Raw genomic sequence first — 142,790 nt, forward strand, 5'->3', positions numbered from 1 at the left:
GGCGAAAGGTTCTTCTTACATCACTCTCAACCAGTAACTCATGGACACTCCTATGCAGTTCAGGAAAGTCGTCGTTAGAGTTATTCATGATTGGGTGAAAAATTGAATCCTGATCTTGAGATCGTCTGGTTATTCATCTTTCATCGGCTTGGTTGTAAGACTCCTGGGTCTTAAATAATGTCGAACATTTGAAGGACACCATTAACTTCCAGGAAGTATTCTTTTAAACTGCCAAAAATGTTTTAAAATCTTCAACTAGGTTCTCATTTCAGTATTATGAATTTCTAAGACTTCACTTTTTTCTAAAAAGTTGAAAAAAATCTGTTTTCTGGGACATTGTCCAACAATGCAGTCGGATATTTGGCGCGCAAAAAGAAACATGCGTGATTCTGTGCGGCAGATTCGCGAAAAACCGCTAGGTCTTCAATATATCAGTGGTCAAGTTTCGGTCGTTCCCAGAACCATAATGATTTAAACTATTTTGTTCTTATTTTTGACATGTGCTACGACACTAAAACGTTTTTAAAAGTGTCGGTATATGTCAAAGTTGAAAAATAAGTCGGAGAACAATGATCCAAAAAAATGAGTCCGATCAGCCAGTTCAAAAATGAGTTTCCAATCAGAACGAATCTGAAACATCTTTCCTCTTGTGAATCTACCTTAAATGGCGCTCTGCATTTTCAGAATGAACTTCACAATAACTCAATTATCTGAGTAAGTGCAGCTTGCAGTTTAGCTTTTGTTAGCATGTATTTGCATGGGAGTGTAATTACACCTTTTTCTTCTCTTGAATGGAGACATCCCCTAGATGCTGCTTTTCTTTGTTTATCCTCATATAAATGCAGCGTATTGTGAGATTGACGATATTGGGTCCTCCCACTAACAGATAGGTAGTTATATGCATAATTCACTATTATATCGTGATCACGCTCCATCACCACAAGTAATCCGGAGGAAGATGTGTGAAAAAGTCATATGTGATCCCATTTCCCCTACGATGCAACTTGCTACATGTGATAGAAGAGGGGCAGCACAGTCGTGGTACAGCTTCTGTAAATTACTAATATAAAAAGAATGAGCAGCAACAGCTGCTTGATCTGCACAATCGTTGACTCGTTGCGGATAGTCTGCGTTTTATTGTCGGTAACAGGTTGCATCGTTTGGAGGCAGGTTCACAGAAGGCTGTTCCACACCCCTTCTCTGGAGAACTAGGGTGGATTGCCGCAAGTAAATCCACTCGTAAACTTCACTCTTACACCGCTAACTATTCGCGGAAAGATCCAAGCATAGTCAATTTCGTGATATACTGCTTTTGATGTTTTGTGGATTGCTTTTATGTTATTGCTGTTATTGATTGCCGACTCATTTATGGATTCCGTAATTACCTACGTTATTCAGCCGCGATCTACGACAACTTGCTGATGAAAGTCAACGGAAGTGCCAGTACTACCTAATGAAGCAATATCACCGACCTTCCCCTAAAGAACAGGACATCTCCTAGATTAGTGATCTCGTTCAGCAAGTCTCTCGATTATCCATCCAGGACTCACATACGTATTCAGCTCTTCTCTGTGATACATCACAATGTATTTAGCGAATGACGACGATGTATTAATGCTCAAAGTCGTTTCCTGACTATGAACCACGTAGGAACCGTTTATTATCAGTCACTTCAAAGCGGATGCTCCTCCTTCGTGTCACAACTTTTCTTCAAAATTGTTGGTATTTTCTACTGTGATATACTGTCCTACATCTTATATGTGCCTTTAATAGACCGCAGTAAAAACTTTTTGTCTTTAGCTTCACAACCTAGACTTCTATTCTCACAACCTAAGGACCGAAGAGGCGTAACATACCGGTGTGTCACTCTTCAAAAACTTTTTTCTCGTTAAAAGCCAAAATATCAGTTATTGCTCCTGTCATCAACGGGGTCGACTCATTAAGTTAACATGAACACGAAAAATATATTTAAAGCGTACAGTCCAGACAGTGAGTCTACAACTTCAGAAGGTGATTCCTAACTTTCATTCTAGAATTGCACTGCATCTTTCATTCATCTTACCTTATTATCGGCTCCCACAGGAAAAAAGAAACATGTGCTGCATGCGATAAGCTACGTGGGAACGTGTAGTACAGGAGTAAAGGTATGAGTGACGTCACCAGGACGAAAATTCTGGCAATTTGTTAGTCATGTATGCATGTTTGTCGTATAGATTCCATCTATTGTTATAGCTGGAGCCCTACTGTTCATTACGGATCTCGCAAAGATCTACGTATTTTAGCTGCGATATACAGTTGTTTGCCGAGAAAGTCAAGGCAGTTGCCAATACTATTAGGTTGCTCCGAAACTCCTACACCAAATTTCACATTTTCTTTCAAACAACTATAACCTTACCGTTCACAGATATTATTCAACGGAATAATGACTTTCATGATTGTTCGCGTACGTTTCGCTAGACCAATTTCGAAGCGGGTCAAATAAGCCCGAAATCTCACTTTCTAGCTCTTTCCGATCATCGGATGTATTCTCTCGTAGACAGCTTCAGTGCCCAAAACAAATGGTGGTCAGGGGGACTAGTCAGGAGAATAAGAAGGGCGTGGAAGAATTTCCAAGCAAGCTCAGTAAATTTTTGGCGACTAAGCTTTGCAATGTGAGGGTGGGCATTGCTAGGCATTGACGTAGAGGCAGTAGGTAGTGTCACTTTTCTCACGCTTTAGGAAAACTGCATCTATCAATTCCTGCTTTTGAGAAGATAGACTTGAACGGTCACGGGAAAAATAGATAGGAGAAGTTCATAGTACAGTATCCCTCTGGAATCCCCTCCAACAACACAGCAAAACCTTCTTTCCGCGCAATTCTCCTTTCGGCTCTTTTGGAGGTGGTTCGGAGCCATCTTATCTGCCGCGTATGATTAACATACAGCATCCACCTCTCATCTCCTGTAACGACTTCGCGGAAAAAAGTCCTATTTGTGTGGGCGCAAAGGCAGAGATTCTTGTCGCCAGCTGGTGGGTACTCAATTCGTGAGGACCCAAACCGACATAACTTTCCTGCTACCCAGACTTGAAGAAGTCTGACGATTGTTGTACGGACACACCCAAACGTCGTCGACAGTTCACATGTAGTTCCAATGGGTTTGTCTCCTCGAGAGCGTCACGCCAGGTTTCATCAACCCAGTCGGGCGACCAGAGCGAGATCGTCCTTCAACCCAAATATCTCCTGACTCGACAGTCTAACTGGATGCTTCATCTCTCTTGAACGCAGCACAGGTGTCAGCGATGGCGCCGCATTCGTTGTTGCCTCGCAGGAGTTTGTAGTACACGAAGGTTCGAACTTGACTTTGGTTTATTGAAGTCATGGTTTAATACTACTGAAATGCGCGCCCTTAGATACTTCTCTGGTATTAGTTTCTAGAACATTCTACTATATCCAATTGCCACAACAATTTCAATGCAAGACCTTTGGAATTCTGGATCAAAAAATAAATTTTAGTGCAAGACTTTCGGAACAACCTAATACCTTGTAAAATATTTCCATCAATCACAGATTTTCCTCTCAGTGCTCTCCTCACTCAATACTACGATAATCGAAGTTGCTTGGAATTCAAAGGAAAAAAGTAAAGGAGACTAATTGGCGTGAAAGGGCATGGTCCGTCGAAATTGTACGCAACCTTATATGACGACTCCGGATGACGCTACGTACTCGAGTGAACGGAACATCAGTGAGTTGTTGACGCTGTTTCTCCTGTTCGCAGACAGAAGCGACGCGTTTGCTTGCACCTGAACACGTCATTCGTTGTCACTTGCCTCGTTGGGAAATTCGATCGGCAAGGCGTTTCCGACGCCGTTTTGTGCGACATTTAAGAAGAGCTGGGTGCGATCGCTCTCATACTCGATCTATACCATTAACCATATCTTTGGCGGCTACCTAATATTGTCAATTTCGTGGTATGCTGCTTTTAACTTAGTAGGTCCGCCGATTACAGCAAGTTTCCCTGATACAGTATAGTTAATGACCAATTGCTGAGAATTTCGACAAATTGACGAAGTGGCTTGTACTTTCACTGCGGTTCGATTGTCCATAGTACATGGTGCATGTGGGTAAGTCGAAAATTGCTCTTACAGTTAACACGTTTAAGCTTTTTAGGTAGGAATGACTTTTCCCACCCAACAATATGTGTTTTTAACTTTTCTTTGAGCTTTTCTTTCCTTTTTCTCTGCTTCGCCATTTTACTATCTATACTATATTCTAATATTACTACTGTAGTGTATTCTAATATTAATATTCTATTGGATAATAGATTATAATAGATTCATTAAACGTTTGAGATAGGTTGTTAGTTTCAGGAAACGTAGTTTCTCAAGGCAATGCTTTATGAATTAACGGCCATGCAGTCATGTAATTTTTTAGTGGTGCTGAAAAATTAGTGGTACATGGATTCATGTTCTGCGATAAATTCTACAATGTTTATAAAAGCGCTGACTAAGCACAGCTTACTAAGGAAACCAATTGACTTTGTTTGGAGATATTCTGGAGGATTGAATTGTAAGACCAGTACTAAGCTTGTTTAGAAAACCGCCTCAAAACCCACATTTAGCAGTATCATGGACATTGCATCATACATAACTGAGGATTTTTCTGTTTCCGTAACTATATCCGGGGAGCTACGACGTGTCCTAATGATTGCATGAAATCCATATCGTGATAATTTTACTAGGGCTACCTTAGTAAACTCTCTTTTGACAAGTTTCTAGAAACTCGGGTGGAACACTTTGTAATTATGTAGGAATCCTTCAATTTCTTTATTTTTGAAAAAACATATGTGAAAAATGTCAGTAACCATACAGTCCCTATAAATCCTTTCCAAGTAAAAAAACAGCAAAAAGCTTGATTAGAAATTTATTACATAATTATTGCACAAATATTAGCATAATATTATTATCCACGACATTGCAGGATTTTTTTTCTAATCACGATAGTTTGGAAACATTGCTTTGAGCAGAAGGTCCACTTCTTTAACAACGTTGTCATCGGCATCGGTTTTGGGCGGTTTTTCGGCTTCAACTGAGTTTTCGGACTCTTTGGTGGCCGCCGAAACTAGTATGAGTTGGCCTTCTTGTGTTGCGATCTTTCGTTCTCGGGATTTGGGTGACTTCACCATGGGCATCTTCTCTTCTTTTTTGACAGCTCTAAGGAGATAAAAATAAGTGAATTCAAGTCTCAAGTGGAGATGATTTCTCGGGTACTAACGTTTTTTCATATGTGCATCCAATTTTAAAGATACTCGGTTCTCGTTGACATTCTTCACCTCTCCACAGGAACCAATCGTTTCGCCGCTGTATAACGTTCACATTGTTTCCGACCACACATTTTTCGCTATATGGAAGCTGAAATGATTTCGTAGGCTTTCTTCCAGGAGTAGGGGTGAAGCAGTCCAGACGAGCTCGATACCTGTTCAATTATAGTAGCACGAGTTGCTCCGCTGCATTGTAGTGGACAGAATTCAACGATTTCCTCAAGCTCTGCTTCATATTCCTACATATTAAGAATTAAATAGTTTTTGGTTTCTCAGTTCAACTTTTTCATTTCCATTTTTTCGGTGATTTGGTTAAATTTTCTCCTTAAGCCATAAAAAAATTGTTAATTGTCTCTGAAGAAATTTGAGAGCCACAGAAGCATTTCTCATTTTTAAAACTTTTCCTTTTAGAATATGAGGAAAGGAAGAAGAAGAACTCTTTTTCTTTTCCTTTTCTCATATTCTAAAAAGAGAAGCTTCTTTTTTTGTCTCCCAAAACTAAACGTTCAGGTGCAAAAATCAAAATAATTACCCAAGCACTAAAAATTAGGATATGTAATCTTGAGTAGAGACAGTAAGAGCGATAATCTCAACAATAGCAATCGAATAAAATCCTCCCCTTCCCGAAATTTGATCGAGTTTTTCTTCGTGTCCATAATTGACTGCCTGGTTCAGTCTTTCTAAGGAACAATAATAAACCTGTTGTCATAGTCGAATAATATCGAAAGAACTCAGTTTTTCAGCAGAGCTTCGCCTCATCAGCGTCGAAGAATTTCCTTCCTTTGAACAGGGGGAATTATGGGATTTATTACGGCAGCATATCTCTAGCATCGACGATGACTTGAAGTCTAACACAAAGATCGACGCAGGAAGACCCAGAATTGCAGTGAGCCTTCTAACCACAGATAATTCGAAAAATTTGTCTCTTGAAAATCCATGTGCAACGAGCATCGCAACTCTACGTGTTTCTTACGAAACTGTGACAGTGACTTGCGAAACTCTTTTTAGTGAAAAATCCAAGCAGAATTCTTGTGGGAACAATACTGAGGGGAAGAAATTCCCAGTGACATCAATTTTCGATCAAATATTTGCCAGGCGAACTCGACTTCGACGTGGAACGCGTGTTTCCATGATATTTATTTGCAGATGCGATTTTATAGATTTTGCGAGCTCGTTTTCAGGAATTTCGTTGTCCATCTGTCTTCCATTTCGTCACTTTATTTTGATGGAAGTTATATTTAGACAGTAGCAAATAACAAGGGATGCGTCAACGAATTCGTAAGTTTACGGTAGACGGTTAGCAGTAAGGGAGATGTTTTCTGTCTGTAATTGATATTCCTGGATAAAAAGTACAATGCTGACTTGGAGAAGCCGATTAGCTAAATAGAGATGGAAAGCAGTATCAAATCGTTAGTCTTGTATTTTTAAAGCGTGAGGGAAAATTTCGAATGAGAAATTGGTATTTCCACTTGTATGGACGGAAAAAGTCGAGTGATTTCGCTCAATAAATCCACTTTACGCGATTCAAGAGTTGCCTCGTTGGATGAACCAATTCCTATCTTGCCTCAGATTTGCCTCCTTTTTGGCGGTGTTTCGTTTTTCCTCGGTAACACTTGCTAACCACTCTCAAACCCTACCTACTCGTGGAAAGAATCCAACGTTAAAAGTTATCTTATCATACAGCATTTAAACCGGTCTGATTTTCTTGATCCGAGCCTTATTTCCAAGCAAAAAATTGCAAATCGTTGTATCTCATCACTTTTTTGTCTTCAGAGTAAAGAACTTTCAAGTGGTCACGGCCTCATTCGAAAGTGATAGATCTTCTTTAATCGGTCAACCTGTTAAACAGTTTTCAGGCTGTGAACGGGAATTACTGCTATAGAACCGAAAAACGAATTCACGGTGAACAATGCGAAATGAGGTAATGAATGATCAAAAAAAGATCTGTTCTTAGACCTTTCCATTAATCACGCAGAATTAAAGGCGTACTTAAAGGCATCACCCCACGAATCTGAGGTGGTACGGATTTCAGGTGGAATTTTCTTACACGGGATAGGAGAATATGGAGATGGGGGTAATTCCGCTCATTTCTTCCTACTTGCCGTAAAAAAACGGTCAAAAAGATGCGGCGCGTACACAAGGCTGGCGCGCTCCAATCGAACTCGTTGTAGAAAATAGTACACCGGAACGCTCGAAGCCGTATCTTCCGGGCCGTTTTTTACGCCAGCTAGGAAGAAATGGATGGAATCACCCTTCTCTCCATAATCTACGGACCCGTGTACGAATATTTCCTCTGAAATCCGTACCACCGCAGATTCGTGGGGTGATGCCTTCAACACTCTCCTCGGTTTTCCTTCTTTCGTTTCCAGATTTTTGTGGGCTCTCGGATTTTTTTATACTGAGGAATATTTAGGATTTTTTTGCTTCTTTCAATTTCTATTTTCCTGTTAGTATTCAGTTATTTTTTTAAAATTTAATTAGGCGTATCATGAAATGAACAGTGTTACCTCTTCAAAAACGGTAGTCTGCTGTGTAGTTCACGAATACTAGTGCAATAATTCCCAATTCTGAATAGTAATCCAAAAAAGTGCGTATTAGGGAGTTGCGTGATCCCACCACCACAACGATGCAATTCACTGCGGGCAACAAATAGAGGACGAGTCAGCGAGTGAAGCAGCTTTTGTTGCTTAAAGGCATCAGCCCACGAATCTGGAGTGGTACGGACTTCCGGTGGAGTATTCGTTTACGGGGTCGTAGATTATGGGGAGAAGGGTGATTCCGTTCATTTCTTCCTAATTCCCGTAGAAAACGGCCCGGAAGATGCAGCTTCGAGTGCTCTGGCACACTACTTTCTACAAGGAGTTCGGTTGGAACGCGCAGCCCTGTGCGGCGGCGCATCTTCCGAGCCGTTTTTTACGGCAATTAGGAAGAATTGGACGGGATCATCCTTTCTCCATAATCTACTATCCCGTATACGAATACTCCACCCGAAATCCGTTTCAGTTCATTTTCGTGGGGTGATGCCTTTAATCGAGTTCCACTAGCTAGATCGCGGACGTTGCACCATAGAATTGTCCACGTTCTCTCGCGTAATAATTAACAGGGAGACGAAATCATACAAAGCTCTTTCCACAGCTTTTTCTGGATTACTACTGGTAATCGAAGGTAATGGCGGACTACGGTTATGCTCAACCTACCTCTACCCCTATGCGTTCGTAGTGGGATTCCTACATCGTCAGATGCTGCCTTACGCTACGCTGCCTCTAGGTCTTACTTCTAGACTAGGATCATTTTAATTACAGTTTTTTGCTAGCAAACATTAATACCTGATAGCATCCATTGTCATTAATGGCTATCCATTCGTCTCTCAATCCGTCGAACTCCAACTTGCAATTACCGTTCCGGCAGATGTAATTACGCAACTCTAAAAAGTGCTGACATTTGGGCGAAACCAAGGACTATTTGTCAATATTACTTAATCTGAAGGAAGTGAAATCGCCTAGAAAATGGACATATTTTCAAAAAAGGGTCAGATAAACATGCCAACTCCTACTTCTTATCTCTTATTTCTCCAAGAATTTCCTGATAGTGAGGCACTACGGATTATTTCGAAGTAAATATGGTCAGAGAGGTAACACATGCAAAATTCGCTAAATACGAAGTACAGTAAAAAAGTAACCATCTGAATGCTCTTGAAGCCTCTTTTTGTTGGATAGGAACGGGAAGAGGAGGTTTTTCAAGGGGAAAATCTTCCATTTTAGTGTTCTGGACTCTCATACATTAGCCTTGACTTATTTCATAGTTTTCTTAGGGTTTCACTTGCTTGTAAATCTCGACCTTTCGATCGACATCCCCTTCGATACATAGCTTGCTATGCCATTGCACCTACCTCTATATTCAGCCCCTTCTATGGTTTACGACAATGGAACACTTCTTTTCTGCGCTGACGCGCACGACTTTTCTTTTATTTGTGAGTGAGGTCACCTAAAGATTCCAGCGCGATCATTTTTTGTGTTATAAAATTCTGATCGCAAAAAAATCTTTATAAAAATAATTCTGTCTTCGTCCAATCACACTTCTGTTACTGATGTCGCTGTTATTTTAAAGGAATGAGAGAGAGAAAAAAAAAACAAAATAGCTCATCAGAAAAGCAACGTTGATACATCATTTCTGTAATGTTAATGTAACAGATATAGCTATAGCTAATTTATTCTTCTCGAATTTCTCGTAACTTATTTTCTTCTCAGGACGTAACTCAGACTATGCAGTATGTCTTGGTTGGATAATAGCTTTGTCCGTTTCTAACCTCAGCGCCCAAATATTCAGTTGCTTTTCGACTTGAATGGAATAAAAATTTCCATTCGAAATGAGTGGACAATGACCGCACCCGTAGTTGTCCGAGCAAGAAGAGAAGGAACAGCCAGGAACAGCAGTATAGTTAATGGTGTTGGCAGCATCTCAGTGTACTATAGAAGTTACTTGGAAGTCCTTCAGCAAATATATGTGGAAATGGAGTGTGAGAAGCACTGGATACGTTAGAGAATCCAGAAGAATCCAAGGAAGAAGTGTCACAGAGAAGTGGGCGGTTGCCCCAATTTGGTGGTCAGCGAAAACTCGTAGAACAAACAGCGGCGGCGAAAACTTGGCGTCTGCGTAATGAAGTCGACGTTCGGTCGGGAAGAAATCGAAATGGTCAATCTCATTTCCCTTAATTCGTGATCGTTGCAGTTCTGGAATTCTGAGGGATTGCATTAAACGTATTGCATTAAACGTCTCGATGTACTAACCGTTAGAAAAATTCGTGCAGTACTGAAACCAAAGATGTCGCATTGAGACGTTTACTTATCTATTTATTTACTTATTTATTTATTTATTTATTCACATACACCAATGGAGCAAAAAGATAACGTGGAAAATCACTCATACCCTAACGTTACTCTTGTAATTATTTGCAAAATTTTACTTTAACCTCTTCTAGAACTATAATGCATTGCCTCAATTCTCCCGTTATTCGCCCAGCTTTTCTCTTTTCTAATCCCTGAATTCCAATAAACGGCGAACGTATGGGTTTCGAGACAGGGACGTGGGTGGGTAACGAAATGCCGCGTTTAGGGTGTTTAAAGTGTGCAGACTGCAAAGATATCTCTTGTTATTTTTTTTTGCTTAACATCTACTCATAACTGTCGTTGTTGTTGTGCTATTATTCTTTTTCAGCGACGGCGGGCGTAGTCCAGTTCCTAAAAGGTTCGGCTGCAAGCCTTTCACCCGTGCAGGTCGGTAAATTGCACCATACTCGCTTGTGAGGATAAAAGCACTGACTTGACACGTCGGCTTAAATAATGCTGGACACTTTATCCCTTCGATTTGTTTTTCAGCTTGACGTTTTACGAACATGTCTAACCCATACAGTGAATTGCGGCGGCTAGTCGATTTATGAAGTCAGTATTTTTTCTTTGCAGACGAGCAGGTACAAATTTATCGATTTTTCGAACCGATCGTGCAGTCCCGCAACCTCCGACCTCTGTGCTTCAGCCTGTAAAGCTATTTAGAGCATAGCTATCGCAAGAAAAATTCGTTATATAGTTAAATAAAGAGCCTACTTACATACTTAGAAGTCATTTCAGAGAATCACAGTTTTGAGAGCAGCGAAAAAGGATATCATACACAGTCATTTTAAGCTTAGCGGTGGCCGACTTATTCTAGTGAAGTCGCATTGCCGTCGAAGCGTTAGTGTCCTTTTGAATGCGAGAAGTTCCTAGAAGTTCCTCGAACATGTCTAACCCATACAGTGAATTGCGGTTCCCCCTCCCCCCCCCCCCATCACTCTCGTCGGGTTTCATGGATAGATCTTTTTGGCGTGCTTGTTCGTCGGACTCCATAAGGGGCAGAGCACACTGCTGTTAGGTAAGCCGTCATTTTTGACGAGAGAATTTTTCTTAATGGAGAGATCAGGAGAAAAGCGAGACCTGACTCGTATCCAACTGATTTACTTTTAAAATGGTGAATGCGATTGGAACGAAACCATCGGCTGCATCTTTTCCGAACAGCACTACTCGGTACCATCCCGTCGATTCCCCGACGTAAAGTGCCGTTTCGTTGCGGGACCATCTGCTGAATAACAATTTCCAGTGCTAGGGCGAGTTACATATGCGCCCAAACTATGTATATATCCAACTGGTGTACGACATATCTGAGCCAAGCGCTACTCCAATTGCTCCAATTTCTCGCCAGAGCGCATTTATGCAGGTCAAGTACGACGCCAATGTTTGCGACCTGGATGCAGAACCCTTCATTTTTGGACATTAGATCATCTACTTCTAAACAGAACCGAACTCCTCCCTTTAGGCTTTTCATGTAATTCATGCTTTCCTTTAATCAGTGCTTATTTGTGCCGCCAAACCGATGCTACTCACCAGTCCTAAGATGGCCGAAACACCTGAATGAAACAGCAAGACACAAAATGTTGCATCGCACAGTTTGCAGGTGAAAGTGCAACACGCGAAAAATATTGAAGCAGCGAGGCACAAAAGTCTACCTTTATCACTTGTGCTCCCGTTGTTCATCGATTCGGCCGAGCGGGTACCAGTAGCACGTACTTCCATTTGTCCCGATCGGGCGCAAGTGTTGCCCTGTGGCATCTCTTCTTGCCAGGGACTCGATGACCATCGTATTTTTCGTCGAAGGACTTCGTAAAGAGGTCTGATCACCTGGTCGGCGGTCTTCCTGCGGTGTGTTTGATGTGGCGTGAAATCCAGTTGCTTACGGTTCTGGTCCAGCGATTGTCGTTGAAAAGCATCACGTGTCCAGTCCACCTAACTTTGCTTTCGTTGGCGTATGGGACAGTGTCTCTAATCTTTGATCGCTGACGTAGGAGCGAACTTCGAGGTGTTGAATAGGTGAAAACAAAGCCGGGTGTTCTTGTTCTTCTTCACTACATCCTCGATGCTCTTGTATCCTCCCAAAGCCGCTCGTTTCCTTCTACCCAGCTCAGATATCAGGTCGTTCATCATAATGATTTCCCGACCCAGATATACATAGCTGGATCATTCGTATATATGCGTTCCGTTGAGCGTGAATCAGAAACCCATCCGTTCCTCATCAACATCGTCTTGTCTAGATTCAGATGAAGACCGATCTTTTTACATGTTTCATCAAATTCGGCCAGCATTCATTCCGCGTGATTGATGCTTGATGTTATTAGCAAGATATCACCAGCGAACGAAGATGTTGTAAATCCCGGACGTCCACTTTCACTCCCATGTTATCCTATCCCAATCCTCGCATCGCGTTTTCGAGAGTGGCACTGAATATTTTGGGTGAAGTTGTTTCACCCCGAGGAACCCACGTCAATAATGACATCATTGTAGAATATGGAAATTTTGGTCGTGAAGCTGCAAAACAACTGACGAGGGACCCCTTGGTTGTCCAGAGCATCCAGGACCGCTTCTGTCTCAACTGTATAGAAGACTTTCTTCAAATCGGTAAAAGTGAGACACTGCGACATCTTGCCTCCTCGAGATACTTCTATGAGTTTCGAAACGGTGTCTATGTGGTCAGTCGTGCTGAACCCTGCTTGATCGCATGGCTGCCCTTCATCCAAGACTTTTCATTCCTGTTTAGGATCGCTCTTGTGAAGAAGCTTGTAGATGACAGTAGGCAAATTGGGTGATAGTTGCCGATGTCTTGTGGGTCTCTCTTATACAAAAACACACTCATGCTGGTGTGATCATGAGTACTGGCGGTAGTTACTTCAGATTTTCAGGTTTGATTCTGTCGGGACCGGGTGAAGTACGAATCTTTACCGACATGATTACATGTCGGACTTCCGAAGGAAGGATCTCTGAAATGACATGTCCATGTTCACTCAGATGGTGAGAAGAAAGTGGACGTGGGTGTCAAAGAGATCTGAGTAGAAGTCGTGAATGATCTTCTCCATCTACCTTTTCGAAGCTGTACTTGTCCCATCTGGGGTCCGGAGAGCAGTCATTTTTGTTTTACGATTGGAGAAGTTCCGACGGGCGTAACGAATGTTTTTTTCCGTCTCTGCAACTTCAGCCAGTACTTCTGCTCTTCTCTCTTTGAGGTCTTCTTTTATCGCCTTTCTGCAAATCGACTCCATATGAAACTTTGGTGCAGCAGCGAAATCCGTTAACCTAAATCCTTTACTGACGATGATATGGTCTATTTCATTACGGTACCCTCCACACAGTGACTCCTACGTCCAGTGTAGAAAGGAGAGCTTCTGCAACTGCGAGTTCCCATGGATGGTCTTAGTCGTCATAATAAACTTGGAAAGCCTCTTTCTCTCTGCTCATTCCATTGAATGCCGCAATGTCCGATGTGAAGTCCTTTAGCCGTTTTTCTGGCGCCAATTTTGGCGTTGAAATTACCAATTATAACCTTGTAGAAACTACGATCTTCTCTGTAGAACTTTGTCTAGGTCCATATAAAAGGCTCCGACTTCGCAGCTCCTCGTAGCTTCTTCGTAGCCTGATATTGGAGCGTAAGCGACGAAGATTACCAAAGCTTACGTTGTACCACATCTAAACGTCCGATAAACTGGCTTAACTGATAACTGGCCTCTAAGCTGTTCGAAAGAATTGATGTTCACTGTCATATTCGTGTTTGTTTTTGTTTGTGGAGGACACCATCTCCACAAACTGTCGCATGTTCCTGAGAACAGATTTTCTCCAGTGTCATGCACGGCGGTAAGTAGCTGGCGTCGTCTCGTCTCGATCTCGATCCGATGACATCCTACTTGATCTTCATAGTTTGCATCATCAGATCTTGAATACCCTCATCCGATGCAAGCGTACGGGTGTTATAATTACAGATTGTCAACTAGTCCTTTTCATTTTCGGTAGCCTACACGAGTCCTGCAACCTCGTCTTTCCTGGCGCTGCCTTACCAGGCTTTCCTCTTTAATTAGGAATTATTTTCCGTTACTGTGTTTTGCATTCAAATTTAAAGCTTATGGGCAGGTTGTAGGCTTCTAGTCGCATGAGTTTTGGGAGAACTTTGCATCCTCCCGCAGTGGAGCTGTGTGCTTACTTGTTGGAAGCTACTCCAAACTGCCTCCCTTGCACCTTCTAGTCACTTGATTCCAGGCTTTGGCCGGACCGACGTGCGGTATACAACACCATTTTGAACCGATCCTCTGGCTAGCTGGCTCAGCAACAGGAGTCCTTTTCCTGCATGCATCTCAGGGCAGGTACAGCGTCGCTTTTTGACCGCGATTAACCTCGTATCCGCCACCTGGAGATGCGCCACGTAGCCTCGAGGCTAACCGGCTGAAACCCTCTAACGAGGGAGATCCGTGGATAAAAATCTACACATTAAGCAATATACCAACTGTTTCAAACTTAAACGATGAAGGACAAAGTGTCTGACGTTAGTGAAACCGCTTGGGATGCGAAAACTCACGACGAATCCTTTGTGGTTTATACGCAATGTGTGTAGCCCTGCAGTGATTTGCATTACGAGCGAATATGCTAAGACAGTGTTCTTATCCTCACAGACGAGTCTTTTACTAATTTATCGACCCTAAAGGAATGAAAAGCTCAGTTCACGTTAGCTGTCTCGAAACACTTACCGTGGAGACGCAGCCAAGCCCATTCCCATTCATTTCCTCTTTTTCGAACATGTATTGAATCGTTTTACTTTTTGAGTGACTTTTGAACTACGGTACCAGATTAACTATTGGGGTGCCTCATAGACAAAAAACATGTGTGACTGCATTTGCTGAAGTGACAAGAACGATGTTCATGAAAGCATTCAGGAAGGTACCTGTCTATATAGTAAATTAATTTCAAAGAAAAATTGAATAGTAAACATAAAAATTTCCGTGTTCGTCCATTCTACACTAACTGCACGAGTTGCTCAACTGTACTAACGGATTTGAACAGAATCATGACTATGACGGAACGGTCGTAAAACAGTAACAAAGAGTATCAATCTATTAAATTCTGTAATCATTGTGCAATTCATGGATAGGAAAGTGCTCCAACATTAACGCCACTTAATCCTACATTTGATTAAACTTTGAGATCAATCCACATCCTTCAACACGTTTTGTTGAACTATCATTTTTGCTATAACTATTAGTAAACTAAAATAAGATCGACTGGGAGTACGTCGAAAGATTCAAATATCCATTGATTATCCATTAGTCTATCTGTAATCTTTTTTACGCTGCTTGTTTGCCTTGTTATGTGATGCTTGCTGTAAATCCTTGCTGATAAGGGTTTCCGCCGTTCAGATGTAATCATGCAGGCACACTGTTGATTTTTTTTAAGCGGAAACGCAACGTACGTGCCTTCCACAAGTCAACAGAATCTCTAGATGATCTCTCTACTAACGATAAATATCAATAAATCCGATCAAAGTTTAATCAAGGCGAAATCAGGACGCAAACAGAAGAGAGGAGCAAATATCATGAACACTATCATGAACACATAATTCTATAAGGGTTATGATTCGGAAAATTTGGGTCCTCTTACAAATTGAAGCATTTCCATCCTTCTTCTTTTATCATAAAGGCCTTTATTTTAACAATTTTTTATTTCAGTAGAGGAAAGGATAATATCATACAATAGTACCTTTTAATCCAGTTACTTTTCATTTTGGAGGACTTTTTCGGATCTGGGGCTTTTAGATTCGGGAAACAAATCAAAAACTAGCCCAAAAGGTCAACAATCAAAATATAACAGTAAAACCAACAATTAACTGAAAAGTGTAATAATTAAAACCAAAGCCTGAGTCAAAACTTTAACTAAAACAAGAAGTTGGACCACACCTCAGGAAATTACCGTTTAATCTACAGATTCTTAGCAGTTATTCAAAGAGAACATTAAAAAGAGCTAGATTCTCGTTAGTGATAGATCCATTAGCGCTTTTCTTGCTGCAATTGCTGGATCGATAAAGAAAAGAGCTGCTATCCACTGGTTAAAATGAAGTTACGAATGTATCGTCGATGAAACATGAAAATATGTTCGTTTTTCTTCGAATTACAATGCCAGGACCTAAGCGGTTGGCTGGTTCTCTCAGAATACCGTTTCAGGTCTGCTTGGTGTTATCGTCAAAGCGAATCGAAGTGTAGACGGCTAAATTTCTCTGATATATTCTTAGTGCATCTACCAAGTAATGACGATTTCTAGATGCAAAACATCTCTCAAGTTCCTTTTATTCCGTGGATTAAACAGAGTTTGTCTCCTTAATTACCACATAAACGTACCCCCATAACTAGGATTTCCTGAGGAGGATTTTCAACTTTCTTCCGCAAACCGTGGCATTCTGTTTAAGCCATACAGCGTTGCAGTTGTCCGATAAAATGGGTTTTTTTTTCTATATTCATTTGGCAGCCCTTGTGAAAATGGCATGACGTCAGCTGGGGCTGGATACCGCACGCTCGCCAGCCAATCGTGTAAGACATTCTTGTGGATGTAGCGGCTCGCCTAAGACTTTTCTCCATGTATTTTTGAAATAGACGAGAAATGAAAAAATTCCGTCTGTCCAAATTGTGAGTTTGTTTTTATGTTATATATTATCTTAATAATATTCTTTAGAAGGATTTTCTTTAAACTTGAAATACTGATTGAATTAGCATCTTATCTGGGGTTCTCTAGAAACTATTCTGGATAGTTTTAGAGTAGTATCGTCTGCATTGCTCAAAAGTTTACAACCTTTGAAAACTTTGATGCACTAGCACCCTTGCTCTAGCAGGCACGTCAGTGCTGTCCTCTTCGAGGATCGCCGTGAATGTTAGTCGAAAAGCGGCTGAAACGGCACCTTTTCCTAGTTTTTGCTCGCTGCCTTAGAAATATCGATGGCTCTCTTTTAGGCACAAATCGAACGGCCACGCTGCCCAATTTTCCAAGAGAAATATGCGACGAAATTGCGGGAAACACTGAAGGAACCCATCCAGACGATATTTTTGAAATCTCATGCGCAGCTCTATGCGTTGGCCTTTTAGAATTTAATGCATTTTTAAGACAGACCTAAAATCATAGAATGACTCGATATCGTATAGTTCTTAAATTTCCTTTCTGATTCTAGAGATTTATATTTCTCTTTTCTGAGTAGCGTCCACATTCCTAGTGAATTCTTCGCTTTTGTCACGGTCGCTATCCTAACGAATAAGTGAATCATAGACAAGAAATTAATATGTGCCATATCATTTGCGGAATTTTAGTTTAGTAGAGTTGTCGGAGACTCCAGCTAAGTTGAAAATGGTGTGGTGGAACTGACGAGATGCTTTTTTGATTCCTGGCAAATTGATCCTGCAAGGTCCGTTAGAAGTAGAATGACTGATCGATCTAAACAAACAGATCGAATGCAAGCGAATACAGGTTCATCTTCAAATAAAAAATAAAGAAAACCAAACTTGTTTTCTGCAACGTTTGCGATTCGATTTGCGGCAGAAACCTTCATTAATCAGAGACCGTCATCCAGAGAGAAGTGCACGGAACATTTAACACTCGGACGGGTAGCAACTCTCTTGAATTAGAAGGCTAGATTTTGGAATTACAACAACTTTGATATAAATTCATGTGGTTGACCTGCACAAAATCCATTTAGGCTGTAAAACCCTTCATTCTATTCGGTCCGGGACTAATTTCTAGTGCTGCGGAACAATAACAGATATGCTCGCCTTTGAATAGGTTCATCCGCTTTACCCGCGCTCCCTCTTCCCTCTCTAATCGAAAGCGCATTGCTCTCAGCAAGTCGAACCAATGTTGATCATAGGTATAGTCAGAAGCATCTGCAGTTATGTTGACATGAGCGAGCGCGACGCGTCCGCTTCAACCGAGACTCGAAGCTGCTCCTATGCTGGTTGGTATGAAAATCTACGCTCTTGTGCAGGAAGAAAGCGTTTCGAGAAGACCGATTGTGCGAAGCGGATGCGTCATGGTCTCTCAAGTCAGCATGAGTGCTGATCTCTTTGACTGCTTAAATGTTTTGTGAAACACGCGCTAAAACGCATGGGTTGTTAATTCTTTTATTTTTAAACGACTCTGTAAGAGAACTGTCACTTTTTCTCTTTCAGATTCAATGGACCTAAAGTTGACAAAGATGGCGTAAAATGCTGCAACAAGAGGTATTTTAACACTTTGGGGGAGTTTCAAGTTGTGAACGTAACATGCTTATATTTTGCACATATATTGAAATGGATCGATATTTGACAATTTTCTCATGGAATCTAATTCATTCCAAGTTGAACCCCGGACTCCGAAGTAAGAGTAACCCGTTTAAATACAAAATGAGTAAACTGTGATCTACGAGAATGTTCAGATAAAAAGAGTTCCAAATGTCCAGAAAAAATATCCTATCCATAACCAAAATAGTTTTGTTCTTTGATGAGTTTTGGCTCAATTTTTGACTCCCTCTCCGCCAAATCTCTTGTTTACGTTACTAGAAGTTTTGTCAGTAAATTTTCGAGCTTTGTTCTACTGGATATTAGCCATTAGGACGAGAGAGAAATCAACTTTGAAACTTATATGATGCAATCATTTACTGTGAGCTATCGTCTACAGAGGGAAAGGCGATAGAGAATCAAGGGCAGGCTTTTCAAGGATGAGGATGGCATGAGGTTCAAAAGTCACATGTTCAATTTGTTATTTAGCAGTGCTTTCCCAATTTCCTTGGAGGATCAAATTGGCAGTGGCAGGGTTGAATAGTCCAATGCTCATCATAGGGTCTCGTCTTATAGCTGTGTCCTAACCGGTAATGATCAGATTGAGGTATGACTGATCTTCAGAATGAGGGTGGTTCGCAGACCAGTCTCACAACGGCAGTCTTCGGGATCGCCTTGAATACCATATCACTATAAGCAGGAGTTCTTCACTACCCAGTAATGTTGGAGTGATTTCCTCGAAAGACGAGTGAGATGCCTCCAGATTTACCTATTTGCATCGCCGATCTTCTCTTTCTCTCACAAAGACTTCCCCCGAAGTCTCTCTATGCTCCTCATGGGGATCTCAGCTTTTCTGCTCCAAAAGTGATGCGGCTGCAACGATCCCTCTACGTCACATCTCTCTTGTCTTCGTCGCTTCCGACTGCTCCCCGCACTTCGTTTGGATCTCTGGTCGCATGTGCTCGGCACCTCTCGCAGACCCGTGTACTCTTTCACCTCAGCGTCCGTCCGGCTCCGCCACGAGCCTCTCCGTTGACTCACGCTGCTAAGCTGCCACTGGCATGCAGCCAGTGGCGGCTTGGTCTATTAGACTCCGGAAACTGCGTCCGCAATGTCGCAGCTCTTTTTTTTGTGCTCATGCGTGTTTGTTTTATTTCACTCGTAAAAAAATTGCTTACTATTTACAGCAAAAGTATCAGAAAAAATAAATTCAATATTTCAATAAATTTTACCTATTTGTACGAGGTATGCATGTTTTTTAACTAATTAATTAATAATAATACTAGTTTCAATAATTTGAACATATTATAGAAACTTGGTGGAGGTAGTACTTGGCTGTTTTCATGAAATATTTTTCGCTTTACTTTCTTACTTCTCCTTCTTTTTGACACAAGAAAGACAGAAGTTTTTTTGGAAAGAAACAAAAAGGTATTTTCTTGGTTTGGGCACATTGGCAAGATTTGGTCTGATATGATATGGCTGCAAAAGACGATGACTTATATTGAAATACTTAAGAGAATTTGAAGCAGAACATCTTATTAGAAATTAATTGAGAAAACTCAACATCTGTCAAATATACGTATCTCAATAATTTCACTTCTGGGAAAAAATCGTTGATTCAACATCAAGCATGACTCTCTTTCTGCACTTTTGGTTTACATAATTAACCGTTCTTCTCTTCTCACCACGCAAGATTCTTAAACTCTCAATGGTGGTGGCCCAGATTTTCTATGGTGATTTGGTGGTTTCTGTTTGCGCCACGTCCGCGATTTTTGGGTCTTTCTGCATAAAAACATTTATATATTCCGCTGCTTCAAACTTTTATTTACTTGTATCCGGTGATTCCTTATAAAGTCACCGTTTTAATGGAACCAAATGAAAATACCGGTGTCAATCCTAGCAAACGATCCAACACTCTTTATAAGGAAAACTAAAGAGCAACAGGAAATGCGGCGCGAGTCCGTATATTTATTATTCTAAATTATTAATTATATTGACGCCATCTTTGGAGAAAACCATTTAGTTTCAAAATATAAACCATAGGAAGGCAGAGAAAACACCAGATCTTCAGTTTTTCTGGCAATGGATAAAGTACACACGGCATTGATCAGTTATTTTGAGATCCGGCTTTGCGTTCGACTTCCATTCAGAATTTTTTGAGGTTAATCAACACTTGTGCAATCTTCGGGGGTAGGAGGGTTGGGGATCCGATGTGTAAAATCAGTGATTTTAACAACCCAGATAAAGTGCGGTTCCAATCGATCAGCTACAGGGGGTTGGGCGACGGAGGGCTTTGTTCGCGCTAGCACGGCTTCGAACCATTGACCAGTCACTGGCGAACCTTTTACCGACTGCGCTGTTTTCCCTGGCTACAACTTCTCTCAGCATTATGCTACTTTGTTCCTGCATATTTGTACTATCACGTTTTTATTTCATTGCCCTTTTGCATTTCAACATTTATACCCGTGTTCTTTTGTACATAAACATGTATACCACTATTCATCTGCTCATTTTACAGTGAGAGTCCTTTTAGTTTGACCTATTGCTTGTGCTTTCTTAAACAAAATCTCTCGATCATCGCGGTGAACTAAATTAAGATTATCCTGTGGCTTCCAAAGGCGGTGTATCTCGAAATTGGGGACGTTAGGATCTCCCAAGAGGTAGACAATTATAGATTCGTAATCAGTGAACATGAGCGTCGTCACACCCAATTCTCTGTAGTAAGTCAGAAAAAAGCGTTTCTTCGTTGTCTCTGTCTCTATTTGTCTTTAGCGTGTCTTTATTTAAAACGATGCAACTTATTGCGAGTAATAGAAGGCAGGCAATCAGCAACGCATTTGCGACACTTTTAACTAGTTATTTGAGTTCTATTGACTGTTTTCTTGACGTTGAACGACGAAGTCGTTGCTCTAATTCTGTTGCGTAACACTGTTTTGTATCACACGCTGGGGGGATTTGAGTGTGATCAGGCTCATAACGCGAAAAAGTTCGATCTGTTCGTGAAGGGATCCCAACACAGTTAATTTCGTGATGCTCTGTCTTCAACAAGATGGTAGATGTGCTTGGCTGAATACATATCTTTCCAAACCTTACATTATCAACAAAGGAGTCCTCGATCTCAATATGTGTGATCATGAGAAACTCGCAAAAACATAAGAGGAAAAAAGAATTGGTACATGACACATGATACATGATAAAATTGAGATCATATATGCAAATCTTAAGTATAAATTAATTAGAAATACGTAGCTGAATCGGTGTAAGTTGCAAATCGCCTCGCAAATCTTCTACGCATTCCTTTTTTGACCTAGTTTACGTCAGGTACAGCTAGCGTTACCGATAACGCTTATTAGCATACAAACCTTAGTTCTTTAGAATGCATTTAATTCAGACCAGGTAGGTGACAAGAATGAGGTGAGAGCCAAGATTGTTAAGGCCCTTTCTTACGGCTAACGTTTCGGTGTTATCGCTTTCGTCAGAGCCGGGGTAAGTTAAAACATTTGTACTGTATCCTCTCAAATGCTTCATCCAGAACAAGTCACCATCCTTTGAGAGATCAAACTCGAAACTGAGAACTAAAAGTGTCCATATCATTGTGTTCATCTGAGTAGCCGCATTGCCGTGATGTTAAATTACCTCTGCGTGATAGAATCACTTCGCTAGTACAGTACATACTGATTAGGATGCGACCAACAGACGACTCCGCAGATCAAAATCCGAAAAGGTCTGGATAACAAGCCAGCTTGTTGGTTACTGCTATGCACTGTTCGTGATCATTTTTGTACACTTAGCGTATATCCAGAACAGGTCTAAGGTTCTTCGAGCCGCAATTCTGGGTTCATACGATAGGTTCATACGATTCATACGGTAGCTAAGCGGAAATGAGGATTTGATGACATTCTGTAGTGAGGTTCGAGAGGAGTCGCTGCACTTTGAGTGTTTCATCCCATCTAGGTGCTCTTTAATACGAACACAAAGTGGTCGCTCTGTTTCGCTTTCGAAATTATGTAGACTTCACCAGAAACTGTGCAGTCGAATTCCTTGCAGAGTGTGCATATTATGCAGTTTGATGTTATGGGGAAATAAATGATCGCTAATACTCTGGAACAAATATTAACCTCAATTAAAGGCATCACCCCACGAATCTGAGGTGGAACGGATTTCAGGTGGAATATTCGTATACGGGATAGTAGATTATGGACAGGAGGATGATCCCTTCCATTTCTTCCTAATTGCCGTAAAAAAAACGGCCCGGAAGATACGGCTTCGGGGGTACCGGCGCGCTATTTTCCACAAAGTATTCGATTGGAGCGCGCCAGCCTTGTGCACGCACCGCATCTTTCGGCCAGTTTTTTACGGCAATTAGGAAGAAATGGACGGAATCACTCCCCTCTCCATAATCTACTATCCCGTATACGAATACTCCACCTGAAGTTCGTACCACCTCAGATTCGTGGGGTGATGCCTTTAATTGTATTGGCAATTTGTACTGTATACGGCCATCGTGATCGGCCAAGACCATTTCCGTTCGTTTAGCGAGCTAAATGCACTTCCCTTGTTTCTAATGTGAGCTGACGCTGGAACCAACGGCGTCAGTCTCTAGGAGAAGTTCAAGCACACGAATATTTGGAAAATTTGACAACTCTATTAAAGATCTGACTTTTTTCTGAGTCCTCGCACGATTATCTTTCTCAGAATACCATCTGAGCCATATCTGAGGAAGCAGGTTGTAGTCTGACATACTTCTTTTCTGTATGGTGTTTTTATATTGTTTCATTAAATCACGCGTCTATTCACTGATTGCTACGTATTGTTGAGGTTTTTTCACCAATTTTCTGAGAGTCACAGCAATATTTAATTTTCTAGGATTTTCAGAATAAGTCATGATTTATGCTGGTTTTCAGAATGTCACTTCTTCTATCGATGTGGCCTGAAAACTCGGAATCGCGCCAACGAATGCTGGAAAGTTCATCGAGCGCAAACTTCCTCACCACCTATTCTTGCCAGAAGGTATGCGCTCTGATTGTTCTTCACTCTAACCGAGCAGCTCTCGTAGTATCCAAAGTCGGTGGTAATGAGGGAACTACTATCTCGAACTAATAGAAATTTGGAATTCTCTTGATTCTACTTTGGAAAAACTTATTCTCGCATTATACTTGGGTCAGACTCAGTTTTTTTAGACACACGCGAAACGATCCCTGCCATTACTCCAGGATTTTGAGATCGCCCACTTCCTTATAAGCACATTCTAGCCGTTTAAAATTTAGATAGAAATGATTTCTTTAACACCTTAAAAAAAGTTATGTTCAATTACCAAGCATACAGTCGAAGAAGATCTAGGTTTTTTACCCGTTTTCTAGAAGGAAAGCGGACAATGTGAGCAAAAAAAGACTTTGGTAACGCAGTGAATGTTGCGATAGGTCCTCCTCGGCTAAAATCCTCGAGAAAAGATGGAGTGTGAGCGCGGTTTCGGAGGTTTCTTGTCCGCTAGTTCGACCGAAAAACCGCTCCCGACGGTTTGTTGTCGTGGCGCTGTAATTCCGCTCCCCTATGGTCCGTCAAACGAAAATACCGCTACATCAGGTGTGAAGGTTTCGCATTCCTTTCTAATCAAATCATTCCCGAACGTTCCTAGAAATGTATGCTAATATTGTACACTTTTGTAGCTTTAAATAGCTTTATCGAATATTTCCGCGATGACATCATCACCGTACCCAGACTAGGAACAATTTTCGTCACACATTTTATGCATTATGAATAGTTTGACGACCGAAGAACCCACAAAATGATTCAAATCGACGTGCTAAATAGTGGGAAAACAAAAGAAAGAAAACTTTTCATTAGTGACATAAAGACGACGTTTGGCAGATGATTATTTCTTCGATTTGTTCGCTCGCTGACTTGTTGGCCATCTGAGTCCCAAGGATGAGAGAGATGAGTGGGATTTTTAAGCGATTTCTAGAAAAAGGGCTTCGTATCCTTGTACTCCTTAAAGGCATCACCCCACGAATCTGAGGTGGTGCAGATTTCAGGTGGAGTATTCGTATACGGGATGGGAGACGGAAAGGGAGGTGAATCCGACCATTTCTTGCTTATTGCCGTAAAAAACGGCCCGGAAGATGCGGCGCCGCACAAGACTGGCGCGCTCCAATCTAACCTCTTGTACAAAATGGTGCGCCAAAACGAATGAAACCGTGTCTTCCGGGCCGTTTTTACGGCAATTAGGAAGAAATGGACAGAATCACCCTCCTCCCCATAATCTACGACTCCGTATACGAATACTCCACCGGAAATCTGTACCACTCCAGATTCGTGGGGTGATGCCTTTAAGCTTTTTTTGTTGCCTTTTTTCTTCTGTTCATTTTCCCTTATTTTTTCTCCTTATTTTTTCTTTGAACTAAAATTTGTGGAAGGTAGAAAGAAGATAAAAGGAAAATGAAGCGAGTTCTTCCGAGACTTTCTTTGTTTTCGCAAATGGCTATGAGAAATTTCAAAAAAAAAATCTGCCATTGATAAATCCATCTAGACCTTGCTTGATAGCTTAAATTTTGAGGACAACTTTTGGTATTTCGACATCTACCGCTTGCTTTACGCGCGATAATGTTTACACTTTACCATTTTAACCCGGAGCGGTATGTCATACACCACTTTCCATGATAATCAAGGGATCACTCATCAGCAGAAGCCTGTAGTAGGGTCAAAACTATCGTGAATGGAAGGTTGAATGGTACTAGCAGAAGTCCTCCCTCGATCGAAAGCGCTAAGCTCCACTGCGCCGCTACGAGTGTGGCAGCTTGCGCAACTACATCGATCTTCATGTCGTTTTGATCTGACTGTGGCAACGAATATTTTGTCTGCTATCCATGGAGAACCACTGAGGACATCTTTGTTCTACTAGTTATGCTGTTGTATCTGGAGCACATTTTTTAAACTCTTGAAATCATTTAGCGGCGTGTATCCTCTATAAAAGATAGTTATATGCTTTATTTGTTAATTTCTTATTTTTCTTCATGCCAACCGTAAAAACAGTAAAAAGAACTTCTCACGTATCCAGATACTAGACTAATATTAGATAATACTACATTTATTAGATTACCTAGAACTGGTGAGATATCTTGGTTCTTGAATCAACGATTTGAAATTTTTCAGGTGACGAAACTCCAGACTGGGTTGAACGTATTGCAGCGATGCAAACCTGCGTTCGTCCTAATCCTTACACCGCTAATTTTCGCTCCTATGCTGATCAACAAAGAAAAGGTATTGTTTTTGTTACATTTTTCGGCAAACCCCACTCTTCTCGTGACCTCCCATAACTCAACTTAACTATGATCATTCCTTTATTTACTAATTTACTTTGTTTTTGAGACACAAATGAAAAAGATCTATTCTATGAAAAGTCCACAATAAGAGTACCCTTTCGATTATCTTTTGAAAATCTCAAAACTTTATTTTTCTGAGAACTTCTCACGCACGCTCTCTACGGTACCACATCCTACAAATCTACGTATTTGTCTTCTGTTGGATTTTTACTGAAATGTTGATTAGGAACAAATTCCGAGTGTTTTTGTTCCCAAATGTCACCTTCCATCTCCCAGAAGAGAATCCGAGGATAGTGATATAATGGGCAACAACCGCAGTTTATGAGTTTTTAAGCTAAGAAGAAAGTTATTGCTGGCTGTTATTGTTAAAGGGACTAACAACGGATGCAACAAAGCTTTGAACAAAACATTGATCGACTCACCAGCGATCAGAGTCTGCTAAAAACGAAGGCATTAGGCTACGGTGTCACCGTCATCTGTGGCGAAGTATAACTGTAGGAGTTGTCACTTATGTTTGCTCAGGCAACCGCAAAGCGCAACAACAGCCAAGGCAGGGTGGACAGATGAGGAAGCGTGTGTTAGGAAGATGAATGTGGACTGAGTGAGAACGGGTTTCTGGGCAAACTTAAACGACTGAGAGAGTCCCATGCAATTTCTTTCTTGAATATTTTCGTTGTTTCGGTTTTCAAATTAAAGCTATTTCATGGTTTCCAAGCACACTCAATTAAAAGTATACAATGAATACGTCCGTAAATTGGAAAAAAAAGTGGGGAGTAATTGGTTTGGTGGGTAGTGGCAAAAGTGCTAACCAACGACTGATTTGAAGACCATTTCTCGATCCCACTTTTCAATTCATCTCTTACTAACAAGTTTGTTAACAACTTCCTTCCGATCTGTCAGATCAACCAAATGTTTCGTTTGTTCCAGGAATGGCGATGCGCTTTCTGTATCGCCGTCATGGCAACATACTGGATGACGGAAGTGTTACCGTTAGCGGTGACAGCACTGCTTCCAGTGATTCTTTTCCCGTTGACTGGTGTGATGACGTGCACGGAAACTGCGCAACAGTTTATTAATGTGAGTGTTATTTTACTTAGGTTTTCTGAAAGAATAGCAGAAAATGTGGGATTTTAAATGAGCAGAAGGAAACGAATTAGAGTCAGACTTTTCCCGTGGGAAATGTGACATGATGTGAATGAATGAATGCATGGTATGAAAATATGACATGTACATAGATCTTCCTATCCAGTTTCTTTTCTGAGATTCTGACCATTGAAATTTAGACAATCAGCACTATCAGATTTTTTAACTTATATACATATATATATATATATATATATATATATATATAATTAATTTCCTCTTGCTGTTATTAATCCCACTAGCTTCGTTGTCATACTTTTGATTCTATCTATTTCCTGTTTTTCTATTGCCACTATAATAGTAATAATTATTGTTATTGTTGCTATTATTATCAGTATTGTTGCTATATTGGTCATTATATCGTAATCTCTGCTTTTCTGCTCTTTTTTTCATTAAGAGCAGCAAAACTATAACGTACAAGCTATAAAAACACATTAACCCTACAAATCTACAACATTCCTGAACACACCGGATTCCAGTCACTTTTTCGGTGTGAATTGTGATCGATGATACTTAGATCCTCAGATGGGGTCACATTTCATATCGTCATTTTCCGGCTGGTCACGAGCATCTTGTCGTCACCGAGACGACAACCAGGCGCCGTCATTAGCAAATTTTTTGAGCAAATAATTCGCAGGATGCTGGTCGTACGAATAAACAAACGTGGATAAAATAATAGAAGATTAGAGGTCATGCCAAATATAACTGCATTCGCCATTTCTGCCTCTTTTTCTTTACAAAAACGCTGAATATTTAGAACTTTTTTAGAAGTGCAGTACTTGACGTTTACTTTTTATAAGGAAGCTTAAGTGCAATTTATTACTTGATTACACACGATTATTACTGACTGAATAACTGGTAGAAAAATCACAAAATGGAAAATAAGAAAGATTGGATTTTCAGGTACCACTGAACTAATTCTCTTCCGTAAGTTAACATTTCTCCTGCGATTCTTGTTCGTATGTAATTTAAATAATATTATAGTGTGGGCTTGCTAAATATTTCTTTACCTCATCATTTACAAATTCGCTATCCTCTAGCTGAAAACTAATAAATCTCAAATAACCTCAAAATCTCAGAATCTAAGAAGTAATACTCGAAATTTTAACTCGGAGCAGGCTCTCTTTAGAAACTCGCTCACTAGCATTTCTGCTTAGGAAGCAAAACAGTCATCAACCCAGAGAAATCCAATATCTTCCTAATGGTCTCGCAATAAAATGATGATGTGGATTATCTCCCAAGTCTCACTCCCCCTTCTTCTGAATATTATCAATTTTTTGGAATTCTCTGTTATTGATCCGAATTTCCCTTCAGAAAAAGCGGGGTTAAAGGTAACCAAAGAACAATACAATTCTGAAAGGATGATGAATGTATATCAAATCTCTATAAAGGGACCACCAAACGAATATAAAGAAGTGAATAAAATTTCTCAAGTTAGTGGGAAATTCTTAGAAGTTTTACTTTGTTTAAACATTGATACTTTGTTACTTTTTATTTTCAATATTGTATTGTATTTGTACGGATTGACTTAAAATGTTAGGATGGAAGATATTACCTATTCATGAGACAAGCGATATTCTGTTAGATTCTTGATCTAATCGAGGCGAACTTTTCCATTCTTAGCTTTTCTTTTTTTAGGACACGAATTTTTTGTTTATTGGTGGTCTGATCATGGCCGCTGCCGTTGAAAAATGTGATTTACACCAAAGGGTCGCCTTATCCGTGTTAAAAATGGTCGGAGGAGAGACAAAATGGTAAGAGTTTGATCTACTTGAGCGAGGTTACTTGGTACAAGGACAGAACGATTGGAAAATTAAATTACTTTGATAAAACAGGAAGAAAAAGCAATGTTTACTGTATACTATTATCGAAGATATTCACTTCCAGAACATAGTTCTATTTAAAAAAAAAGACTGTAACTCGCTGATATTTTCGACTTCCTGAAGCAAACATTCTTTTTTTAGGATTATGCTCGGCTTCATGACGGTCACCGCTCTACTGAGGTAATGGATCAACTTTCATTGTTCATCAAATAATTTGTTGTATTCTTCATGTTTAGTTTGTTTCAACCTGAATGATACGGTATTCCACACTTCATTTATTCTTCAAAATTAAAAAAAAAATTACCCTAGGTATACCCCACTTCATTGCCTATTAATACTCCTTCACCTTTTTAGTAGACTTCCAATGCACCTTCTCCAAAATTCACTTCGAAAAAACCCTCAACCCCAAGTTGAAGAAGCCGTATTATTCGTGCGATGACCTAGTGTGATAGCACTGCAATTTGCTTGTGAACTTAATGGATTTCTTCCATTTTTGAAGTTTGGGACTAACTACTGGGACCCTGGTTTCTTCCTTATTTCTTGTTACTGAGTTATGCCACATATCACAGATCTTTTAGTATGTTCATCTCAAACACGGCTACTACCGCTATGATGGTTCCCATCGCGCAATCAGTGGTCAATCAGTTAGTATGCGATTCTCAGCTCGAAAGCGGGTGAGTCATGATGAACATGTTTGTGAGAAAGCATGTTTTCATGCTGTATTTTACTCTCGGTGGGGTGATCGAGGTCAGCGGTGATTTCAGAGGTCGCGGACGTGTTAATTGTAAACGAATGTCGACTGGTCTGGTATTGTGTATTTGCGTAGCTGCGAATATTGGCGGAATTGGTACTGTAAACGGAACGCCTAGTAACATCGTGATGGTTGGACAGTTGAGGGAGTGAGTACAGTGTTTTATGCAGACTAAAAGAATAAAGTGCGGTATTAATCAATCCTCATGGGATGCGTCAACGCGCTCGACTTCAACACAGGAAGTTCATGTACACGCGTGCAGCCTTTACGGTGACTCGGCGAAGTGTCAAGTCAAAGTTTTCATCCCCTTCCATGCAAGTTTGATATCACCTTACTGCCATAGAAGGACGAAAAACTTGCTTGCTTCTTGCGGCGTGTACCATCGACCGTACAGTCGCGACTGAACCACCTACTGATTGCGCTATGACCGCCCCAGTATTTTGCTGTCATCGCCAATTCCGCTGAAACATCCATGGGATAGGAAAACTAGAACGAAATATTAATCATGAGGACAGGATGCGACATACAAGGGAATGAGAAGACGCAGACGGATTTGTTTTCGTTGAGACGAATAAGACGAGACAACTTCGACCTGAAACTACGCAACTCTTTCTACGCCGCTGATTTCACAATAAAATTTCAAATAGTCCCTTCAAAAAACCTCTCAAAGCAGAGAATAAAAAAAATCGTTTCAGAAAATTTCTAAGGGCTCCACAGAAACGTCGGGCCTGTCTCCGTAACCTTTGAATTTTTTCCTTCATAATTCTATTTCAAGCGGTGAGCAACATTCTTAAATATCAAATAGATCGTTTGAGAATTTTACGAAAATCAAGTAATGACAGTACTATCGTTTCCTAGTGGCTATATGAAATGTCTTTTTGGCTCTAGAGGTTGAATTCATTTCTTTGTTCTTATTTAACAGTTTTTCAATTAACTTTTTTCCTCTAAGTGTCTACCTGTCAATACATATAATATTGCCACTTTGTTAAAAATTCAAGGTCTTAGTGCAGATTATGCATCTATTACAGAAGCATGAACTTAGATCAGAACTCTTCACAATCGGTAGACCACAACAAATATATCGAAATTGTTTATTTGTTTCTTTGCTGGACTCAAAATCCAATAAACCGTGATTGAAGGAACTTTGCCACTAACCAGACATATAAACATAAAAACATATAAACATACACAAAGTGCATACATAAACATATTTCACCGCAGTTGATAGTTTAGTCATTTCTTTTCCTAGTTTTTCTCTTACTTCAAGGGAAGAAGTAGGAGTGATGGTTCACCAATTCTTTATGCATACGACGTCTACTTCACATCTTGGGAACTGTACATTGCATGGCGTCATAATTTTCGTTCATAAATGCAATGGAGAGGACCCAGTGCAGGATTCGTTTGAAGTCAACCATTAAAATGTGAAAAGTAAAAAAACATTTGAAAGACTGTTGAAGAACACACATATCATCAAAGATCTTCACTCGCAAAGCTCAAAAAGATCGGGGCATCCTCTGTGTCTGATCCCAACGTGAAGATTAATTGACGACGCAGATCTCCTCGCAACTTTTTTCTGTTTGTGATGATTTCCAATCTCTGTTCTCCTTCTTTTCGGTATGGCAGTTGTCCTGCTACCTTCAATCATGTGTCTCGTTACACATAGAAGAGCGTGGTGACCCCACGCGGAGGAACAGCTGGAACGCGTCCAAACACAAAAGTTCGAGGGTGTGCAAAATTTACATGTGCTCCATTGAGAGGAGAACCCAACAAGATTGACCAAGAAGACTAAAGGGACAGATTTTGTTGTGTATCAATCCACGAGCCGTTCTACTTCAGTTCATAATCGTTAAGGTTTTATGAAATAGTGCGCGGACTAACTTACAGTAGCGAGCCAATGTATTAAGACAGTGTTTCTCTCCTTCCAACAAGTCGTGTACCAATTTATCGATCCGAAGGGATGAAAAGCTTGGGTGGCTGCTCTACGGTGGATTCGAACCATCGTAGTTGCAGCCAACCATCCCACAAACTGTGCGTCATCAGCCTCAATTGAATAATATATATTATTGTTAGTATTATTATTATTACCATTTCTGGGATTCCTTGTTGTCGTTTCTGCTAGAAACATCGTAGCACATTCAACTCATAACCAGGACACCTATTAGAGGATGTTGGGGTCCTGGAGAAGGAAGCTGAAAAAGGAAAAGAAACTACTCAGAAAGTCGTTTTATTCGTGATTTTTCCTAAAAACACCGATTGAAGCAATTTTCTCTAGACTTTTCGGTGATGTCGACACATCGATGAACTACATGACTTGGCTCATTTTCGCTATGCCGCTGATGGTTCTCTGCTTGTTCGCAGCATGGCTAACGTTGGCATTGTTTTTCCTAAGAGGTGCACCGGCTAAAGACGATCACATCACTGAGCTAATGCATAAAAGATACGAAGAATTACCTAGGATAAGGTTTTTTTTTGTTCCATCAAATTTCTTCTCTCATCACGTCTTCACAATATATCGTTATCTCAAAAACTTCTTCCAGCTACGCTGAGAAGTCGGTGGTGTTTTGCTTCTTTGTACTGTTATGCTTGTGGATTTTCAGAGACCCAGGATTTTTTAAAGGTATCGTTTTTCCAACTAGTTCACCTATTTTCTGATCAAATCACTCTATTTTCCTCTCTTTTGAATCCTCCTGATCTAAAACAACAACAGGCTGGGCACCATACTGAACTAAACGATACAAATTTCTTGGGAAATCAGTTGTAGATTTTGGATTCAGGATGGATTTTTGGAATTTTAGACTTCTTCACTAATGGAGCGTTTTTTAACGCTACAAAATTTTATAAGATTGAAAAATGAAGTGAGCGAAATGGTATACTACGACCATTGTCGTAGAGAAAATGTTGATATGGATCGTTGTGGAGGAACAGCTGGCTCGAAGGATTCTATGATGTTATGAATGTAGACTAAACAGCCCCTCTTACCCCTTCTTTTAAACAAATCCTTCTAATTTGTACTCTCTTGATTTTCTCGATCTGGACCAACAGCAGAGTAACTACCATCACCAACTCTCCCAACTCCTCCATACTCTATTCTCCGGAATCCTTCAGAGTTCTTCAAAGTCCTTGATGGGTAGTGCCCCGAGAAACTACATAAAGAATCATTTTATTTTTAATTTTTCCTACAATTTTCCAAAGTTCTCCATAATCCTCTAACGTTTTTTTATATACCTTCCTTCACAGTCATTTCGCTCCTCCACGGAGACTCCCCTGTTTTCTTCTTCCTCCTTTTTTTTAAATCACAACGCTCCACACACGAAAACGAAGTCACGAAAAGTCACACGGTGAAACAAGCCACATACTTTCCTTCTTCATACATAATTCTGAGTAAAATACTTCTTTTGGACTTCCACGTATTGCTCAATTGAAGAGACATACATTCTACCAAGCGCTTATTTTCATGTAGATCCAATCGCACTCTCTAACCACACGATTCTTTTATCCGCCGTTAGAGTTGACATCATAGTTTTTTTTTCACGCACAAAACACTGAAATGACTCTTTTGACTGAACAAGAACCATTTCAGATTTCATTATTAAAACTTATTTCTCGATATATCTCAGAATTTTTCCTCGGGAACTGGTTAGTAGAATGATTAAATCATTTGACACTAACACTGCTTGCCTGAATTTCAGGGTTAAAAGCATCACCTCACGAATCTGGAGTGGCACTGATTTCAGGTGGAGTATTCGTAGCGGGGTCGTAGATTATGGGGAGGAAGGTGATTCCGTTCATTTCTTCCCAATTGCAGTAGAAAACAGGCCGGAAGATACGGCTTCAGGCATTTTGGCGCAGTATTTTCTAAAAGGGGTTCGATTGGAGCGCGCCAGCCTTGTGCGGCGCCGCATCTTCCGGCCCGTTTTTTACGGCAATTAGGAAGAAATGGACGGAATCACACCCCTCTCCATAATCTACTATCCCGTATACGAATACTCCACCTGAAATCCGCACCACCTCAGATTCGTGGTATACTGCCTTTAAACAAGCGCACTATTTGAATGCTAAGAACATTTTCTTCTACTATTCAGGTTTCAAAAACTTCTTCCCCAAAGACTCTTACACAGATGCTACATCGGCAATGATTGTTGGTGTGCTATTATTTGCCCTCCCCAACGAGAAACCGGATCTCTTCACTTACAAATCTAAAGAAGAAATGAAGAAGGTTACATTAGTTGGAGAAAGGTCCTTTGAACTTCAGAAGTCCTAATCCCAAGTCATTCTAGAAAGATCGGCTCATGGATTGGCCAACAATGCAGAAAAATTTCCCCTGGAGTGTCGTTTTACTTCTTGGCGGTGGTTTCGCCTTAGCTGCTGGTGAGTTAAGTTTGAAAGAAGTTAAATAAGCAGCGGACTCCTTCGATGGTCCTTTTTTTTGCGATAGCACTTACAGTAGTAATTCCTGAGCTATGGTACCACAGCTCTGTGAGAAAAATTTATTTCTTTATGTAGAAAATCTCTGCAAATCTTTTTTCTTCTTCTTTTTCTGGAAGAAAATGTTTGCTTGCAGGAGTCATGTGGGCTACCGAAACTGAAAAGGAGTAGGTTGACGATCTGTAATTATAACACCCGTACGCTTGCATCGGGTGAGGGTATTCAAGATCTGATGATGCAAGCCAAGAAGATCAAGTACGACGTCATCAGACTGACCGAGACGAGACGACGTCACCCTCTACGCCATATATGAGACTGTAGAAGAACTGTTCTTAGGAACATGCGATAGTAGCGCTGTTGGTGGAGTTGGCGTCCTCGTCAACACGAGTATGGCAATGAACATCGACTCTTTCGAACAACTTACGACCCGAATCGTACGTCTGCGGATGAGAAGATGTGGTCCAACACCAGTTTTGACTATCTTCATCGCTTACGCTCCAACATCAAGCTACGAAGAAGAAGAAGAAGTCGAAGCTTTCTATATGGACATGGAGAAGTTCTACCGAGAAGATCATGCCTTCTACAAGGTCATAATTGGCGATTTCAATGCCAAAGTTGGAACAAGAATAACCCCTGAGGAACTTCATATCGGGACCCGCGGCCTACAATGGAATGACCAGGGGGGGGGGGGAGGCTCTCCGAGTTCATCATGACAACTAAGACCATCCATGGAAATTCGCAATTCCAGGAGCCACCCGGTGGAGGATACCGTAATGAAATAGACCACATCATCGTCAATAAAAGGTTCTGCCTGACGGACGTTGCTGATGTACCAAAATTCTATACAAGATCGGACCATCGCCTCCTCCGAGGAAGATTTTCCTTTACAAGGAGAAAAGAGAAAGCCGCCATGTTCAGAGAGCGAAATCCCTGAACTATCATTTACTGGGATCTCTTCGCTACGCTAGCCGGCTTTTGGGAAGATTCCGCAATGGACAACATCGACCAGAAATATGACCGGCTCGTTGAACACCTTCACGACTGCGCGAAGAAGGCTGTGGCTTAAAACCATCAAGAGACACCTGTCTCTTGAAACCCTTGATACGCCAGCGTGGAGCAGCACGAGCAGCAGGGAACCAAGAACTCATGTCCAAGCTTGCAAGGTTTTGCAGGGAGACGATAAAGGAAGACCTTAAAGAGAGAAGAGCAGAAGTACTGGCTGAAGCTGCAGAGGCAGGGAAAAGCATCCGCTATGCCCGTCGAGACTTCGCCAGTCGCAAGACGAGGATGACTGCTCTCCGGAACCCGAAGGGAAAAACCATAGCATCGAGAAGGGGGATGGAGAAAATCATCTACGACTTCTACTCTGATCTCTTCGACAGCCATGTCCACTTGCCTCCCCACCATCGAGGGAAGACGGACATGTCATTCCAGAGGTTCTCCCCTCCGAAATACGACATGCTATCATGTCGGTAAGAAATCGTACAGCACCTCGTCCCGACATGATAAGACCAGAACAACTGAAGAACCTTCCGCCAGTTCTCATCAGCACTCTGGCGAGGCTCTTTACACGTTACCTTTCGGAATGCAAGGTTTCTAAACAGTGGAAGACCAGCAAGACCGTGTTGTTGTATAAAAAGGGAGATCCACATGACATCGGTAACTATCGCCCTATCTGCTTACTGTCCGTCATCTTCAAGCTCTTTACAAGAGTGATCCTTAATAGGATTGAAGTGTCTTAGATGAAGGACAGCCATGCGAGCAAGCAGGCTTTCGAAAAGGATTCAGCACACATTCACACTATTTCGAGCTTACTATCAAGAAAATTTGAAACACACACGAAGAATCTTTATTTGTTTGTCCTCTATTCAATTCTAGAGTAATACTAACTAAATTTGAATTCCTACCTGTAGTATATGCGAATTCTAGGTGTAAAAGAAGCAGGACTATCGATCATCATGGGTAGATCGTTGTCGACATTGGAACATTTGCCTCTATGGGCGTTACAGATTCTTTCGATGGCAATTACAATGGGGATTACAAATATTTGCAGCAATACCGTAACAGCTACAATATTCGTACCAATCGTAGCCACATTGGTGGGTTAAACACTCCTGGTTATCGTATCGAACGTTGTCAGATTTCTTAGAAAACCGTTATAGGCTTCGCAAATGGAACGACATCCATTTTCGCTTATGCTGCCGACCACCTTAGCGTGTTCGTTCGCTTTCGTACTTCCAGTTGGAACACCACCGAATGCTATAGTGTTCGGTTCAGGAATGGTGAAAGTGACAGACATGGTAAGCATTTTTTATTACTTCTGCTGAAATAAAAACAAAATGTTCTCAGAAAAGACACACAGAGTATTATCTCACCGTTCGATACCTTCGTATCTTCCTCTTGAAGTACATAAATCAAGTTGTCACCAAAGTTGGTTCTAAGAGAAAAAATCATTCTTTCCTCCCCGTTTTGATCCAATCATCAAGGAATGCGAAGGAGTTGTTTTATTACACTATTCTTCTCTGTAGTTATTATATTCATTTCAAGTGCAGTAATCAATCCGGTAACACAGAGCTCGATGTTTGGCCTAAGGTACACGGTAGGTCGAGGTGCCTAGAGAGGAGTGCCCGCAAAGAGGCTGGAAGGAATTTGTGATGAAATTTTGAATGATGCAGAATTTTCTGAAATCAATACCCTTCAATAGATCTCCTTCTCCTGTAAAACATATCTAATTGACGTAGTAGTTCTTGTCTTGAAACCTCGGCATATTCTGTCTATGTTTTATAGTGTGTCTGCGAGGGTTTTAGATGGAACCCTTTATTTGCTTGACGTTTCGGCTTTTTTTCGCCGTCTTCAGAGGCTTAAATAGAGAATGACTGGAGCAATGCTACGTTTATTCCGTCAAGTGCCACACTACCCTGGGTCATTGTTTCAATAATCGTTCAGGGTATTGAAAATAGAAACCCATCTGCATTGAAAATAGCCTTACGTGTTGTTCCACCGGATGTGCCGCGGCTGGTAGCACGCACTTGTCACCCAGTGTACCAGCGAATGAATACCGCTGCGTGTAGATCACCTGCGACGATATAGATGATTTGATTAACACAGAATATCAGGCGGTTATTGGCCACAGAGCGGTACAAGTGGCAAGAACTCATTCGTTATCGACATTCATTCCTATTATTCATTGAAGGGGTTCTTTTAAGAATCCAGGACGCCTCCAACGTCTTCCTTGCTGATATTTCTGTTTCGTGAGCCAGTATTACGCATTTCACATCATAATCGTTTCCGTTGTGGGCCTCATGTCTGTGCCTTCCTAGTAGTGTTATCAAACTTTTTCGTCGTTTCCCTTCCATGTGTTCATTAATTCTCACTTCAACATTCCTACCGGTCTCCCCAATATAAGCTGAATTGCACATCAAGCACTCAATCTCATATATTACCCCCCATTTTCGCGCAGTTCCCTGTTTTTCCGTAAGTACAAATAACTTTAACAGATGCAGTATCTATCATATAATCTGTTTCTAACAAGCTGGCTTTTGATGTTACATTTGGGATATTTACCAAGATCACGTCATCTTGTAATTGTGCTTGGATAATGCTGCGCTGAACAACGGCACTGACACTGTCAAAGATAAAAGGAAGACAAAGAGGAATTTTGTTCTGGAGCGGAACATTGCTACTTACAGTGCGGGTTCTTCGATAATGCCGACGTACTGTATGGCCATTAGCACGTGCGATTTTTAAAGCTAGTCTTCGTGATTCGTGTCGTTCTTGGTGCCAGTGCATATTTCACTGGCGGTTTTGAACATATTACGACTCACTTTGCGTTTTACTGCAGTCGGATGTGGATTTTACCGCTCTGTGACCTATAACCGCCTGATATTCTGTGTGTAGATCAAATCATCTATATCGTCACTGGTGATCTACACGGCGCAATACTCATTCGCTGGTACACCGAGTGAGAAGTGCGTGCTACCAGCCGCGCCACATCCGATGGAACAACACGCAAAACTATTTTCAGTGTAGATGGGTTTCTATTTTCACTACCCTGAACGATTATCGAAACACTGACCCAGGGTACAACACCGCTGCTAACTTGTGTCCCAAAATCCGTCGCAAACCGTCGGAATTCTAGGAAGTGAGCAAAATTAAATTTCGAAAATACCATTCGAAAGTAAATGAGCTGCTGATTTCAAATATTCTTCGAGAATTTACTTTTGACAAATATGTGGCCTGAAAGCGGGCAAAGTTTCCTCAAGCCCCGTTAATTACTTCCACACCTCCGCAATCTTGCCATTGGGATATCCCGCGGATACATCTCCATGGATGGAAGGGAAAAGGAAAAGAAATGGAACGCTGACTCCGCCCTCTTATAAAGCAGGCGATATTCTATAGTTGGAATGGTTATCGCGGCCCAGGCATGACGTCAGAGATCTCACATCTTCGATAGGTGACTCCTCTGGCAATTCGGCGTCACAGAGAGGCAATAATGTTTGAACATAAATGAACGGTGACGAGAATTCTACACATTCATAGAATTATTCTTATTCATAAAAACAGCAGTGATAATTTGAAACGTCTGGGAAGGAAAATGACTGACGAAATTAAACCAAAAAATAAAAAGAAGAGGAATTTGTAAGTTTGTAATTTCGTTCTTCTGGTGTTATCGTCAAGCTGAGCAATTTACGGTGTTGACGACCAGACAGATTATTAACGTGAGATTTTCACCTGAGCGTTGAGGCGTCACTTTATCCCTCATTGAATAGCTGAAACATCAGCGTAGTCCTCAAACACATTCATAATAAGTATAAAATTACTTTTCGTTTCGCGTTAGTGACATTTTAGACCAACCAATTTTTTTTTGTTCATCTTCGTTCACTGAAGTAAACGTGTATGTGCATGTGGTATGCTGAATACGAATGGGAAGAAAAGGAAGAAGTGAATATTATTCGAATTATACTGCAAGACACGGAAAATTCAGAAATTTGAGAAGTTCGATTTTTCCTCCATAAAACGTCTTAATTTGTTACATGTCTGTCTTTTTCAGGAGGTTTGTTTCGTTCGTTTGTATTTCTTTCCGAAAGCTTGTGAAATTGAAGTAGCTGTATGGTTCCGATGACTAAGAACTCTTTAGAATTCTCGTCACCGTTCATTTATGTCCAAACATTATTGTCTCTCTGTGACGAAGAATCGCCAGAGGAGTCACCTATCGAAGGTGTGAGATGCCTGGCAGACCCTGCCTGGGCCGCGATAACCATTCCAGCTATAGAATATGGCCTGCTCTATAAGAGGGCGGAGTCAGCGTTGAAATTTTGAAGTTTGTAAGTGAAAGTGAGCTCAACATCATTCAAAAGAGCGTCTTTTTGTGAGAAAAACTCGCTATTTGAGGTACTGAAAGAATTCATAGAGGCTGCAAAAAGTGCTGTTTTGTGAAAACAGACGAAATTTTCCCCAATTTGGTCACTCGAAAACCATGACCAGCTGTCATCCAATGTTAGCGCCTAACTCCCTTCTCGTGAAGGAATAAGAGTTCTAAGCAGGTACAGAATCGCGAGATAGAAGCGTTCATTCTAAGCCGTAGACTGCTGTTCAAAAATTGGATCAAATAATGAAATAGAGTAATGTTGTAAGTTTGACACTGGAAAAACTAGACATTTTCAAAGCTAGAAACTTACAGTATAAATTATTGTCAAGTGCAAGCTGTTCACTGGGAAATTTCTAAGGAGATTTTTCACAACTTGGAAAGTATGGCTTTTTATTAATCTTCGATGGAGCACTTTCGTGAATTTCTGCAGAGAATGGAAATTTCGGACCAACATATGATGTGGGGTACCAAAATGCTCTAAATAACCTCCTAATTACGGATGTAATAAACATTTTTCCCAATTTCGAGAAATAAGCGGAAATCCTATGAACACCCCTTCCTTCCATGGAGATGTATCCGCGGGATATCCCAATAGCAGGATTGCGGAGGAGTGAAAGTAATTAACGGGGCTTGAGGAAACTTTGCCCGTTTTCAGGCCACACATTTGTCAAAAGTAAATTCTCGAAGTATATTTGAAATCAGCAGCTCATTTACTTTCGAAAGGTATTTTCAAAATTTAATTTTGCTCACTTCCTAGAATTCCGACGGTTTGCGACGGATTTTGGGACACAAGTTAGTAGCGGTGTTGTAGTGGGGCACTTGACGGGATAAACGTAGTATTGCTCCAGTCATCCTCTATTTGGGCCTCTGAACACAGGGAAAAAAGCCGGAACGTCAGGCAAATAAAGGGTTCCATCTAAAAACGTTACAGGCACACTATCACAAAGCATATCTAATTGATGTTTGAAGAAGTTTCGGATGAATACTAAAGAAAAATGAGCTTGTAAAATCACATGTAAACTTTTCATCTCCACAAGGTCAAAAGTGACCGCGGCATTGTAGAAAAAGAGAAGAAACATTGTAGCAAAAATCGGAGCAATTCAATAAGATAAGGTCAATGCGTTATGCCGATAGATGAGAAACCTTATCTGTTAGCGATTAAAAAACTGCCAAAAACCACAATAAGTGATTTAAAACACCGAAGTTGTCTGCAAAAAAAAATCTGTTGAGCTAGAAAATTGAGAGAGAAGGGCATCCTTCAACAAACTGGTTTCTTGCAGATTTTGTGAGAAAATAATTTTTAAGCGACTAATTTCGATCGTTTACGGACCTGAAACATAAGACTTTAGTCAAATTTTCAGAATCTTCGCAGCCATACTATAGCTAAAGATACCGAAGCTATTCAAGATAGTATGTACATTACGAAATGTAACTATCATTGTACTTATCGAAAAATATATTCATATAAAACGTCATACATATATCCTTGGGGCCCAATTATCTCGGACTCAGGCTTGCTAGTGTTTAGCCGCAGGTAATTTTTCCAAAAAGTACCATTAAATGGTAGGTCTTAGAAGTTCTATTCACATCCAATCGGTAGGGATAGCACACATCTATTGATTTATAAATCCTATAATAATGAAGTCAAATTATATAAATCAAATTGAGGTGTGCTGTTAAAAATTGAGATGTTGTCGAAGAGTTAGCGATTCTACTGTACTGCAATTAAGCAGCCATCATTCTATGCCACGCCTGTAGTTGGCTACATTCTTTAGCAACTAGTCAAAATTATGCTGAATCTAGCTCCTCGTATTTTTGCTCTTTTTTAGTCCCAAAAAAAGGTTCAGATTTCCGAGAAAAATTTCCACTTGAACGTCATAACAAGAATTTTTCAACCGAAATTACTCAACAGTAAGGAAGTTTCAATGGACAATATAATCACCAAAACAGTAATTGGAATTTATTCGGCGACTGGACAGATTATTTCACTCCTTCGATTTTAAATTAAGGCTATTGTGGATTGAAGGCTCAACTGTGGAAAGGTTGTTGATAGCAGAAAGAAGTTTATGAGACCAACCAGTGAATTATTTATTGTTTACAGACTTTACCTACAAATTAAATTTGTCGAATAATTGCAGATAATCGTTGGTATCCTGATTTCCCTGGAATGTCTTGGACTTACTGTCGCTTACATGAACACTGCCGCCCACATATTTATTCCGCTAGCCGAGTTTCCCGCTTGGGCGCAAGTGAAAAACGCTACAACGATGCTGTAGGATCGCTGCTGCTGGTGAAAAAAAATGTCAAGCCACGAATTTGCGGGTTCCCTTTTAGTTGTCTGGATTTTTCAGCTTGCATTTTTGTTATCTCGATACAGGTCTCAAAGAGTTCATCGAATGACTATAGGCTTAAATTTACAGCTTTTATGCTATGCTTCTGTGTAAAAACATAGATATAATAAATAATGTAGTAAATATATGTACTACAGATATTTTTTAGGGATAGATTGACTATGCAATTATATTGCTTTTTCAACATACGTACATATATGTCTATCCCAATTTCTCATTTTGTTAACAAATTAGAAATTTCAACAAATTTCTTTGCTGGATGAAATGATGCTCCAATTCCTTTTACGTGTGTGAATGTATGCGGAATCAAATCGACATTTGAGTTATGAGTGGAAATAAAGCTATGCATACACCACCTGATGTAAATCTTTCTAAACGTTTTCTTAATCTGTGCCACAACGAATCCAGAAAGACGAAAGAACTCCAGGAAGAAAGATCTATTTCCAATATTCTGTTCACCTCGTGTTATGTTTACATACAAAACATGCTGATCCAATCTTCAAAATTTTTCGAATCCGGCGTCCAGATGGAAAAAAGTGTGCGCCGCGGAATAGAAAGGAAACTTCGAATGATTCCAGTCTAAACGAGATTATCCGTTTTGCGTAAACTTTCAAATACTTTTTGCATGCTGTTTCTGTAAGCAAATGCACTAGAAAGAAGAGAAGATTTTGGGAAAAATAACTGCTTCAAAAACACTTAAACCCATCCCCGTGCACCCAATAGATAAAGTTATAGAATCGAATTTACTTTTTTTCAGGGATAGATCAACCTGCTTGCATTGCTCCGTCACCACATATTTTTGCTCTTTCACCTCGTTTCGTCAACAAAGAAATATTCCCATGAAATTGTGTGTTCGAATAATGAATTGACAAGGACCAAGCGAAATAAATAAGATGCTTTGTAAATTTTTCTTTTTGAAATTTACTATAGAGAGAGGAGGAACGAAAGCAACAAATGATCACAGCGACTCATTGTGGACCTCGCCAACAAAAACGATGACTGCAACTGCGCCTTGAGCGAATAAGAAAAGGGAAATCGTTGGTCCAGTCAGCTAAGTCGGAAGAGAGCAGTATCCGGGGAATCCAAGTGTCGCCAGTTTATCTACATCGTGCGTCTACGTGAGGGAGGCTGCTCTTTGTGAGACTGCTTCGGATGATTCTTCTCACAATACACACGTGTGTGAGGAACATCTGCATCTCAGAAGACCTACACTGTGAACGGTGGACGGTGCAAAAAAAATTCGAAAAATCTGCGCCCTCCATTCTTCCTCCTGGTTCTACTAATTCTAGTTCCCCTAGTCCCGAAAAGTAGCACAATAAGTAGTAGAAGAACAAATAGCACAGTAGCAGAAAGCCCGCAACAGTGAGAGGGTAATGAGCATGAGGAAAACTTCAGTTATTGTTCCTTTTCTCGTGTCCTCTATGCTCTCCGACAAGTGCCGATGTGTTTGCTACCTCCGTCGTGACAATTACAGTTATCAGCAACGCACTTTATTGAAGAAACGATTCGAAATTATTAACGCCGCCGACGAACCAGTATATAGTTTGTTAAAACTGCCCTCTTTTCTGTTGGTTTTTGTTTTTATAATACAATTTATCTGCATTAGCTTCTTTTACTACGAACAAGAAAGTTGATACACAAAATTGATATCTCCAGCCACATGACCCAACTTTTTCGGCCAACATCTAGAACGACATGACAAAATGATGAATACTTCCAACCAAGAAGCTCAGTACTCTTGGGGAACTGAGTAGAGCGGATAAAAACAGTTAAACCTCAATTTTAAAAAAAGCATTCCACGAAGTTGAGTTTTGGGATCATCTCTCAAACGCCATGGAGAACTACCTTGCCGAACACGCGATTCATCTCCCAGGGAGCGGACAATCATTGGGACAATCATCATCAATCATTTCTTCCTAGATAATTAGCAGGAAGTAAGTGCGATTGCGCCTAAGCTCGTGAACTACAACTTTGAGTCTATGTATTCGTGGATCGATCTCAATACTCTCAATTTCGTGGAATCCTTAAGTTGCTTAAGATCTGCGAACTTAAAATCTGGAAGTGTGAAATGCATAAATTGTTATCCCACCCAACCACTTGAAGTGATACCACACGAAATGTCATTATATATATATATATATATATATATATATATATACCAGTCTGAACGTCCGGCTAAAGCCGGACTTCAGACTTTCTGTGGTGTTTACTTCGCTTGCCTTCACTGATCAGCGAAAATTAATATTGGTGCCGTTTTCTATGAAATTGGACTTGTGTATCTCCAACAATCTTTCTTCCTTTTTTATATTATAACTAAGAGCGAAAGATTTCACAGTTTTTTTTTCTGAACACGTCAGTTCTACATTTGGAGGACATTCGAACTTCAGCTTCAAACACTCCTTACCAATACATTATAGACAAAATTTAAAAGTATCACTCGAAATATGGGTTTTCCTACTGTTCTCCCCAGACAGTTATCAAAGAATGATGTTTTGTCATAAAATGACGTGAAAGACATCATCTTACTGATAAAGATAACGCTCCACGTCAGATCACATACACATCTTGCTACTATTTAAGCAGCAGTTTGCATGCGTGTTTCCACTTTCTGCGAACGGCACGCTACAAACGTGAGGCGAACGAAGAAGAAAATAGGCGCGCGGAGGAGTCATAAAAATGAAAAGCAAAGCATTGCCCATGTTCGACTGTCTTTGAATCTCGGCAGCCAAGATTGGTATCGATCTTTATTAAACAGAGGCTAACGTTTCGGCGATATCGCCTTCGTCAGAGCCTGGAAAACTCAAAGCCATTAGTGATCTATCCCCTCAAGCGCCTCATCACCCTACAGAAAGCACCCAAACGGTAAGCAAACTCAAACAGCAACACATAGGCTAGTACTTACCTCATTAGCTAGACTTGTTAACTCAGCAGACCACCACGTACCACAACTACGAGTCACAAGGGTTTTATATAGGGACCTCACGGCCCGCCCCGTAGATCAAAACTTGCATAAGTCTTGATACGGGGATAACTCGTTTGTGATCGCAATGCACTCATCCTTGAAAAGCAAAGCGTCCAGTGACCGGCGCGAGACCCGTCGCAGTCCAATCTGTAGGTATTTGGCGCCGGTGCGCCAATCCGACGCCGGTGAACCCGTCGCACAACACATTATGGCTATTATCTGGCGCCGGTGGACCCGTCGCACCCCCTTCCATAGGTATCTGGCGCCAGTGGACCCATCGCACCCCCCTTCAATAGGTATCTGACGCCGGCGCGCCAGTGCGACACCGCGGGACCCGTCGCAACCCTTTTTATAGCTATCTGACCCCAGCGCACCAATCCGACGCCTGGTGGACCCGTCGCACCCCCTTTTTGAATTTCGTGACACACAGACAAACAAACAAACAAACAAACACACACACACTGGGTCAGTCTTGCGTTATGAGTACCGTGTGAAATCCATGACCAGGTTCTAGTCTCACGGGTTTGTTGGAGAAAGTTGCGTCCTCCCGTAATGGACAATCGGAGCTTATTTGTTGCAACTTGCAAGCTAATCCACACCCACCTTTCTTGCTGCTCTCAGGCAATTGATTCAGGGGTTGTGCCGGACCGACATGAGAGATACATGGACGTAATGACACAGGAGAAACAAGGAGTCCGTTTTCTGAATTCGTCCGTTGCAGGCGAGGCACAGGGTCGCTTTTGGGCCGAGGTTAGCCCCCTTTCAGCCTCTTGTGGACCAGCACATAACCTCGCGACTAACCGGCTGTGATCCTCCAATGAGGGAGACCCGTGCATTTAAGACTTACACGACTTACACCAACAAAAAATGGAATAAAAATACAAACGAATCAAAGGCAAAAACTTATATATACATATACATACATGTATGTACATATATATATATATATACATATGTATATATATATATATATATATATATATATATATATGATTATGATATATAATAACGAGCTTAGTCCGTATATATATATATATGTATATATATATATATATATATATGTATATATATATATATATATATATATATATATATATATATATATATATATATATATATATAGCCGGACTTCAGACTTTCGATGGTTTTAGCTTCGCTCCCCTTCACTGATCAATGAAAGTTAATAGTAGTGGTGTTTTCTGTAAAATTAGATTTGTGTTTTTTTAATAACGCTTTCCTTTTCATCTTTATATTATAAATTAAGGCGAAAGATTACGGAGTTTTCCTTCTAAACGCGTCAATTTTACATATGGAGAATATTCGACCATCAGCTGCAAACACTTCTTCGATGACAGAATAATAAAGATACTATTTGAAAGCATTACTCGAAGTATGGGTATTCCTCTTGATTTCCCCCAGTAGTTATCACAGAATGATGTTTTAACATTAAATGACGCGAAAGACATCATTTTGCTGATAATGATAACGTTCCACGTCAGATCATATAAACATCTTGCTACTATTTAAGCAACCGTTTGCATGCGTGTTTCCACGTTCTGAGAACGGCATGCTACAAACTTGAGGCGAGCGAAGAAGGAAATGGGCACGCGGAGGAGTCATAAAGGTGAAGAGGAAAGCGCCCAGTGGTCACGGCTATGAAACGGCTCCAACCATTTATCTTTTACGTCACGCACTCTGAGTTATTGCGCACCAATGACCGGGTCCACCGACACCGCTGGACCCGTCGCACCGCCTTCTATATGTATCTGGTGCCGGCGCACCAATCTGACGCCGGACGACCCGTGGCACTCCCTTCCATAGGTATCTGGCGTCGGTGGACCCGTCGCACCCCCTTCTATAGGTATCTGGCGCTGGCGCACCAATTTGACGCAGAAGGACCCGTCGCCCCCCTTCTATAGGTATCTGACGCCGGCGCACCAATCTGACGCCGATGGACCCGTCGCACCCCCTTCTATAGGTATCTGGCGCTGGCGCACCAATTTGACGCAGGAGGACCCGTCGCTCCCCTTCTATAGGTATCTGACGCCGGCGCACCAATCTGACGCCGATGGACCCGTCGCACCCCCTTCTATAGGTATCTGGCGCTGGCGCACCAATTTGACGCAGGAGGACCCGTCGCCCCCCTTCTATAGGTATTTGACGCCGGTGGACCCGTCGCACCCCCTTTTTCGAATTTCGTGACACACAAACAAACAAACAAACAAACAAACACACACACACACACGGACGAAGCTCGTAATTATATATCATGATCATAATCATGTATATATATATATATATATATATACATGTACATACATGTATGTATATGTATATATAAGTTTTTGCCTTTGATTCATTTGTATTTTTATTCCATTTTTTGGTGGTGTAAGTCGTGTAAGTCTTAAATGCACGGGTCTCCCTCATTAGGAGGATCACAGCCGGTTAGTCGCGAGGTTATGTGCTGAAAGAAAGGTGGTCCACAAGAGGCTGAAAGGGGGCTAACCTCGGCCCAAAAGCGACCCTGTGCCTGGCCTGCAACGGATGAATTCAGAAAACGAACTCCTTGTTTCTCCTGTGTCATTACGTCCATGTATCTCTCATGTCGGTCCGGCACAATCCCTGAATCAATTGCCTAAGAGCAGCAAGAAAGGTGGGTTTGGATTCGCTTGCAACAAATAAGCTCCACTTGTCCATTACGGGAGGACGCAACGTTCTCCAACAAACCCGTGAGACTAGAACCTGGTCATGGGTTTCACACGGTACTCATAACGCACACACGCTTGCATCGGAAGCGGCTATTCAAAATTTGATGATACAATCCGCTATGATTAAGTACGACGTCATTGGACTGACCCAGATGAGACAACGCCACCCTCTCAACGCCGTATGTGGAACTGGAGAAGAACTGTTCCTGGGCACATACGACCATTAAGGGACTGATGGAGTTGAGCTCCTCGTTAACACGACATCGGCACGGCAAAGAACTTCGACTCCTCCAAACAACTTACAGACTGAATCAGACGTTTGTGGATGAGAAATGTGGTCCAACACCAGCTTCAACTATCTTAGTTGCTTACGCTCCAGGCTATGGAGGAGATATAGAGACTTTCCGTATGGACCTAGAAATGTTCTATAGAGAAGACTATACCTTCTACAAGGTCATTGTTGGTGATTTCAATGCCAAAATTGGCCTGAGAAGAACGCCTGAGGGACTTCACATCGGGATCCACGGCCTACAACGGAATGAACATGGTGGAGCTCACAACTCTAGAAGCCCTATTCCCTACGCTGAACATGGGGTCACCCGGTGATAGTGTAATGAAATTTACCACGTCATTGTTAGTAAAAGGTTTTGCTTGACGGATGTCGCTGTTGCGCCATGTTCTACACGGGATCGGACCGTTGCCTTCCCTGAGAAAACTTTCTTTCACACGGAGAGAAGATAAAGCCGCGAAGGCGTAGGTGCTTAAACAGTGGAAGACCACCAAGATCGTGTATGATATGATATTGGTAACTATTGCCCAATCTTCTTACACTTCCTCATCTACATGTTGAGTGATCCTTGATAGGGATGAAAATATCTTAGATGAAGGACAGCCGTGCGAGAAAGCAGGGGTTCGAAAAGGATTCAGCACGATTGACCACACTCGAAACTCATCGAATTATCGCAAGAGTGTAAGATGCCGCTCTGTCTCATCTTCATCAACTTGAAGCAAGACTTTGATTCAGTAAAGACGGAAGCGAACATAGGAAGCGGGAAACCCTAGGCAACCAAGGCCTCCCTTCTCAGGACATAAAAGTATCTCGAGAGTTGCACATTAACTTCACGACTGGATTTTCGCCATTTTGCAAGAATATCATCATTTCAAAGAAAATCTTAATGCTAGTGATATCCCACGCGAAAGGAGGAAGCACTGGGCGACCTTAGAACGCGATCGGGCAAGTGGAAAAATTACTGACGCCTGCTCGACCAGTTCAAAGAACCATAGGAGTAAAGTTCTCCTTTCAGTAAAGCTCTCCTTTTATGTTCAAGATCTTGCCTTAAACACGAATAAATAAAAGTAGAAGCGAAAGAATTTAGGCTGAAATTAAAAGCTGTACCTGTTTCCGCCGTTAGTTAATCATTAAATCAAGCGCTTTCGAAACAACAATTCATTTGCTTCTTTCGTAGATCTAAACAAAGAACGGCAAAAGTGAAAACCTTTGCTAACTGCGCTTCTTACCTGGCCTTCTTTCGAATGGCAATTGATTAAGAAGGCGATAAACTGATCGATAAAATCGAGATGGGTCAACATTCAAAAGCTGTCCATCACCGGAGAGAATCACAAATACAGTATTGATACAAAATAATTGGTCAAGAAGGCGAAGATGCTATAAAATGCAGAAACTTCTAGTCATTAACGGAATAAAAGAAGCATAATAGAGGCCGCCGTACCTCTTTATCTACGAGACCTTCCATGGTAAGCACAATATCCTCGAAAAATTCAACACCAAGTAAATGTGCGAACTTTGTACCCGTAACTTACGTAGTTCTTTTCCACAACAACGTGAAAAAACCAGCCCTGGAAACTTTGCGGTTCATGGCGAGGAAGGAGCAGGAACATACAAGGAACGAAGTAGCAAGTAGCAGAGCATGGCCACCTCCGAATTTACGAATCAGAAGTGATAGGTCTTCTGAATTATAGAATGGGTTAAAAGCAGTAGAATGCCGTGATGATGATTATACCTTGGGTAAATTTAGACGCGTTGATCAAAAACATCGCATTCTGTTTCGAAATATTTTTTCTGAAGTTCAATAACTCAATAAGAAAAGAAGAAACTCAATAACTGAAAAATTATAATTCATGATTCTTCTCTAGCCAGTTTCTTTTATGATGACTTTTCTCCGCTGGCCTTACTAATATAACGTCCTTTTTAAAAATAACAATCACGTTTCTAGATTTCGTTGCAAAGAAAACGTGTCATGATGTTCAAGAGTTTCAGCAAAACAGAAAAAAAGGGAATTAAATGAGAAAGTCTGTAGTACGTTTAATTCTCACATTAGATTAGATCATTGACTTCTTTCGTTTTTACTCTTTTCGACTTTTTCAGCAATTGCTCAAAGAGTTTTTTTTTATTTAATTGATGATTGTTTCTAGGTGCAATTCGTTTGTTGTTCCGTTCCGAGTGTGTTCGCGTTCTTTTCTTGTTATGAATTGCAAAGTTTCCAGTGCTGTGGCTTTTCAAGTTGCTGTGAAGAACTACGCTAACTAAGGGTACAACAAGCTTTCGCTTCTACTTTTTCATTTGTCCATGGGGCAAATCTGATTGTCGTCGGATTCGTTAGTAATATTAGTTAATATACACAGTGCCATTACGTTGCCTTTTTCCCAGACACTCGTAGTCGTAAACTACATCTCTACCCCAATATATTCGTGAAGCGAGATCCCAACATCGTTCCTTTCGTGACACGTTGCCTTTAAACTTGCTCGCTTTTGATAAAATACGATGCTCCATCTACGAGATGTTCGATGAGGATGCATTCCAGGGCGATCTACATCGTCGCTTTCAAGTTATGAGCTAGAACCTTTGTTAACAAAAAATCTCGATATGGCACCTATATTCCTCAAACATAACTACTTTGATCACAGAAACGAAGAGAAATGAAGTGAACTATAATCTTACCACTGTGACCATTTCAAACATCAACTACCTTTTATGAAAACTACAAGTGCAATGCATTGGCTCTGCATAAGACCATCTAACGCTGGGTTAACATCATCAACTGCGTTTAAATGAACCTGTTAAACACATAAGAACTATCCTACGTCTAACCTCTTAGGTTCACAAGAATGAAGTGAATCTAGGACTCACTGCATCCAGTTTATCTGCTGGTGCATCGTTCGATTCATTTGGGGGCCTCATCGACAACGTATCGATAAGGACCAGCCCGACTAAAGTTGCTAATCCTCTGCTGTGCCGAAATGGAAAAAGTGCTCTTATCAACAGCTAAGCCTATCGTGGAGTATTCTTCAACGTGTCCTCGTGACAGCACCTGCAAGCTAATGCAGCCTCTTCTACTACTTCTGTCATGGTTTTTGGTAGGTGCCGAAATAATCAAAAGTCATGCTGACGGAGAAGAAATACATGGATTTTTTGTTTGCTTGTTTGTTTCTTGTGTTTTTTGGTTGTATTTCTTCTTTCCAGGTAATCTCAAGGGCTCAAGTAGTTGCCACTACCACAGCGGCACAAATGGCGACATCTACGCCAACGGAACAAAAAGTAGAGTTGTCCGAAACTGCGGACAACTCTACTTATCCGACCTTGGACATTATGCTCCTACATTTTGAAAATCTACCGGGTGTTCTTGCTGATGGAACATCTTGCTCGCCTTTCTCGTTCATTAACGTACAATGCACTATGGAAATGAAAATCACGGTGGAAATAGGGTGAGATTTGCGATTTTTCAATATTAAGGTGCACGTGTTTCGCAACAAATACTATTTTTGCAATAAATACTGCAACAAATACTATTTTGCCGAAGATAAGAACATTTCAATGGACAAGGGAAGAACCAAGCTTTAAAAGCCGTCGCCCGATGAATCTTTGAACTTAGTTTGTTACTGTGCCTCAGTCTCACCATGCACTTTTATTTTTCCATATTAAAATAGCTTAACCTATTCGATTAGGCCCAATTTTCTACCTTCTTCCCCGATTTCTACCTGCTATAACGAGAAGGTTCAATGGACAAAAAACTCCAATAATCATGTGAGCAATCACGTAATTTAGTGACTGATTTCTGGAGGACACTATATACGGGCAAAAAGAAGCTCAGAAGAAGTAGACAATACAAGGATAAACTGAACGATCCCTTAGATTTCCTGACATCCAACCAATTTTAAGATTCTTTTTTCTGCTGTTTCGTATGGGAAGTCAAAAATTGGGTAAAAACATAAAAAGTTAGGGGATAAACGTAGGATTCGTTACAGAAGAAAAAAAGATGCTGTTTGCAGTGACTTTGTGATATTGATTCCGAATTTTTTGAATTTTCTTTTACCTAGAAATTTGAGGTCAAATATGGTTAAAGAATAGAATTCCGTAAAAGAAGGGGTTAGAGATATCAACTCATGTCAAAAAAGGACATCCCGGTGTAACTCAATGATGCCATTGAAGTCATGATAATTTACACAAATTCACTCAGGTAAAAGAAGGAAATATTAAAAGTGGAGCAAAAAGCAGATTCACACAACATCTAAAGTCGACGCCAAAGTTCTTTGTCCGAACTACAGCGACCTTGTTGATTTCTTTTCAGGGACGATAAACCTATTATGATGGGATTAGGACGAGTGACATCCAGTTCAAATAAGGTCGACTTCACTGAGGCTAACTATTCAGAATGGACGAATCCGTACACTATTTCTTTGGGAAATAAAACATACCAGGTAAATAACACATTTACTAATTGGTCAACAAATAATTTTTTTCCGATTTTTTCTTGTAGGGATTCAATCTTTCGGTGGAAATAACGAGTCATAACGTTTCGATTGATTCGTGGATTCATCAATTTGCTGATGAATCACAACTGCAAGGTGTTTCCACATATACTAGCACTCGTGGAGGATCTATGGGAACAACGTCAGTGCTTACTCCTCTTCTCATGCTTACTTCTACTGCAGCTCTGAAATAGCGACATTCCGAGTGTTAGTAGAAGGCATCATGAATAAAGTGGCTGAAAGCAAAACAAATGCCGCAAGATCCGGCCAGCTACGGATAATATTAGGCCCAGTGTAAATTGTTCTACCTTCTCTCTCCACTTTTCTACATGAAAATTACATTTCTGTAAAACATTAGAGTTTGTAGTGGTCATCCCCCACCTAAATCTTGCAACATGCAAGGCAGGTTTTTGTTCGCTGTGAAGCCTCCAAAAGGCCCGAATGAAACAACTATATAAGGAAGTTCCAGAATCAATCTAAAATTCTCAGGATAACTACCAGTGACGCGTTGTTCTGTTAAGAACTAAGTATCGTAGGACCTTTCTTCTAAAAGAAAAAACTCAAGAAAGTTTGAAAAAATTCTTGCTATGCGAAGGGTACTTTTGTATTGTAGATTAACAGTGGCGTGGACGACTAATAACGTTTTCCCGCCTGCCACCCCAGCTCCGACAGAGCAGACTGCCTCAACACCTACTCAAACAAGGACTACACCAGGTCAGTGAATGGAAAAGTCTTTCGGGTGACGATTTTTTAAGCTGTCTCTCTCCTAAGTCAAGTGCGGGGAGTCACCATACATTATTTCCTACATGAAATGTCTGAAAGCCCGGGAAATGTCGGACTTTCAGACATTTGTGATACTCGCTTCACCCGCCTTCAGTGGTTAATAAAAATATAAACCAGGGACGCTTTCTCTAAGCTATTGCGATCCAATTCAAACTATTTTCAACACTAACCAGCAGCTCTTCCCGTTCTTTTCAAGAAATACAAACATTGTTGAAAGGTTTTGCATTCTTCTTGCTAATGGTGTCAGCACTACATTTAAACGATATTCGATCTTGGTTTTGCATCTATATTCCCTTCATACCGCTGCAAGATCGAAGTTCTTCTCGTCTTCTTTCCCACCACTTAACACACAGAATGATGTGCCGACATGAAATGACGTGAACTTCATCTTCACAGCCACAAAGAAGAGAGTTCACCGTCAAATCACATAAACCTCTGGTTACTATCAAAGCGGTTCTCTAAAGATGATTGGACATACGAAGCAGCACACTTGCGTAAAACGCTATTCAAGCAACCTCACAAAATTTTACTCGCTTTATTAGATCAGCGCTCCAACTCAACGATACGAAACCTGCATCACTGCATTCTACTTCCAAAGAGACTAACTGCGTCGCAGTATCCTCTTCGACCCATGCACTATTTCCTGGCCTTGGTGCTCTAATGCGACACCATCTGACTCACTGCATCCCACCTTTTTCTTCAGTGGTGCCGGCGGATGTAACTGGTGCCATGAGATATGCCTCACTGCCTTTTCGCGCCAACATGCTTAACTGATGACCGTCGCACTTCATCTCACTACTTTCCAGCAGCGGCGCATCTAACTGAAGCTGTGAGACCCGTCGTATTGCCTTTTGACTCGAAGACGGCCAACTGACGCTGTAGGACCTTTCATATTCCATCTCTCTTCTCCATGGTGAAAACATGTGATGACGTTCAGGAGCTCAACTAAGCACCGTCAAAAAAGTGGAGAATGACACAGTATTATAAAAGTTTGTAAGAAGGTTAAACTTAGCAGTTTTTTCAGAATAGAAGCCTTTGTTCTTTCGAACCTTTTACCAATCTCTACTCAAAATACTAAGTTAATTTTTCTTCCTATAACAAGAACTGCTAAGATGAATTTTGCATATGCATATTTAACATACGACTGAAACTAACGTCTCCTTCATGTATCCTGCTCCCTTCCTTGTATTTTCAAATAACTGCTGACAGCGATTTAGTTGTAGAATGCTAGTTTCCCACGCGCACGTCCCGAGTTCGATTTTCACGAATGCAAAATCTTTCATCTTTGTGAAGTACTTTTGTGACACTCAGACAAAAGCACACACATGCACACAAACTGAGCCCACTATTATTTAGTGTGATATTTCTAGTACAGTCTTGTAGGCGTGATGCATCCGAGAAAAATTTTTGGAAGACATATAGTCGCCACCAAAATCTGGGAGATCGCGATCTATGTCTAAGATCGCTTCGGTCGTGAAAGAGGGTAGAAAAGGTATATGCGCAACCACCCGCTTGCACGTTTTAAGTGCCACCTATGAACAGAGGTGGTCCTTTATTAGATGCCATACAAAATTGCCCAAAAATTCTGTCCCTTTAAAGGCAGCATACCATGAATCTGGGGTGGTACGGATTTCAGGTGGAGTATCCGTGTACGGGGTCGTAGATTATGGAGACAGGGGTGGTTCCGCTCATCTCTCCTTGAATCACTGCAAGCAGCCGCCCCCGGAATGCCGTTTTGTACGACGCCTTTTACTGCAGCGCGCCACCCTTGCACACGTAGCGTCCTTTACTGCCTATCGGGGTATTCTGAATTGATTTTCGACGAATCGCAGGGCGAATGCGGCGCAAGGGGTGGAGCGTGCAATAGATGACGTTGTACAAAACAGCATTCCGGAGGCGGCTGCTTGCAGTGATGCAGGGAGAGATGAGCGGAACTACCCTCGTCTCCATAATCTACGACCCCGTATACGGACACTCTACCTGAAATCTGCACCACCTCTGATTCGTGGTGTGCTGACAAACATTTTAACCGCTCACGTCGTTATCGTGACAAAACTGCCATGGGAACACACACTCTAGGGACTGAGTAGGTGGATTCAAGATTTCAGGTGGAATTCTCTATCCAAAATCCTGTGATGACATTAAAAGCGATAAAACGGACGGTCCTAAGCAAATCTACATCAATAACACATCCATATTTGTGTATTGTCAATTTGGTGCTGATAAGGCCTACACCGTAATACAAAGGTGAGAAAAAGAATTTTTTCCTTTGTCTCCGGTTGCAGAAATTTGATAGATAAAATGTCTCCCCACAAAAAAAAATCAGAACGGTTATCTCAATGTCTAATAGAGAAATAATAGCTAAATAGAGGTGAAACAAAATAAGCTACTTCAGAATTCGTTCCCATGAGACAAAGAAATCTCTTTTTCATCGGCTTTCCACTCTAACACTCACACTTAAAACCCATCCTTACTTGTGACGCATTTACTGATATTTATCCCGATCTGATTCAGGTTGTTAAAACCAAAGGAATTTTTGAGATAGTTGAGTAATTTGTAGGTGCAACTTTAAGGAATTTAGAATTAACGAGAACTCTTCCTGATCCAATTCTATTTCTATTCATATATTTTTTGAATTCATTTCCAAAACATTATGAGATCCTCCTCAATAAACATCTTTGAAAAAAATCTGCAAAGCCAAAAAAGAAAGAATAAACTAATAAATCCCCAGAGAATGAAATATTTTCACATTTTCATTATATGAAATATTTTTATTTCCCCTTCGAGGATAATTTTTCAGCCGCGGTTCTGGCGACAATGAAACGTTCAACAAAACATTCGAGGAATACAAAGGACCCTTTGGCAAACTGGATGGGGTAAACTTTCTTGGTATCTTCTACCACTTTTCCAAGTATTTCATCTTATCAAGGATTACTAATGGTTCTATACAACACTGAGATCTTTTAGCCTAACAAGAACAACAATTTCTGGCTTGGCCTCGACAACATGGTTGCACTTACTGCCGACGGTGGCTACGATCTTCTTATTGAACTGTGTTGCAGTGGTAAATCGATTCAACAGCAGTTTTATCATAATTTTACGGTAAGTTGAGTTGTTACGCACTTCGTCACTAACTCTCACAGCATTGGACGGCTCATGCGCGACTCGCGAACTACGCGAGGTCACCTGCGGACCGATCATTATTTCAGATTTTGATGGAGTTCTTCATTTTCATAGAACTTGAGCTTTTACAACTGTACCTAATTTTCCCGAAGCAGAAATTCGAGCGAATCCCTTCTACAAGGATTTCAATTGAATTCTATCGTCTCCGAACTGCTCCAAGGACACTGCCTCCCACCATTCGCGCTTCTGAGAGCTTTCCTGTTGCTTTTCAAACGTTGGAGCTTAACAAAAACAGCTCCACACATCGGCGAACATTCTATTTATCTTTTTTTTCTCCAGGTAGCAGAATTCAGCAAAGGGCGAAGTCTCTAGTCCTAGCGACGTCTTATGACCATAGTATTCCAGCTTAAGACTTTGAACGGAAGATGTGGCATGGGCCAAGTGTGTAGGAGGACATATAACGCCGACTTTGCAAATGAAAGAGGGAAGAGTATTTGACAAGAAAACAACTTTACCCCTTAAAGACAGCGAACCATGAAAATGAGGTAGTGCGGAAAGGTGATGGAAAACACAAAGTTAGGAGTGTATATTGTGCGTGGAACCGCTTTCCTTTAATTATTCTAAAAATCGGTGTGGAAATGGCATTTGTTCCCACAAAGTACGTTAGAACGCGCCATGCTTGCACACGCTTCGGTTCCCTGTGCACTGCTTTTACATGAATGGATTGCTGAGAAGACCTCATTCATTCTCGACCGCTTGATCGTAGATGCGGCGTATTGACAACGGTGGGGCGTTCCAACGTACCTCGAGGGAAGAAACGCTGTTTCCCACGTCGTTTTTCAGAACGATGAGGGGAAATTAAGCGGGGCCACGGTCATGTTCATAATCTACCCCTAACTCTTGTCTTCCATTAAGTTTCCACACTAAGACAATTGTGTGGTAAGGTGGTGTAGTGTAGCGGTTAGAGGTTCCGCTTCTTGCACAATCGATCGGAGGTTCGAATCCGCCCTAGCGCTCACCAAACCTTTCATTCCTACGGTATCGATAAATTGGTACCAGACTTGTCTGGGAGGACAAAAACACTGACTTGACACATCGGCTAGCCACCGCAAGTCATTGTGTGGGCCAGTTACACGTTCGTAAACCTCAAACGGTTCTGAATTGAAGTGAACGTGGGGGCGCATCCCAAGCGGATTGACCAGCGCCAGAGACTTTATCCTTTATCCTTTTACTCCTTATGGAAGATTCACTTTTTTGTTTCAACGTCACTTTTTTTTGGTTTTGTTATTTACTTGTTATTTTGCCCGATTTTCAACCGAAGCATGTAAAGTGGAATTAATAAATTTCAGTAATTTCACATCTTCCGTATAAATGTCATGTCATTTCAGATATCTGCTGGAGACTATATCCTATCTGCAGAGGCAGAAGTGCCAAAAATAGGACTTGACTTTATCTCCTCAAATACAGGAGAAAAGGATATTAACGCAACGTTTGCTACCTATGACAATTTGAAGGACGATATGCTGTGAGTGTTTGCTTGTACATAAAACTTTCCAACAATATGGAAAAGATTTGGTAGTTTGAAGGCAATTTCTTACAGTTAAATTATTTTCATGCGCCGACCTAGTGAATTACCATTTAAGGTAGTGCGGATTTCAGGTAGAATGTCTGTATACGGGGTCTTAGATTATGGAGACGGGGATGGTTCCGCTCATCTCTCCCTGCATCACTGCAAACAGCCGCCTCCAGAATGCTGTTTTGTACGACTCCATCTATTGCAACGCTTCGCTCCTATACGTGCAAGGGTGGCGCGCTGCAATAGACGGCATCATACAAAACAGCATTCAGGGGCCGGCTGCTTGCAGTGATTCAGCGAGAGATGAGCGGAACCACCCCGATCTCCATAATCTACGACCCCGTATACGGATACTCCACCTGAAATCCGTACCACCCCAGATTCATGGTATGCTGGCTGTAAGGGGACAGAATTTTCGGGCAATTTTGTATGGCATCTAACAAGGGACGACCTCTGTTAGACAATACAATGACAGTATACAATGACAATGACAATAGACAGGTAGAAAGAAAAACAACAGTTGGCGGTCTGTTCGGCATTTTGTGGGTACTTGCTAAATCTATGTGCTTCAGCAAAAACTCGTTTTCTTCTACAGTTGCCAATGTACGCATCTTGTAGGCGTGACCCATTACAATGCTACATGACAACATCGATAAAGTTGTGCACTGACCTCGATGGGGCTTTAACAGATAGGGCCGATAGCGCCCTGGTCATCTCTCTTCTACTTTTGAAGTAGTTTTTCGCTGTTCTTCGTGTAATTGTGGCTGGTAAGGATGACCTAGTAGTCATAATCGCAACAAAATTCTTCCTTGATAGCAATTACTGGATTGCGCTATCCCATATGACACAACCCTTTTGATCGACCTGAAACATCCCAGTTTCCACAACAGAGAACTGACGCAATGCATCTTGCCCAAATAATACCTTCCACATTAACTGTAGATTAGTTTTTCCTCCTTGTGCAATCCATTTATTTTTGCCGCGAACGTGTTACTGCTCATTTAACTTTAACATAAAAGTACTGCCCAACTGTCGACTTCGACTGTCTTTGAATCTTGGCATGTTGAAACGCAGTTTTTACTTGATTTTCTTGAGCTGTAGCCAATCTTCCTATCGATCGGTATCGATCTTCCTTCATTAAACAACAGCTAACGTTTCGGCGTTATCGCGTTCGTCAGAGCCTGGAAAAAAATCAAAGCCATCAGTGGTTTATCCTCTCAAGCGCCCCACCACCCTACAGAAAGCATTCAAACGATAGGTAAATTCAAACAACAAGATATCAGCTAGTGCTTACTTCATTTACTAGATCTGATTACGCAACAGACCACCACGTACCACAACTATGAGTCACAAGAGTTTTTTTGTAGGGACCTCACGGCCCGCACCATGGATCAAAACCCGCATAGGTCTTGATATGGGGATAGTTCGTTTGTGATCGCAATGCACTCATGTTTCCTGTTCATTTTTGGACTGTTGGCGGTGATCCGAAATGCCTCTAATGTTCTGCGTGCTGTGATCTCGGACTCGTAGGATAGTAGGATAGAATATTAACTTCTACCACTAGTTCGGAGTTTTGATGACATATTCTGTGATGTGCTCCGAGTGGGGGGAGGGGGGTAAATTAGAATTTGCGAATCCATCTAGATGCTCCTTGACTCTAGTACACAGCCGACTTCCCGCTTCCATAAAAGTATTTCCTGTTCTGTTTTTTTCCTGCATAATTCCTTCTACTGTTCCATGAGGATGGATAAATCGAATAAAATTTATCCTTACGATAGAATTTCAACCTTATATTATGGTTCACTCACTTCCTCAGCCTATTTTCAGGGAGGGATGCGATATTCTAAGGTATTATGGAAATGAGAGTACACCTATTTTAAACAAACAAACAGGGTACTTTTTTCCTTTCATTTTCGTTTTCTTATTAAGAATTTGCGTATTATCTTTTTACAGAGGATGGTGGTTTGGTAGCTGCGGTAATAATCTAAACGGCGAATTTGTACCGCCAAATAACAGCTCGTGTCCAGCTGAGTAAGTGAAATTCGTAAAATTTCTGAATCAATCAACTAAAAATCTCGTTTAAGCATTTCCCAAGCTGGAACTACTGGTATTGAAATGAGGACCTCTCAGGGCATGATTGGCAGTGAAGGGAGGGCATTCGATGGTATCACTTATGATCGAGTTAGGATGGCTATCTACAAATCCGGAAGCATTCCGGTCGTCAGCAGTTCGTTCTGTGTAAGGGCTGAACTGCTTTTTCAACACTTGACAGTTTCGACGTAATTCGGAGTTTGTTGGCCCGGAAAAAATGAGGAGTAAAGTGAACTGAGTGTAATGGAGTCAAAGCGACATGAAACACGTACGCAATTGCGCACGCGGCTTCTCTCAAGGCCTTTCGGTTGAGCGTAGCGGCTGGAAGCGTGGTGAAATCCTTGCTGCAGTTTGCGACGGTCTCACCTCGGTTTTTTCGCTGCCTCCACCACGCCGTTTCGAGGGCGTACCGCAACTACACTCGTGATTCATGCCTATTGACCCGACTATAAATGAGACAAAAAGGCGAAAATTACCTGTGGAAGGTGATGAGGTAGAACGAACGGAAAAGAATAAGACTGAAGAAGATCTCTTCAGTTCAGAGCTCTTACATGTATATCGCAAAAAATGTAAGAAACATTCTTCTGTCCATCCCCTCTCATTTTTGGGGTTTCCGGGGCTCAAAGTTGCACGAGGTCTCCGCAATTTGCGGACGATTTATGTGGCTCAGTACAAAAGCACAGCCCAAAAGCAAATTTAGATTGACCGGATTTTCCTTGCTGCTGATATTGCCGCGCATAAATGCATGAAAAGGAAAGAATATCGTTCTAAAATGCACAATAACTGAATCTCTCCGAGATCTACCTTTTCACGAATTATACCACGTTCATTTTAAGAAACGTATTTCAGAGCTGAACCACATTTATCGACAAAATCGCACATACAGCCAACAAAGACATATTGCCTCTCTTTAATGCAGCTGATAATCGTCGACATGCAATAAATATTTGAGCATTACTGCAGCGAAACATTTTCACCATGGTCTAACGGCGGAAATGCACAATGCTATGGATATACCGACGGAGTACCACGAAGTTTTACAAAGAGAACAGAAAATCAACAGAAAAACCCTACACAATATTACCCACAAAACGAATATATGGGTCGGGTACGCCGAATAATAAACGGAAAACAAAGGGACTGTCTAAAGCGCATGAATATATCAAAAGGAAAGAATACAGTTTTGAAGTGCACAACAACCGTCAACTGAAATCAGAGAAGGACGCAGAGTCCCTGATAAGTGTAAATACCTCTGCTTTGTGAACGTTAGAAAACCCCATTTCCAAGAAAAACAACTGAGATGGGAACAAATATTGTAACAACTAGATCTATTTCAGGCAGAATTGGGGTAAAACTTGCTTCATATCGACGTACTAGCCACTGGTGAAGTATTTTACCTAACTGGCTCCGCTCTCTCAACGTAATTCACTTTGAATCCAGATAAAATCCCAAAAGTGTAAGCGGATTTCAGTAACTTATCTGGATCTAACCAAATCCCTCTTAGTTACTGCTTTAAGCCATAATTCACAGAAAATGGCAGCGCTGTATTCGTCGGGATCGACAGATTTTCTAGGAGAAACGTTTTTTGTGACAAGAATCCACAAAGTGAGTGATTTGCTCGCAAGTGTGTCCCGGCGCGAATGCTTGTAGGAGTCGACAGTTTCGACGCGCATAGGTTGAAATGTCGGTGATCCCAAACATGGTCGCTAAATTACTCATACGACGGCACGTTTCTGGAGTGGATTCCTGAACGGAGAAGTATCGTTAAGATCTCTTCAATAAGCTTCAACGTAAACACACCTCCATCTTTAGTGTCTGTGATGATGAGAGTGGTGCTACTAACGGCAGAGCTGACGATTGTGGAGATGGTGGTGCCACCAATGGTAATGGAGGTGGTTGTACTGGTGTGGGTGGAAGTGGGGTTGGAGGCGGTGGCGGAAGTTGATATTCACGAGGATGGGACAATGTCAAAGATCGACGTTTCTGCTTAAAATCCTTCATAACTGTTGAAACAAAGCTCTATAGCCAGTGTCCAAACACACGACGTACCATCACGAGCGGTGCACTGGTAGCGACAACTGGCATAGGGCGTACATCCAGAGGTTGCTGTGTCGCATAATAATGGGACTGCAGTAATGGAGCAACCTAGAACTGAATTTGAAAGAAGAACAAATTTTAAGGTCATCCAATTCAACTTTAGAATGCTGGAGATATGATTTGTTACCTAAATCCGCAAGACATGAACAAAGTAAAAATCATTTTAAAAAATTCATTTCAATTCATCTCATTTAAAAATGTTTAACGTAAAGGTAAACTCATGCAGATATTTCAGCAAAAAAATGGCTGCGTCGATTTGTATAAAAAACAATAACAAAGCAAATGCTCAATTAAAAGAAACTTCGATTAATTTCGATATTGGATAAGCAACATACTTTCGTGAATCTGGCATCCCGTCGTCCTGGATACCGTATTGGTGGATATCCCAAATACTCTGAAACGAGCCACTGTGATTGTTTCAAAAGAGATTCAGAACAAAATGAATCGCTTACGTCGCAATCGTCGTCCACCCACTCTTCTCCTTCCTAGGAACGGAAATTCATCGTCGACATAGTTGTAGTCGTCATAATTCTAGATATTAAGACCTAATCAATATCATTCAGTTGACCATTACCATTAATAAAGAACTGAGTTGTAACGTATTACACGAAACCTCTGCTGAATCAATCAATCAATCCTGCTTTGAAATATGAAAATATCTATATGTTCAAAGACGAAAGGAACTATCCTAAGAAGCAAAATGTTTGCTTCCCTGAATGACTGTTTGATTTTTTATTCAAACGGAAAACCTACCATATCATAGTCTTCTCCGCCTCTCGAATATGTGGTAACTCCTCCAAGCTTTCTGAAAAAGAGTCAGACTTTTTACTTTGGAAACCAACTAATGGTGTTAATCACCACATAACAAATACATCGGTCCTTCACGGGGTCTTTTTAGTGCACTGCTGTGTTTTCAGTCCTTCGCGGAACAAACATAATTGTGCACGCATCCATAAAACCAAGAAAGCAGCTCCTATATCAAACTACGACTACAACATTTACGGTGTTAGTTCGAAAAGCCCTAAAAGAAAACTATCCTCGAAGTTTTTAGATGGAACCTTTATTTGCCTGACGTTTCGGCCCTCGCAGGCACACTATAACAAAACACAGACAGAATATGCCGAGGTTTCAATACAAAAGAACATTCGAACTACTATCCTCGAAGTTACGCTGAAAACAAACAAAATAATGATTTTTTTGTTAACCAATCGAACGTAGATCCCGACTAACTCAGCTCAGCTCAGCTGACCCGACGTTCGTCGGCATCTAAGTTCCAACGCGTTCATCGGCATCTGAGACACAATGCGTGCACGGGCGAAGGCGCTAGGTGCTTAAGCTCTGTCTTGGATTTCACGTGGCTCTCTTAAAGGCAATAGTACGAATCTGACGTTGTCAGAGAATTCGCGTTAGAAGATAGAGATATTGTTGTAGATTGTGGAATTAGGGGTGGTTGCCCTCATCTCTCCCTAATCGCCGTAAAAAAAAACGGCGTGAGAACCACTTTAGTTACGAGGAACGTTAGAACGCTATTCTACACACACGTTCCGGTCCTCTCAGCAACCTATTCGTTGGTTCCACATGAATAAGCTGGTTAGAAGACGTAAGTGATCTTCGAGCTAACGCACGTGGATGCGATGCTTGCACAAAGCGCGAACAAAAAAGTCGTCTTTCACGCCGAGCTATTTCGGTTGTCACGCGCTGCATTGAAGTGCGAGCGGTCGACGATCAGTAATTTTTTCTCACCAGCCTATTCGAGTGAAACCAAATGAACACGATGCTGAGGGGCTCGAAAGTGTGCATAGAGGCGCGCTCTAGCATACCTCGTAGGAACCAAGTTCCTACTCCGTTTTGTTTTACGATTATGGAGAGATGGACGGAACGTGCAATCTACAACTCCATCTCTGTCTTTCCCGCTGATTCCCTCACCATGTCAGATAAGTGGTTTACTGTCTCTAACATTCCATCTAAAGAACGCGGGCGCGGCCAGGTCCTGCACCTCTCCTCCACTCCGCGCGTGTTTTGCCCGCCCACGTTAATATCCATAAAACTAGCTGTTCCGGGATTCGAAATTCATTCATTCCATCAACTTCCGTCAACTGGTAGCCGGACGGAGCCGGCATTGGTAGTGCTTGCGGTCAATCAAGAACACCAGTGCCACCGTCGAGCAGTGTTACCAGCCAAAAGTAAGAGGAGGAGGAGCTGGCGTGGCATTGAGGTTACCTGCAACCTTTCCGGAGGAACACACGCGACCGCTACACTTTCCGGAGCGGCAGCTAGCGGTGACCTGAGGTCAGAGTGGGGGAATTGGGTAAGGATCAGAGCCTAGTGTAAGGGCCGCATTCCTTCATAACTCTCCTCACTTTGATCTTTATTACAACATCTATGCATCAATAGATTCGTGAGCGCGAGCTCTACCGAATCTATTGATCTACCGAATCTCTACCGAATACTGAATGTAATTAGAACTTTCAAGACCTATCAAGGAAACACTTTTTAAAAAAATTACCTGTGAGTACACATAAGCAAGGCTGAGTCCGAGACAATTGCGCCCCAAGGATATATGATTTTTGACATATTTTTCGAAAAGTGAAGTGATAGTTACATACTCGTAATCTACATAATATTGCGAACACTTTTTCTCATAGCTCATATATCTCGCAGCTATAATTCTATGACTCTGAAGATTTTGTAAATTTGACTAAAGTAACACGCTTCAGTTCCAGGAACGACCGACATTACCGGCTTAAAAATTTTTCTCACAAAATCTGCAAGAAAACTATTTGTTGTAGGATGACGTTGCCCCTTGATTTTCCAGCTAAACAAGATTTTGTGTTTCTTGCAGCTGAAGTTACAGCTTCGGTAGTTTGCATTTCTTACTCTGATTTTTGGCAGTTCGTAAATCGCTAACAAATCAGAGTTGCCATCTGCCAGCACAATGCAATAGAAAGCAGTCTTTGTCCTACGATTTGTTCCGATTTTTTCTATAATATGTCCCAGCTGCGGTCAGTTTTGATCCTGCAAAGATACAAAACTTTTCATGAGTTTTTACAGGAAGCTTGTTTTTTTTTGCAATTTATTTGAATTTTTTTTTTCAAATATCAATTGGATACGTTTAATCAGGAGAGAGATCTATTCAATAGTGTCGATTTCAAAAATTCTGTATCTTTCAAATTTTCATCACAAACTTATTCAGCCTCTATTGAGGGTCATTATCATCTAAGCACGCCGACCCCTAGATACCTTAGGTCACACACTGAGCCACGGCTGTGTTACCGCGATGATTACTAAACTTGAAAAGAGTAAAATAAGAAGAAGAATAATGTTATACCCGCAGAGCGAAATTCTTCAAAACTTCTTTTTTGTTCCCTTAATTTTTTGGTTCTGCCTGTATTCTTCCTCCTTTGAGATTAAAGTAGAATAATCAAGTCAAAGAAATAATTTTGATTAAATGGATTTTTTCCACGATCTGTGCAACGAAGCAAACAAACAACATAAAAAAATGAAGAGCCACGGAAGTACAAATCACCCCAGATTCGTGGAGTGATGCTTTTAAATCAATGATCGGCAGGTTGGAAGGCAGAGCCCTACTTTAATCATGGCAATCCTAAATTTCAAGTGTTTCAGGGATTTTTAAGACTTCCCAAGAATAAAACATACTATCTTAAAGGCATCACCCAACGAATCTGAGGTGGTGCAGATTTCAGGTGGAGTATTCGTATACAGGATGGGAGACTACGGAGAGGGGGGTGATTCCGTCCATTTCTTCCTAATTGCCGTAAAAAAACGGCCCGAAAGATACGACTTCATTCGTTTTGGCGCACCATTTTGTACAAGAGGTTCGATTGGAGCGCGACAGTCTTGTGCGGCGCCGCATCTTCCAGACCGTTTTTTACGGCAATTAGCAAGAAATGGACGGAATCACCTCCCTCTCCGTGGTCTCCCATCTCGTATACGAATACTCCACTTGAAATCTGCACCACCTCAGATTCGTGGAGTGATGCCTTTAAAGAATTCTGTTCTGTAAAAAACACTATTCTCTGCAGTTATTTTACTTTTTTTTACGTGTAGTAACGATCACGGTAACACAGCAGTAGCTCAATGTGTGACCTAAGGTATCTGGGGGGTCAGCGTGCCTAGATGACAATAACCTTCCATAGATGGTAAAGTAGTTTGTGAAGAAATTTTGAAAGATACAGGGTTTTTTGTAATCTACACCGTTCAATAGATCTCTTACTCCTGATTAAACATAAAAAAAGGATAAAGCCACTGGCGTATCAATCCACTTGGGATGCGCCAACGTGTTTTATTGGAATTCGTAATCGTTGCGGTTTTGGAACGCGTGTTGGCCTATACTATGACTTGCGGGGGCCAGCCGATGTGTGACGTCAATGTTTTTGTTCTCCCAGACAACTCTGGTACCAATTTATCGACCCCGGAGGGATGAAAGGCTTGGTTTGCACTAGGGCGGTTTCGAACCCTCGACCGAGTGGCTACAACGGACCTCTAACCGACTGCGCCACACTCGTCCTGATTAAACATATCCCGTTGATATTTGAAGATACTTCAAATAAATCGCAAAAAGCAAGCTTCCTGTAAAAACGTATAAAAAGTTTTATATCTCTGCAGGATCAAAACTGACCGCAGCTGAGACATATTATAGAAAAAATCGGAACAAATTGTAGGACAAAGACTGCTCTCTATTGTGTTGTGCCGACAGATGACAAACTTAATTTGTTAGCGATTTACGAACTGCCAAAAATCAGATTGAGAAATGCAAACTACCGAAGTTGTGACTTTAGCTGCAAGAAACACAAAATCTTGTTGAGCTGGAAAATCAAGGAGCAACGTCATCCCACAACAAATAGTTTTCTTGCAGATTTTGTGAAGAAATAATTTCTAAGCTGGCAATGTCTGTCGTTCTCGGAGTTGAAACATGTCACTTTGGTCAAGTTTACAAAATCTCCATTGTCATGGAATTAGATATCAAATTGTTCGCAATATTATGCAGATAACGAGTATGTAACTATCACTTCACTTTTCGAATAATACGCTCACGTCAAGAATCATATGTCCTTGGGGCGCAATTATCTCGGACTCAGCCTTTCTAATGTGGTAATTTTTTTCAAAAGATGTTTCCTTGATAGGTCTTCTAAGTTCTAACTCATTCAAACGGTAGAGCTCACGCTCCCAAATCTTCTGATATATAGATCTTCTAATAAAAATCAAATTGAGGCGGGTTATGAAAAAAAGGCGAAAAAGTCGCGAATCCGCGTCTTCTTCGTCTTCTTTCGCGTCTCCCGCATCTCTGGGGTGTTTGAATCAAAGTGTCAGTTCCTCCTAGTACCCACACATTAATGAGTCTCGGATGTGGACCTGTGGTTCGAGCATCCGGTGAGCACATGCTCTGAGCTGTCAGCGCAGCGAAGCCGCGTCTGTGGCGCTTCTGCTGTTGCATCAGAGAGGCAAGCGCCAATAGTGTCAGCATTTTTCGTTTGCTTTTATACTTCCCAGGTGATAGCAATTCTAATGCTGCAGAAAAAAGTTGAAGAAAAAACACTTATACCTATGACGTCTGTATAAACGTTTTTCCCGATCCCTGCTAACATCTCCATCGACAGAGTGATCTGAGGTTTCCAGAAAATCACTGAAAGACATTTTTAGTGTAGAAGTACGTAATTAGTACGTAATTCAATAAAGTAGTCAAAATTTTAGCCATCTAACCACTTTCTAAAATCAGTTCTTACTCAGTAGGAAAGGATAAGCAAGTTAGAGTTTGCTTCTTCAGGGAACAAGACAATAACTATGACTAACGTCGAAGGAGTCCTTAATGGGGGTGCTGACAACGTGGTGGCGACTGCTGAGCTTTCTATCAGTCCTGAAAAAAGTCCTGAAAAAATATGAATGTAAAATATAAAAATATATACAAACATGTAAAACATATAGAATTGAAAGACTAACAAACAAAAATTATTACGGAGATTACCACACAAAATGAAAAAAGCCGAAATGAAACAAGTAACGTGTCTGTTTCAGAGTCTTGTAATTCCAAGTCTAACAGAGATGTATTCCACTAACGTTCAGCTGCTTCAACTTTGGCTGGTCTTTGAAGTTTCATTTCGAGTGATGGTTCAAAGAAATTCTTCAAAATCACTTCATCAGATGAGTCATCAGCTTCGTCAATGATTTCCGTTGTCGGAGATGAAGTCGTCGTTGTTGTGGTTTTCGGGAAAACTCTCTAAACACGTATTAAGTAGACTGGTGATTAGTATTCGCAGAAAAGTTCATGCTAAAGGTTCAAGGTCGAGGACTAAACAAGCACTCAACATCCTAGATTTGTAAAATGGAAACCGTCGAACAGGTCCGGGTGCTAGCAGGCCCTACTGTCACATCTATGTGGTTGATAAAGTCAAAAGAAATTGAGATGAAAGTCATGGTAGCGCGTGATAGCCGACGCTGCTCAGAGGGATCGGTGGGTGTGAAAAACATGTTGGAGTTCCCGATCTTAAAAAATAGCGTAGCGGGAAGCGATTAGGCGTGTCTTGAATTCTCACAATGTTACCAAGACCGATAGTGCAACATGAGACGTCGGCAAGTCGTCGGAACCTTCACAACGCTTCATGCCGTAGTCGTAGTGGCGTAGCACTTCAACGAAGGTCTTATGAAAGTTTTCATAGCCGCTAAAAACGAAGACGTCATTTATTCTTTGCGTACGTCCCTTAGGCGGGTAGCTCGGGTGAAATCAAATTTCTGGAGATATCTGATGACGAAACCTCGAAGGTGCCGTTGTGGAATATCTTTAAAAATATGTCGGAGCAATGCAGTATGCCTATAGATGTCACGTTGGTTCTGGCAATGGAACGCGGAACCAAGGTTGCTGAGCGCACTCCGGAATCCGCCGATTCGCACAACCTCAACATTAAAAACAAATGTTTCCAGCAACCTTTCATTTTTTAATCGCTACACAGCTCTTCACATAGCGAAAAACCGCTGCATCACGCACTTCTCGACTTTGAGAAGGCATTCGACTGATTCCCACATGAAGTCGTCCTGGTGCGGTTTGCGGCAACATGCTGTTCTAAAACAGCCAATCGATTAGGGTCCAATACTTCATGCCTTACCCACGAAGTCGCATCAAAGCAGCCGCGGGTACGTCTGCACAGTTCCTCATCTGACAGTTTGCATATGTGCTGATTTGTTCCTTGGTTTCGTGAACACAACAACGACAGATGCTTTGAAACGTGCCTCATGGACGATACTTTACGTCATCACCTCAAGAGAGAGCAGAACCGAAGCAGCAATCTCAAGTGTGGCGCAATGCGTTACCAAAGTTTGGACTGCGTCTCTTATCAAAAGGGCAGAAAGAAAAATTATCACTGTCACTGATATCAGGGTTGACAGCACAGGCCTTCCAAGAACCGACACTTTTAGAAATTTTGTCGACCAACTACTCTGATTACTGATCAATTCTGATCAACTACTGCTCTTTGAGAACACATCTGTACGGAGCGTCATTTGACCTCTAAGGCGCTGTGGTACCACGTACTAGAACACAACGGAAGAAGTGCTGCTTTGTCTTGAAGTCATGGAAAGGAAGATGTTGCAACGGAAGAATGATGCCATTCCTTCCAAACCATATCCGCAGCCATAATATCCGTGAGTGACCAGGAGGTAGCTCCTATGGCGGAGACGATGCATGAAACTCAGCTCCGATGGTACCATCACGTATTACGAGACGAAAAGTGCACTCTTCGCAAGATTGGCAGAGACTTAGATGTACCCGACAAATTGAAAGGAGGACTGTCGAAACAACGTTGATTTGACTCTACTCACACTGACTAAAGCTAACTGCCATCCGCACTGATCAAGCATACGACATAGAAATGGTGTCACCAAAGCAGAAAAGCAAACTCCCCAACTAGGCGGTAGAAGTGGTGAAAAGAAGAAGATATGCAGAGAGGTTCCGTCCACTAACCATAAATGTTTCGTTGTCAGTTATCGACTGCTGATCTCTGCTTTTTGTTTTTGCATTCATCATCGTTTTTACTTTCTTTTTCACCATGGTCACTTTGAGATCTTGCATTCTTGCCGCTTTGGTGGGAACATCAATCACCTAAAATAAGTTCCCATTCGGAGAATAATTTAAAATGTACTTGGATATTTTTACAACTCTTTTTGTGGGTGAATTCTGTGTTCAGTAGCTGAAAACGCAGTTGCAGATGTTCAAAATTAGACCAAAAAGTCGCATAGTGATCGAGGCATAGATATAGAAGGTAGTTGGGTGGACAGATTACTGCGCTTCTGTAGCCATCGAACCAACTGTCACACTCATCTGCTGAGACAGGAGCTTGTGAACCGATTTTAAAGCAGCAAGAACTATAAGGAACGTGAATTTTCATACAGGTCTGCTTTAATTGTAAATTCGGGAAAACATATGAGGTATATAATATCATAACAAGGATTCTTTTTCAAGAGTATATACAGCAAGATACACAACAGGACGTTCGGAAATTTTGAAACGAATTCAAATAACGCAAATTTTAAATGAAAGATTTAAGCGGTCTGATTTTTTGTACTTTGATGCAGTTTTAAAGTTATAATTTATAATCGAGTCAAAACGACATGAATCACAAGTGTAGTTGCGGTGCATTTGAGTACGCGCTTGAAACGGCGCGGTGGAAGCAGCAACTGGAACCTAGTTGGGGACCGTCGCAAACTGCATCGATGGCTGCTGCCAGCAAGGGTTTCACCGACGCGCCTCGAGAGAAGCTGCGTACGCAGCTGCGTACGTGCTTCATGTCGTTTTGACCCTACTATAGTAAAGGAACAGAGACCATAGAAACGTATCTGGATGCATTCCATTAAGGATTTTCTAAAATTTCACTCCCACAATTATCTATTCCCTTGTAAAATAAATTCAAATGAGCTAATGTAGTTTTAAGGAAGATTTGTGGGGAGCCACGAAACCAGCAGAGAAGACGCTAATATGCCCACCATGTTCTTAACACCATAAGCTCTATGGTTTTTTGTTCTTCTTCTGGGCGCCGATGCGAAGTTGACTGGTGCTGGTGTGGTTAGATGTTCCCGACCTTCTTCTATCACATTACCATGTTCATCCACATATTCTTCAATGCATCGATACCTTAAATTTATAGTGGCTAAAATTAATGTTAACTAATAGTCAAAATATAGCTAACACAATTAAAATTAGAATTAATCATGAAAAGTATTGCCTATAAATAATAAAAAAAAATTCTGAAAACTGTGAGCAGACAAGGCTGGTTAAACTGCCAGTTAATGCAAGGACCCAAGGAAATTTATCAACAACAAACAAAAAAAGCGAACTTGTGCACTTTTTCTTGTTTCTTTTCTGTAAGTCAACAGGTTTTTTTTTCCCTTAATACTAGGTTCGGGATTCACTTTCAATTTGCGAAGACGAGTTCTACTAAAATGGTTCAACGCGAACTCCAAAAAAGTACCTACCAATTCCGTCAATTATTTGCAACTACAAATTAGCTGACCTATTTAATAAGTAATTAGGTATTGAGGATTCATGAGAGATGACGCGAATGAAACGTTAGGAAAGCGAAATGGCAATTGCACTGCCGTGGAGAGGTTATTACGAGAAATTTCCACTACATTCAGCTGTGTCGCTCTCCTCACTTGAACGGTTGTCTTTCCAGAAATCAGAAACTACCAATTTCAGGGATTTCCCAGTGACCACTGCCACGTGCGGTTTAATTGTGCAAATCCCACCTCTTTAAACGATGCTTGCCCGGAGTTCGTCTCCACGCTCCCAGCTTCTCGTTCACACTGTTCAGTTTACGCTCGTAATCTTCCAGTAACTTGTTGCTAATGGCTTCAACCAGCCATGAAGAAGCTGCGAACAGCACAAGCTGCACATGCAGCAATCTCATAGAATGAGTGGGAGGCGAAGGTTTGAGCTGAAAAAGGCTGATTATCTGGAGAGAACGCAAGCGGTCAGGCAGTGGATCACGAAATATAATAGGCTACTAAAATGAAATAGGAACAGGACAAGATAGAAGAGATGAGTCACAGATGGTCCGATGGAAGCAGCCGGTATGAATAGAGGACAGAGGAAAAAATGCGAGGGTTGATCAATTCCTTTGAGATCCGCCCACGCATGCCATCTCAACTCGGGACCGTATAAGGTTTGTGGACGAGAGTGCAGCCTATACGGTCAGTGTTTTTATCCTCCTGGACAACTCTGGCACTGAAATGTGTAAATGGGGAGAAACGAAAAGTTCGGTCGCCTCTAGACCGGTCTCAAACCATCACCCGTACAGTTGCAACCGAATCCTTTATCGACTTCACTAGAGTATGAGTGGTGTGCGGTTTCCCTGCATTTTCATACTATTCGTTCTCTTCTCTCTGTTCTCTTCTTATTCCTCGTTTTAACACTTTTTCCTCGTAAAACATAGCCAACTAACCTCCACTAGGAGGATCATTGAGTTATTCTTTTTTTTGAGCTTATTGGCAGCTCGTTAAGAGCGACAAATATAAATTATAAATGTTTCATTATATTGTTTTCAGGACGAGTAATAAACGACAAAATGATAAGTATCCTTCCTTTTCTCCTTTTAGAAAGTAATTATTATGAAATCATGAATATGAAAATTGCAAATTTTAGCTGATCCACGGCTACTATATTACCAAATCACCGATTATTGAAACAGCGATAAAAAACCAACGGTGATCTTTAAACTAAGTCATCGCGTTAAGTACACACTGTTCGAGAGTTCTTAGGGGAAGGTTAGGGCGATGACGGCAGTTTACCAGATAATTGTCGGATAAACTAGTTAGCGATGATCAAAAGACCATATAGCTGAGGTACTATTAACGAAGGTTGAAATATGAAACCAAGTTAAAATGTAATCATATGCAAAAAAAAGTAGAATTACGCTATCAGTGTGCTTCCAATCGCTGTCTATGGTTGAACGTTGGATTCGACGCATTTTTCCTTTATGGTTCAAAAATTTCCACAAACTTACGCCATTTAATGGATTCTATCGAAATAAAGCCTTTTTCGTAATATTTAATTTTTTTGATTTAATTTTTAATTTTAAGTTTGGGTTTCTACGTTCTGCTTCTACAGCGCTATTTTTGTTTCTTCTTCAAAATAACCTTATTTTCTTTGATCTAGGGAGAAGAAGTTGAAAGTTGGTGGCCACTTGAAGGTATGAGAAATTTAAGACAAAACAAAAGCGGTACGCGAATAAAACACTAATTTTGGATTAAATTTTAAAAACATACAACTTCTCTTGAGGGAAACGCAAACGCGAAACCATCAACAAAATAACAGAGATAATCATCCAAGCCGAGAAATACAGATGACTAGCACGGATTCGTGATCGCCTGCATTCAGAGTCCTATCGATTTTACGACCTTCTTTTTCCAGTTGGAGAGGATGCAAAGATGATAAAATCTCGCTCCCCGGACAGTTTATAATCGTAATTCAAAAGTGGGGAATCGCTTTTTGGATTCTGCAAGCAATCATTACGGGTCAGTCAAACGTCATTCTTCAACGCACAAGTCTAGTCTCTCTTCTTTGAATCATTAGCCCGTTTATAAATTCAGGTGAAACGTGTCGAGTGTTTGTCTGCGTTGCACGATAAACTACCTAGGAATTTGCACCCTAAATGGTCATTTTTAGTCATTAATGGCGGTCGGAACAGGACCAAAATTCGTTGGTCATTGATTCTTTAGTGGACCGTGCATTTAGCAGATTGCTTAGTTTTCATTTAAAAAACAAGTGAATATGTAGGAGGGTTTTCTCTAGCATCAGATACGTAGTGGCACTCGTAGCCAGCGATGCGTTAACGAGACCGCTAAGGAGCTAGAGAATGCTCGGAACCTTAGAATAAACAAATGAGGATATTGCTTCGGTTCTCCTTGCAGAACTAAAGTAATGCAGGAAATTCTTGGTATGAAATCACTTCTCTTTTTCGTGATATTTGAATTAAAATTCGAGGATGGTAAGTAGAATTATCTCAAAGTTTTTGAAGTTCTCCGTCAAGGTTTTCTGAGAATTTAAGACAAATTTCCCAGATATAAAAAAATTCCTTCTCCTAACAGTCGGCAAGCTCGGCAAACTTCAAAGCTATGCAGCTCGGGTACAGCCGTGCGTAACGGTGCGTGGACCGAAGCAAAAAGAATTTTGTAGAGATAGTTAATTATTACAGGAAAGAAAAAATAAGTTTGGTGGATACTAAGCCTGAAACAGATATGACTGAGTCCACGAAGATCCACGTCATTGACAGATTGAGTGAAGATTTGAGTACTTTGTACCGTATGCACATCTAACATGGAGCTACCTTAAACATACGCACTTACAAAGACAAATGGAAATGTTTCAAAAAATCCTTAGAGAGGACAAAAGGTCAGCAGCACTACCTCATAAATGTTGCATATTGACAGAATTTTTCTGAAAACGACAGAAGCTCCAGAAATGAGGAGAATATTCTTTTACTTCCAACGTTTGTCAAAAGCGCAAAGTTCAACAGAAGGCGATCAAAAAAATCATAAAAAAATCAAAAAATTCAAAGCAATCATAAAACTTTAAGTCATGAATTTCATCTTTTCTTCGACAAATCACAAACCCTACTTAACAAGATTTCCCCTATGGATTTATACTTCATGTATTTAGAGTGAGGAGATTTCTGGAGGATTACAGGCAGACACAGCAGATCCATCCTTAAAAAAGTCTGAATCTGCAGTAAATTTTGCATATGGTCCCTGGTGATTCGGAATGGTGCTATTTACATGAAGATTTCCTCATGTAGTTTAAGAAGCGAAGATGAAGAATCCACGTAAAGAACGAGTGAATAACCCTGATTCTCGTCGTCAGCCACAGAAACCAAGCGATTTCCTAATAGTAGAAAAACACAGAAAATACGACGACAACAACAAGATTTGGGGTCCACTCTTCGCCGGAAGCGGTTGGCACAAATCCAGCTTAGGCGACGATCACAGCAAATGACCGAATGTGCGCCGTTGCTGAGAGCTGCGCGTATTTTCGTGACGGAGGCGGAGTGCGACTCGCACCGACAATGACTCGTGTAACAGACCGACAAGAACTGTCAGAAGAAGTCGAGTAGTTATCAATTAAACGTGCACAAGGACAACTCTAAAGTCGAGTAGAACGGAAAAACCCCGTCGAAATTTCATGATTCGGCCTAGAATCCTAGAATCATGAAGATAGACGAAGAAGTGTAACATTTTGGTGGAACAGTGGCAACTACGTAGTAGGACGTTGGAAAGGCTCTGCGGAGCCTTCCCCTTCCGTACGCGAAAATTCTTCTGATAAAAACAACACTAAAAAAACCAATAAAATGGAGACCAATGTTCCCAAAAACATTTCCTACAGAGAGAACAAAAAAACGTTTCGGGGATAAAGTCAGAAGCAAAAACGAAAAGTTTTGAAGCTCGAGTCCCAAAATGAAACTAATGATCTGCCAAATAATTATCTTCAAGGAAATCGTAGAATTCGTATTACAAAATTAAGAAGATAGGCTGCAACTGATTACAGTTCTTGAATTTTTTAGACTTAAGTTATTTGTTAGAGTGTTCTATAATGTTACATGTTTAGTCACAAGTTGATAGTTGTGTTCCTAGAAAATACTTGATACCTGAAGAGCAACACTTTTTTTCAAAAATGGATGTTCTCTTTTCTCTTCAAATCAATGAATTGACTTAGAAGGAATGGAAGAAACATAAATATTTGGGTAGTCTACTAGAAAAATAAAAGTCCATAACTCACTCAGCAGGACTCAGAGTTTCTACCAAAGTACCACTCTAACAACCGTTTTCAAATGTTCTCACCACAGAGTATTTTAACTAAGATTAACACCCTAATTAAATACTAGAATACTCAAACAGAGTCCAAAACGTTTGCTCTTTCAGCAGAATTTGGATTTCACTGAATAATAAAACAAGAGACATTTTTTCCATAGAAAAATTTAAGAAATTGCTAAGAAGCCTGAGTGTAGGTGTGATAGGATGAACTCTCTTAACAACGAATGTAGCTGTTGTATTTTAGCCCAAGAAGTGCTTCAACCTGAATTTTATTTAAGAATACTTAATTTTGTACTCTTATGCCAAGCTACATTTTATTGAAAAAAGTCCGCAAAAGGCTTAAGAGGAACTTGATAGTCCTGCAAGGAAAAACGCTTTACGATTCTGTTCTACTCTAATTTCACAAATGTCGTTTGTATTCGACTCTGAGCAGGTGTAAAGGTAGAAACAGAAACCACAGTTTATCACATGGAAAGAAGACTTAAGGTCACTAATGTGCGGTGGATTCCAACTATTGATATCCTTTAATCCTTGCACTCCTTGCACTCTTCGGTCACAGAAACTCTGATTTTTGCACCCAACCAGATGTTCAGTGTTTATTCTCAGAAAGCCTGACATCTGTCAGTGCTATGTACTTTCAAAGGAGGACGAAGGAGGATTTTGCAAGATTTCAGCAAAGATGTATTTGCAAGAAAATGTAGAAAATGTTCAAAACCTTAGAAGAATTTGAAAAATTTAAGTTTAAATCCGTTCCAAGCTCTGTAGGTTAGGCTTAAAAAAGAACGAAAATCCTAATCAGGTTCCAATCCTCCTCAAGCTTCACGAGTTAAACTGAAATAATTCGCTCGGAGTTATGAACCTCCACTTTTCCGGGTGCATTATCACTTGTAGCATTGAAGGCGTAAGAGAAATTGAGAAATCAGAGCAGAAAACTCATAGCAGGCCAACCATAAAAGGAGACCTACAAGATTCCACATGAATGCAGTACGATTCATGTGCGTATTATCGCGCTTAGCGAGCTACACTTTACCAGTTCAACCGTAACAGATGCTACAGTTTCCCTCCTCCACTGAAAATCTGATCTCCTTTTCCTGATTAACAACTTTGCCCATTTATACATATTTACTATTTGTTGTTCAGTTTCTATTTATTGTCACGTTACTGCATGCAGTCCTCATGCATGTGCATATTCACTCAAGCGGTCAAAGCGCTGATCACTTTTTTTCTCCTCCTTCCTTCTGGTTTCTTAACTGCTTTACATATTTATGCGTGGAGCTTAAAGGCATCATCCCACGAATCTGAGGTGGTGCAGATTTCAGGTGGAGTATTCGTATACGGGATGGGAGACTACGGAGAGGGAGGTGATTCTGTCCATTTCTTGCTAATTGCCGTAAAAAACGGTCCGGAAGATGCGGCGCCGCACAAGGCTGGCGCGCTCCAATCGAACCTCTTGTACAAAATGGTGCGCCAGAACGAATGAAACCGTATCTTCCGGGCCGTTTTTTACGGCAATTAGGAAGAAATGGACGGAATCACCCCCCTCTCCGTAGTCTCCCATCCTGTATACGAATACTCCACCTGAAATCTGCACCACCTCAGATTCGTGGAGTGATGCCTTTAAGAAGCCTTGTACCAGTGAAAATATTATTATATTATTGAAATTAATTTTTTATACAGGGGACGGGTATGGTGTAGCGGTTAGAGGTTCCGCTTCGTGCACGGTCGATCGGAGGCTCGAATCCGCACTAGTGCTCACCAAGCCTTTCATCCCTCCGAGGTCGATAAATTGGTACTAGACTTGTCTGGGAGGATAAAAACGCGGACTTGACACATCGGCTAGCCACCGCAAGTCATTGTGTGGGCCAGTTACACGTTAGTCAATCTCAAACGATTCTGAATTGAAGTGAAAGTGGGGCGCATCCCAAGCGGATTGATTAAGCCGGACGCACACCTTATCCTTCAACTTCTATACAGCACCACAGAGTCAATTTTTTAGGAGATCATTTTATTTGTAAAATTATTTATATACAGCAATGGTGGACCAGAAAGGGCAACAATATTCTGTTGGTATCAAGACAAAAGAAGAAGTATTCCGCAATGAGTTTCTTTGCTTTAGTCAAACTTCAAATTTTACCAGGATTTTTCTAGTTGACCAGGTTTCTCACCCTGCACTTTGGAAAAGAACACATATTAAATACTTTTTTCCTGTTTTCCCAATTCCCGAGTTAGAAGCACAATAGAACTCCTACTTGCTGTGAACATTACTACTGAAAAATGAATTTCTAGGTCCTAATTGAGATGCCTCAAATAACCCAAGCAGACCAAGAGGTTGAAGGAATTTATGTGGTCTGGAAACCTAGTCAAAAACAGGTCTTTCTATCACATATTTTCTCAAACCATGCCACCAGACCAGAAGTTTGGTATGTAAAATCCATATCTGGAATAGGCTGACGGAATCGGACTAGATACCCACGGATAATATGTGTTGCAGAGAAAACAGGCGAGTTCACTCTCCGTACATATTTGTAGATCTTGAACAGCGGCGACCATCGGTATTGCATCATACTTGGGTATAGCACAATAGGTAAGAGGTACTGCTGCGACCGCGCGGCTTATGGTTCAAATTCGGGTAAAAGGAAAAAATCGATTGTTCAATCAAATTTTTTATCAATCCGAGGTCGACAAAGTGATACGAGACAGGTCGGTGAGAATAAAAGCACTGCCTTGGTACAGAGGCTCACTTAGAGTTGATAAAAGAATTGATGAAGAATTAGAGTTCTTTTGTTTCTTTTGTTCTCACATCCTTATCCTTCAATTCTTCTGAACTATGATGTTTGTTAAGTGTTGTGCTCACTCATTTGCAGCTTCCCCACTACCGCTAAGCCATATTTACTGGTCACTGGAAAAAACAAACTGAAGTAATTTGTATAAACAAGTAAATGGCTTGGAATATCCATCTTATTGTTTACATCCTCACCCTTTACACAATGTACTTGATTGCGGCATTAAGCGAATAGAGCAAGTCAAGAAGATTTGAAGAGAGAAGTTTTCGGTTGAAGAGTTCTGCCTCAGAAGTAAATTTCTGCTTTAATACCAGTTTGAGTATTACTTGAATTTTACTGGTATGAATAATAAATAAAAATGATAAATAAAGAGGAACCTTACTGTTTCTTCCGTTATCCTTAAAACTTTCATAAAAATTTCCAGTCCATTGCTGGTATGTGCACAAATATTCGCTGGATAAATAAATCGAAGTAGAGAAGGAGTTTTCAGAAGAACAACTCACATCAAAATCTGCATCATCTTCTATTCTTACGAGATCCTTTTTCTGCACTTCTACTCCAATGAGTATAAGACAGAACAAAAACATCCTTGCCGCGACGGATTCTACCAATTTTCATAAAAATTTGAGGACATTGAGAAAATGTTCTGAAGGAATTTGTTAGGTTGGGGAATAATATGCCCTTTTTGTCTTTTTTCTCTCAAGCCTAAGAACGATCGTAAAATAAAAATTCTCTGACAATTTTTATGCGCTGTTTGATGGAGGATTTTTCACTCTGTAAGAGTGTAGCTTTCTGATATATCAATTTCATTGATCCTTCTTTTTCTTTGAAGTGGAGTGTCAGTTAGACAAACGAGCAAGTTTCGACAGCTTCTGCAGAGGAGAAAGCGACGGAAGATTTTCCACTTCTTCAAGGATTTTTAGGAATCATCGAAGAACCTGAACGAGCTGGAAGCCATTGAATTGTGAACGAAATTGGCAAGATTTGTTTGACGTTGCACGAACTCATGCACTTTCCCATACCTGATTATGAGTAATTTACTGGGAAATGACTCTCCCATCGTCATTTATGAGGATGTTATGAAGAACTCACAAACTTTCTTATTGCAGCAACTTCAGGTGTAATTTTCAATTTTTTGTATGCAAGGAATAAAAAGTAGACAAGATATGTACGTCGCCCCTAAGAAATCAATGGTTAAAGTAAATGTTTGAAAAATTGGACTGCGAGAGGAGTCCTCCAAGAGATATAGAAATAGATCAACAATTTAAACAGTCTCTGGTGCGCGTGGTAGAAGATCTGGATATTGTGCACGACGCACCTCTTCTTTTCTTGATGGTAAATTTTATATTTAATCAATCCAACAAATCTCTGTGGAGGACCCTAGAATAAATTGGTTTCAATAAGTTTCAAAGATAAATAATACTGTCATGATAATAACATAGTGACTGTTAACGTTTAGTGGTAGTTGTAAGTCATTTTTCGATACCTTTCAACCAGTCTCAGTTTGATTTATGGTAGCATTTCTATGTTTAGGGTATAAATCCGCTTTTATATAATGTTTAGGTTTCGAACTGCTTCGCCTAATGGTTGAATGGGCAAAAGACCGCAGTGGTCTTCGCAACTATGCATTCTTTATCTACAGAGATAAAGAATCGTGGTTGGTTCGGAGAGAAGCATTTGTTATGTACGCTTGAAGAGGGAAGTCCCAACTCAAACAATTTTTCTTCGTTCTTTGGTTGACATCAGCTCAATTTCAGGTACTTCGAAATGTTTATTATTACTGCTCTAACTTGATCTTGATTTGATTTTTTTCAGTTTTTAAAGGAGCAATGGAGGTTCAACCTTATTAATTCAAACAAGGGAACTATGGAAAACTAGGGTTGAGCATGCACACTTCAACATGGGTATCGAAAGATCTTAGGCCTACAGTAAATGCAGAAACAGTAAAACTGGGTCAGAAATGGATTTCCAGAAAGTTACTTTTAAAAAATGTAAAGACAAAAACTCAAATCCCTTAATTCTGAGTTGTAGGACATTTTTTCAAAGCAAAAAAGTAGACAATGAATGATACTTTCGTTGGCGCATCTATAGAACGCGCAAAGAGTGACTGAGGGAGAAAAGAATCTCGCAAAGTAGAAGAAGCAGAGGATTCCTTAAGGAACAACCATAAGCTAACGGCTGTGACAAATTTTAATGATCAAGCAAATGGGATTGAAAAGGAAAAAGAAAAAAATCTAGACGTTTATTTGTTTAGTCAACTGTGTGTACTTATTCGCTTATTTATTTGTTGATTTACATGTAAATACTGACGATTACAAGCGGGAAAAAGGATCTATAGAGAAAAAAGGAGGCAGGATGGCGACATCAGGTGTTTCTGGGAAAATTAAAAGGAATCACTAGAAACAACCGCAATAAGTCTCAAAAGGTAATCCGTTCGTCAAGAACTGACAATTTCCTTTCGTTTCTCTGGAAATTTCCTCTAAGCCTTTTCATATCTCCTTACCATTTGCCTATGATCTATTTATTTTGCACACATATGTACAAATAAACATAGAACGGCTGTTCTCTTGACAGAGAAAAAAGGTGGATGGCGCGTACGTTTTTAACCGAAAAGGAAACGTTAACCACATAGAAATGACCGACAAAACGAAGAATGGTGCTGTTTTTACTAGACGACTGTCGACGTAGCGAAATGCGCATAGAATTTATTGCTTTGCGGTGAAGAACAGGAAACTAATGACCAGGAATTAGGTGAATAAGTGCTTCTGCCCTTACGTGGAAATTCAGAAACGAATTTTTTCCCATAAGGATGTATGAAATATTGAGCAGTACACAATACATAGCCGCTGAAAGTTTTCGCTGAAAATCTCTTTTATTTAGTGTCAAAAAAAGATTGGAAAAGCAATTTTTATGTCTAGAAAAAGGCTCCTTTCATCACAGATATATCAAAAATAGAAAGAAACACGGTACAGAAATCTTCTCAGTGCCAAATTTCCCAGGTTAGAGCTTTGTCTTTGAAAAAGTTCTGTAGTCAAACTAACCTGCTTTGAACCTAAACGATAATATAGTAGGAATTTACTTCTATTTGGTCGCATTCGTTGGGATCCAATGATATCCAAGTCGAAGCAAAAATGGGATTTCCTACTTACTCAACGGTGAGACGACGAAGAGTATTCAAGCGCAACAAAGGAATCCTTTTTACCGTTGTTGAATCACGTTTTTGGCATTGTTATTGTTTCCAAAGATAGAGTTGTTCGGATTTTACCCTAAAGACTGATCCTTCGCAGAAAGTTCGAATAGGTTCCGCGGATCCTTTTCTTTTGGTCGCACATGAATGCTAGAGGTTCAACTAAGACGAAGAAAATGACGAAGAGCTAGCAAACAGTGAACCATCGATTGTCGAAGGCAAGGGAAATATCGGTATAGGAAGATTACCTTCAACATTTCCTTGTTAAAAAGAACGTTTATAATTGTTTATTCCATTATTATGTTCTAAAAAATCATAATCCACACACAGTGCATACGTGAGAGGCGGGGGCGTAGCGCAGTCGTTAAGAGGTCTCGTTGTCTACACGATCGATCAGACATCCATATCCTCCCTAGTGCCAACCAACCCTTTCATCCCTCCAGGGTCGATATTGGTATCATTCTTGTTTAGGAGAATCAAAACACTAGTTTGATACATCGGCTCGCCCCCGCAATTCATTGTAACGGCCAGTTACCTCACACGATTCTGAACTGAAGTGAACGTGGTGGCGCATCCCATGCGCAATGTTTAACGCCAGGCACTCTATGCTTTTCATCCCTTAATGCATGCGTAGGTGATCTCCTGTGTATCTGCTGTCATAAAAGAAACGGAGGGAAGTTATCCCGTCGGTGGCTACTAATATAAAAGTCATTGAATCTGCCGACGTAAAATTACCTAGCTCGACAAAAATAATGCTGCATGCGCCATTCCAAAGTGGCAACAGTAACTTGGACAAAATAATGAGTAGAAAGAGGAGCGTTAAAGAAGCGAACATTAAACGAGTATGTAAAACATTAAAGAATAACTTGATTACGTAATGCAGTCAGTTAAATCTAAAAATGGAAATTAACATCAACGGAGGAGACTAGGAGCTTTTTTACGTCTTTTGCAATGAATTCCCAGGATTTTTTTTGAGTTGTACTGGAAATGTACACATCCTCCTTTTTCTGTTTAACGTAACGCTACGTATTCAGTACAACGCATATATTGAAATGCAAATTCTTCGTTACTTCCGTATGTTTAGGATTATTTAGTTTTTCAGGAATAATTATGCAAAAATTCTACAGCAAATGTCCATCACTTTTTTAAAGAACGTGCTTTTCACTTTATCAGTCTAACGAAGAGAAAACTACTAAAATTTGGAAATCATTTCTACGCACTTTTGAAGAATGATATATGTTAGGGTGAACCACGAGGTCAACAATGAATCAACTGCATGTTCAACGATTGGCAACAATTATCTACAGTAAATAAGGTCAATAAGACCGCAATCAACGGATCAAAAAAAGATCGTAAGATTTAGTATGTACATATGAAGAGGGAATTTCGTCTGGTTTTGACATTTCTAGGTGACCGCAGAGATCAGCTGGATCGACGCGACCAACAAATATGATGGTGTGCTAAAGTTTCTTACACATTCATTCGTACATGAAGACCATACGACCACTAATTGGTATGACCTCGTTCCAGAAACGACTACGGACTACACCACGTATGCACAACGCAACTTTCGTTGCTCGAGAGCAATTGAGAACTAGGACTGACAGCCAAAATAACAGGGGAGTTAGAAAAAGAAAAGGAAAGGAAAGTGAAAAAAGTGAAATTGGTGCTGCATAGACGGACATACGTTCGGAAGGAAAAGAAAATAAGGAAACAAGATGAGAGCAAACGCTTAATTTTCGAAAGAAAAGAAGAATTGGCAGTTAAAGGAGGAGATGGTGAAAGTAGAAGTTGAAGAATAGAATTAAAGTATGCAGCTCTAAAACGGTTTGCAACAGGATCCAAATAAAATAAGAAACATTGCTATTGAGACGGAATAAGTAATGTTCAGAAATCACCAGGAAAAAGAAGAAAACAGATGAGAAAAGGAGGAGTTTTTCTGCATACAAAGATTCTCCGTAAAGGTTTAGAGAAGAGTGGAAATTTGAGTAGATTTTGGATGCATCTGCACAGTTTTTTGCCAGAAGAGAATCACAGAGTTCTGCGAACTTATCACCATGAACGGATTAATCAGAAGGGTAATCCAGAGATTAAAAAAAGCATGAAGAAAAAAGTTGCACTTAAGGTCTGGGAAAGCGAGGAAAGCTCATAAAGTAATTTTCCTAATCACTTTTCCGCAAACACTTTTCTTTTCTTCTGTTTCGTTTTCTTTCTTCGCTTCCAGAACATGTAAATGTGATGGTGTGCAAAAGACATATAAATAAAGGATGAGTTGAAGGATTTATCTTCCATTTCCACAAAATTTGCACAAAATTTTCATAACACACCGAAATTTTTCTTATTTTTTTTAGGCACTTAACTTTAAAACTAGTTTTTGAGAACTTCGCGCTACCACGCTAGCACTCATCTTTGAAAAATGCTAACGTCTTCTCGTGCTACAGACGTTGCATCGCGGAGTAGTTGACCGTCGACAAGCACGTGAAAATCGTGCGCAATTTACATAAGTATAGAGACGTGACGGGCGGGTGTGGCGCAGTCAGTTAGAGGTTCGTTGCAGCCACACGGTCGAGGGTTCGAATCCGCCCTAGTGCTCACCAAGCCTTTCAACCCTCCGGGGTCGATAAATTGGTACAAGAATTGTCTAGGAGGATAAAAACACTGACTTGTTCATCGGCTGGTCCCCACAAGTCATTGTATAGGCCAACACGCGTTCCAAAACCTCAACGATTACGAATTCCAGTAAAACGCGTTGGCGCATCCCAAGTGGATTGATACGCCAGTGACTTTATCCTTTATCTTTATCTTTTAATGATGCGACGCGAAAATATTGCCCGAGAAAGGAGAAAGTTTTTTTTTTTAATTTATAGTCGACTACAAAATTGGTATTAGCCAAGAAATAATTGAGATAATTTATTTATTATGAGAAACGATATGTGAATGCAATTTCTATGTGGACGGAGTGTAAGCTGACGAAAAATTCAATCCCGAATGCTGGGGGTCTGCCTAAGATTGTGGTTTTACTCATTATTGTCTCCAGTAATGGAGCTTTCTGGAATTAGATTAGATAGATTGCCTGAGAAGTAGATAATTTTGTTTTTTCTCATTCTTTTTTTCGCAAAGTTTTTCATATATTTCATCCACTTATGAATTCATCCCAAAAATGGGTGATATCATGACATTGTCGTCCATCTATATCTATTTTCATCTATATAATATATATTAATACATTAATATTAAATATTAAATATTATTTCAATATTATATATGTGTTGTGAGAATTGCCCCGAGTCGCCTCAGTGAGCTCTCGATGCGTGAAATCCGTCAAACTGGGTCATAGCAATCTGTTACTCTACTTCGCTCCGGAACTGTCGTCAACATCAAGGTAGTATGGAAAAGCGAATTTTGCCGATCGTTCTGATAGCAATGGAGGGACTTCGTAGATCAAGCTTATTTCAGCTTTTCCGCTCTACTGCTTACCGTACATGATGCTTAGATCTTACTAAAAGTGAGCCAGGAAGCATTGATTGAATCACCCTGAGTTGGTAGTTGCTAGGCTCTTTTAAATCCTGAGGTGTTCTGCTCTATGGATCACAGAGAACGTGAATTTATCACAACTGTATCACATACTCATTGACCATGCGCTATTGAAGGACGCGTGACCAGCATGCGTCGTTTAATATGTAGCGGTTTCTACGGACATTTTCGAAATCCTCTTGGATTACAAAAAATTGTCGATCTGCAATGCAAATGAGAGTAACGTAGAGAGTAACGAGTAGAATCTTATAGTACCGCTATAATATGGTATGGAGAAGACAAATTGACTTATCCAGTTGTTGAAATCCTATTTTCGTTTTCAGAACGAAGAAATTCATTCACATGATGTTGCAGTAGTAAGGACATGATGTAAAAATGACTCTAAAATTTCCTTTTCCAAAGGCGAAGGTGAGAACCTCAAGCCAAAGTATGAATTCAAATGTGGCTGTCGATAGAAGGGCTTCGTACGTAAATGAATAAGTCCAAATTTATATGTTGAACAGAAAGAGGGAAATGTAAGAAATACCTGTTTATCACTGGAGCGCGCCATCTAGAGGATAAATAATGTGCGTTAACACATTATTCATCATTAGGTCAGTTGCCAACTGCACGTTAATCTCAAGGGTTACCTTGCGTAGAAGGTATTGAAGGTATTGAATGGGTTCATTCAGTCAACTTAGGGAAAAATGTACCAACCCTCTAACTTACTTTTTTCTCTTAGTAACTTTAGTTTACATGTCAATGATCCTCTAAGACTAATACTTAGTCTTAGGATCCCGGTTGATTTGATTGTTTACTTCGAGAAATAAGGGCGCCACTGAGTGCCCCCACTCCGCCCTGTGTAAAAGTTCCAAGCAGGTTCACAAGGTCACCTCCTAAGTTCGAGTAGGAATTTGCGGTGAGATCATTTCGGCTGAAAACAGAATAAAACCGCCATTCGTCGGGAAAAGCATACACGAACGATTTTTGCCCAAGTATGAGGTCCGCGCCTACATAGCTCATCAGTGATCCATTCATACAACAATGGATCGTAGCGGAAAAAAGAGAAGAAGCCAGTACAAAAGCAACTTAATCAATAAATGAACTTGTTCCTTTTCCTTCGATTTCCTTCTCAGAGGATAATAATGTAATGGTAAAGCTCAAAAATGGATAAGAGAGAAAGAAACTTTAGGAGAAAGAAGACAACACGGTGGAGAAATGGTGACTGAGCAACACACAAAGAAAGGTAAACTATATGCGGAGGAGGATCCAGGATCCACTTGGATTTCGATCTCAGCGTGCGTTTCGCTCTTACAGTAGCGTTTCGCACGAAAACGGATAAGCAAATAATATATTCTAGCACAGCTTGACGCTCACCTGAATCCGTTTACGGGCGAACGAACTGTTCTAAAATCACGGAATCCATTGCATTCGCGCTCGGATCAACAAATGAACAATACGACTGTTGTGAACTTGATACCGTATCATCTTAACGAAGCGGATTTTTAAAGGGAAATAGCATTTATAACAAAGGCTTCTAACAACAAAGACGACGCTTTCGCTCAGTGCTGTAAGAAGAAGAAAAAATCGGGCGCATGAATGATGTCCATGTTAAATTCATGACACAACGGCTCAAGGGGAACCTGTGCTATGCAGATATGCGACTCTAAAATGGCATGGAGTGGGCACAAAGCGAAACTTTCTGTTTTCCTTTCTGTGGTGCGCTTTACTGATGTGGTTTATTTGTCAATACACTGGCCTTAACAATTTTGGTTAAAGAGCGATTTTTTAGCGGAATATATAGGGATGAGTAATAAATAACTTCCGTTTCGTTTCTCATACATTTTTTCAGGAATATTAAAACGACGAAAATTTGGTTGTGACTCATTGAATTCCTCTGCTTACTCTCTCATTGTCTGACGTGGATTTTATTCCAGTATTGACTCCAAAATATCGTCATCGAAATTCAAAGGGCGACCGCTCTTTGGATCGTTTTTCAATTTCGGGACGGAGTTTTACTAACTAATTTCTAACTGTCCTATCGGTTATCACTCCTTCACCGTACACACTGCATATTTTTCGAGCCGTTGCCGCAGCACTGTCACCTTGCTCCCAAAGCATTATGTGGCGTAAGTGTATTTTTTCGATTTTCCATTTTCAAGGCAAAAAAAAACAATTAGACGTAACGTGCACAACACTGGACTGTTATTTAAGGGCTAACCAAAGTTCCTTCTGTTGTTTGGACCTATTGTAAAAAAAGAAAAACCCATTGTATGCGTAAGCAGTAACAATACATGCATAGCAATGTTAGTGTTACGCGTACCTAGGCGGAAGTCATCTATGGCTCAACCTAACGGATGGGAAAAATGCTAGACAAAGAATCGCTAAAACAGCTGAATGACTTTTCAGGAAAAAAATAAAGGAAATACCGCAAATAGCGCAGAAACCGTTCAGCCGCGGGTTCTGAACTAAGAGCAAGTTCAACCTCACACTGACCCTTCCTCGTTTATCTAACGTTGACTACCACATCTACTATTAACTCACACATCCACAACAGTATGCGGTTGTCAGTGGAAGGGCGAAAGCTGAGGTTCTTCTCCTAGTACTTAATTAAAAGGAACTTTAAACTAATATTATTAATTATAATAATTAACACAATTAATTTTCTCGGATTAATTGTTTATCGTGTATAAATACGTACTAGATACATTAGAAAATCACATGGTCTCGTAAAATATCTCTGAAAACTCATTATAGTTCGTCTACTCTCCCAACTTTTTTTTACAATTAAGCGTGGTCGTGAAAAACAGTTTTCTTAGGGTGAGTAGAACAAAACTTCGACAGTTTTGTGTTAAGGCTGACTTTCTCGCAAATTTAGCATTGTATTCTATTTCCTCATCAGCGGATATCTCACTTATGCAAAAAACAAGAGTTTAGAGACTATTTATGTACTAAGTACTTGATTACTCAGGGTCTTTCTATCTCAGAAAGTCACGTGGATTCTAGTATTACGTTTCTTCCCTACATTTTAAGGAGTAAGAGATATAAAACTCTCAAAAACAAGTGTCGGCACAAAAGCCTGGGTTCCGTAATTTTTCCGGACTGACAGAGAACGTGATGCTGTGGGCGCAGGTTAGCATGGATTTTCTAGACTTCTCGGCGAATTTTTCTCTACCTTCTTTCTACTTCCACATTTCCATCTTTCATGCCCCTGATGATGATTACTGACTGCAACAGTTTAAATCGTTTTGAAATTCAATTTTTTTAAATCCTCGTCCTTGTTGGAGTTGGACTACTGCTTTACCCTAGAAAGCGGTGATATTGAGATATCATGTCATAAACTTACCATAGATTCCTTTCATGCGCCTTGACTGCACTAGCTCATCTCAGACTTCTTTGTCGGTGAACGTGCCGGAAAAGCAGGGTTTTCTGCAGTTTTCACATGGTCACTGTTATTGAATTCTCTCAAAATGTGGATAGACGAGATGTTCAGAATTATTTATACACTTCACCGTTCAACTTCGCAACTTGCATGAATGAATTCCTGAAGTTCAATTCAATTGAAATATTTCTTTTATTCCTGGAATCTCTAGAGCTTTCCGTTTGTTATCCTCCGGTGACCGAAGGAAAAATTTATTTTAAGAAAGTTTTGTTGACAAACTGTATAGCTGAAATTTAATAACCAACGTGTTTGCGCAATTATTTTGTCTACATCAGTTCCTATGAATGCCGCTTTAATCCATCACCCCGTCATTAATTGAATCCGTTAGTTTTTTTTTGGAGCTTTGCTTTGAACTAGTGCAGAATCAAAACTTCGAGAAACCAGAAAACTTATAGAAAATCTTTTGGCTCGTCAAAGAAAAAAATGCAGGTAACATTCTCGTTAGCAACTCTTTATGTGCGGATATGAGACTATTTATTCGATGTCCAGCGGGCACACTAGACTTAGGTCTTTGCTGTCTTCGATCTTGTCGGGCAATGACAGTAGCTGGCATCCTCTCCAGGTGCTCCCAATGGCCCAGCGCCGCCATCGAAGCCGGGAGGACCTTCTGGTCCCACTTCGCCCACAGGTCCCGGTGGTCCCATCATTCCCGGCACTCCCTGAAATAATTCTTATGAATACATAAGCTGAAAACGTGGTGGAATCTTTTCACTTACGGCATTGCCCTGATTTCCATCAGGTCCGGGGAAACCAGGTGGCCCAAGCGGACCACGTTCTCCTGGTTCTCCTGGGAGACCTTTGCCCATGGTGGCTCCATCTCTTCCTTTATCTCCCTGTGTTCCAGGCTTTCCTGGTGCTCCTACTTCCCCAGGCATTCCCGGATTGCCAGGCATTCCAGGATGACCATCTGGGCCAGGCATTCCGTCTGTGCCGGATGCTCCTTCAAGTCCTGGTGGGCCAGGTTGTCCTTGTGGTCCCGGGAAGCCTGGTGGTCCGTTGGGGCACATGCGGCAGTGTGCGGCATGGTCCATCACAATCGATGGCATGTTGCCGGTCATTCCAGGAGCACCACGGGGGCCAGGACTGCCTGGTGCTCCATCAAGACCTGGCATCCCCGGTGGTCCCGGCGGGCCAGCCGGACAGTTGTTGTTCATGTTGCAGTCTGAACAAGTAGATTAGAAGTTCAATTTGATCCCGGGTGTTTTTCTGATAAGGCAATGCTTAGTTGTAAAAACTTACTGCAGTTATAACTCTGCCTTTTTGTTCTAGCAATCACACCAGCAACCGCTCTCTCGCCTTTCATGTTTGTCCATACACCATTTTGAAGATGACGGAACTCAATCATATCCTGAACTTTCATAATTTACTACCAACCAACTTGCAACAGGAGCAGTCAGTCGAATAATGACCCTATGTAGATCAGTCGTGATATGGTTGATCTTATTCCACAAGGTTGGCACGAACAGAGTGACCATAACCAGCGCAATGCTGGAGAATGCCATCGCGCAATAACCCGCTATTTTCGCGGACATCTGGAAATAATTATTCCAACGTTGTTGAAGAAGTTAAGTTACACGAGCGTCCGCCAAAGAAACGTAGTGAGAAGACGCAATATAACGGTAATATTTAATGGTTACGGTGATGTAACGATCAAAATATGTTGTTCAAGTTCTTAGGACAAGTTTATAAACGCTGCAATAATAAACAGTCCTGCTTGTTGACCGGGGTTGTCTGGGGATTCTAGAAGGAAGTGGAGAAAGAATATCCTGGAAAGTTTGGAATAAATCCAGCCGAATCAATGAGTACGATGAAGGGATTGAATTCTCCGAGAATGCAACTCTGGTGCGAAGCTCGGTTTTCGTCTCGCCAACTAGTCTCAATTCTTTATGAGACCTGTTCATTTTAAATTTCCACTAGAGCGCTTAGATTATGTAGGTGCCTTTGGTCAGGTGCTTAGTGCAAAAAGGAAATGAAGGACCCGTTTGGATGCATTAATCTACTGGAGGGAGATTAATAAAGAGAACATCATTACGATAATGAGGCAGTTGAACAAAATTAAAAACGAGTGCCTGGCTAGTGGAGGACATGTAGGATTCACTCAGCATCCCAGATCAATGATACTAAAATCCTGCAGATGTTTAAAAAAAAGAGGGGGGGGGGGGGGTTTTTGGGGGGGTATTTGTAAAGGGGGGGGGGGAGAAGGGAGAAGGGGGTGATTCCGTCCATTTCTTGTAATTCCTTGAAAAAGGCCCGGAAGAACAAACTAGCCCAATCGAACCTCATGTACAAAATGGTGCGCCAAAAATCTACCAAAGCCCCCCCCCCCCCAAAGTCCCTTCCTTGTGTGAGCATATGGTATTCTTCGGGAATTGAAAGTTGCAAATGGCAAGCAGCAAATTCTGCGGCAAACAGAATTCCAAAACTTTCTAGCACGTTTCGTGCATAATACCTTACATGAAAGTGAAATAATTGTTTTGGAGAGAAAAATTTGAAGAAAATTACAGGCTGCTGATTACAGAGGAAACTTCGACTAGGTTTGAGTTGAGAGAAAATACCAGTGGAAGTAAGTTCAACAAATAGACAGTAATAGTTGCTAGAGTTTATTTCTTAGCTGGAAATTCGAGAAGTCGCATGAATGCCTTTTCTTGTGCTCCTAAAAATATTAGACTTGGGAGCTATACACGGATATTTCAAATCTCATGCACACATTGACATAGAAGAATAGTTGCGTGCTCATGTTAACCTAGCCGACCGCATTACTGTTGCGGTGCAACCTTGAGTGCACAGTGGCTGTTCGAGCAAACATTGGTACCGAAGGTAAGTACAGTCTCTTAAGTACAGTAACCTCGGAGCTGTCAGAAGCTGATAATTGGAACTTTATTAAAGAAGAAATCACGAAGCGGACTCTGCTTAGATCGAACACCACATGAAAGCTATCAGATCGAACGTCGAACGACCCCTTATAAATGCCGCTTGTCGCCGCCCAGAAACTGGATGAGCCGCCCGAGAAGCACTACACGAAAAACAAACGCGATAGGCGTGCGGAGGCCGACGGCTATTCGTCAACGTCAAGTTCAACGCTAGGACGTCAAGTGTATGCAACGGAAAACTGTGAACCTCTAAACAGTCGTCTTTTTGGTGAGAATTTTTCCAATCGCTAGTGAAATACACCGGACGGAAACCAATCGTAAAGAGAGGAATGCAGCTTTAAACGGTGCCTAATGACGTTTCTTACGATCTAACTGCACAGTCGCACTGTAACTGCATTTTTTTAAGGAAAAAACACATCCTTCTACGTAATTTCGAACCTGTCTTTCATGACCCGGCAACCTAATGGAATGCGAACACTCAGACAACTATACCCATCGTCTCTTTACATAATTACGCCATCCATCTGGAAGTGGACTTGGTCAGTTTTTCGCGGAGGACATCCTACTGTGGGCATATGTTTGGTCATTTATTTTTAGTGTAGAGACTACAAAGAAGGAAGATAAGAAGCAAAAAAGGCAGTTAGTTCAGTCAGCATAGTTTCTTTCTGGGAAGATACAGTTAAAATCCACTCAGTTAGAGCCAACTCCAACAAAAGTTGCGGGCTCAATTCCTGATATGGTCAACATGTATGGAGAAGTTCTCTTTCCACTCTACTTTAGCAAAATTCCGAGTCGAAGTCGAGCGCGTTGGCGCATCCCAAGCGGATTTATACGACAGACACTTTATCCTCTAGTATTTCGTACCAGCGCGACAGTGTCTAATAATTTTAAACTTTACTTCACTACATGTTTTCAGCTTTCTTGAGATTAGGAAGACAGAAACGACTGAAGCGCGCCTTAATTGTTGTTGAATTCCTTGTTTACAACGGGTGTAAGAAAATTACTTGAACCAATAACTACACGGTAGGAAAAAGTAACTATAAGTGCATACAATATCTGGTTTCGAACATCATCGTGCTTGTTTCATTTGTGGCAAACCACCGGAGCATTGCTACCTTATTGCTTTAAAAGCTAGACATCATCAGGAGCATAAATTAAATGATTTTTTTTACCATTGCAGGTCTTTTTAGCACGGATCCTCACGTTAAAGTTCATAGATTGGAAAAAAAAGTCATTTCATTTTTCCCATACATAAAAACCAATGCTTACTTCGGAGAATACAGAAAGAATTACGCGTTGTAATGACCAAAAAACATTGATTCTGAAAATGGGTCAGTTTTGAATCTCATGATGACTACATCGTTGCTGGTTTATTTAAGCCGCGGGTTCCAAATTTTTCTTTTCATCCCCTTTTTTTTGCTAAAAGATTTTACTGCTCTTATTTCGGATTTTGTGTTTTTTCAGCTGAACGCTTATGTCCTCGTCAATCCTCTCCTATAATCATTTTTTCTATTTTTCCAATTCTTTTCCCACCTTTGTGTGACAGTTCCTGAACTAGAACTGCTTCATTCACTTGTTTTCCGCGTTGAACTTAATTTAATTGAACTTAAGCAAGTATTTACCGGTTGCGAATTTGAATCAGCTCGAAAACGACCCGTTTCATGTTGGACAACCATGGCAAAAAGTAACACATCCTGCTGAGTGGACCGCTAAACGTTAAACGCGCATTAGAAACATCCGGAAATCGAAGAAGCTAGATGAAAGCGATCAACAAGCTGCAAATAAGAAATTCTCACTCAACAAAGAAGGAATCCGACCGTCCCAAAACTATTTCAATAATCTTCCGGATATCACCATGTGTAACAGCTCTCATTCCACCGTACTGTTTCAGTGTAAGAGTCGGAAAAGAGATGCCGTGCTGTGGTCATAACTTCTTCCCGGAACCAAATACTGTATCCTTGTGCAAACTGTGCAAGTTGTACTACTATCAAAGAAAACACATTGTGCTCCAATAGTTCTTATGGAACTATCAGAATCTTTTGTTTAAGAAAGGCTGTCATTTATTAATCCTGTTACTAGTGTAGATAAACACATCTCTTCTTGTTTAACTATTATCAAACTAATAATAACGTGTATAGCAGAAGCAACAGGTTCTTATCAGAACTTACAGTCGGAAAATTTCCAGAATCAGCAAACAAAAGCCATTGATGTTGGACGTCCATCTGCCATATTTCTAGATTGATTAAAATTTTCTTCGGATGTTAGGAACCATTCTGAGAAGATGTGCAGTTCAAACTAGAGGTCGTTGTCACCACTAATGGAACTGTTCTTACTAATTAATTAATCGTTCATCAATTTGGTCCCATTCGATTTTCTTTATCTATATTTCCTCGGTGTGGTTCGTCCAAAATTTATGATTGAATGAATTAGATGTGTTGTTTATGGTTTTCCGGGTAAAGCTAAGAAGAATTTTGAGCTAATCATCAATAAGTTATCTCTGATACTCTTAAGAAATCCATCTCTGCTTCATCGGAATTATTACCAAACGACGCGAATTGAATTCGAGTCCTCTCGAACCTACTTCCAACCATAAATTGCCCTTAATGTACAGCAGCACTGGACATCATTACACCATAAAGATGAATGAATGACAGCCATTCAGAGATAGATAGAGGAAGAAAAGAGGATACATGGAACGAGAAAACGTCAGATTTTAGTTCATTTCCTGTTTCTTCTGATTTCTGAGCTCCAAAAGGTGGAAAATCCACCGAAATGTTATAGGTAGGTTGTAAAACATTCGGATACGATGATTCGCAATTTTGAAGGAAATTTTACTAGTGAATGGAAGGATTAAGCCGATTGTATGTGGTGTGATTGGAAATGTAGAAGTTTTTTCTAAAGAACTGAGTCAGGAACAGAACTCCGTAATTTTATAAATATTTAAATCACTGGTCGATATTTTCTGGACATCTTCTCCTTTTAAATAATAATCATTATTGGTTTTTGTGCTACCTTCCGTTACCTTCCGTTACAGGTAAACATTTAATTAACCGGATGATAATTAGTCAATTAAATTACTTGAAGATATCGACAGCACTTCAACATTCCTTTCAGAATTTCTGGAGAATAGTTAGGAAAAATTGCTATTGTCGCAATAAACGCAAATAAAAAGTGGGTTGATGACCTAATTTACTGAAAAATACATGAATGTACTAAATTGTAGAAAATTCCCGCTGAAGCTACCAAACCGGAAAATATACATCGAGAGTTCAGAGTTTGGGGGGCTACCTGATGCGTTCACCAAGTCATGGATTAAATTCCGTTTTTCGCTTTGGTATTTCCTGATAATCGTTTCCCAGAATTCCTTTAATATTTCGTTTCATTCCACATGATTGAAATAAGAGGTTTTTCCCAGACCGGTGAAGACAAGGTTCAGTCTAGTTGCTCTGCTCTCTCAACTACAGCTACATCTGCATGAACGTTGAAAAAGCGAGAAAAACTGACGATGCGGCATCTGCAGTTCGTCAGTTACTTGTGCTGTGCGCTTTTTTCTTTGTTTTTCGGACATTTCTGTGGTAAACAAGAAAGAATTAGCAAAGAATTGCGTTCTTTCTGGAATTGAACCTGTTACGAAGTTGCACAGTTATCGTAAGCGCAACAACTGAAACAAAAACGAGTTTGTTCTTGCAGATTAATTTCACATACATGCGACCACATATTGCCGAAATTTATGGCACTTAGGAGTGGCTTGTCTTCTGAACCAGTTTACGTCTACACGATACTCTTAAATATCCCATTTCCTTCATGTTGTGAGAGATTCACAGTCTACGTACAGCGGTATTCAAAATGTGATTTAGAAAAAAACATAGCTGATTTTCCATAACTTTTCCGTTACGAATTTATTGAGATACTCTTATTCTTTAGTTTCTGACCTGCAGTAGTACATTTGAAAGTATCCAACCATCAAATTGATATAAAAAAGAGCGATGTCTGTAATGGGGATCTGCGGGCCACTATCGATGTTTCAATAGTTATCGTCGTTACGTTTCGATTTATTACCGATTTTAGGGTGGTTTTCGGTTCTCATTCATTACAGCTGAGTTTTATTGCTGTCCTACGCCCATTTCACTAGGCCGATGTTATTGAAACTGTAAATATTTGTCAAGGAAAAATTTTCCGAACAAGGCTGTACGGTAGCATCATTTTTATTGACCTTTGGGCCTAAATCTCAGCAGAAAGCAATAGATAACATGCTATAAATATTTGGATAGGTGTTTTCTCCACGAAGCGAAATTTATTATTAAAAAAAGCAACTGAGCAAGATTTCAATTTCAAACCGAAGGATTTGTAATATCAGACCTCTTGTATCTTGAGGGAGAAAAATCCCGAGTTTTTTTTTTCTTCAGTTCACCAAAAGACATATGGTTGTTTATTTCCCAGTTTACGTATTAATTTACTCGTTCACTTATAGGCTCCTGTCTCACTTTCTAGTTTTACTTTCATTTTTTGTTCTTCTTCCCAATAATTTTACTCTTTTCAGCAAATAGTTTCAACACTGTCCATGCTGTATAAATCACAAAATATTTAAGTACCCAATAGCTACATTTAAAATATGTCTGACCTTAATTAGCTTATGGTGGTTCCAATATAACTCCAATATAACTTTACCTTTCTTATCCCGGCTATAGGTTAGTTTTTTAGTCGCAGAAACTCCTATTTGAGTGCTGCTGAAATAATTATTCGATGAAAATATGAAGATAGGAAGAACAAGAGCAAGAAAAGAAGAGTTTTTTAGTGTCTACAACTTCGAGATTTTCTATAGAAGCATCTACATACGTGTATTTCTCGTCAGGGATTACTCATATAATGATCCAGTCTCACTGGTTTATAGTCTCTTTAAAACTCGTTTAAAGCTCCACAAAGCTAAAAATCCTAAACATTAAAGTCGTTCAGCTCCCCGCGTATGATCCATAAAGTTGGGCTCGACCAGCTCCAGAACTGCTGCAAGACAGTGAAAGGTCCGGTGACTATACTCTCTATATCTCCTATATCTCAAAGCTCCACTCCTCCTTCTCAGTTTTGAGCCTTTTCTAATCTTAAGAAAAGCGCACGTATAACAACTATTCGGCAGTTGTGGCGGTGGATTAGGACGTTCGTGCGGTCGAAGCGGTGGAACCGTAGCGACTATAATAGCGTATCTCGATGAAAAACGTGCGAATGACTCTATCATTCCCTACTGTTGATGCGTATCCACGCAGCGACGATTAGTCGAAACATGTTCTCGGACTACACCCTTTGCTATGACATGAACATGGAACTAGTGAATAATTCTACACTGCAGAATAAGCACACATATGTGGCATAAACACCTATGCCTTCTTTTCAATTTGCCAACTTGGGTTGGATACTATGTTCCCCAAGAAAAAATCCCCAGGCTCCTGCGAAAGTTTGGTAAGCTTTGATTTTGCAGAAGTATTCATGACCAATATATTACAGGCGTATATAATCACAAAATGAATGAAGTCTTTTTTATCTCCAGTAGCCATCAATTGAAGGCATCACCCCACGAATCTGAGGTCGTACGGATTTCAGGTGGAGCATTCATGTACGGAATAGTAGATGATGAATAGGGGTGATTCCGTTTATTTCTTCCTAATTGCCGTAAAAAAAAACGGCCTGGAAGATACGGCTTCGGGCGTTCCGGCGCGCTATTTTCTACAAGAAGTTCGACTGGAGTGCGCCAGCCTTGTGCACGCGCCGCATCTTCCGGGCCGTTTTTAAAGACAGCTAGCAAAAAATTGACGGAATCACCCCCTCTCCATAATCTACTATCCCGTGTACGAATACTCCACATGAAATCCGTACCACCTCAGATTCGTGGTGTGATGCCTTTCACTTGAAAAAGAAGAAAGTGCACAGCCTCAACCGATCTCTTTGGGACCAACCAACGACTTCGACTTTAATTCAGAACTCTTTGGTGGTTCATGAACGGATACGCAATGGACGAGTATCATCGATTTCACCCAACCAATGTATCAAGTCGAAGTGTCTGGCCTCCTAGGCAGGCGAGTCTGATTCCAACTTATCTACTATGGAGGGATCAAAGCCTTGGTTGGTTCTAGGGCGGTTTTGAGCCATCGACCCTGTATTCGCCACCGAACCTCTCATCGACTACGCTTCAACTACCAGATCAGTTCACTTAATAATGAGAATGTAAACAAACTATGTACATTAACAATATGTATGAACTTAGTAAGTTATTGCGAGGAATTCCCAACACTTGTTGGATTTCTATGCGCACTGAATTGCGTGAAATCTTAGGACTTTCCGAAGATCAAGGAGAGTAGGATTTCGAGATCATATACAGTAACGAGCAAAATACCCACTATGATTAATAACAATATTTTTCTATAGAATTTCTTTTCTACCGTAGTCCGAGAAATATAATCACAACATAGTTAGGGTTCGTGAACTTACGACCGTGCAACAAAGCCAATAACTAGATTTCCACTAAATAAATAATAAAAAACCGGAATGTTTACAAATGGTAAAACTAATTGTCATTAGTTTAACATTGTAAAAAAAATAACTGAATACTAGGGGAGAGGTCCTTTATGGCACACCATTCCAAGCAAAATGAGTAGTCCAGAATTTGGTAGAGCTACGCAAGCCGATCTTCCTGTTTCGGGCTACATCCGAATAAGATAGATTCTTTTCTATGTGGATTCTCTCTACTTTATAAAGTTCATTTACGCGAATGGGAGAACATGCACCCGCGGAACAACTAAAGTTCTGTACGAAATTTTGACAAGGTTACGTCAAGGGTTGTGATTAAAGAAACTTGTCGATTTGTAGCAAACAGGTTACCGGTTCTTGTATCGCACGGCAACGCCTCTGTCCGTCCCTACGCTAATTGCTCGGTAGTTTTTGACAGGAGATCATTTGTCCCCTATACTTCTTACTAGTAATTCAATCCCTCCCGTCATTGAAACGATTCTTTTTGAGAGGACCTTTCTCCCAAATGGAAGAGATCCTAGAGAAATCCTTTGTCAATACGAAAGAGGTGGATTAAAATGTTGGTTGAAGGACTAAAAAGCATCAGCATCATGAAAAATCTTACAGAATGACTTGAACTTTGAAAATCTGTTGCTAAAGTGGCATAAGGAAAAAGAATCTACCGGAACTGACTGAATATCCAACAAAGCAAATTGGTTCTTTTCAAATAGAAGAGTCCTGATTTTCGTGTTGGTGGTCCTTTTTAGTCGCTCTTTCTATTATAGGAAGCGTTCACGCAGGTCTACCAGCGGTGACACCAGTTTCCCTCAGCAACAGCACTCTCGGGAATCAAAGGCAACTACATCCCCGAAGAGTTCGGGTTAGAGTGGACAATTAACAAATACATCAGCCAAAGCCTAAATACCTTTGTGTTTCTAGAACACTGATGTTTTTGTCTATCATTTGAATTGGCGGCTATCATTTTACTCGATGAGCGCAGCTGAAAATATCAGGTAAAGTTGGACGAGTACCAAGGATTTTGTTGTTCTCCTAGGAGCTAATTTAAGCTCTTTTCATTCCAAGTGAGCAGAGCACAAAGATATATAAGGATATATTCATTGTATGGTATGGTGCATATAAGACAATAGTTCTATACCTGTGGGACTTGGTTTGAGAAAAAAAACCATGCTGAGACGTGAATAGATCAAAGACATTGTGTTTTTGCGGACAGGGGTGGTATGTGCTGTTTCTCTTAAGTCTTATTGTGAGTCTGAAATTGAAGGAACAATCCGGAGAACCAATAATAATAAGAACAGTTCCAAAATTTTTACTCTGCAAAAGCGACCAACTTTTTTCGTTCTATATCTGTATTGATTGTAACTGGACTGCATCTGCAACCCATGCATCTCCACAACGATTGATGCATCCAATGCAGCAATCGTTTTCTTTGGTTTTTTGCTTGAAATACCGATGAATATCTGAAGAGATAGCCCATTTTGGGTAGCAAATCTACATATTTTGGCAGAGCTAATCGTGCGCTGATTCGTATAGCAATTCTCCGTACTAATTACATTACATTACAACGTACTATCCTTGAATGTTTGCAGCTAGTTCGACTCTGGTCGAAGATCGCTCGATCATTTCGTAGAAACTATAATACTGTCCCGCGCATGGTCATCGCTGAGACCCCTAAATGTAGGACTGGAACAGTATATAAGTAGGGAAATTTTCTAAAGCTTCGTACGACGTATAATCAATCTCATGTGTATGCATAGTGTGAGGCTAGAGACATTTTTTGCGGCACATATTTATTTTTTATTCAGATACACCAATGATGCACGAAAAAAGGAAACGATGTAATCCCAAGTCACCAAATTTTTGCATTCAAATCCATGGCAGTAGAAATTGACGCCGTCCTCTTTGTAAATAAATTAGGTCCTTCTCCTCCTGCATTATTATGATTCCTTCTAGGATATTTGAAATAAATGTGATTGGTTTTTTAGGTCTTGTTTTAAGTCTTTGTGATTTCCATGAAATCCTTCGTCCGCAAGTAATGAAGAAGCATATACAAGAGATCTCCAGGGATATTATTCATAGCTCTGAAAACGCAGTAAGCATGGATCGCACCAAATTCATTTTTTTTTTTGCAGTGGCGAAACAAAGTCTAATGAGAATCCTCAACCTGTTCCTCAACATGTCAATTTTAGGACAACATGTGAGTTCTTCAGCACATCAGGCTTGCCCTTTGTTTTCAATTGAAGGCGACTTCATATAAAGGATAAAGGATAAAGTTTCTGGCGTTAATTAATTCGCTTGGGATGCGCCCCCACGTTCTTCATATACACTTCATATAAACTTCGACTTTATACAAACAGTCACAATCGACTCTCCAGCCATTGTAGGTGTAGGTCATATACATAGGGGTATGTTGCCAGCAATAGCGCATGTGTCATATAGTTTTCGTTTTGGATCCCACATTTTTATAGCTCATATAATTTTAGCTCACCTTCAAAGTAGACGTGCCCGGTTATCAAACGATTTCAAAAAAATTCTGCGAACACTTCAGTAATAAGCTGTTTTGTGTCGTGAGAATCTTCAAACATCCAAACTCAGAGATGGTGGTAGCGATTATGAACAGTTCTCGAATAACATGGAATATTTTTATATGACTATGAGCGAGTGAAATTTAAACTACGTGTATGATATTGATATTTTGTTGGTTGAATCACGTCTAAAAAAGAAAACACCAACTAATTATTGTCCGGACTTAGTTATGAGTAGTTGTTGGAAATTTTTAGGGAAGATCTGTGGAACAACGACTTTTCGAGCAGCGACTGAGTGTTGTACTAAGGGCACCTCTCTCATTATACACTCTAACTGTAAGATTTTTGCCTCTCCTTAACATTGTCGCAGTCTTTACCCGTTTCTTTCCGCAAAAAAAAAGCGAAATATGAAATTATGCCATTGAATGGTGCTTGAATCTGAAACTGTTATATAATTGGCTATTATGTTGTAATCAATGAATTACTACACTATTATCCATTTCTGGAAATCTCAGATTGAACTGAACTCATAAGTGGTGAAATTACAAGTGACTGCGGCAAAAATTATCATTTATTAAACCCGAAAATTCTCTTATAACAAAGAATCACGCAGGAACCCAATAGTGACATTAAATGCTTAGAAGCGACGTGCACGTAGACGCACTTCGTTGCTATAGGCGAGACCATCACCTCCTTGAGCGGAAACATGTGGTGCAGGTTGTGCCTGCTCGCCTTGCTGGTAGTTAGCGTTGGCTGGATATTGCTGCTGAAACCAGTGAATTTGATTCGTTGAAGGACCTGTAGTGAACAGAAAAAGATAGTGAAAATGATTGCAACGTACAGAATCCTTGTAAGGAGCAGGTCCAGGACCAGGAGGAGGATACGACGGCTGAATGGGTTGCACCGGCTTCACTTCAACTGGTGGAGCAATGTCCGGAGTTTGCACTCCAGGCACCTTGATATTGATATCAGGAGTCTGTACTCCTGGCACTCCACCGCCGTTTCCACCGCCTGGCTGATAACGTGGTGGAGGAGCGTCGTTGGCTGCACCATCTGAGTTGTAACCTTGTTGATCACCTCCGTTCGAAGATGGTGGGTACTCGGGTGGAGGCTGGCTCTTCTCAGCAGTTTCGTAACCCGAGTTTTGGGATTGGTAGTCGGCGAGGACAGCGCCGACAGCGAGAATGAACACCAAAACACGCATCTGCAAATTAGAAGCACATTCTTAGAGATATCACAATGATATCAAAGAGTTTGAGACAACAGGAGTGTGCAGTTATGAACATAGAGTAGTTTAGACGGTAAAATAGATGTTGTATACAATAGAACTGCTTCACGATGGGTAACCTCGGTTGCTGTGATGGGATTCATCAACTCCATCTGTTTATATACCAACAGAGGTTTACAATTACGATCTATTTCGATCCATTAAGTTTTCTGTGACTTGTCGCGCGCAGCACCGTCGCAGAAATGAGAACAAACAATTATAAAAACCCAGTTGTCAGATAGGTTATGGTCTCTATGGGCGCTATTAAAGTGATGCTTGTACGAAACTGGTGCAATACTGAAATATAGAACTGCTGTGGTACATCAGAAATGCTCTCATATCGTAAACTATCACACATACACTATCATCTTCATAACAGGAGTTTTTGAACAATTTGACTAAGATAAAGACGTGTATTGACTTGATGCTGGAGTCTTTTCGGATCTGATTCACCACAAATTCTGAAAATTCTGGAAATCTCTGACAAAGCATGCTCTCTCTCTCTCTCTTGAAATTCGGTCGTCCCACCAGAAGAGAACACACATACACATAAGATCCAGAAACCTTTTGCGAATTTTTCAACAAGGAAAAGTATACATAAATAGATACAAAGTATACATAGTATAAGTATACACAGATAGTATAAGTATACAAAGATACACAAATAGAGGACGTAAAAAGTACAGCGGAAGTACTGTGTGCTGACCACTTAACTTTCCTGTGAAATTCTAAGGCAATGTTTACCAATATTTGCCAACATTTACCAACATTCAACTTTGAGTTTCTCTGAACTTTGGAACATTATTGAATCACCATTTCATCACTATTTCCTTGAACTCACCGCGAATAAAACGTGCGAAAATATAAACAGTGTGAATCAAGTTATCATTCCTAATTAAGGTTGGAAATATTTCATATTACTTCAAGAAATCTGTGTGCACCTTTTTCTTCCCTTTTTTCCAATGTATTTCAATGTTGGAAATATTTCATATTACTTCAAGAAATCTGTGTGCACCTTTTTCTTCCCTTTTTTCCAATGTATTTCAATTAGCAGTTCATATTTCTCCCTGAACCTTTTTTTCAACTGATCGATGTGCCTGTTTCGAGAAGTTACTGTGTATACCGAGCCTTCTGCTTTGATGGACTCGGCATGTCTCAATGGTGCGGAGTTTTCAGAGCTGAGACTTGGGTACTTAAACTCTTCATTCTTCTAGTCAAATTTTACGACTGACAACTTTTATCTAAACGCACATAGACTTGAGAGTAGCTAATTGCAGAAGTAGAAAATTAAATCGAGGATAATACTAATGCGGTGCCATCTTCCTCTCTTTATTGCATTAGGAGCGTTCAGGCATCCGCCTAAACGAAGTTAACTGATAAGATGTATCATTAATCTTCCAGCTACTCGTCAGCAGAGTGGAGCAAAATTACAATAGTTGTGTTGACTGAGAGTGATACAAAAAGATCAACTTGAACCTTATGTATGTACTTCCAGCGGACAGAGTAGAATCCCGTGGAACGGTTCTTCTTCTAGTGTCACCTGTCGTCGTCAACGCGAACATCGAAGGTCGGGGAAGCTGGGATTTCCGTGTCTTTATTTATTCTGCACTCCAAAAGGAACAGCGGCCATTTATGACTGGACACCGATAACGACAACTCCGATCCAGAGAAACTAGTGATATGTTTTGCGACTGAGTCCAAATAACATCACCGGATCCAACTACAAGGGAGATTGGTGCGATTGGTTAGAAATTAGTATAGTATACACTACACTGTCATATGCTCATAGTACCGAACAGGGTCAAGCGTGGTGATGAGACACGGCTCTCTCAATTACGACACCACTCCTCCACTCCCTCTAACGTTGCTGCGCGACAGTCCTTCGTTGTGCTGCAAGCTCGGTATATTAAAAATTTCGTGCGTTTTGAAAAAAAAATCGAAGGTTAGGTTTTATGTCGTTTTCAGCATTTCAAAAGTGGATTTGATAGGATTTGATTATCCAAAAAGCTCAGATTCTATGAACATTGTTAGGTTTGAAAGATTGGAAATACTATAACTTCGTGATAAGAGGACCTGTGTGCAGGGTCAAACGTGTAGTTGGGCAAAAACCCTCCTGAAAACGGCTCCCCATAGAAGATCCTCCAGAAAACGACCCAATCATATCGCTATTTCTAATACAGCAATGAAAAATTAGTTAGAATGGACAGAACTAGGGAAGGAAATTGGAAGCTTAATAGTAAATCAAAAATAACATTATATTATAATATCAAATATTATTAAATATCACTATAATGACTATTAATATAAAGTGGGACCTCGTACACGAGTCTGATTGCTACCTGCACTTGGTGGCCCTGCATTAATTAAACGCAATCAGGCGTTCGAGTGTACGCATTGGGAACGTACGAGTTATATAACCTGCACTGTTATATGGCGAAAGCTTCCCATACATTGCAAAAAGGTGCTGTCGTCCAGCACATCGCCAAAACCCATGACCTGAAAGGTCAACTGCCTGAAGGGAGCATGGAATCTTTGACAACAACCGTTCGTTTCGTCACGCTGAACTGCCGAACACTATCGAGTGAACTCCAACAAGCCGCTCTATCCAGACTTCTGCGATATCTCTGTGTGCCTTTTTCTGCACTGCAGGAAACACGCATGAGGGATCGGCCCGTCATCAGCATCGAAAATTACACCATATACTGCTGCGATGCTGATGAGAACAAAGTAGGTGGCTGCGCGATAGCTGTGAGGAACGATTACAAGAACCTGGTGGAGGAATTTGGCTCAACGTCGTCTAGATGCGCCTTTCTACGACTGCGGGATCGCAGAGGACGTAAACTCTGACTCGTAAGTGCTCACGCACCTACGGAAACCGTTGAAGACAACAGTAAGGACATCTTCTATGATGAACTCTATGCGTTGATGTCTAAAATACCAAGCCAACAGGTGGTCATTGTCGGAATCGACGCTAATGCGAAGATGGGACTCGAACAGCAATCCGATGTGCTAGGAAAATGGTATTATCCAGCGCAGCGCACGTCGGACAACGGTGACCGTCTGGTCGACTTGTGCGAACAGACGGGCCTCATCATCGCTTCCACGTTTAAGAGGAATCATCAACTCCATCAGCTCACGTGGCAGGCGTCAACCCTTTTAACGCCTGAAGAGCAGTGCAAGCAGAAGATGAGGACTCTTAAGCTTCAGCTCGACTACGTTCTGACGAGGAACATTCCTCAGTCAGATATGCGAAAATCTAGAGCTGTTTGGGACGTCGCGTTCGACTCTGACCACCGTCCAGTTCTTCTCAGCTTCAAGATACGGTTCCACAAGAAAAACCGAGGAGCTCCTCTCCAACCGAAAATCGACATGGCAGGTCTGAAAGGCGATGAATGCAGAACAAAATTCCGCCAATGTGTGTAGCAATGCGGATTCCTTCACAAAGTGCATCCAGGACTCTGCAAGGGAAACGCTCCCGGTTCTATTGCCGCGGAAGAAGTTTGCCTTTGCATCTGCGGAAACAAAATCCGCATACAATTCTGTATGTGTCGCGCGCAGTGCTGGTGACTTTAACCAGGAAAAACGCCTTAGGAGGAAGCTGCGTCGTCCACTGCAACAAGACCGCGATAACGAGTGGAGCGATGGAGTTTGAGAAGGCGTGGGAGGACAGGAACCCGCGGAAAGCCTGTGCTCCAATAATGCAGTATAGCGGCAAAATAAAAAGATGTTCTCCTGTCCTCAACACCGCCAATGGAGTAGCTGACGGTAAAGCAACCCTTCCTGGAGGGAACACTTCAAGACCTTGCTGAACCGGCTAGCACCGTCAGCTCCTGAACTCGAGCACGTTCATAGACCGACGTATGCGGTTAAGGAGGAGCCACCGACCGAGTCGGTCAGGTATTCAAAAAAAAATAAAATTAAACACGGGATTAGCGCAAAATTCAAATGTCTTGCTCCGTCGAGATTCGAGAGACAGAGATCATCCGTTCAATATGGATAGACGAAAGGATTCCTGACTCGTGGAAATACGCTATCATAGTTCCCCTCCACAAGAAGTTATCCGTCACGGACCCTAGGAATTACGAGGAATTTCTTTGTTGTACAAGGTTTGGACGATTATCCCGGACCGATTCATTAAACATCGCGAAGAAACAACGCGCGACGAGCAAGCTGGCTTTCGTCCTGACCGATCTAAGTTTGACCAGGTGTTCATGGTCAGAAGAGTGATCGAAATCTGGGAACGGTATTCGAACAATTATTTGGAGCGGACCTTAGCCTTCCCGGACCGACTCACCTTAATGACATCGAATCGAAGAAACAACTGCGCGAGTTCGACCCCCTATTAAACATTTTTTTGGAGTTGGTAAGGGGGGGGGGGAGGGGGGGGTGGGAGGACCTTTCCTGTTCAATTTCGCAAGCCACTTTGGCCAGTGTCAATTGTCCCCATGGGTACCCTTGCTGATCTCGAGAACGTTTGACCAGGTTGTTCATATGGGAAAGCAGTGAAACTTCAGCATGTTGCAAAGAAGCTAACAGACGCTCTATAAGCAAGTGATCTGAAATCTTTGGAGAACGGTATCGGTATCGAAACTAATGCAACTAGCGTTTCTGGACTTTGAAGCCGCGTTCGACTCTCCTCTAGGCCGTCTTTTCAACGCGCTACGTGCCCTTCGAAAGCGGCTAAAGTGAATCGTCTTCGCTTCTTCGGTCATATATTAAGGAGACCGGCAGATCGCCTTGTTCAACGAGATCTGAAGAGTTTGCCGGGTTCGAGCTGGAAGAAGCCACCTGGCCGAAAACGGAAGTTCTGGATTGAGGTGATGAAAGAGGACCTGAGGACACTCGCCGTGGATAGGCAGTTCAGGCGAGACGTAAGGTTTCGCAGAATATGGAATAGCGACGAATGAATTGATTCTGTGCAAGCTCTCGCAGAAGATCGAGAAGGTTGGGCAGAGCTGTGTTCAAGGACGGCACACCTCGGCGAAGATGCGGGTAATCGCGTCAGGCGATGACATCACCTCGCTGATTAAGTCAAGTAAGTCATGGTAGACCCTCCTCTGTCGAACATTGTATATAATTCTCTTGAAGAAATATTTCTTACCTAAAATAAAATACCTAAATTTTTCTTTTCTTACCATTGCTGTTTGTTAACATTTATGGCTTCTCAATCTTTCGTACGTACATTGACTATTGCGGTGTAACGAGTTACAACTGTAAGTTAAATCTAATAGTTTTTCTGAAGATGACGACGAATAACCATTTTCACACCGTTTCCTACTATTTCCTCACAATTTTACACATCGACAATGAAAATAACATTTGAGAATTCGATTTTTGCCGATTTTTTCAAAATGGAAAAATGACTAATGCCGAGGCAGCATTCTAAAAGCATTTTCACTATTTCCTACTTCCCACACACAATTCTACTCTTTGACAGTGATTACAGACAACGAATAGTTCGATCCCCACCGGGATCTTGATTTTTGCAAAACCGGAAAAAATTACTAAGAAGAACAATTCACCAGCAGTTTTTCTAAAATTGTGTTTAGAACACTGCTCACCGCATACCGGTGTTATTTAGAGGACATTTCAGAGATTAGAAGCAGGCGCTGAATGGAAATTACTGCTGGACTGACCGGATTTTAGTAGCTTGAAATAAATATGAATAACGGACTATGTATAGAAGAGGCGGAGGAAGACAAAGGTGGCTGCTTCTGTAGATAAAGATTCAAGCTAATAAAGTGTTAAAACATCTTTTTCAGGGACCCTCTGGTTTTTTTGAAAGCTAGTTGAGAAAAAGTTGAGAAATTTAGCATTTTTCTCAACTAGCTTTTGAGACAACAAAAACTAATTGGAGGAAAGTAAAAGCAAATTATGATAGCAAAAATCTTCTTTTACAACATACTTCGAACAGAATTCGTCTTTATTAACAACAAGCTGAGTCGTTGGGCTTTGTTTGAAGTCATACGAATGTTGACGCGTTGCTGAAAATCTGAGACTTCGCACTTTTTCCGCTGCGAGATTACGGCAGCGCGTTTGAAAAATTCGATTCCATATTTTGATAGAGCACTAAGGAAGTCCCTTAGCTGCAAATTTTGGTCTTTGTATGTATTATGGTTCTGTCAAAAGCTAGTTGAGAAAAACTTGAAAATTTGAGGCAAAATTTAGGATTTTTCTCAACTAGGTTTTAAAAAAACCAGGGGAGCTAGAAGCACAGAACTTTGTAGAAATATGGAAGAAATTTTTCTCTACAAATGGTAGCCAGCTTTACCGCATAAAATCCAATTTGAGCGTACACATTCAAAAATTCGTGGAGCCTACTTTGTGCTAGTTTTATCCCTATCGCTCAGTAACAGCATCCAAATTGCTTTTTCAAGTGATAATAATAAATTCGTCTGTATCGTATGAAAAATGCTCTTTTTACTCTCGTACACTAAATGCGAAAATCCCACTTTTGTCGGGGATTGATCTCTGACCGCTGCAATAAAAACAACGACACTTCACTTTGCTCCTTCAAATACTGGTGATGCAGAAAGTGTTTTTCCGTAGAGAACGTTAATACATTTTATTGGTTGTAAAGAAGAAGTTCCGAATCAATAATCGAGCGATAAAAGAAAAGAAGTTTGTCTCCTACGGCCTCTTAGTAGTCAATACGAGGTTACGTTTGGCTAATTCCATTTCTTGTAGATAAAATAATAACACAAAAATTAGTAGATAGATATTAGTAGATAAAGTAGATTTGATGGTAATGACAGCATGTTAAATTGTGAAGAGGATCAAGATTTTTATTTAGTCACGTCCAATCAAATACTTTGCTTTCTATTTCATTATCTTCACAACTTCTATTAGCATGCTGTATAATAACGCGCTTAGTCCGTGTGTGTGTGTGTGTGTGTGTGTGTGTGTGTGTGTGTGTGTGTGTGTGTGTGTGTGTGTGTGTGTGTGTGTGTGTGTGTGTGTATGTGTGTGCGTTTGTCTGTGTGTCACGAAAATACTCCATAATGATGCAAAACTCTGCACCCGGAAGGTGTTGAACCATAGACATGCACTTGATAAGTGAGCACTCTACCTCTTCACAATTGTCCAAACCTGTGGAGATGCATCTTGACTTTGATAAGACAAGTTAGTTTCTCTCATTTGTTAGTGAGGGTAAATAAACTTTTATGCGAATGCATACTTCCTAATTTTCAAACTATCATGCTGTATAATAACGGGGGTATTCTGTCACGTGTGTGCGCCTGTGTGTGTGTGCATGTTTTAGTCCTTGACATATCAAAGATATCCCAAAAAAGGAGAGGGAGACAGATACCATGGCGTCGGTTTGGTGCGCTGGAGCCCCAACGCGGTAAAATGGAGTCAGACGGGTCCTACGCCGTCGAATTCGTGGCCGGGAGCCAGATAGCATCGGATTGGTGCGCGGGAGCCCCAAGTAGAATTGGTTTCTATGGTTCCTTCTCATATCTATTTCCCAGCATGTCTTCCTGATGCTGCTAACATTCTTTCTTCAAAAAAAGCGATCTGACGTAGAACGTTATTTTTATCACTACGATAGTGATATTCGCTTCATCTGATTTTAGCACATCATTCTTTGCTAATAGTGGAGAACGGAGGAAACTCAGACTTCGAATGATGTTTCCAAATTGTGGAGGTTTGAGAGAAACATTGATGTAAAATCAAGATCGATTGTTCTCCAAATATAGAACTGAACGTTTAGAAAAAATCTTTCATCTGTGCTTAAAATTTCGGGTAAAAAAAAATTGAAGAAAGCGTTGATAGAAAGAAGCAATTCTAATTTTACAAAAGTGTCACCAATGTTATTTCTTTTCGATGGGTGAAGCCGAGCGAAGCGAACAGCAAAAAAACCTGAGGTCCGGCTTTAGCCGGACGTTCGAGCTGTTATTATTTATATTGTGCTATATTTAATTCGTTGTTTAATGGTTTGTCCTCAAATTGACAACTGACTGTGGACATCAGATATTCACTCGTTTTGATTCTTTCTCTCATACTCAGTATTTTTTCATTTTTTGGCGAGCTTTTTTTTTGACCAGCTCACTTTAAAGCAGAATTACTAGGGTTTGTCCAGAACGAATTGTATAATTTACACTCTTTTTCTTGCCTTCGCACTCACGACCTCTCGTATTTATTCTAATTTTAGTGTCGTTCTCTGTTTAGTATTTTATCAAGCTAGGCACGGACCGAAGGGTGTGGAACTATACCAGCAAAATCTTCAAGAAAAAATAATACACACCATCTATTTTTCTAACATTTTGCATCCCCTAATATAAGATAATTTGAAGTTGGCTATCTCCTCGTCTTTTTCACCTTGCTCTCCTCATTTTTTTCTCCTCTGCTGACAAGCATTACGACCCCATACTGCTCTGACACTCCTCTTACGACCCCCTGTTCAGAAATTCTCAACGCACGCCTGATCCTGCCTGTGTGGGACGTTGAGACTCTTAGGATCTTTGTCCGTATTGTTCTAATGAATAAATAGGTGGTTCAGTGAATGTTTATTGCTACAACCAAACGACCACTCGTGAGCAACGAAGGCGAAGTATATGTGAAGCCCATGCAAGCAACAGCCAGCATAGGCGGGCCACGCCCATAAACTACCTGAGCTGCAGTGAGGTCACGATAAGTGACCATCATCGCTGGTTGATAGGACCAAAAAAATATTTCAGGTATGTTTTTAGAGAAAAAGATATCCCCTGAAAAACAGTCGCACCACCGTTCTTTGCAACTTCCTGTTTTTTTTTTTTTAATTTAGATGAAAAAAGATGGAGTAAAGGGCAAACTTCCCTTCTTTTTTCATCAAAATTTGGAGACTTTAAAGTCCTGGAAATCGGTTGACATAACATCTGATATGCTACAATCTACTGGGAAAGTTTTTTGCTCCTCCCTGAGTTACTCCGAGTTATTAGACTTTGTTCAATTTCATTCACTTTTTGTAAGGCACTATTTTGTACTATTTTGTAGGGCAAACCCCCCTCTACAAAAAAAACTACCCAAATTACTCCTATGGCCTCATATCACCAAGTTATTTGCGATCTTCCAGACCTAACTATATTCACAGAATCTGAGTTTTTTCTTTACCGATTAAACTCTGCTTGATCCACGTTTAAACTGTTGAGAAGCACTTACAACAGAATTCTTCATCTTTAGGAAGTAGTTTTAAGTTTCTGCCTTCTTTTGCAAAAATTTGGTCCACCTAGGTGTTGAAGCTGAGTGGACCGAATATCACATTCTCAACACATTGTACATCTTCAAAACAAAATGTTGACACTTCCATGTTACTTTCCTACGTCTGAAACCTGTTATAACATCTTCATTGTATATAATTATTTGATATTATTTAATGTAATATTTTACAGCGTATGTAACTAACTAATACTACGTAATATTTCCTTTCGATTGTCATGCATTTACTCCATTCAGTACTGCCCACCGCACACTCCTTTACGGCACCTTTCCCTTTTGACCCACTCTACTTCTCGTTTTCATTTCGTTCCCATCTTCTTGCATTGCATCTTCTTTCGATGTTTTCAAAAGCCAGCGAATGTTTCTGCCCGATTTATCCTTATCGGGTTGACTTTTATTTTTCGCTCCATAATCACATCGCAACCAAACAACAGTCACGATAGAAATAGAGGAGATATACTTTATGCAGATGGCATTGCTTTAATTTGCTGGCTGTGGTAAATCGTAGTATCATAGCCGCGCATACATGGTGCTTGAACTAACTACAGGAGCTTGATCTAAATCAGAGTAGTTGTACCCGACAGATTTATAGGCGTACACATATACAATAAATGCGTTATTAAAGTGAGATAAAAGGTAGACGATTATTCAAACATTAGCACAGAGAGCTCCTATATAATACAATGTTAAAGAATAACTAAATTAAGCTGATGAAGAAAAACTATCTAGACCTTAGCGAAATGACGCTTTTGTTCTTTAATCACTGCCATGACTAAAGTACTTAATAAGTAAGTTCGAATAGGCTGCGTACAAGCCTACAATTGAAATCCGCTGACCACTCTGGACTGCAATTTAGCGGATTTCTTTCTTACGGCCAACTGTGCAGACTGTCGAAGAAAAAGACGTTGAGTTGAGTGATCAAAGTAGAGTAGCGGGAATGGCAGTTTACATAAATTCCCACCCTTGAAACTACCACAGAACGGGCGGACTAGAGCTGTCGGCAAAGCACGGCAACTCCAAACAGCTCTTTAAATGCTGGATTTTAGAGCTGATAAGCCCAGCTCACAGGTTGCTGAGTGGAAGAACCAAAAGAAACTTCTTTCGGATTCGATTTTACTGATGAGAATTAAAAGCGCATGTCATAAAATGCCAATATTCCTTATGTAGGTTACCAGTTTGAACATCCGGCCGAAGCCGAACTTCGGACATTCTGTGTTTTCCACTTCGCTCGCCATCACTGATCAATTAAAATTAATAGTAGCGACATTTTCTGCACAGATACACTTGAATAAAATTCAAACTTCAGATACTTCTTCGATTCCAACATTATATAGATACAATTTGAAAGCATTACCCTAAGTATGAAAACATCATCCTGTGATAACTGTTGGAAAGGACAGTATACTTTCTTCCCAACAGTTATCACTGGACGATGTTTTAACATAACAACGTGAACAACATCATCGTACTGATAAAGACAACGTTCCCACATCAGATCCATGTAATCTGTTAGCTGCTATTTAAACAGCCAGTTTCATTCGTGTTTCCACTTTCAGAAGAGGGTCCGTTGCCAAATTGAGGCAAATGTGCAAGAAAATAGATCGGCGGAGGAAGCATAGAGGTGAAACGCAACGCCTGCGGAGGAGGCGTAGAGGTGAAGGGCACTGCTATGAAACGGTTTCAACGTCCCATTTACATTTTGCGACATGCACACCAAGTTACTGCGTTGGACTCATCCCACCCTATCCAACGGTTCTACCACGGCGGCGAATCAATTCGACGCTGTGGGAAGCGTCGCACCTGCTTTTTGACTGACTGACACACACAGACTAAGCCCGTTATTATACATCATGATCATGATATATATTCATAGTAGTTCATAGTAAATAGTATTCTTCGTAAGAAAGGGAAAACACTTCAGAACAATTCAGTCACCGAAGAAAAATATTCTGTTCAAAGAATCTGCTGTTGATAATCATGCCCTGCAATAAAGGGGCTTATTCTGTCAAAGTGTGTAGCGAAATTCCAGAAAGCCGTTAGATGGGTCCTGTGGCATCAGGTTGGTGCGCCGACGTCGCAACGTTGTAAACGGAGTGAAACAGGTTCGTAGGCGTAATGCGAGGCAATGGGACTAGAGTTCTCCAGTCTTGTCAATTTTTGTTCTGCTAATAAACTGACATAATTATTCATAGGATACGAAGAAAGATACAGAGAAAAAAATTGAAATCAAAAGGAATATTGCACAGCTAAGGTATAACTTGAGTAGATGCTCAAAAGAAAACGAAAACACATGGTTGGAAACATTAATCAGCGATATTACATTGGTAAGTATTTGGTGACAGGACTCCGTGCCGTTCTGTTCAGTTTCAAAGATGAAGCGTCTGCTCAACATGAGAAATCTAGGGAAACCACAGATATTACCCTGCACACTCCATCTAAGAGCACAATGTTTTCGCCGCTTCTACTCTTGCCGAGCTCACGAGCTTACATGAAAATAGACCTAAAGCATCAACCTACAAATCTGGGTTAGTGCAGGTTTCAGGTGGGTTATGCCTATAGGGGGTCGTAGATTTTGGGGAAGAGGGTGATTTCGTCCATTTGTTCCTAATTGCCGTAGAAAAAACTCCAGAGTGCTCTTGTTTTTTTCACAATATTCGGAGGATTCATTGACGGTATGTCGGTAACATCCTATATTCCCCACTATTAATTGAACATGAATAGAGTCGTCCACATAGCTCATTCGTCTGATGCAAACATTGCTCCCCATTGTTTGAATTTCAAACTTTCGAGCTGACAACAGAGGTAGCTGTCTTCATCATCGTTAAAACTGGCGCTACGTTTTTATTATTTAGACAAGTTAGCGAACTCCGAAGAAACCTACCTCTTAGGTGGCGCGCGCCTGAACAAAAGGCGCAATCCATAATGGATACATACGGCATAAGCGCTTAATAGCTTAAATCTATAGGTGGAAGGATAAGAAGGATAAAGTTCTGGCGTATCAAACCTCTTGGGATGGGCCAACGCGTCTTACTGCAGTTCGTAATCGTTGAGGTATTAGAACGCCTGTTGACCTATACATTGACATGCGGGTGCCAGGCAATAGTCATGTCAGTATTCTTACCCTCCCAGACAAGTCTTGTACCAATTTATCGACCCCAGAGGGACGAAAGGCTTGGTTTGCACTTGTGCGACCGTGCGGCCACCGCAGACGTCTTACCGATTGCGCTACCCGGCTGTAGGTAGCAAACATAAATCTCCACCAGAGTATTAGGAATATAAGGCGAATAGACAATAGTGGATTGTAGCCAATGGTTATTAGGTACTAAGTTACTAGGATACTAGGTAACCTATGGTTCTTGCCTATGGTTAGTAATAGAATAGTAGCCACATAGCTACAAGAATAACACTAAGGCAGGACAAGCGTAAAAAAGTCGTTTGAGTGCTTCAGCCACGGGTAAGAATAACAGAATTGCAACAGCACGCACCCAACGTGCATCAGAGCACATCTGACATGGTTATTGAGTAAAACAGCCCTCGATAGAAGTTAACAGGTAACACCATGCGAACACAATATATATTCCTCAAACTTGAATAATTAGACCTATGTGCCCAGTAAAGCTCAAAATAAACGATAAGGAACAAACCGTTCAAACAAATGGGATCCACTGTAGGCGCAAATGAGAATAGAATTCTGAGGCAGCAATAAAAACAAGTTACAAAAACAGCAAGCACAGCAGAAACTACAATTCAAGCGCAACACTGAAGAGCACAGCATATGGGCGCAAACATATGAGAAGGTATAAGCGAACAGCCACGGCAGGTATTTATGCCCGCGAGGATTTTCTGTTACGGACATTGCTACGTAGTTAGAAACTTGACGTGGGTTACAGACATGGCTACATGTGAAACTCAAAGATAAGATAATTTCATCTTTATTTTAGCGTCATTTTTATGATTCGACAAAACATCTTAACTATATCTCAGATGTTTACTGATCCGGACGCTAAAATACTTGTAATATCACTTGCTTCTCAATCTCACTGAGATTCAGGCGCGTAAGCAGGTTCACCTCGTTTATCAGCCGGTAGGGAGAATTCTCTTCTGCTTACCTAGAAGTAAAGAGGAAATGGAGAAAAAAGGGCCAAATTTCTAGCGTTCCAGTCGAGCATGACGTAATCATTTTATATGAGACCTTTTTTATAATTTTATATTATTATTATTATTATTTTATAATAAATCTTATACAAATGTAAATATCCTATTAACACCAAACTTCAGACTTCTTGTGGTTTTCTCTTCGCTCTCCTTCAGTCATCAGGAAAGATTTGTAGCAGGAGCACTTCCCAGAAATTTCTGCTGTAGAATTACAATTGTTTTTTTTTTTGCGAACGAAGCTTCTGTTGCTCCTTTTTTCAGGAGCACATACATTTATGGAAGATTGAATCGATGTCATCTTGTAGCCATTTTCCTGAAAGTGTCTGAATATTCTACATTTAAAGGATATTCAACTTTGGTTTTACATCTATATGTGAGGTGTGAGGTGCTGAGACTCTTGAGATCTTTGCCTGAATCGTTCCGATGAATAAATAGGTGGTTCAATGGATGTTTATTGCCACAACTAGACGACCACTCATGAGCAATGAAATCGAAGTATATGTGAAGCACACCAAGCAACAGCTAGCAAAACCAGCCACGCCCATAAACTACTTGAGTTGCACTGAGGTCACGATAAGTGACCATCATCGCTAGATGATACTGTGGAGCGAGGAGAGATAGAAATTAATCATGAAAGGCGATATTACACATACAAGCAATAATGAATCATGTTTTATCGTTGTTTTTGGGATTTCTTCTCTTCTTTTGGTGGCATGATATCCATGTTCACTGTGCGATTGTTGATGCTGGCGTTGGCTGGCGTTGACTGGCTGGCGACGCTGGTTGATGGCGAGAGCATTGACGGCGTTGTTTGAGAGTGGTTGACGACGTTGTTGAAGAGTTGGTAGCGTTGTTGTGGTTACTTCCTGTATGGCCGCATCCCAGGCTGCTGCGGTCTCCTAGGAGAGCAAAGCAAGAAATTGTGGCCTCAGCCACACTTCACTCCACATGCGTTCTCATCTGCCGTTTTCAGACAGAGAAGACACAGATTCAGTTTTGTCGTCTGTGTTGTTTTGGAAATTGGATCCGGGAACCGTGGACATCACCCGGAATGATGATTGTCACGATTCTCACCCACAGAGCAAATGATGCAGTGGTGTTGATGTCGCACCTGTCCAGATCGTCCAGGGCGGAGAGCATAGCATCAGCAGAAGAAGATACGATTTTGTGTTTGTTTAATGCTTTTCACCACTATTTATACGTGTTCAGGTGGACCGTTGAACCCGCCCTTAACGAATAGCCTACATGTATCTTCCACTGCTCTTGATGGTGCGCCAAAGTGCTTTTGAGTGCATTATAAAAAATTTGTAATTGATTGCGGGCAACATTGTGAAGGGGTAAACTGCACGTTTTGCCAAATATACTAGTGCCATTTGTCGTCTTCCTTTGTGAGATTGTAGAAGGGCGTTTCTATTGGTAATGCTGCGGAGTTTCTTGGGTGACTCAAGGATTCTTCTGTACATTGACATCTGTGAGCGTTTTCGCAGTGACACCTTAGACGATTCGTGGGTTTGTGCTTGGGCTTCTCTTCTTCTTCTTCAAGAATTATGGCAAAAATATAAATCAGTATTGCTAGGGTAGCGATTGCTCCTGCAGTCCAACAGTGAGAGTTGCTTTTGAGAGAAAGTGATGATGATCGCAGAAGTCTGGTCGATTGCATGTTGCCTCAAGTGCCTCCATGTTGTGATTGCCCAGCATTATGAGTGCAACCTTTAGCTGATCTTTGTGACGGGATACTGATATAACCTTGTCCTTCGGTAGTGGAGACATGATCGGTGCTCCGAAAGGAAGACTTTGGTATTTTCTGCAGATGACGCAACCTTTTAGGAATTTCCTGAATACGTAAGAGGGAAGTAAAATCCAAAAGCGTTGTCTTGCGATTGAAAAAGTGTGCTCTTTCCCAAAATGACCATTTTTGATGTGAATATTCTGCACGATCAGCCTGGATAATTCCGAGTCTTCTGGGATATAAATCGGTGACCTTGTGTCATACAGAACTGTGGCATTTTCGTAGTCGGGAGTAGTCCCGAATGATTCCGTCCTCGTCGCGAATAATCAGTTTATCATAAAATCGCCTTTTTAGGGGTTCAAGATTAATACATCTGTGTTCATGACAAATTAAAAGGCGTTCTGCGTTGAGCATATCAGATGCGGTGATTTTAAACATATTATCAAACTTGTCGATTTCTGACGCCTTTATCGGTGACGAGCGATTTGATTGGTTTTTGCAACAATTTTTACTGTTTCTGCAGCCTTCGCTAGCACACGAAGCACGTTGTCGATTTTCGAAAAACGCTTGAGATCCATAAGTTGTTCTTGTTGTTCGTTTTCTTATGTAGTTACTTTCAATGTAGTAGTAATCATTGTTTCTACTCCGTCATTCTCATGGATGTCAGAGAGTGTTTTTATCGACTTGATAGACCACTCACTATAGTGATATTCTAGCCAGCGTGGTCCTCTGATCCAGTCGTGCTCGATAATTTCTTGTGCTGTCAGACCTCTGGTTCCAGCGTAAGCTGGATTGTTTTCTTTGCTAACATGGAAGAATTTGACAGTAGCACCACGAATATCGACTTGCTGTTTAATACTAAATATCTTTTCTCGCTGATTTGCTACAAAAATGGGGACTTTCTTCGAAGATTTGATCTCGTTTAAGGCAATCTCACTGTCCGAAACTATGTTCACTTCTTCGATTTTTGCTTGGACAGCTGATAATATGCTGCATCCTAATCTGGCTGCTATAAGTATTCCGAGCAACTCTAATTTTGGGATAGTCTTATGACACTTTTTGGGGGTCAATTGCGCCCTTCCGCAGATCATGCCAGAAACTGTGCCAGAGGGAACACATTGTAAGTATGAACAAGCTGCAATTGCAATCCTGCTGCTGCAATGTTGCTATCTACTTCTTCACACAGTTTGTACAATTCGTTGCATATCTTTTGAGTGGAGTTTTCCAATCCACTTTTGAATCGAAGATTTCTCGCATCATGGACTTCAGTTTGACGATGAGCGGTCCTGTGAGAACTATTGGGTCATAAATCGAATTAATTTGGGTCACGATATCTCTCCTACTCAACTTCTTATTGTGAAAGAACTTTGTTCTCACAGTAGAGTTGTCTGTGTGTGTTGTCTTGTCTAGAGTTGTCTAGTATTGTAACCGACTCCTAGTATTTTCATCGATCCAGATTGGAGTTTGTCGGAATATGAAGTTCTTGAATTTACTTCTTCAGAATTTGAGATATACTCGCGTAGGTTCACCCCTATCTTGCTGAAGAGATATTTTGATTCTTTATACTTTCTTACAACTTCAGGAACTGACTCTGCTTGCAAAAGTATATTATCCACATACAAAGTTTTGGCAACTTCTGTGGAGAGTTCCGAGTTTTGGGATTCTAAGTAGGGCAGAACCGCCATGTTTAATATACTCGGACAAGCTGTAAGGCCAAAAGACAACTTTCTAAATCTATATACGACGACGTTGTCTTTTGTTGGTGGGTGATTAAAATTCCGAAACCACAAGAATCTGCATAAATCCTTGTGTACGTCTATCAATCGGACTTGTGTGAAGGTAGATTCAATATCACACATTAAGACGATTTTCTTGAATCTTGAGAAGGTAAGAATGTCGTGTATTCTGTTAACGAAGGATTCCCCTTTTCGGATGACGTCGTTCCGGGTAAGGTGGTCTCTTCATTTAGTCGAAAGACTATCCTTAAAGGAACCCTTTTCTGTGGTTTCCATACCCCTGTGTGTGGCATATAATAGATTCCAAATGCATAGCGGTCTGCTGTGTCGAAGGTCTCTACGATCCCTTCTCTGACATATTTGTTCACAAGATCGCAGTACCACTGCTTTCGTTCAGAATTACATAAAAGGACGTTTCGTAAGGATTCTAGCCTTCTCATAGTTACTGAGTAAATATTTTCCAATTAGATTACATTCTCTATCAGCGGAAAGGGAGCTGTGATGATGTTGTTTTCAAATGAGATCAACTTCGAGTATTCTTCGAAATATCTTTGAACTTTCTCGTCTCCCTGGGTTTCTTCCGGGATGATACCGAGGCCGTTCAACTCAAACATTTTCTGTAAGAGTTCTTGTTCCGTGTTTTCGGAAACTTCTGTCAGGCTGTGACATACTGTGTTAGCAGTCTCACTTACTTTGCTGATTCCTCGACCATAAATTTTGAGTCCAAAGACTGTTTTTGCTACATGAAAACCAGTTGGTGTTCGGATTCCGTTTGCTGGATCCGTAACTAAATCGTGGTAGTAGTCCAGTCCAACGAGAATGTGTGGCTTTTGATGCTCACCACGAAGCTCTGAATTTGCTAAACAGATGGTGCTTGCTTTCAACAACTCAATATCTTCTCCGTTTAATTTCACTGAAGGAAATCCGTTTGTTATGACTGGTTTGGTCTGTATGGACATGAAGATTTCTTCTCCGAAAGCAGTTCCTAGTTTTACGGGATACCATATGACTTTCGAAGCACTCGATAAGCCCTGACATGATTTTTTTTCCGTTTTTTTTTTTTGATTTTTTCATTTTTTCCGGACATGATTTGGTGCAGATTTCGGTGTGTTCTTGGGTAGGCCGAGTTGTTCTGCAAGATTTTCTTCGATTACTGTTTTTTGTGCACCAGAATCAAAGAAAAATAGCACTTTTTCGTATGCCTGTTTTCTGGCGTTCCAAATGTTACCTTCAGCAGTCATCAATATCAGTTGTTTTCTAGTTTGACCGTGCTGAATGGAGTTTTTCTGGACCTGTGGGGGTTCCACAGACACCTGAGTGTTTATTGGTTTGAACCTTTGTGGAATATTTCGATTGTTTTCTTCTCTATTTTGCCAGCTGTGTTGTTCTTGCTGATTTTGGCCAACACAAACAAATTTGTGTTTCGAGTTGTTATTTTGACTGTATTGCTTTGTCTTAAGGCAGAGGCTCATATGGTTTTTTTGTCCGCATCTTACACAGTCTGATTTTTGGCAGTCAAAACTGCTACGATTGGGGAAGCAACACTTTCAACAGCGATTCTGCTCTATCAGTATCTTGCAGCGAATTCTTTGATCCGTGACCGTTCGGCACTGCATTGATGCATGATTGTCCTTATGACAGAACAAACAGTTACGATTAAGCCGTAAGTTGTCAATATTGCTCTTTGATGGGATGACCCTGTTGATGTCTATGGGCAAGTCTGCTTTCGACGTAGTCTTTTTCACCGATATTTGTTTTTAAGAGATTCATGAGGTCATCAACTGTTTGTCGGTTCTATGATTGACTGGCCACTAACACAGATTTTATAATGTCTTCAGGGAATTTGGATAAGATTGTTTCACACCATATTGGGTCGCAGGTCTTCCTCACACATAATCCTGGAGAAATCATTTGGTTTTTCAGCATTCTTATTTGATCAAAAGTTGCGGAGTAGTTGTCGGCAGAATTGTTCGCCACACTCATACTGACCAATTTTTTGACTATTTGTGATCTGTTAGACTGGTGATTGGAGTAGTTCCCCTGTAAAATCTTGATCAACCAATCGTAGTTTTCAGGAGTGAGTTTTATCCCTTTGATGGCTGTTTGCGCTCTTCCCTTCAAACTTTCTTTGAGTAGGAGTATCTTTTCCATAACGTCCAGTTCTTCACTGTTATGGACAAAGGCTTCAAAAATAGCCCAGTATTCTGGGAAGTCGTCAAAATTCCCGTAAACTTTTGGTAGTGTGGCTTGTGGAAATTTTCTTGACCTCAGCGTCCTTTTCGCTGTGCCACTATTAGATTTGGATGCTGAATTTGATGGGTATAGGATGGGCAACAGAGACGCAGGTGGATTCAGGGGATGGACTCCCTGCTTCTGCTGTGCCAGGACTGACTCGTAAAATCATTGTATCCCGCACGTCGGTCCGGCCAAAAGCCTGCAATCAATTGACTGGGAGGTGCAAGGGAGGCGGTTTGGAGTCGCCTCCAACAAATAAGCTCCACATGTCCACTCTGGGAGAACGGAAGTTCTCCCAAAAACCCATGGGACTAGAGGCTTGCAACCTGCCCGTGGGTTTTAAATTTCATGCAAAAAACAGTAATAGAAAAGAGTCTCCTGACTCCGGTAGAAAGCCTGGTACGGTAGCGCCAGGTAGGACGGGGTTGCAGGAGTCATGTAGGCTACCGAAACGGAAAAGGACTAGGATGACGATCTGTACTTATAACGCACGCACGCTTGCATCGGAAGCGGCCATCGAAGATCTGATGGTGCAAGCCAAGAAGATCAAGTACGACGTCATCGGACTGACCGAGACGAGACGACGTCACTCTCTCAACGCTGTATTTGAAACTGGAGAAGAACTGTTCTTAGGAACATGCGACAGTAGAGGTGTTGGTGGAGTTGGCGTCCTCGTCAACACGAGTATGGCACAGAACATCGACTCTTTCGAACAACTCACGACCCGAATCGGACGTCTGCGGATGAGAAGATGTGGTCCCACACCGGCTTTGACTATCTTCGTCGCTTACGCTCCAACATCAAGCTACGAAGAAGAAGAAGTCGAAGCTTTCTATATGGACCTGGAGAAGTTCTACCGAGAAGATCATGCCTTTTACAAGGTCATAATTGGCGACTTCAACGCCAAAGTTGGCCCAAGAAGAACGCCGGAGGAACTTCACATCGGGACCCACGGCCTACAATGGAATGACCAGGGGGAGAGGCTTTCCGAGTTCATCATGACGACTAAGACCATCCATGGGAACTCGCAATTCCAGAAGCCCTCCTCTCTACGCTGGACGTGGGAGTCACCCGGTGGAGGGTACCGTAATGAGATAGACCACATCATCGTCAATAAAAGGTTCTGCCTGACGGATGTCGCTGTTGTACCAAAGTTCTATACGGGATCGGACCATCGCCTCCTCCGAGGAAGATTTTCTTTCACGCGGAGAGCAGAGAAAGCAGCCAAGTTCAGCAAGAGAGATCCCAGAACTACCATCAACTGGGATCTCTTCGCTACGTTAGCCGGCTTTTGGGAAGATTCCGCAATGGACAACATCGACGAGGAATACGACCGGCTTGTCAAACACCTTCATGACTGCGCGAAGAAGGCTGAGAGTATTAAAACAACCAAGAGACGCCTGTCTCTTGAAACTCTTGAGCTGATACGCCAGCGTGGAGCAGCACGAGCCGCAGGGAACCAAGAGCTTACGTCCGAGCTCGCAAGGCTTTGCAGAGAGGCGATAAAGAAAGACCTTAAAGAGAGAAGAGCAGAAGTGCTGGCTGAAGCAGCAGAGGCGGGAAAAAGCACCCGCTATGCCCGCCGAGACTTCGCCAGTCGCAAGACAAGGATGACAGCTCTCCGGAACCCGAAGGGAACAACCATTGCATCGAGAAGGGGAATGGAGAAAATCATCTACGACTTCTACTCTGATCTCTTCGACAGCCGTGCCCACTTGCCTCCTCACCATCTGAGGGAAGATGGACATGTCATTCCAGCGGTTCTCCCGTCCGAAATACGACATGCTATCATGTCGGTGAGAAATCGTACGGCAGCCGGTCCCGACAGAATAAAACCAGAACACCTGAAGAACCTTCCGCCAGTACTCATCAACACCCTGGCGAGGATCTTCACACGTTACCTGTCGGAATGCAAGGTCCCTAAACAGTGGAAGACCAGCAAGACCGTGTTGCTGTATAAAAAGGGAGATCCACATGACATCGGCAACTATCGCCCAATCTGCTTACTGTCCGTCATCTACAAGCTCTTCACAAGAGTGATCCTTAATAGGATTGAAAAGGTCTTGGATGAAGGACAACCATGCGAGCAAGCAGGGTTTCGAAAAGGATTCAGCACGATCGACCATATTCACACTGTTTCGAGACTCATCGAGGTATCACGAGAGTACAAGATGCCGCTCTGTCTCACTTTCATCGACTTGAAGAAGGCCTTTGACTCAGTTGAGACGGAAGCGGTCGTGGAAGCCTTGGACAACCAAGGCGTTCCCACTCAGTACATAAAGGTGCTTCGAGAGTTGTACAGTAACTTCACGACCGGAATCTCGCCATTCTACAAGAATATCATCATTGACGTGAAGAGGGGGTTCGACAGGGTGATACAATCTCACCCAAAATATTCACAGCCACCCTCGAGAACGCAATGCGAAAGTTGGAATGGGACGACATGGGAGTGAAGATCGATGGTCGGCAGCTACACCATTTGCGCTTTGCTGATGACATCGTACTGATAACACCTAGCATCAGCCAAGCGGAACGAATGCTGACCGAATTCGCCGAAACATGTGGATGCATCGGTCTTGAGCTGAATCTTCAAAAGACGATGTTCATGCGGAACGGATGGATCTCGGATGCCCCATTCACGCTCAACGGAACGAACATATCCGAATGCACCAGCTACGTCTATCTGGGTCGGGAATTGAACATGATGAACGACCTGGCCCCCGAGCTGGGCAGGAGGAGAAGAGCGGCTTGGGGAGCGTACAAGAGCATCGAGGACGTAGTGAAGAAGACCAAGAACACCCGGCTCCGTGCTCACCTCTTCAACACCACCGTACTTCCTGCTTTGACCTATGCCTCAGAAACCTGGGCACTTCGCAAGCAGGAAGAAAACGCGGTGAGCGTCATTGAACGCGCAATTGAGAGAGTGATGCTAGGAGTATCCCGTTTCAAGCAAGTGAGAGACGGGATTCGAAGTTCTCTCCTACGTCAGCGATCGAAGATCAGAGACGCCGCCGCGTTTGCCAAGGAAAGTAAAATAAGGTGGGCCGGACACGTGATGCGCTTTAACGACAACCGTTGGACCAGAGCCGTGAGCGACTGGATTCCCCGCGATATTAAGCGCAATACAGGAAGACCGCCGACCCGATGGTCAGATTTCTTCACGAAGTCCTTCAAAGAAAATTACGATGCTCTTCGTGTCCCACGCGAAAGGAGGAACCACTGGGCTACTCTGGCACGCGACCGGGACAAATGGAAGAATTACTGGCGCCCGCTCGACCGGTTCGAAGACCAACGGGAGTCAAGGTGATCAAGGTGATCAAGGATGGGCAAGATGGAATTGTGATGTCTCGCACACAATTTTCGTCTCTGTTATCAATTTCGCCATCCCCTTCTTCATTTTCTTCATTGTTGACGTTATCGTCACTTTCGGGCTTCAGGTACCTGTACCGCAGTTTGATTTCCATATTTTCGCGCATAATTTTGGTTTCATCAAGGCGCGCTGTTAACATGAATGTTAGGTCGTTTGCTTCAGCTATCGCTAATTGTAGCTGTGCCTCTTCCTCTATTTGCTCAATTTCAATCATTTAATCCTTCCTTTCGAACTTGTTTTTGCAGTTTTTATACTGATCTCCTAACTTCGTTATATAATTCTTGGAGGTTTTATCTTGCCTCTTTTATTTGCCTTATGCTACTTTATAGTAGTGCTGTGGCTGATCGACATCTCTGATAAGATTCCTCATCTATTGTTGAGTATTCAACCTGTTTAGTGTACTCCTTGTAACGGGATACTAAAGTTTTCAGCGTCGTTGCGAGAGCTATTGCTGAGAGCTATTGGTGTTCTGTGGAATTGCAGTGCCAATTCTTTCTTTATGCACCTGCAAAAGCGATAAACTTCGCTTGACCTACTGTAGCTTTGACAGAAGTCCGATCAACTGTTTCTTGATGTGCGTTCCAGTTACGTTTGTAAGGGAACGACTTTTTGCCCAATTACTGATATGAATCTGATGCGATACACGGTCTTTAGTTTGACCGTATAATGACCGTTGCTCAATGAGCTAGTCTCTTTCTCCCGGCCTCAAAGATGACACTCTTTGAGGCGGGAGTATTGGCTTGTTTTAGCCGATGCACCAAAAACGTGTGGGGTGCTGAGACTCTTAGGATCTTTGCCCGAATCGTTCCGATGAATAAATAGGTGGTTCAGTGAATGCTTACTGCCACAACTAGATGTCCACTCGTGAGCAATGAAGGCGAACTATCCATGAAGCACACCACGCAACAGCTAGCAAAAGAGGGCCATGCCCATAAACTACTTGAATTGCAGTGAGGTCACGAAAAGTGACCATAATCGCTAGATGATATATATTCTATCGATACCGGTGTAGAATAGTATTCACCAAACCCTTCATCCCCCTGGGATCGATAGGTTGGTACCGTGCCTGTCTGGGAGGGTAAAAACACTGACTTAACACATTGGCTAGCCCCCGCGAGTCATTGTTTAGGCCGTTGTACACGTTCGTAAACCCCTAACCATTCTGAATTGCAGTGAACCCAAGCGGATTGATGAATGCCAAACATTTTATCTTTGAGCTTTATTACTTATGCAGCTGCTCTACATGTATCCAGTCTTTGTAGGAACGATCCGGCAAACGTGGTGCGGCTAACCACAGGCGAGTAGCATTTGGAGGCGTACATTAGAGTACATGTAGCTGCTACAGCATGAAACAAACCAACAGTTTTTCACTTTCTTCTTAACAAAACCGCTTTGGAATTACGGCGCAGTGTCCGTGCAAAAAAAAATCCTGGTGATTCCAACTTCCAACGTCATCGCCCAATTCCTAAACGTGGATTCCTCCTCAGTGCTTTCTGGTGCCGGCGCACTAATTCGACGCCGTCTGACCTATCTCGAGGGTTTTTTGGAACTTCGTTACACACACGCCCATTCATATATAGCATGACAAATTGAAATAGATTTGGGATAGTCACCCTCTCAGTTATGCACTATGACATGCTCATTAAAAAATGCAAAGGATTATGTATGGGTAGTGATGCATTATTGACAAAAACAGTATGTTAGATAAGAGTTGCATTGATATAATCATAATAGCATATCTTGCAGAAACTGCTGAAAGCTACTAGCTAGCTAAAGGAAAAGGACTGCTGATTATTCAGTGTTTCTTGGAGGCCAATCTTTGGGGACGAGGTGGCGCTCTGCACCATCACGGTGAAAGGGAGATACTTGCGATCCCAGTCCACCCTTTGTGAGGGTTATCCATCACAAAGGTGTCCTTCACAAACAGAAAGTTATCTCAACTACGACCTCGTAATACCAATGGCGTTACAGAACGAAATGAGAACTATGCTACTTCTCCGAGGAGGAAAACCACTTGAGGACGTTTTGCTGTTTCAGCGCTATATCACCTCTGCTATTCTTCTCCCAATAGTTCCCCACCGTTCATGTTATACTTACTTATTTAGATATTTAGATGGCCCGTCTTCACTGGACGTGCGGGCCCCAGCATCTCTTCCACTCGTTTCGTTCCCCCCCCCCCCAGTTGTCATCCAAGATGTTCTCAAGTTTCGTGAGTGAAGTTGACGAGGTCCTTGATCCGTATCCAGCTAAGCTCTCAGCTGGTCCATCCGTGTAACGAACACATCACCCCATCTCGTTGGCGGTCTCCCTCGGTGGCGTTTAGCGTCCCTTGGGATCCACTCTAGCGTTCTTTTAGTCCATCTATCGTCGATTCTTCTCATGATGTGACCGGCCCATCTATGTTTTGTTTTCGATACATATTCCGCTGGATCGCGAAGACGGGACATCCCTCTTAAGTCGGAGCTACGAAAACCGGCTAGGTGTTGTGTGCGCCGGTTAAACTTCAGAAGACATCTTTCAAGGGCTCTGTGGGTAGTAAGTAGCTTCCTAGACGTGGAAGCGGTGTCTGCCGACGTCTCCGCTGCGTACAGAGCGCTGGAAAAACTGTCGAGTCGAACAGATGGGCACGAAGATCTTGGTCCTGACGCTTCCCTGACGGCTGCGAATGCTGCCCATGCTGCTCTCATTCTTCTATTTAGTTCTTCCTTCAAGTCGCTTTCCATGTAACATAGAACGCCCGAGGTATACGTATGACGAAGTTTTCACGATTTGGGAGCCTTCAAGCTGTACTCCTCCGTCCTCGCAGTAGGCGTTCTTCATGAACTGTGTCTTCTTTCTGTTTATTCGCAGTCCTATTCTCTTCCCTGCTTCGTTCAATTCCTTGAGCATCGTTTCTGCTTCATTGGTACTGCTCGAAAAGAGAACGATGTCGTCCGCGAAACGAAGGTTCGAAAGAAATCTTTCAACAACACGTATGCTCCTTTCTTCCCAGGATAGTGATTTCATTATCCACTGCAATGCAGCCGTGAACAGCTTCGGCGATATAGTATGGCCTTGTCGTACCCCCTTTCCAATGGGTATGGTGAGAGGGCGGTGGAAAAGCTGTATTCTAGTCGTGCATCGATCGTAGCAACTGGCTAATGTCCTCACATACGACACGTCCACACCTTGATCGACCAGCGCTGATAGTATTGCATTCGTTTCTACGCTGTCAAAGGCTTTCCCATAGTCGACGAAGGTTAGAACAAGGGGCAGGCGGTATTCCTCTGGTCCACCTCTATGACCCTCGACACGGTCTGGTCCAAGCAGCTGAACCCTTGGCGGAATCCAGCTTGTTCTTGAGGCTGGGCTTCATCCAGCGTTCTAGATATGCGTGTGAGGACGATCTTGGTGAATACTTTGTATAACACGCTCAGCAAGCATGTCGGACGGTAGTTCCGAAGGTCCTCTCGGTCACCTTTCTTATGGATAAGAACGGTTCGCGAGGACTTCCACTGGTCTGGGATCCTTTCTTTCTCAAGTTAGGATGTTATGTGTGTTGCTAAGATTACATGAAGTGGATCGCCACCAGCCCAAGGAAGGTCTGCTGATATAAAATCAGGTCCGGGGGTGTGCAAGGTTTCATGCTCTTGATAGCGACTCGTACTTCCGGAGGGAGAATCCGTGGTGGAGCTTCGCCATTGGGGATGATCGGGCTTGACAGAGGAATTGATGAACGGAAAAGGTTCGAGTAGAACCTCTCCGTAATGATTTCCCTCTCATGACGAGAAGACGTGCGAGTCCCGTCTTCGCTCAGCAAGGCTGCTAGCGGAATATTATATACGCGGAGATCCCTGTGGAACTTCTTTAGACTCGTTCTTCATTATGCTGCTTCCAGAATCTTCTTCTGTCTATATTTCAAAAGATCCTCCTGCAACGCTTTTCTGCAGTTAGTGTTTCCTACTAATCGCTCAATGTGCGATGCATTCGGATCAAGCCTCAATGGCCTTCTTCTTTCCAACAAATCCTTGGTGCTCATCGAAATTCGCTCCAAGCTTGTCGTGCGCGGCTTCGAGGCACGCTCAGCACAGGTTCGTAATCCTCTGAGCAGCACCTCGTAGTCCACGTTTGGATCCTCCTCGATGTTCCAGTCACCTTGGGGCAAGGAGTCCTCGAGTACGCAATCGTCGTAGACGACTTCTTTTCTCCTTCGTTGATGGCAGATGTTCTTTTCCATCGTGTGGCTAAGTCGTATTTTCGCACGAAGGAGACGGTGATCAGAACCACTACAAAAGGATGGTACTACTGAGACGTCAAGTAGACCGCGTGCGGAGATCGACCATATACTCACCACCTCCGGTTGGTGAGTATATGGTCGATCTCCGCACGAGTCGCGCCATTGGACGATTCCCATGTCCACCGACGACGGACAATACCCCGGCGAGACGATTGCAATTTCATTCCGGTCCCCTAGTCCAAATCTTCCAATCCTGTATTCCCCTTCTGTGGTCTTTCCTAGTTTTGGGTGAAGTCTCCGACCATGAATTTGTAGAAGGAAGCGTCCAATTCGGGTTCATCAGCTGCTGATGTTGGTGAGTAGCAGTTGATGATACTGATGGGTTTTTGGCGCAGAGGGCGGAGGCGAAGAATGGCCAGACGAGGTGATAGAATCTCGTGAGAATCGACAAGATGGACGACAGATAGGTGCACAACAAAACCGACATCGCCTACATTTCGCGACGGAACCTTCTCTCCACGAATGACGAGGGTACCGTCATTCATCTGTCGTACGTCGCTCCTTCCGCACTCGGTCTCCTGCAGAGCAGTCACGTGAAATTTGATACGCTCTGCAGCTTCGAGAAGGGCATGCAGGTGAGCGTCTGTGGACACTGTTCTCACGTTCTAAGTACACAGTCTGAGAGAGTCTCCATGGCTAGTCGTGCGTGTGTCGCCTAGGTCCAGAATCAATGACGTCCTGATCAACGTGAGATTCATATGAAACGTTTCTCAATCAGTCGCGGCCAATTCAGCAATGTTAAAGGCGTCGTACAACAGACGGTTCACGCATTAGCCAATCTCTCTGTCGTGGTGGTCCAAAGAAACAGGCGACATGAGTGGACGCAATCGATATGACGGTGACTAGTCCCTTTCATTTATCAGCTGTTTGCGGATGTCACTTAGTTTACTGCTTTTTGGCCGTGTGCTGTTGTTTCTCGCACGATTTACTGGAAAAACTAGAAATTGCTAACAGGTAACCAAACAAGCGGTGACCTTTTTTAATGGTTGATTTTCCTTTGAGGAACGTTGTAATATTGGTTCTGCTGTTTTTTTTTTAGTTTACTGTGGAGTAGTTTGATTCTTAGTAGGGGTTTTTATAGCTCCAAGCATAAATTTCATTCATCACCATGACGCTAGTGAGCTTCACTGAGTTCAAATTGCATTTCAGTTCATTTCCCATCTGGTCATCTTTTTCTTCTTACTTTTAGTTTCCGAATTTCCATCGGATCATCCTCTTCTGCCTATTTAGAAAATTCCAATGTTTCAGTTTTGTAGTGGACTAGAAAGCTGCTCGTTTTCTCATTTACACTAGTTATTTCGCAAAAATTCGTAACGTTTACGCTGAGAGAATCGTATGAGTTAGTAGAGCCCCAATTTTCCACATCAGTGTGAAATAGATATTCCTTTCTTAAAAGCAAGCTAGTGGTACATAATACATGTAGTGCGATACATTAGCTAGAATTTCTACTATGGGTGCGAAAGAAAGGAGCCGGACCCTCCTCAGGTGAAGAGGGTCTGGCTCATGGGGTGCAGCTCAAGTGATGAGGATCCCTCCGCCAATCATCCAAAAGTGAAGAAGGTCCTTTCGCCAACAGTCCAAAAGTGAAGGGGGCGGGAGCATCAGCTCCGACTATCGCATGTATGAATTCTACATAAAACCTTGTTTCTAACGGAAAGATCGCATGAGTTATGGTCGTGGGTCTGTTCCATTTTTCTTTTACAACCCAAACTGCTCCTATTCAATAGCATTTTGAATCGTATCGAGAAGAAAAGTCTTATTTTGTATTAAGAGGGTTTTTTAAGGAAAAAAAGTCTTTTTTTTTTAGTGCAAATCGTTTTTCCAATAAGTCTTCCTAGTTTGTATATTTCCAGTGTATCATTCATGTAGAGTTTTGTCAACAAAAAAATGTGCTTGTTTTTTTCTTCGCTCCATCGATTATTCCTGCGTATAAGTGGTTCTTTTTTTTGTTGTTCCTATCGATTATGTTTCACCTTTTCAAAAATAATATTTTTAGTTGGAAAACCAACAGTGTTCAAAATAACGAAACTTTCGTTACATGCGCATGTCATAGATTTATATACACTGGTAAACACTGAGATTCTGACTTTCAGAATCTGCCTAACACTTTCGTTTTTATTATACTGCTCAACACTGGTCAGAAATCACGAGCAAATGTAGAACCAAACTTGGTAACATGGGAATTTAATTAATAAAACATTGCAGTGATTTGTTTCCAGAAATGAGCATATTGGATTTCTTCCGTGTAATGCACGAATTACTCCGTTGCATTATTAGATAATACTGCAATAGATTGTTATTTCAGGTTTTTTTTATGTGAACTGCCTACTGTTTGCTTGAATGATGGACGATAAGAGCTCTCTTTAGATATTGACGTCCTTCGTCTGTTCTCCTGATTTCCCTTTATTATTTACTTATCTCTCTCTCTTTCTCAGGGTGAAATTTCTTCACTTTCTTCAATGGCGGGGCCTGGTTTGGAGCAATTGTACTAAAGAAGCTAATAATCATAATAAGAACGACCCCTCCCAAAATTCTTTACAATTAGAGCCGACTTAATGACAAACCCTGAAACTGGAACTCCCCACAGATCAGAGGCTTCATGCTCTAACCTTTAGAAAAACAGTTTTCGTTGGAATAAAAAGTTCTTTCTCAGAAGATTCCCCTTTCAAAAGCCATTTGTGGTCGGTCGTTGCACCTTTCTGCCACCTTCGTGCTACTTTTTTTTTCTCTTTTGTCAAATCCGGCATGAATCAGAAAACGAAAACGGAGTTGTGCAGTTTTTGCCAACGTTTTGCTTATCATGTCCGTTCCCGTTTTTTGTTTCAGGATAGGAAAGAACTTGGACTGCCCACGTTATTAGAAAATACTGTATTTCTGTTTTTGGTCACGGTATTTCCATCATATTCATTGTTATTCAAAAACGTCGCTATTCAAACAATACTCGTATCTAGACTTACACCCGGCTGCGGGAGGCTCCGCCCCTTGGACCAATGCTAATGCGCCGCGAAATTTAAAATGGTACACCCAGTAACTACTTCCTCTGTTGCATCAGAGGAATAAGGTTAGAGAAAGGTATAAAATGATTGCCTTACTATGTCTCACGTACTTTCACCTCTAAAGAAACGAGGAGAATATCACAATAAACTTTAATCCAAGAAAGAAAGGAAATATGATCTCCGAATTTCAAACCGAGTAAGCAATGAAATTGGAACTTGGGCTTTCTTATCCTTATCATACAGCTAACCACGGTCACTTCAGGTAACTGCATAGTTAACATCTTTTACTCTTTCTCTGTTCAGTTTTCTTCTCGTTGTTCCAGTTGTTCTTGAATTGTTTTCCTTATTTAAATTGTACTTTCATTTCCTTTCATATTTTGGATCATCTCTGTCCTACTTGTCTTGTTTCTCCGTTCTACTTTTACCATCTCACTGTCTTATTGCTTTGTCTTATTTCCTTGTCTTGATTATGATTATTTTGTCTTGTTTTTCTGCCCTTTAAAGTTGTATTTTGTGTCTTTTCTTGGTTTTATGTCTACTTTATTGTTTTGTCTCCTCTGAAAGGCTTATGGTTCCAACTTTCTTTTAAATTTATGCAGCATGTTTTATATGGCACCTTGTACCACTCGTTTACTTCATTCATGTTTGTTTCATTTTCGTGTGTCTCACTGTTCTTACATTCATTCTTGTTTCTGTTTCTGCTTTTCACTCTTTCTTCTTAACGTTACTCTCCTTCTTTTTTATTCTGTCTTTACTTTCCAGCATGTAATTCCGCTGCGTACTTTGCTCCTCGCAAGCGAATGCGTACTGCATGATCACGTTAATATATGAAAAGAACATCGAAGGTAAAGGAACAGTATTCGCATAGAAAAAAGTAGTGGAGGCTTTTCAAGTGAAAGTAAAGACTCTTTCCCAGTTTTCTTCCCTGTTTTCTAACTAGAAGGAGTACTTTTTTTTTACAAATTATCCTGGATGATACAGCTCCAACACTGGTATGAGATAATGAAAAAAGTAAAGAAGAAAAAAGAAACCCAGTGCGGTCCATGAGGAAACCTAGGTTTCCAGACTTTACTTTAATTTTCAACTTGTAAATATTTTCAATCGATTTTGTTTTTGGTGTCTTTGGACTTGCTTTCAAGATTTTTTTCTTTGGAAGAGCAGTATTCTGCTACTACTTAACCGATTTTGGAGACAGAGAGGGAAACCAAACTCTCCTCATATTCAAAGTTAGGCCTTGCGCTATTTATAGGTAGTTATAGAAGTAAAGGAGCGAAATTTGCTGACAGTGAATACTTTTCTGAACACTGAGTCCTAAAGTTTCACTTGATATCCGTTTTTTGCCTGTGCGGAAGTAGGACTACTCATTTGTGTTTCCGAATTTTATCAGTTTCCAACCTCAAACCTCTGACAATCAAATCAAAGTTATTGAATCACTTCGGCACTGGTGGATACTATTAAGTAGTGGGAAAAATTGAAAAAAGTGAAGAACGTAACGTCGTTTCTTCTTCTTTTACTAAAGCTAAAACAGTAGCGAGGTTAAAAGCAGGTGTCCAGGTACTATGTTAATACTTGATACTATGGGAATCAAGTGAAAACGGCAGGGAAGTTGATTATATTGGAAGCAGTCCGCCTGTAGAAAACAAATAGAATGAAAAGAAAACAAGTCAAGTAAAACAGGGATGTAATAGACGAGAAAGAGGATGAAAACTCAAATTAAACAAGTGAAAGTAATAAATAAGATCAATGTAAGAACAGCTGGAACAACGAGAAGAAAACTGAACAGAGAAAGAGTAAAAGATGTTAACTATGCAGTTAGCTGAAGTGACCGTGGTTAGTTGTCTGATAAGGATCAGAAAGCCCAAGTTCCAATTTCATTCTTTGCTCGGTTTGAAATTCGGAGATCATACTTCCTTTCTTTCTTGGATTAAAGTTTATTGTGATATTCTCCTCGTTTCTTTAGAGGTAAGAGTACGTGAGACATCGTAAGGCAATCATTTCCAACCTTTCTCTAACCTTATTCCTCTGATGCAACAGAGGAAGTATAGTCGGGTCAAAACGACATGAAACACGGACATTTGCGCAAGCGGCTGCGCTCAAAGCGGAGCGGTGGAGCGTAGCTGTTGGGATCGTGTAAGGATCCACGCTACCGCCACACACCTCTGCAGTTCGCCATGGTCTCAATTCGATTCCAACCGCTGTCTCCACCGCACCGCTTCCGAGCGCGGCCGCTGGCGCAACGGTTCGTGCTTCATGTCGTTTTGACCCAACTATAATTAGAGGGTGTACCATTTTGAATTTCGCGGAGCGTTAGCATTGGTCCAAGGGGCCGAGCCTCCCGCAGCCGGGTGTAAGTTTAGATACGAGTTTCAAACAATGTGCTTTTTTAAGCGAATGACCACCATTTCAGATTAATGTCAGATTCAGAAAGAGATCTTGACAGCGAAAGCAAACTGAAGTGTGGGAATGTGGATGAGGATTGCGAGGTTGGCTATTCTACAGTTGTCATTTTGCGAAACTACTCTGATGCTTATTTGTCTGTTAATTGACGAAACAGATTCGTTCTCTTATGAATAATTTTTAATGGCTCCTGTAATCTATATTTTCTATTTTTCTTGTTTGGTATTCAGTCATTATTTCTTTAGATTCTTTTGAATCTTACATGAGAGAAACTGTTTAGAAAGTTGTGTCGCATGTGGCATGTGTCACCTTGGAGTCTGACTCGCTACCGGAGACTCCGAACATGCCACGAGCAGTAAGGTGTGTTTTTATTTCTTTTTTCGTATCATTTGCCAGACCTACTCGAAATTAAGCTGTGTGATTGATGCGTTTAAAGATATGAAGATAAGTTACATGTGAGTTGGATAGGAACTAAAAAAAAGTTTGTTTGTCTACGTTTCTCTTCTGACTGCTAATTGAGAATTCGCACATAACCTACACTTTTGAAGTGTAGAGAACAGTAAATATAGGATCCTTTTCTTATGAATTATATTTGTAATATTTCAAGAAAGAAGAAACGCTTAGTCCGCCGACCACGAGGCTACAAAATGGATGTCGATCCTCAGCCGTCAACTTCTCAATCAAAGCCAGGTTATTGCCTTTTTAGTGCAAATCCTATGCTCATTCTTGATTTTTGAGCATTTCCTGCAAATAAAAAGCAGTCAAACAAAGAAGATGCTTGTAGGGATGACAAAACACTTATGTAGAAAGGCACATGCTTTATAGTCTTGTGCTTAGAAAAAGGATTAGGATTAGTTACCTAAAAAAGAAGATAGACATAACAAATTAGTAGGTACAGTAAAAATTCTAAATATCTATTCTTGTTCCGTACACATATCCGGTGGAATGTTTTCTCGCCCAAACATGAAATCTATTTTTTGAGGTCTATTCAGTGACTTCGATGTGAGACAACTTTAGAACACTCTAGCATTCACTAGTAATTTTTGCTATATTAAAGCTGCGCTATTTCTCTGTCTACTCCTTTCGTCCACTTCTTTGATCTTTTCGTTCCATTTCTCTTGTTCACATAAGTAAACGTGACTACATACTCACAAACAACCTTTATACATTGATTCCTATGTCCTGTGTGTTTCGCGCGGAGATTACATGTGTATTACATATGTTCAGACAGCCGAATGGACTGGGACGGGGCTGAGTCTTGCATCTCGTCAACAAGCGAAAGTGACGGTGGGAATTGTGCAGCCGATGCTGATGATGAACAGAGCGATTGGGTCGGGTACGCCCCCTCCGTGACAGAGGGTGACTTTGTGAGATCACTTCATTTCTTGTTTACCCAACAGCATTATCCAATGACGCCTTTGATTGTTACTATTATTCATTATTTAGCCCCCGACTGCTTTAGTTTAGGGTGGAGAAAAAGAAATCAAAGGCGGTTTTATGAAATCACTGTATAGGTGGATGCAAACTGCAAATTTCAAAAGTATTTGTCTTTATCAACTGTCGAGGTATCTCGTTGTGAAAAAGGTCTATATTTTTGGACTTATTTCCTTCTATCTTGTTGCACGCATGTGCAAAGCTCTGACAAAGACCTTAGTTTGCAGTTTTTTTTTTGCTTTGATGTACAGTATTGGATTTCTGATGTGTTTTGATGTTTAGTATTAGATTTCTCATTCAAGGATCCCGTGGAAGAACGAAGAACTCGGCGGCTACAGCAAAAGTTGCAGATGTCGCAGTTGCAAAGACGTCTAGAAAGATTTGCGCTTGAAGGCGGTCGTGGAGAGATGGGGATCGAGTTCCACATCAAAGGGCGACCTAATTCAATTCAGGTATGGTAACATATTTTGTAACATATCTTATAAAATCTTCCTTACTTTTATTAAATTGGGTTCATTTCTTTTTTCTTGGCCGTCTGACCTAAACTTGTTTGCGAAGCAGCGCTAGTTAAAGGCATCACTCCACGAATCTGAGCTGGTACGGATTTCAGGTGGGGTATTCGTATACAGGATCGTAGGTAAAGGAGAGGGGGGTGATCCCATCCATTTCTTCCTAATTACCGTAAAAAACGGCCCGGAAGATACGGCTTCGAGCGTTCCGGCGCACTATTTTCTACAAGGAGTTCGGTTGGAGCGCACCAGACGTGGGCGCACGCCTCGTCTTCCGGGCTGTTTTTTACGCCAATTAGCAAGAAATGGACGGAATCACCCACCTCTCCATAATCTGCGATACCGTACACGAATACTGTACCTGAAATCCGTGCCACCTCAGAATCGTGGGGTGATGCCTTTAACTTCCTTTGTGTTGTAAAGGTTGGCTCACTCGACCTTGGACTTTTCTATATCTTCTGTGCAATCCATACGAACCTAGAAGTTCGGTTTCACTTACTGTCATCAGCAGACTTGCTTAATGTTTGTTACCAAGGGAATAATGCTTATAAGATGGAATGGATCTACGCCCCCTGTCTGGGCTTTGTTTTGCCGCCGTGCTACATGTTCCACAACCAATGGACTTGGTGCAGTGCTTTGTAGTAACCCCAGACTGTTTTTCTTAACTTTTTTTTCTAATCGGTGGCAATGCCGTTTATGGAAGACAAGTTGTCTCTTTCTTTGTTTCTTTTTTAAATTATCCTTACTTCAGTTTAATCGTATGCTGTTACATTACCGCCTGGAGGTGGTAAAACGTCAACGTGGTACAGTAGTGATTCGAAAGAAAAGTAATCCGTGCAATAAGGTTCCAGAAATCGAATGATTCATCGTATAAGTTTACGCTAGTCATCTCTTCGATATATTTCCAGAACTAAAACACATGAATTGTTACCTAGAATCGTGTTGTTGTCACTTCTACTCATCTTTTTGCTTTGATCACTTATGTGTTGCACAGGAATGTCACTTCTTCCTGGATTATTCAAGTGTTTAATTTCAGTTCAGATTTGTTTCATGTCCCTATTCAGATGTGTCATTTGTTTAACATAAATTTCTATATTTGGTACCTTTTTTAAGTGTCCTCGTCTTCAATTCGGTACTGGTGCGTACTTTGTAAAGACAGTCGACTAGATAGGATCCATTCGTTCTAGGCTCTTTCCGGTCTCGCTCCTCCTTTTTATGGGTACATTTTTGGGCACAAAGTAATTGTTTAGGGTTCCTTTTTTATGTCGCCATAACTTTGATTTATTTGCATCAAATGGTCATTTCTGAGATGTTATCTTTTATCATCGCTATTCTTGCTTAAAATGTTTTATTTATAATTTATTAATGGATTTCAATGAATATTTTGCTCAGAAATGGAGTTTTCGTTGTTCACACATTGTGTATGTGGCGATCGTATACCAGAATTCGTTCTTTCGACTTTCAGCGTTGACCTTTCAATGAACAAACAACAATATCTCCCTTTATGTTTGTTCTATATTGTTGAAGCTAGTGGCACGGGGCTTTTATAAGTTTTTTTTTTGTTTTTTAAACAGTTTGTTGTAATTACCTTGCGTGGATGCTTGCCAGAAATAGTGGCGGTGGCACAGTTTCAGGCAAGTGTTGATCCTTTTAATGGATGAGTTTCCTCGCAGTATGTTTTCGCTACTATTTTTGTTGTTATTTTATCCAACTGTCCTGTGAGACATTCGGAATCTAGTACTGTTCGGTTTGTTTCGTGAATAGCGCTCGAAAACATTCGTGTTTCTTCTTTGCTCCATTTACGCAGCTTTGAGAGCTCTGCTTATGGCTTTCACATGGATTTGTTGGGTAGGAGCACAGGTTGAAATGTCGATGAATAAAGTGAATTGGATCGAATATTGCGTGGAGGGGAGAAGAGCGGATTAAAGGCCGCACAATGATAACGCAATATACTGCACTGGGACATGTCAAAAATTGTTTCAACTTTCAAATTGGTGGGTGGGGATTTCCTTTAATCGACCGTTGTTAGGTGTTCCATCATTTTGTCTGTTTTCATTTCGTTTTCTTTCACACTCCAATTTTGTTCACTTCTTTAGTATAGACTTTAGTAAAGAGTAACTCATAGCTATACGACGCCAGGTACTGCTGGGTAGTGCTCGACAAAGTTACTGTCAGCGTATGTCGATGTTATTGGTGGTTTGAGAAACAGAGAATTATCATACTGAGGAATATTCACAGGAGAATTAACTATTTTTCGGTTATTTAATCTTTTACGTATAGTTCATCTGTCTGTAAAACCCTATATACACCTTTTTCTGCTGTTGAGTAAGATGAAAAAGCATTTGTACGGAATAAAGTACGTCGAAACAAATAGTAGCAAGGATAAAGATTAATCGGCGGAGACACCGTCACAAGCGCTGTGCCCACGGCAGATCCTGGAGCCAAAAACATGCGGCAGATGTGTCATGAGTCGATTAGCTGACGAAGACAAACTATTCGAAATTCGTTTATAAGCCCTATACGTGAGAAATTCGGAAGAGAATTTCTTCTTTTGTTTTCGACTATTATACTACGACTATTATGTAAAGTTATTCGGTCATACAGTGGTCGACAATGAGCTGAGATATCTAATCAGAGCTGGTGAAGCATTTTCCGTAAGTCAGGGCAGTTACCTTATTATTGTAATGAAATTAAAGTGATATGAGAAGCAACTCCTCCTTAAGTACCACCTTTAAGAACGGTGGTGATTAGCCTTTGCATTGCAGTCTCCGGATTGGATCTTACGCTTTCGGATGGCTAAGAAACGCAGCGCAATCAAAGCAAACTACGTACGGTTGATGGTCAAAATGTATGGTTTTTTTTCACCAAATAGGACCTCACTTTTTGAAAATTGAATCGTTTCACTCGTCGTCCCGACTCTGCTTTTCTTTACTTTTTCAGTGAACTGTCTGACTCCAGACCATTTACTCAAAGTGACTTTGAACTATTTGTGAGGCAAACAGTTCAGCGAGTATTGGGCAGCTGTGGACCACAGGTGCAGGTAAAAACCTGACCGTTTTATTTCATGTGTCTGTACTAGCAGTAAACGACACGTAGGTTGGTGATTACGACGAATTAACTCACAAGGGGAATATCATTGTTGGCGGTGCGGACGCACAACTGGTTTGGGCTGCATTAACGATCAGTGGACAACATCAAGAAAGGACGATCGCCGCACACTTTTTTTCGGTACGATTTTTTCAAGTGATCACCTTGTGGAGCCTACGCGGTCAAGACAATAGTTTGTAATAGAGACTATTTGTTAGAGCGTATCGCCAATTACTCCTTTCGTTTACTCCTTAGCTATTCTTATTTCTCTTATTTTGCACCAACCACCTTGTGCCTTCTTTCGAGCACCTCGCATATTTAAGTTTTACATGGCAATCTTTTAAAAATGCATTTAGAACAAGCTTTCAATTTGTTTAATTTGGATGAGGTGCACTTTTTCGTTTGATGTGGAATGTCAACTACGCATGAAAGAAAGTGTTTAGAGAAATTATGTCACGGTCATTACGCTAGATTTGTTTCTAGAAAACCTAGTTGGACATATCTTTTTTCCGCAACCCTCTATTGTTCAGACTGAACTCTAATTATTCATAAGTAATAAAATAATTGTCTTTTCTCTGTCAATAAATCACTTTGGTTTCAAATTAATTAAGTAGTTGGCCTAATCTGTGGAGCAAGTTTGTTCGGTTGATTCACGTTTCCTATAGTTGTGCCACAAACAACCAGCTGTTGATATCTTCTTGTTGAGACCCTACTAATGCTTGTCATTGTGGTTTGAATGAAAATATGGCAATTACACAGACATGCTGCGTGCCCTTATGTGCACGGAAAGTCTGACCCAACATCTCAGTGATTCTTGAGAAAAATTCAATCGACTTTTTACTTACCGTCTTAGTTTGACAGTTAAAGGCAGCGCTTTACGAAAGCGACGATGTTGGGATCTATGTGAGCAAATATAGAGTTCGGATGTAGATTACGAGCATTACCGTGGTCCTACTCATTTCGATCTAATAATCCTGAAGAACGACGTGGGAAACGCGTTGTCGTAGATCGGCTGCTGACGAAACCGGATGTATCTAAGGGTGCCTCATCCTAACGTCCCCCATAGGAAATAAAGTGATTCCCACACTGTTTTTTTTTTTTTCAGGACGGTTTAGGAGGAGTGACCAAGGCGATGCTCGTATTCATAATCTACACCCCAAACTCAAATTATTGTCCTCAGATATCCCAACATCATTGGTATCGTGATACGCTGTCTTTAAAGGCATCACCCCACAAATCTGAGGTGGTACGGATTTCAGGTGGAGTATTCTTATACGGGATAGTAGATCATGGAGAGGGGTGTGATTCTATCCATTTCTTCCTAATTCCCGTAAAAAACGGCCTGGAAGATGCGGCGCGCGCACAAGGCTGGCGCGCTCCAATCGAACTCATTGTAGAAAATAGTGCGCCGGAACGCTCGAAGCCGTATCTTCCGGGCCGTTTTCTACGGCAATTAGAAAGAGATGAACGGAATCACCTTTCTCTCAATAATCTACAATCTCGTAAACGAATACTCCACCAGAAATCCGTACCATCGTGGAGTGATGCCTTTAAAGCTCTCGAAGGCATGAAGCAGTAGCACCGATTTATCCCATTTCTTTTCATTTATAACAAGTTTAAAAAACTTCAACGTAGGAAATGTGTGTATCCCCCATGGCCAGTAACTATTCCGAACGCGATATTTGTTTCGAATTCAAATGGGAAAATGTAATGGAGAGCCGCAATGAATTTACGTGGAAACGAATAATTCTCAGCAATCCTCATAGCTGATTTTCTTGTGAACGCTTGAGGTGAATTTGTGAAGTGGAGAGTATACCTAAAATTTGTGCAGTTAGAATAGTACAACTTCACACTACTAGCAGCGATCACACCATCCCGAAGCAGTGAGGTGATAGCACTGCCAACACAGACACGGAACGGTTTTTTTTTTTTTGGCAAGAAATAGCAAGAAACAGTTATAAGTGCAGCAGCGCATGTATTTTCGATGTTCTTAGCTTTGCTTTTTGCTTTTTATATGCTGACAAGTGAGGGAGTTGCCCATTTTACCCTTGAGAACTCGATTACTTGTTTTTTTAAGCAGGATTTTCTAAGAATTGTTGATTTTCTTTATTGTTCCCATATTCGATTCGACATATGTTCTTCTCTGAGTTTTAATTTACAAGAGAAAAATTTAAAGATTTCGCCTTCCTAGCCTTTCAGTTTCTAATACTCAGTTTATTCACATTTTTCAGTTTAGAATGAAAGATTCGGGTCTAGATTTCAGTGCGCCATCTTAAGATCAGTCGCTCCTGATCTACTTCTAAAATTACAATGATGATACAGTGGAGTACTAATCATGATCCTAAAGAAACTACGCACTTCACTTTTCATCTGTGCACATAACATTATTAGGTTCAGAAGTCTGCTCTTTTGTGTTGCTTGTAATTGTTATGTAAGATTTTTCGAGTCTTCGCATTGACTATCTCCTTATTTTTCTCTAATCTTTGCTGTTATATTGAACGGTGCATCAAAAATCTCATGAACATTGGCATGAATTATGTAACTGCCGAAAAAGAGCAAACCGAGAAATAAAACACCTCTTCTTTGATACAGTAGTCGCTCGCTGCCTTCTCAGGATAACCTTCGTGTAGCTCAGCTTTTGGTAGCTATATTTACATATTTAGTTTTTTCTTATCTACTTACTAGATATCACGAAAGATAACGCGTTTTAAATTAGGGTAATACTAAAACGAAAACCATAAGCTACTTCCGAGACCAATGAGAACGATTTTGTAACAGGAGTGCCGTTACTGATTGAGAACAATAGAGAATAAAAATGCTACACAATCTGTGTATGACTGTATAATTGACTATTTCGTATCACAAACTGAAAATCTGCTTATACGTAGAAAATGGAAATGCTGGATAGAATATCAGTTTTTGCTCGAAAAATGAATTTCATTGTCCGATATTAAACAAACTGGTGCTTGTTTTGCATTGGCATTAATTGTCAACAACGCTGATAGCGAAGCTATGCTCATGAAGTAGATTCTAATTTGTTTTTTTTTTCAGCTTACGGAATTTTATGCTGGAGAAGACTTCATTCTAACACCTGTGTTCTAATTTCGCACAATTCGCAGTTTTTTTTTTTCGAAAATGGTGCCGTTCTTAATGCCTCTAAGTTTTCTAATGCTGATACTGGTTGTTTTTGTCTTGCTGTACTTCACCTTACCTAAACGGAGAAAAATCGATCTAAATATGAAACATGTTGTTGTTACAGGTGAACACTTGTTTCGCGAATTACTAATGATTGATGAGATTGAAAACACCTTTTCAGGAGGATCGAAGGGTATCGGTAGAGAACTAGCATTTTGTTTTATCGAAAAAGGTTGCAATGTATCAATAATCGCTAGGAATGAAGCAGATCTGAAGGTAAGGTTCGACATATGATCCAGCTTCCGTAGGGTAATGTATATTTGACACAGTTGTGCGAATTTGCTGAAACTTTGCTCTTGTCAAGTATGACCTTTATACACACCGTAAAAATACACAGTTCTGAAGGCGGTCGTTGCCTAATGCCGTCGTTTAGTAGAGAATGGGAATAAGCCGTACGGTGAGGCTATGTCTCATCCAGGCAGCCATGCGCAAAAGTAGCGTGAGTGTTGCGATGTCGGGAGCCGACAGCTAGTGTCAGTTAACAACTGCTCTTTACTAAAGGGTAATCAATATGGACGACTGCGCTTGCTGATCGTCTCCTAGTATTAGAATAGGTTCACTCGTGTATATGGTAGGGTCAAAACGACATGAAGCACGTACGCAACTGCCCTCGCGGCTTCTCTCGAGGCGCTTCGGTGAAGCGTAGCGGTTAGGAGCGTAATGAAACCCTTGCTGGCACCACCCATGACTGCAGTTTACGACGGTCCCAACTGCTGCCTCAACCGCGCCGTTTCGAGCGCGTACGCAAGTGCACCTCAACTACACTCGTGAGTCATGTTGTTTTGACCCGACTATGCAAGATTTCTACGCATGTTGTTGCGTTGGTCGGCTTACTTGTACTCCGA

General features: G+C 41.1%; 17 protein-coding genes across 28 annotated transcripts in view; 8 read left to right on the top strand and 9 right to left on the bottom strand.

Moving 5' to 3' along the window:
- Nucleotides 1-4,967: 4,967 nt before the first annotated feature.
- On the bottom strand, nt 4,968-11,935 carry RB195_001966 (uncharacterized protein; the record flags this gene model as incomplete). The annotated part of the gene is made up of 5 exons (XM_064198992.1): nt 4,968-5,190; nt 5,252-5,388; nt 5,453-5,536; nt 8,624-8,721; nt 11,833-11,935. The coding sequence occupies 5 exons, from the start codon at nt 11,933-11,935 to the stop codon at nt 4,968-4,970; spliced, it is 645 nt and encodes a 214-aa protein (XP_064054873.1).
- Nucleotides 11,936-16,789: 4,854 nt separating this feature from the next.
- RB195_001967 (uncharacterized protein) lies at nt 16,790-41,534 on the top strand (the record flags this gene model as incomplete). 3 transcript variants are annotated; one of them, XM_064198995.1, is made up of 17 exons in its annotated part: nt 16,790-16,815; nt 18,343-18,393; nt 23,334-23,439; nt 25,579-25,686; nt 26,676-26,825; nt 28,223-28,324; nt 28,530-28,645; nt 28,856-28,894; nt 29,293-29,388; nt 29,479-29,613; nt 31,738-31,926; nt 32,003-32,082; nt 33,548-33,681; nt 33,743-33,833; nt 35,820-35,989; nt 36,053-36,190; nt 41,397-41,534. In XM_064198995.1, the coding sequence occupies 17 exons, from the start codon at nt 16,790-16,792 to the stop codon at nt 41,532-41,534; spliced, it is 1,869 nt and encodes a 622-aa protein (XP_064054874.1). The 3 variants fall into 3 exon arrangements, with proteins under 3 accessions (XP_064054874.1, XP_064054875.1, XP_064054876.1); XM_064198993.1 differs by lacking the exon at nt 28,223-28,324; XM_064198994.1 differs by lacking the exon at nt 28,223-28,324 and having other exon boundaries at nt 33,584-33,681.
- A 5,979-nt stretch (nt 41,535-47,513) lies between these two features.
- RB195_001968 (uncharacterized protein) lies at nt 47,514-47,885 on the top strand (the record flags this gene model as incomplete). Its single annotated transcript, XM_064198996.1, has 1 exon — nt 47,514-47,885. The coding sequence occupies one exon, from the start codon at nt 47,514-47,516 to the stop codon at nt 47,883-47,885; it is 372 nt and encodes a 123-aa protein (XP_064054877.1).
- Nucleotides 47,886-48,703: 818 nt separating this feature from the next.
- Nucleotides 48,704-50,478, bottom strand: RB195_001969 (uncharacterized protein; the record flags this gene model as incomplete). Its single annotated transcript, XM_013436431.2, has 6 exons — nt 48,704-48,747; nt 48,798-48,945; nt 49,010-49,081; nt 49,181-49,248; nt 50,267-50,354; nt 50,428-50,478. 6 exons carry the CDS (start codon nt 50,476-50,478, stop codon nt 48,704-48,706), a joined length of 471 nt encoding a protein of 156 aa, XP_013291885.2.
- Nucleotides 50,479-50,537: 59 nt separating this feature from the next.
- Nucleotides 50,538-60,474, top strand: RB195_001970 (uncharacterized protein; the record flags this gene model as incomplete). Its single annotated transcript, XM_064198997.1, has 13 exons — nt 50,538-50,654; nt 50,761-51,002; nt 51,866-51,995; nt 52,055-52,188; nt 52,660-52,760; nt 54,938-55,076; nt 55,630-55,705; nt 55,797-55,931; nt 57,341-57,477; nt 59,356-59,421; nt 59,482-59,559; nt 59,613-59,766; nt 60,469-60,474. 13 exons carry the CDS (start codon nt 50,538-50,540, stop codon nt 60,472-60,474), a joined length of 1,515 nt encoding a protein of 504 aa, XP_064054878.1.
- Nucleotides 60,475-61,188: 714 nt separating this feature from the next.
- On the bottom strand, nt 61,189-78,898 carry RB195_001971 (uncharacterized protein; the record flags this gene model as incomplete). Of its 4 annotated transcripts, XM_064198998.1 has the most annotated exons (13): nt 61,189-61,365; nt 61,420-61,605; nt 61,669-61,764; nt 62,052-62,110; nt 62,169-62,247; nt 62,470-62,521; nt 67,280-67,360; nt 67,528-67,591; nt 67,792-67,951; nt 69,689-69,826; nt 70,708-70,855; nt 71,470-71,657; nt 78,815-78,898. In XM_064198998.1, 13 exons carry the CDS (start codon nt 78,896-78,898, stop codon nt 61,189-61,191), a joined length of 1,512 nt encoding a protein of 503 aa, XP_064054879.1. The 4 variants fall into 4 exon arrangements, with proteins under 4 accessions (XP_064054879.1, XP_064054881.1, XP_064054882.1 ...); XM_064198999.1 differs by lacking the exon at nt 78,815-78,898 and having other exon boundaries at nt 71,470-71,630; XM_064199000.1 differs by lacking the exon at nt 78,815-78,898 and having other exon boundaries at nt 67,528-67,603; nt 71,470-71,630.
- A 10,058-nt stretch (nt 78,899-88,956) lies between these two features.
- RB195_001972 (uncharacterized protein) lies at nt 88,957-89,985 on the bottom strand (the record flags this gene model as incomplete). The annotated part of the gene is made up of 4 exons (XM_064199002.1): nt 88,957-89,112; nt 89,170-89,615; nt 89,693-89,801; nt 89,863-89,985. The coding sequence occupies 4 exons, from the start codon at nt 89,983-89,985 to the stop codon at nt 88,957-88,959; spliced, it is 834 nt and encodes a 277-aa protein (XP_064054883.1).
- Nucleotides 89,986-100,998: 11,013 nt separating this feature from the next.
- On the bottom strand, nt 100,999-101,565 carry RB195_001973 (uncharacterized protein; the record flags this gene model as incomplete). The annotated part of the gene is made up of 2 exons (XM_013442961.2): nt 100,999-101,127; nt 101,203-101,565. 2 exons carry the CDS (start codon nt 101,563-101,565, stop codon nt 100,999-101,001), a joined length of 492 nt encoding a protein of 163 aa, XP_013298415.1.
- Nucleotides 101,566-104,058: 2,493 nt separating this feature from the next.
- On the top strand, nt 104,059-104,475 carry RB195_001974 (uncharacterized protein; the record flags this gene model as incomplete). The annotated part of the gene is made up of 1 exon (XM_064199003.1): nt 104,059-104,475. One exon carries the CDS (start codon nt 104,059-104,061, stop codon nt 104,473-104,475), a length of 417 nt encoding a protein of 138 aa, XP_064054884.1.
- Nucleotides 104,476-104,553: 78 nt separating this feature from the next.
- On the top strand, nt 104,554-105,051 carry RB195_001975 (uncharacterized protein; the record flags this gene model as incomplete). Its single annotated transcript, XM_064199004.1, has 1 exon — nt 104,554-105,051. The coding sequence occupies one exon, from the start codon at nt 104,554-104,556 to the stop codon at nt 105,049-105,051; it is 498 nt and encodes a 165-aa protein (XP_064054885.1).
- A 13,859-nt stretch (nt 105,052-118,910) lies between these two features.
- RB195_001976 (uncharacterized protein) lies at nt 118,911-119,405 on the bottom strand (the record flags this gene model as incomplete). Its single annotated transcript, XM_064199005.1, has 1 exon — nt 118,911-119,405. The coding sequence occupies one exon, from the start codon at nt 119,403-119,405 to the stop codon at nt 118,911-118,913; it is 495 nt and encodes a 164-aa protein (XP_064054886.1).
- A 1,344-nt stretch (nt 119,406-120,749) lies between these two features.
- RB195_001977 (uncharacterized protein) lies at nt 120,750-123,988 on the top strand (the record flags this gene model as incomplete). 3 transcript variants are annotated; one of them, XM_064199007.1, is made up of 2 exons in its annotated part: nt 120,750-122,982; nt 123,039-123,988. In XM_064199007.1, the coding sequence occupies 2 exons, from the start codon at nt 120,750-120,752 to the stop codon at nt 123,986-123,988; spliced, it is 3,183 nt and encodes a 1,060-aa protein (XP_064054887.1). The 3 variants fall into 3 exon arrangements, with proteins under 3 accessions (XP_064054887.1, XP_064054888.1, XP_064054889.1); XM_064199006.1 differs by having other exon boundaries at nt 120,762-122,963; nt 123,053-123,988; XM_064199008.1 differs by having other exon boundaries at nt 122,292-122,982.
- A 2,309-nt stretch (nt 123,989-126,297) lies between these two features.
- RB195_001978 (uncharacterized protein) lies at nt 126,298-126,774 on the bottom strand (the record flags this gene model as incomplete). Its single annotated transcript, XM_064199009.1, has 1 exon — nt 126,298-126,774. The coding sequence occupies one exon, from the start codon at nt 126,772-126,774 to the stop codon at nt 126,298-126,300; it is 477 nt and encodes a 158-aa protein (XP_064054890.1).
- A 1,139-nt stretch (nt 126,775-127,913) lies between these two features.
- On the bottom strand, nt 127,914-128,444 carry RB195_001979 (uncharacterized protein; the record flags this gene model as incomplete). The annotated part of the gene is made up of 1 exon (XM_064199010.1): nt 127,914-128,444. One exon carries the CDS (start codon nt 128,442-128,444, stop codon nt 127,914-127,916), a length of 531 nt encoding a protein of 176 aa, XP_064054891.1.
- Nucleotides 128,445-128,545: 101 nt separating this feature from the next.
- On the bottom strand, nt 128,546-128,812 carry RB195_001980 (uncharacterized protein; the record flags this gene model as incomplete). Its single annotated transcript, XM_064199011.1, has 1 exon — nt 128,546-128,812. One exon carries the CDS (start codon nt 128,810-128,812, stop codon nt 128,546-128,548), a length of 267 nt encoding a protein of 88 aa, XP_064054892.1.
- Nucleotides 128,813-133,494: 4,682 nt separating this feature from the next.
- On the top strand, nt 133,495-141,852 carry RB195_001981 (uncharacterized protein; the record flags this gene model as incomplete). Of its 4 annotated transcripts, XM_064199014.1 has the most annotated exons (13): nt 133,495-133,562; nt 133,647-133,670; nt 133,731-133,806; nt 134,001-134,080; nt 134,328-134,410; nt 134,948-135,087; nt 135,457-135,606; nt 136,415-136,490; nt 138,268-138,317; nt 138,429-138,511; nt 138,604-138,703; nt 138,760-138,891; nt 141,802-141,852. In XM_064199014.1, 13 exons carry the CDS (start codon nt 133,495-133,497, stop codon nt 141,850-141,852), a joined length of 1,113 nt encoding a protein of 370 aa, XP_064054893.1. The 4 variants fall into 4 exon arrangements, with proteins under 4 accessions (XP_064054893.1, XP_064054894.1, XP_064054895.1 ...); XM_064199012.1 differs by lacking the exons at nt 133,647-133,670; nt 138,268-138,317; nt 138,429-138,511; ... (1 more) ...; nt 138,760-138,891; nt 141,802-141,852 and adding an exon at nt 135,188-135,304 and having other exon boundaries at nt 136,415-136,525; XM_064199013.1 differs by lacking the exons at nt 136,415-136,490; nt 138,268-138,317; nt 138,429-138,511; ... (1 more) ...; nt 138,760-138,891; nt 141,802-141,852 and having other exon boundaries at nt 134,948-135,079; nt 135,457-135,545.
- Nucleotides 141,853-141,885: 33 nt separating this feature from the next.
- RB195_001982 (uncharacterized protein) overlaps nt 141,886-142,790 on the top strand; it is a gene marked incomplete at both ends in the record, with an annotated part of 4,428 nt that continues 3,523 nt past the window's right edge. Inside the window, 2 exons of one of the 2 annotated variants that reach the window (XM_064199016.1) lie at nt 141,886-142,009; nt 142,067-142,161. In XM_064199016.1, coding sequence (XP_064054897.1) covers nt 141,886-142,009; nt 142,067-142,161 — 219 coding nt within the window. The remainder of the gene's footprint in view (nt 142,010-142,066; nt 142,162-142,790) is intronic. The other variant, XM_064199017.1, reaches the window with a different exon arrangement.

Source organism: Necator americanus, chromosome IV (genome assembly GCF_031761385.1).
Source record: "Necator americanus strain Aroian chromosome IV, whole genome shotgun sequence".
Classification (NCBI taxonomy): domain Eukaryota; kingdom Metazoa; phylum Nematoda; class Chromadorea; order Rhabditida; family Ancylostomatidae; genus Necator; species Necator americanus.